This window comes from Acinonyx jubatus, chromosome D2, assembly GCF_027475565.1.
Source record: "Acinonyx jubatus isolate Ajub_Pintada_27869175 chromosome D2, VMU_Ajub_asm_v1.0, whole genome shotgun sequence".
NCBI lineage: Eukaryota > Metazoa > Chordata > Mammalia > Carnivora > Felidae > Acinonyx > Acinonyx jubatus.
In genome coordinates, this window is record NC_069393.1 from 30,558,720 (window position 1) to 30,699,134 (window position 140,415).

Consider the following 140,415-nt stretch of genomic DNA (forward strand, 5'->3'; position numbering starts at 1 on the left):
GGAGGGCTGTGGGTTCTTGACCTCCGCTCTGACCTACCCAGAGTCCTGTGTGTGTTGGCTCAGGAAGGACAGAGCCTCGTTCTCAGGCTGCCTTTCAGCTCTCAGGAACACAGAACCAGCTGAGCCCCGCGTGAGTGATTCCACTTGGGCGTTCTTCAAGGGAGTGGGGCACAGACCTACTACCAAGAGTAGGCATGGAATTGTCTTCTTAAAGGGAAGGCAGGTTTTTAATAGGCTCCCTGTGATAGGAAAGTCGGGGTTGCTGTTGAGGCCGTAGGGCTGGGAACAACCTTGAACCTGGGGGCTGCTCTTGAGCAGGGCGGGCAAAGTGGCTCGGACTCCTCAGCATTCTGCCTCTGGCTTTGACGGTTTCTCTGCTGCGTTCTGGCTTGAGTGCATTCGGAGGACTTGGGCTTTCCCGACATACTCTGGGAGAAGGGAAGACATCGGTCAGGAGAGGACAGGGAGGGGACAGGCCCCAACTTGGGAGCTGCTCGGGAGACCCAGGTGGACCAAGATGTGGGTCAAGCCCCGCTTCTGCTCTGGGCTCCGCTGGTGACTCGGGAGGGGCCGACTCCCCTCCCTGAGCTTCACCACTGCCTCTTCTGTCTACACCCAGGGAACAAATACCCAAGGAGTGCCTACTCTGTGCCAAACACTCAGTCGGGCCCTTGGGACCCCTTACAGTCTAGTGAGGGAGAATCGTGTACGTGCTGGGTATCTGTCCTCTTCTCTCCCCCTGCCCTGGCCTAAGGCACCAGAACCATGTAGCAGCCTCCTCCCCGGTCTCCCCTCATCCCCGCCTGCCCCCAACAGTCCATTTTCTACTCAGCAGACAGAGGGGTCCCCCATGCCCTGCATCTAACCCTCCAGTGCACGCCTATGCCCTCTGCATGAGACCATGGGCCGGCCCTGCCCACCTGGCCCATTTCCCTTCTTACTACTGTCCTGCCCCACAAGGCCCTGGCTACCCTGTCCTGCTTATGCCTGCTCGTGCTCTCATGCACACACCAGGCAGGTGAGGGCCCTACTTCTGGGCTCTCCCCAGACCTGGACAGGGCTGGATCCTGCCTGTCGTTCAGCCCAAGGAGCCCTCCCCTGACCCTGCCAGTCCTTCTTACTGTCCCTCATTTTACCCTGCTTTATTTTCCTCTGGCACCTGTCCCCTCAGGTGTTTTTATTTGTTGTCTGCACTCCTCCTCACGGGGCTAGAAGTTCTATAGCAGCAGGAACTTGTCTGGAATCTTCCCCAGAGCCCCGCTCACAGCCGCTAAGCAAGCCTCTCTCAAATGAATGAGTGAATAGATGAATGGGTGGAATGGGCAGCTTCCCTAGGACAGGGACTCATCTCTGGGGTCCTTGACCTCCCCCCCCCCCCACCCGAGGAGTACAGCCAGGGTGGGCCTCGGGGAGTCCCCAGGATGATCCGCTGCGTGGAATCTTACCCGGTTTGTCGCCTTTGGGTAGAGGCGGTGTCTTCGTCTTCTTCAAGGATTGGCTATAACCGACACAAAGACAAATCTGGGAAGGCGAGGCCTGAGCCCTCTGCTGCAGAGTCGAGGCAGGGAAGTGCTCCAGGGAGACGCAAGAGCCACCCCTCCTGGAGAGCCCCAAAGTATCTGTCCCTGGCTGGCACCACCCAAGTGGGACCCCGACAGACAACTGTGACTCCATTGCCTGCTGTGGCCCCAAGGAGCCAAGGCCCTTCTGCCCCAGGAGCGGTAAGGGAGGCCCCCGCACCAGCCCACCCCAGCCCTCGCTTGGTCCCTGCTTCCTCGCAGAGAGGAAGCCTTCCCCCGTGAGTGGAGAACACAGAATTTCTGCTGCCCTGATAGAGGACTTCAGCTTTGCACCAAAGCAAACCTTTTTATGAGCCCAGTGTAATTTTCTTCCCTAGGGGTCTGGGAGAGGGGTTTTGAGACGTGAAACAGAGGCCACCAGATGGGCGGTGGCTTGCCCCAGGTCATAGTGAAGCCTGCCTTCCTTCTGTGCCTCCCCTGGTCTCTCAAAGTGGAAAAGAGCACCCCGTTCCGGGCCAGAGCAAGAATCCAGGCCTTCTGGTTAATGAGCACAAACACCTGCCTCCTTCCCCCCCCTGCCCATGCTGCAGCCACCCCACACATGTCCCCTGGAGCGAGCACGTTCCTGCCTTCCCTTCCTGACTGCCCCCACGCTCTCATCTGCTCCTGCAAATCCTCCCTACCCCCGTAGTGTTCCCCAAGCTCTATCAGAAAAGCTCCGGAGATTGTCAAAATCACACATCCCCTGGTTCGTCCCTGACCTGCTGTGTTGGAATCTCTAGGTATTCGCATTTTTAACAAGGTCTCCGGCAAATCTGCGTGCGGCTGGGCTCAGAAGCTAGACCAGCCCAAGGCCGAATCAACTGTTCCGGAGCCTTAGGTCTCTCATCTGTAAAATGCAGGTGGTTGTATGGACCACAAACGTGTAAACTGTCTGTGTGGACGTGCCAGGCAGGCACGGTGGGCACCCGCTATTGCTAGTTCCGTTGCTGACGCCCAGGCCCTCCTCACCTGCTTCGTGAGGGCTTCCCTTTCCCGGTCTCCTCCAGCTATCCAAGGTGCTTAACCCCGGCATTAAGGTATTTCTACTTGCCTGTGTTAGCTTTCCTCCTCTACTTGTCTTCTCAAAGACCAAGAGCATCTGGAGGGGTAGATGCGGCTTCTCCAGCCCTGCCTTGTTTATAGCTGACACAGGTCATGCCTTGGGCATCCCCCACAGCCAGCCGCCAAGGTCCGGTCTGGCAGAGGGGCCTTCATGCAGCACCGGCTGGACTGGAGGGTCCCTGAGGAAGGGCCCGGGCCCGCTCCCGCTCCCGCTCCCCCAGCATCGGCTCCGGCAGCCCAGGCGGTGGCCAGCGCCAGGATGCCTTTTCTGGACCACCTTGGCCTCACCTGGGAGGACAGGAGGCTGAATGCGAGGGAACGGTTCTGGGAACTGCGGGGAGGGGTCCAAAGCTCACCTGCAGGGTGGCTGTTTCCTCTCTTGAGATGGCTCTTGGCCTTCCTGGAGCTGATCCAGAAGTTTTTCTACTGAGATGGAGTCTAGGGGCTGAGGAAGGAGCTGCGCCACCGCTGTCTGCAGGAGCCCCAGGGCCAAATCTTTCTCTGCAAGCACAGCCAGGGGGCCCAGTCCTCAGTGGCTACACCCACCCTGTCCTGTCCCCACAAGGGACGGGCTGGAAGAGGGGCCTCCAGCTCTCCTGCCCAGCCTGGCCCAGGCAGCTTTCTGCCTCCAGCTCCCTCTTCTGTCGTGGCCCCTGTGGGCACGCGCCCCCCCCCCCCCCCCCCCCCCCCGCCTTCTGTCACTACTCTCTCATTTGTGTACACCTTGTTCTTGGCCCCCTCTGGCCCGCCCACCAGCCCACCCACCGGCCCACCGGTCTTGCCTCCTCCCCTGCCTTCTGCCTTCTGCCCCTCCCCCGCCCCGCCTCCCCTCTCTCTCTGCTCGGCCCCTGCTCGGACTTCCGGCCCGTGTCCCATTGTGCGCGCGCGCACGTCATTCCCGTGTTCGCGAGCATGCGCCTGTGTGCTTATGTACACGTGTTGCGTCTGTGTGTGCGTCGTGTGCCCCACGGCGGTGGGTGAGGGCGTGTGTCTGCTGAGTACACCTTTGGACCCCTCCCTCCCAGGTGCCATGGCCAGTGGTCAGCGCAGAGGCGCCTCCGAGAAGCAGGGTCGGGGCAATCCCGCCGAGGACGGAGGAGGAGGGTGCAGGGGCGTGGTGCAGCTGGGAAAGGTTAGTTTGGGGCTCCAGAAAAGGAGAGGGGGCCCAGGCGGAAGGCCCTGGGCGGGAGCCGAATGACACCCAAGTCCTGCAGAAGCAGAGAACAAGGCCCTCCACTTCGAGAAAGGCGTGGGCACGGGCTGCGTCCTCACCCTTCGGGGGAGCGTATAATAGCCAGAACTGGATAGCGCTCAAGGAGTCTGTCTGCAGGATTTGGCAGAGGAGCTCCAGGATCTGTGGGCAGGAGAACAGGCCTTGGGTCAGGGTGCCTGGATGGCACGTGCCAGCCGGCAGCACAGACCCCCCTCCCGCTCCCACAGCCACACGCTTGGCTAAAATGGTCCCCGCGATGGACCCTGCCCCGCCCCCCCCAATAGTCCCCTTCCTTGTGACTTCGCACTTTATGGAGTGCTTTCTCTCCCGCCAGTCCTGGAGGGAGATTCCTAACCTCCTCACTGGCCAGATGAGGAATCTGAGGCCTTGAAAGGACACCTAGCAGGGAGAGTGTGGCAGAACGCAGCCTCTGAATCAGGTACGTGGGCCCCTCATTTGTGAAGCCTGCGTGGGCTGATTTTACCCCCAAAGTCCCTCACTGGGGAGGCAAAGGCAGAGCTGGCCAGTCAGCTCCTCGGAGACGCACCGAATCCTTGGTGTGGGGGTTTCAGGGACCACACAAGCCTCCCCGCCCTGGAGTTCCCAGGGTCTGGAGATGCCAGCAAAGAGGTGGGGTGATCCCAATGGGCGGGCTGAGGGCCAGGGCTGGCTGATGCCGCAGATCGCCCAGCGTGGGGCTCCATCCCGCGGAGCAGCGTGCACACTTCGCTGTCAGCCGGTTCCTCAGCCTCTGGCACCTTTGCCACTTCGGGGCCCTCTTTCCCCCGTGTTCTCCAGTCACGGGTCATCGGGGGAAGATCCAGCTCTGTGTCAGATGGGCTAAGGGGGCGGCTGTGCCTATGGTCGGCCGGAGTTGGGGCCTGCGGTGGGAGGTGGAGCCCCTGCAGTCCTGGGAAAGTGGGGTCCCCTTAGTGCTTGGCGGTCAGTCTTCCCATGACCTGAAGGGGCCCCGTCAGTCCCCAGCAGGTCGGCCTCATTCTTGGCAGAGTGGGAACTAGGCCAAGGCTCTTCCCAGGCCTATGCCTGCTAGGGTGCCCCCTTATCCCCAGATACCCGCCTGCTGTCGTGACCCCCACCCTGGGTGTGCCCCTGGGCCCTTCTCCGTTCTCCGCATCCAACTTACCTGCCCTGTGCCCCCTCCCCACAGGACCTGAGAACCTAATTCCAGGCAAGATGAGGCCGCCCTATGGTGGAGAAAGTACTGCTCTAGTCCCAGCTATGCTGCTCCCTCTCTGGGGACCTGGGCCACAGAATGTCACCTGGCAGGGCCTTAGCCTCCCTATCCGTGGAACGGGGATCCTGGGCCCTGTCTGCTCTATCCACTTCACGGGACTGTTGTAAGTCTCCAAAGGGACCGCGTGCTCGGAAGTGCTGATCACAGGGAGGGTGTCGAGATGCTGGCTCAGTGTCTAACCTTTCCTGGAGAATACGTATGCGTTGTCACAGGGGACCCTCAAGTCGCCTCAGCCCAGCGGAATCAGTTACGGACTCATGCCAGGCCTCGATGGGAAACTTGCACGCGGAGGAGGTGGGTTTCTGCTTCATGTGGTACAGACCAAACCCCCCAGAGTGTGTGGGGACCGGGCTGGGACTGGCCTTGCAGCCTGCAGGCTGCAGCACACCAGGGCGTGGGCTGGGGACACGGCCGGCAGGACCCTGCTCTCCACACGTGTCACTCCCTCCCTGAACTCATCCAGTGCCACGGCTGGAGCAGCCCCTCGAGACCTGTTCCTGCTCCCAGCTTGGGTAGATCCTGGCACTAAAGCCCCGAGGGGAAAGGCCTTCAAAGAGGGTGGGTAGGGAAGGCTCACACAGAAACCTGGAGGCGGCAGGGGATTGGATCCAGGCTCCTGACTCCCAGGTCTCACAGCCTCGGGTACAAGCGTCCCTGGGAGAGGCCGCACTCGAAAGCAGTTTGTAAGCACCTCATTGGGATTACTATGAGCCTGGGAGCAGCAACCACCACGTTCTGAGCCCTCAAGATGAGGCCTCGGTTGGGCCTGTGGCCCCCAGCCTTCCCAGGGCCTCACCAGCAGCTCCTGATCCGGCAGCTTGAAGGTCTGGACTCCTCCATCTTTACCAGAGGGATAAATCCGTGGGTCCTGGTGGGAGTGACGGTGGCCAATGGCTCTGGTGCCAGTGGGGATGAGCCTGCCGGTCTCAGCTGAGTATTTTGCTCCCTGCTCCCGCGGAGGCTCCTCCTTCTGCTGGGAGCAAAGTAGCTAGAGACTCCAGGCAGTGAGAGACAGAGAGAGAGAGAGAGAGAAAGAGAGAGAGAGAGAGAGAGAGAGGCTCAAGGAAGAAGCCAGAGCAGAAGAGAAGGAGGCCCAGTCACACCTCCAGGGCACCATCACCTCCTGGAATCCCAGCGTCACAGCGTTGCAGGGACCTGGGAGGATGACCAGGCCAGCCCCACCCTGTTCTGGACCCCTCTCCCCAGCCAGGAGCCCATCAGTTAAAGCCAAAGTTCTTCTTCCTGGAATTTCTTGAATGCTGGAGCCCCTGGTGGTCCTCTAAAGTCCTCATACTTCCTCCTGGGTAGACCCTCCCTGCCCAACCCCCCCAAGCCCATCAGAGATTTGAAAGCAGTATCCTGGGCCAAGGCCCCCGTCGCCTACCTTAATACCTAGCTCAGCTGCCCCCAGGTCTTTCCCCCAGAGCTTGGCATCCTTTCTTTGCCCTGGGAAAACCCTTCTGAGCCAGGCCTGTGGGTACAAGGCCTGGGACCTCCTACCCCTGCAACCCCAGTTGAGACTGGTAGTATCTTTCTTCCCATTTTAAAGGTAGGAAAAGTGAGACCCAGACAGTTTAGCTGAGTTGCAGTGAGCACTGCAGTGAGTTAGCTGCAAAGCAGGGATGAGAACTCTGCTGCCCAAGACAAGGGCAGGGGGTGCCTGGGTGACTCAGTCGGTTGCTTTCAGCTCAGGTCATGATCTCATGGTTCGTGAGACTGCGCCCCATGTTAGGCTCTGCGCTGGTGGTATGGAGCCTGCTTGGGATTCTCTTCCTCCCTCTCTCTCTGCCCCTTCCACGCTGTTGTGCTCTCTCTCTCTCAAAATAAATAAATAAACATTAAAAAAAAAAAAAAAAAAGACAAGGGCAGGACCAGACTCTGTCCCCAAGGGCCAGGCCTGTCCTAAGTCCAATTCCAACTACCTTCAAGCTGCCTCCCAATTGCCTTTACTGGCTTACCAGCAAATAGCACCCGTGAGGCCACCCCATCCTGTTTGAAATCCTTCGGTGGTCCTCCGCTCCTTAGGAGATCTGACACTCCACTAAGTTGAGAAACTAAGAACAAACGCCTCTTCTGGCCCACATTCAAAGTCGGCCCCTTCCCACCCTCCCCCCGATGGCTGCCCACTTCAATTCCCTGGACCTCAGCCCCAGTCTCTAAAGATGTCCTGCATTTCCCAGCTTCTGAGCGTTTGAGCCGCCTGCCCCCACGAGGAATGCCTCCCCTGTCGAGTTCTAAACATCCCACCTCTGTTATGAACCCTTCTTAGACTTCTCCACCTAGCCACGATGGACCCTCCCCCTTCCGCTGGTGCCACGCAGCCCCTCCTCCCGGGCCAACAGAGCGCCCCTCGTGAGCGCTGTCTCTGCACCCCATTAGGTGGAATCCACTCAGGAGGGATTCCAAGGGACAGCCCCGTCGCACCCCTTCCCAGACAGCTCCTGTGTTCCGCACCCACCTCTTTGCTCTTCAGCTCGTTCTCGGTGAAGACGGCCACCCGAGAAGCCAGGTTCTTCAGTTCCTTCTTCCAGGCCTCTGGGACGAGGGGACAAGACGTTGCCAGCTGATACCCGGGGTCCTTTTCTTTGCCCTCCCTGCGGCACCCGGCACTGGGAGGGCTGTGGGGGGTGGGAAGAGCCTGCTCACCTCCCCAGCCTTCTGCCCCGTGTCCTACAGGGAGAGGGGGAGGCGGTGCCCTTGAGGGAAGGAGCAGCAATGCCCCCCCATTGGTAGGTGAGTGCGGTCGCTCCCGGAGGGGGCTGAAGTTCATATCCCAGCCTGTGGCTTCACCGGGGAGGTGCTGGAGATGCTTGGCTACAGGGGCCGAGATGCCTGTGGCTTAATCTAGCTTTGCCTCTTTTAGGAGCCGGAGGCTGGCACCGAGGTTGGCTCAGTTGCTATGCTGTGCCAGTCACTCAGATACTGGACTGTTCCTGGCGAAGCCTCCCAAGCCTCTCTGCGCTGCAGGGCTGTCCTGGTTCCTCATCCTTGGGGGCTCTCCCCACCCCCACCCCCGCCGGCGGGCTTTCCCTTGGCCCTTCCAGAAGGGTCAGACTGGGCAGGGCAGGGCAGGGGCCTCCGGAAAGCTTTTGCTCCAGCCCCGTCTCTGTTTGGATGGCTCTCACTGACTGGTCCCTGAACATACAAGCTGCTCAATATTTCCAATATCATTCCTGCCTGTAGCTGTCAATCACGTGACTATCTGCCCGTCCTCTGTGATAACGCCTCAAACACCTCAAATCTGAGTAGGGGCCACATTTCTGAGGACCTGGGCAGTGGGGAACAACGCAGATTCTGCTGTCTGAGGAAATGTGGAAAACTCTAGGGTGCCCCACGGAACCCCACTGACCTAAGAGCATTGGTCCTTTCCTTCCCAGGCACCTGCCGAAGTACCCACCATAAGGAAGCCAGGGGTCCCGATTGGACTGCGGGTCTCCGATGGGGACAGGGATGGTGGGCATCGCCATCAGACAGCGGGATAAGAGTGTGGCTTGAGGCAAGGGGGCCAGAGAGAACTTGTCTCTGACGACACAGACGGGCTTCCCGGTGAAATCTGTGAAGGGTTAGAGGCTGTGGGAAGGAGGGCCTGGGCCTTACCTCTGATTATCTCTAGAGCAGGGCCACTAACTCTTCCGCTGCTACCTCCTTGGTCTACACTGCCATCAGGCAGGCCAAGAGAGTCACTCCTGTCACTTCTTTGTCTTCAACCTTCCAGTGGCTCCCACTGACTCAGTGAGATGGTTTAATGGTAACTGGGGTGACCTCTAAGGCCCACACAATCTGGACCACCCCCCCACCTCCTTTCTGGTGTATCTCCCTTCTATCCCTCCTTACTCTGTTCCAGCTGCACTGGCTTCCTTGCTGTTCCTCCAGCAGAACCAGGATACCTGCCTCAGGGCCTTTGCACTTGCTGTTCCCTGCTGGGACGTTCTTCCCCCAATATCCACATGGTTCACGCCCTCTCTGCTTTAGTTCTTTGCTCAAATCCCGTGCTATTAATCAGGTCTCCTCCCCTCTAGAGCCTTGGCTTACCACACTCTGACACTTGTCTTTATCCTATCCTTCCCCGTCAGAGTCAGCTCCATGGGGCAGGGACTGTCTTATCCTGCTGTATCCCCGGGGCCTAAAAAAAGTGCCTGACCCAGAGTTCCCACTGAATAAGATGCCTGATGAATGGATGGCTAAGTGGATGAATTGGCCTGCATTAGAGAACAGAGTACAGTTCCGGGGCCGAACATCCATCCGTTTCTCTGATTTTTAAAATGGCAGAATCGGCAATGAGGGAAATCCTGTAGGGCTACACAGTCTGCCCTTGAAGTCTGCCCCACAAGTCCAGTCTTCCCTTGACCAAGTGCTTGCCAGTGGCCAGGCAGCTCTGTGACCCAAATCTCCATCCTCTCTGGGCCTCAGCTCCGACACAGGGGCTGCGTCCTCCCTTTCCAGTTCTCAAGACTGGCCCACCACCTTCAGCCAGGCCCTGACCTCCCCCAGGCCTACCTTGGATGTGGGTCACGTGTTGTGGGTGGGGGTGGTGCCGGGAGAAGAAGGAGTGGTGGCTGAGGCGGCCAAAGCGGTAGGCCCCAGGGCTTTGGGGCTTGGGGGTCCTCAGCGCCGCTTGGATCAGCTGGAAATCCACGATCCCTGGGATCATCAGTTCTTTCCGTGGTCTGCCGTGCCCGTGGCTCCTTGGGCTGTGCCCTAACTTCTTTTCAGGCTTCAGCTGAGCCCTTGGACTGAAGGAGAAGGTCAAGGAGAAGCTAATGGAGCCTCCTGGCTGCAGTGCCCACCCAAGCTCAGAGCTCAGTGCTTATATGGAGTCTGGTCCCGAGACATGCTGAAGTCGCTTTCTGGGATTTCACTTCCACCCCCATGGCACCCAAAGCCAGGCCTCCCCCGGGGTCCTTTCCCAACTGGCACAATCCAGTCCCAGGGAGCCTTCTGTCTTCCTAAGGTGCTTTCACAGGGAGCTAGGATCTACTTGAGAAAACCCAGATGAATCTCCCAAGATCTCCGTTTTCTCCCGGAAACCATCTCTAAAGCCGGAAAAAGGACATAGACCCACCTACTCATCCAAATACGTGGGTTGGAGCAAAGGTGCATCATATACACCTCCAGGGGCAGGGGGCAGACAAAGTAGTTGGCCTCTCCCCAAGCCAACTACTGGCAGCCCAGGAGAAGCCAGCTATAGGCAACACCCCCCCCCCAGCCCCCCACCCCACCCCCACCCCGTCCCTGTACCCTCCGGGCAGACTTGGCCCAGACTCAGCGTCCAAGGGCCAAAGCTGGAACAACAAGGCCAGACCACGTCAGCAAGTCCTTTGCGGTGGGGGCCGCTCCCAGGAGATGCCGAGCTGACGGGGCAGCTATCAGAGTCGCAACGCTTCGGGGAAGCGTCAAGCTCTTGCTTGGCTTCGCTTGGCTTCTCAGGTTGTCTGTCCTCCACCCTGCACCCCTTCCCTCTCCTGACGATGCTGGGCCCTGCCTCTGGAGGAGGAGCTCGAGGTCAGTCCAGCAAGGATCCAAAGGGGGGTTGCTCTCCGCCTGGGGCCTGGTGAGACCACCTGCCTTCTCGCTGTCTGCAGTCCCTTCTCCCGGTGGCCCTGGCTGAAGGGAGTCCCTCTGGAGAAGAGACGGACTCTGGATATGCTAAGCAAGACGCTCTGCCCCGGGACCCTCTGAGGATTTCGCTGACCAGGCCCCTGAGTTTTCGGTGCCGTCCTCCATCGGCCTCTAAGGGATCTGGGACTTAAAGAAATAAAGCAAACCTTCTCTGAAAGGTGCAGTTACTTGGTCTCTCCTACCCCAACTGACAGAGGGAGTCACCCCAGGAATTCTTGCACTCGGTGCCTCTACCCCCTGCCACCGTGTCCTTTCCCTCCCCAGGGAGGGACCCAGTCTGGGACCTGTGCTAACTCAGGCCTGAGAACCCACGGGGGGGTGGGGGGGGGGGCTGGCGGATGGCAGCAGAGGGTGAGGGAAGGACTGCGTCTCTTGGCCCCTGGGTCAGGTGAGTGCCCCAGGCCACGCCTGCCCCCCCTGCCCCACCCCCCCCCCCCACGCCTTTGGTCAGCAGGGCAGGCGCTTGGGGTCCTACCTCATCAGTGGATGTTCAGCCAACGGGGTCTTCGCCTCTGTAGCCATCGTAGGCTTTCTAATGGATAAAGGCCGGCGCACTTAACCCTAGCGTTGAAGTTGGATAACAGGAACTCTCACAGACTGGCGGTTCCTGGAGTTGTAAACCGGCGCAGACCCTTGGGGGAGAGGAATGGACAGCATCTCATAAAACCGAATACTTGCGTGTGCCGTACTGCTCAGCAATTCCCTTCCTAGACATTCAGCCAAGAGAAGGGCAACCGGGGCCGTTTGTGAGACTGTTCAGACTAACATTGTTCAAATTGGCAAACACCAAACGTCCCATGGCGGAAGAATGGAGCTGTGCTCTGTGTGGTCAGCTGAACATCACCTTGCAGTGAAAACGAACCACAGCCACACGGAATGACATGGGTGAATCTCACAAATACCATTGCAAAGTCAAGGCAGGCAAGTCCCAGAAAACCTTACGGCCCGAGATCCTTTTTCAAAATGAAGTATAAAGGCAAGCAAAAGTCTCACCCATGTGATCAAATGAGGGGAAAAAGGCAAGAAAATGCTGACTGCGGTGATTCAGCTAGTGGCTATTTCCGAGGGAGGTTGGGGGGGGGGGGTGTTGAAATGGGGAGGGAGTACATAAGGTGTGTTGATGATGATATTCTCGTTCTTGGTTTGAGAGGCGCATTTGCTGGTGCCCATTATAATATGAAATAAACTAAATCAGTGGAGTGGATGAAGGATGATAGTTGTTGAGGAATTGTGATCAGTTTAAAAATCTATAGATCTGAATATAGCTATACAGCTATGCATATACACTTACATTTACGTTTACATAGATGTATCTATTTATCTGTCCCCAAAGTGCAGGGATTGCGGGTGCTAGGAAGGGGGCTGGGACAGGAAGTCAGTGCATTCTGAAAATTAACTCTTGGTCACAAGATCTGCAAGGGACTCCAGAAATCCCCAGGGCCAAACGCTTATCAGGCTAGGGTGGAACTGGGCAGGGGGCAGCACTGCCTGAGACTGGGGAAGGAGAGACTTGAGGTCCCAGAGCAAGGACCCAAACATCCTGACTTGACGCCTTTAAGGAGAAAAACAGTTGGCAGAACTTCCTTGGAGGGAAGCTGTGGATGTTCTCGATGATGGTTCTGCGATCTAGAGCACTTACATGCTGCAGGTTTGAGAACAGGCCATTTGGAAGCCCCAAACCCATCTGCCTACAGGAGAAAGTACTTGTTAGAACGGGGACTTTCGAACGCTCTTGACTGCGCTCATCGTGAGAAACTCATTGTTACATTGTGACCTGATTCACATGCGCGTGTGCACACGCTTTTGTGTATGTGAAATTGAAGCAGGAACATCCCGAAGCAACACTTATCCTTGCTACATCTGATGCACAGTGATATTTTCATCTCACTTTTTGTTTTTATTTTGTAAATGTTAGCTGTGACCCATTAAATTGATTTTATAAGCCACTGATGGGTCACAACCCACAGCTGCTGTGGAAAGGTCACCAGGGACTCGAGCAGGCCAGGCCTGCTTTTCCAGAGCGGGATGGGACGGGCCCCACTGTGTCTGCCTCTGCCCTCGCTTCCCTCTCTGCCTGGGGCCCCAACCAGCTGAGTCCAAGGGGTCTGAATGCTCACACCAAGCCTGAGACCGAACATCCCTTTCCTGTCTCAGCTCCGCCTGGGCCCCTGTCTGGCTCTGGCGTCCACTTCCTCCCCTGGAGAGATCCGTGGACTCACCGAGGTAAGTGTCTGCTACAGCATGTGGGTGAGAAGTCCCTGGTGCCTGAGCAGAAAGGAGCAAGAGGGCACATCAACAGGGAAGCTCGGCTGATTCTGCGGGCAAGCCTGTCGGGCTTTGTGACTATGTGAGCCAGTGGTTGCTAGGTTACCCCTTCCCCACAACTCCAGAACCAAGCTCCCCAGCGCCCCTCTCCTCACCACCCCAGCTCCTCTTACCCCTCCAAGTTCCCTTTCCTCCTGGCACTGTGTTTTCAGTGGGGGCCCAGGGAGACGATGAGAGTCTGGGGTTGCTTTCAGCCAGCAAGCAGCAGAGAGGGTTGATGGAGCTGGGGCCCTGCTCTGCCAGCCCGACCCGGTCTGATGCCACCATAGCGGGCTCTGCCTCCACACGTGCCGGGCGGTTTCTGGGGATTGACTGGCAACCAGCTGTCTCTTAGCCGGAGGGAAGGAGGCCGCCCAAGTGACCCAGAGCATCCCTCCAGCCCCGCTCTAGGCAGGATAGCTGGGTGGAAAGACTGGTCTTCAGTTGGGCTGGGGTTTTGACTGATTCTGTCAGACGTCCCACTTCTGTGTGATGTCAGATGTCCCACATCTGTGTGATGTCCCACCACAGTCGCCTGTGCTGCCGGGGACACAGAACCGTGGTAAGAAAGCTCGGTTCGAATACCGGTTGTGCTCTTTCTCAGCTGTGTGGCCTCAGACAGATTACCTGATGTCTCTGACCCGCGATTTCCCATATCTCTGAAATGGAGATGCTACTTCCACTCACTCTCATGGGATTGTCGGGAAGACTGAGTGACTCAATGCATACTGAAGTGTTTCCGACAGTGTTAGGCACTAAGTAAGAACTCCTACCTCCTTGCCTGTAAGGCGGGGTGGCCTTCCCCTAATAGCTTCCCGTGATTAGGGAAGCAATGCATCGAGGCTTATGCCTGGCACACAAGAGGTGCTCTAAAATGGTAGAAATAATACTCATTATGTCTTGATGGAGATAGGAATTTTTTCTGAGGGAGACAAAACACACGCGTGTGTGAGTGGGGCAGGGGCAGAGAGAGGGGGTCAGAGGATCTGAAGCGGGCTCCGCACAGACAGCAGAGAGCCCGATGCGGGGCCCGAACTCACGAACTGTGAGATCGTGACCTGAGCCAGAGGCAGATGCCTAACTGACTGAGCCACCCGGGCACCCCTAGGGATAGTATATAGGTGGGATGGGTCCTTAGTCTGAGGACTACCTTGGGTAATTCACTTGATTGCTCTGAGGCTCAACTTGGACGTCTGTAAAATGAGACGAGGCTATCCCTCAGTCTCTACGGGTGTGAGGAGATCAGACACTGTGGCAGGGGCAAACAGGTTCTGTAAACTAAGGGAAAGTACCTGATGCTGTGTCGTCTTCTTCCAAGGAAAAAAAGGAAGGAGGAAAGCTAGAGACAGACCCGACTCTTTCAAAAGTTCTGCCCCTCCCAGCTGAGGGTGCTGACCACTGGTGGGGTAGTCCCTGATCTGTTCCTTGCCCCCAGTGCTTCTCCATCCATACAGGTCATGATGGTCTCCTTGTAAGTATGGCTTTTCCGGGGCGTGTCTCTGCAGGAATGAGGGGACCCCTTTGAAACCATTCTGCAAGCCCCCTCTTCCACCCTCCTGGGAATCCTGGCTACTATTGCGATAAACAATACTGTGTTTGAAAAAAAGACAAAGCTTTCTTCCCTCCTGCCCAGCCCCTCCCTGCTGCTTCCAGCTCACTTGGGGGATCTAAAGCCCCCCTTCCCCTTCCACCCCTTCCATTGTATTCTTCAGGACCAAACACCAGGCCTGCAGGCAGATTGCAGCTGCCTGCTGTGGAGGGAATACCTCAGGGAATACACTGTTTGGTAAGGTTGTTACCAAACTTGCTTCTAGTCGCTTCTTTTTAGAGCATCCAACACAGGAAGGTCTGTCTGCCTGGAAATGCTTTGAAGTTTAGCCCTCCTGCCTGGATGCCTCAGTTATAAGAGGAGCAATATAACCTTTTATAGAGCACTTGCTATGTGCCAGGCCCTGTGCTCATCCTTTCAGATGGGTTATCTCAGTTAGCCCCATAGATGAGGACATTAATGATCAGAGAAGTCTTTAGTGACAGGTGTTACAAATGTTTATACGATTTCTGAAATTGCCACTTTGTTCTTTATAGCTTCTATTTCTTTGCTACAGCTTTCTATCCCCACCCGCCTTTATTGCAAATGTGTTTCTAAGTGCTCACTGAAACAATATTTTTTATCATGGCTGCTATAAAATCTTCATCGGATCATTCGAACATCTCTGTCATTTGGTGTTGGCTTCCGTTGTGTTTTGTGAGGAATTTCTCCAGAAATTTTCAAGTTTGGAGCATAGGCCGTACCTTTGCATTGTCTCCAGGAGGTATGGTGAGGCCTGCTTTTTCATTCCTGATATTGGACCGGATTTGTTCATTCTCTCTTTCTTTCTCTTTTGTTTTTCCTTGATCCATCCGGCCAAGGGTTATTATTTTTGTGAGTTTTTTTTTTCCTTAAAAAACTCCATTTTTTAGGGAGTTTCTTTGGGCCTTGTGTTCCTTTCTTTGGGCCTTGTGTTCCTTTTATAATTTCTTGATAGGGATACTTACATCATTGACCTTCGGTTTCCTTCTTTTCAAATCCATACTACATTTAAGGCCACAATAGCTGCATCCCACACATTTTTCAAGTTTGCAGGAGATGAATGCTGCCTTAGTTCGGCTTTAATTTGCATTTTCTCTAGTCAGATTGAGCATCTTTTCCTATGCCTAAATGCTATTTGGATACTTCTTTTGTGTGATTTCTGTTCATATCTTTTATCCACTTCTTCTGTTTGTTAGTCCTTATATGAATATATGCATTTATATATTAGAAGTTATCCCTTTGTAACATAAGTAAGAAAACATTTTTTTTCTGGTTCATTATTTTTCTTTTGACGTTGCCCAGGCCTTGAACTTAGTTTTGGATCCCTGTCCTGATGAGGGCTTACTCACTGACTTCTGGAGTTCAACCAGGAGAGCTCATTTTGACCCTTTCTGCTTTGTTGGGCTTTCATTTATTGCCACGTAAGGTCCACAGAACAGAGGCCACAAACACAGGCTCCAGAGACCCTTGGGCCTGCCATCTCCTGGCTATGTGATCTCAGATAAGTTTTGACAACCTCTAGACCTCAGGTTCCTCTTCTGTAATGTAAACATAATAATTCTGCCCCTTATGGGGCCGTTCAATCCCTAAATTAGATAATGCATCTATAATCACTCAGCACAGTGCCTGGCCCATAGTGAAGACTTGGGGCATGGTATTTTTTTTAGATTATTGTTTACCCAAATCATGTGAACATTTCATGAATAGCTGCTGGGTTACCCTAGTGCTGTCCCCCATCAGTGCGGGAGAAAGTCCCGGGGTCACATGCCTCCTGGCTCACCTGCTGTGTCTTTTCTGTTTTGTATGTGGAACTCTGGATTGTGGCCAGTCTCACTGGGTGCTTTGATGGCTGCCCTGAAAACGGAGAGTCGGCCAGGCTCTTGGGGTGCACCCACCATGGCATTGCCTGTGCCTCTGTTGTCTCCAAGTCCATGTGACTAGCCTTCTGGTGGTCTTTTAGAGCAGAGGGGAGGAGAGAAGGGGTGTAACTAAAGACCACACATGGTTCCCCTGGGATGATCAAAGTTACCTGGTTACCTGTCAGCTGAGCAGGACTCACAGCTCCGGAGCTGACAGGTATAGACTGGCCTAAGCCAGCGCTCAGGAAGGTCACCCAACTGGAAGAGCAGGCATCACAGAAGAGAAAAGAAGCCTGAGCCCTCTAGAGACATCTAAGGTCATGGAACCACACAAGCTTCCTATATTCATCCTTTTGCAAGCTAAGTGTCTCTCTGACTCCCACCCCAAGTTGTCCCCTCACACTCCCTTTTGACACCCAATAATTCATTCAATTACGTCTATTTCTTCGCCGCCGGGTCGGAGGCCAAATCTGCCTTGTTCATCGGCTCGCATAGGCCGCCACTCTGCACGGTGGTTACATGGGTGTGTTTGTTCTGTGTGGATTCATTGGGTTCCTGGTGCAATCCCTGGTCAGTAAATACTAGTTGAATAAATGAATGGATGAATCATGGAGCATAACGTAGTTATTCAGGCCATTCACCCACTACATGCCCGAATCCTTGCCTCAAGATTCCTACCAAATGTGTGCCAGAATTTGTCAATAAAACAGCTCTGGTGACAGAAAGCTCTCTACTGCTCGAGGCTCCCTGTTTATTTTGTGTAGTCCTGTTGGGCGGCAAAGCTCTTCTTTTTTTTTTTTTTTTTAACGTTTATTTATTTTTGAGACAGAGACAGAGCATGAATGGGGGAGGGGCAGAGAGAGAGGGAGACACAGAATCGGAAGTGTGCTCCAGGCTCTGAGCCATCAGCCCAGAGCCCGATGCGGGGCTCGAACCCACGGACTGTGAGATCGTGACCTGAGCTGAAGTCAGATGCTCACCCTACTGAGCCACCCAGGCGCCCCAGCAAAGCTCTTCTTAATACTGAGCTGAAATATATTTCCATGAGGCTTCCAGTTGGTATTCTTGTTCTTCCCTTAGGGTCTCATAAAGCAAATGTAGGTCTTCCTTGTGATCACAACCCTCCAGACAAATGAAGCTAGTGGACACATCTACCTCTTGTCCAGGCTAATTATAAAATCATTGACTAGATACCTATTGAGTACCTACAGCATGGAATGGACTAGAGCATACAAAGATGTCTTCAAGAGGTTATAGGTCTTGGGGGCACCTGGGTGGCTCAGTCGATTAAGCGTCCGTCTCTCGATTTCAGCTCAGGTCATGATCTCACGGTTCATGAGATCGAGCCCCGCATCTGGCCCCACACTGACAGCACAGAGCCTGCTTGAGATTCTCTCTCACCCCCTCTCTCTGCCCTCCCCCTGCTCATGCTCATGCATGTGCCACTTGCACACGCTCTCTGTCTCTCTCTCAAAATAAATAAACTTTAAAAAAAAATGGAGGCTACAGGTCTTGTGGGGAGTCAGGGAAGTGGAGATAGAATGTGGTAAGTGCTGGGGACAGTGGAGACACAGGGAAGGAGAACCCAAGCCCACCTAGGGGTCTTGGGGAAGGCTCCACGGAGGGATGGGTTATAGACAGTAGAGCAGGGAGGAGAGATGTTCCGAGAAGAGGAGAGCATGGGCAAAAGTCTGGGGATACGAGAGCCGGAGGCATGTCTCAGGAACTCTAAGTAGTTCCACACAGCTGATGAGACCAGAAGGCCCAGATTGGGCCAAACCGTTCAGTTTCCACCTGTTGTCCCAGAAAAGTTCATGTGTCCTCGGCCTCAAAAGTGTCCCGGGTTGGATGATAAGCTATGTGGGCACTCGATGTCTGGGAAATAAAGTCTCAGTGTGGGGTAGAAGTGAGGGAGATGACGGTGAAGAGAGAGGCAGAGACTGATCATAAGGGGCCTTGTGGGCCAAGTTCAAGAAAAGCATTCCGTTGACTGAACTTTGTATGGTGTCTTCCCTTTGAAGTCATCTTCTCCAGAGGTAAGCTAACTCGCAGATCAGTGCATCTATTGACAGATGATTATTGCGATGGGCTGCCATTTATGGAAGACTTACCGGGCAGGTGCTTTCCACACAGCCTGGGCTATGGCCCCGGCAGCCTTCGTGGACCCTTGTTCGCTCCTATATTGTAACTGATTCTCTGCCGGGAGACCTTGGTTTGGACTTGTTTTTTATGGTTGTAAGGTTGTGTTCTGAGACAACACTGGGAAATCCCCTCAGGGCTTTCTGTTCCCAGCTAGAAACTTTGTAAGGCTTCCCTGGAGGGGGCGAACTCCGGTGGAGAGTAGGCTTATTAGCGACAAACAACTCGCTTCAAAGGACTGGAATGATTTGTGTACTGGAGAGACTTGTAAGAATATTCGAATGAAATGAGCTTAATTGGGTCTACCATGATGCAATACCCAGGGAGCCTTGACTTAGATGTTTGAAGGGCAGCCAATGGACATAGTTTAAATTTTTGCAGTTCTTGAGATACACGAGGAGTGGACAGTCAGAGTGGGCATCTGAACTATGTCCGAGCGAGCGGTTTCTTTTGTAGCGCCTCCTGCGACATTCGGAAGTGGCAGGTGTTGCTGTATGCCCCCAAGGCTAAATGTAGCAGTCGCCCCAAGGATTAGCTTCAGGCTGCTTTTGGCCACCAGCCAGCAGTGGACCCGAGGGCTAGTGGGGGCTCCCCGTCTCCGACCATTGTTCTGACACTTGGCTCAGACGGGACATGAGGTTACTAGGAATGGATAGGTCACCCCGCCCTTCCCATGCTGCCCGTGTCAACCCACCGAAGTTTGAGTTGAGTTTGGGAATCTCACTGTATTAATTTGCTAGGGCTGCTGCACCACGGGACCAGAAACTGGGTGGCTTGAATGTCAGACCCTGTCTCGTAGTTCTGGAGACTTAGAAATCTGAGCTCAAGCTGTCAGCAGCACTGGTGCCTTCTGAGTGCTGGGAGGAAGAATCTGGCCCATGCCTCTCCCCTCGGCTAGTGGTCTGCTGGCAATCTTTGGTGTTCTTTGGGTTGGAAACGCATCATCTCGACCTCTGTCTCCATCTTCTTCGTGGCATTCTCCCTATGTGCGTGTCTGTGTCCAAATCTCCCCCTTTCGAAAGACCTCTGTCACACTGGCTTAGGGGCCCACCCTAGTCCAGTACGATCCCATCAGTCCAAGCACCCATCTTCTCTCTAGAAGAGAAGGTCATCTTCTCCAGGTACAATCTAACCTCACAGATAGATCGGTACATCTACTGATAGATGATTATTGCGATGGGCTGCCATTTATGGAAGACTTACCAGGTAAGTGCTTTCCACACAGCCTGGGCTATGGCCCCAGCAACCCTTGTCCTCCCCTGGAACTGACCAGCTCTACTCCTTGCCTAGATGAACGCAGAAGCCTTGGAACTAGTCTGTCCGTTTGCACCTGCAGCTAGCCATTCTCCACAGAGTGCAGAGGGACTGATTTAAGACCCAAATGTGATACAACCAGCCCCCTGATTAAAATGACTTCAGTGTCTGCTTGCTGATATTTGGATAAAGATAAAAGTGCTTCATCCTACGGGGCAGGAAGCTGAACATTCGCCCCCAGCCTCAGTTGCTTTCATTTAAAAAACAATCGAGGGGCGCCTGGGTGGCTCAGTCGGTTGAGCGGCTGACTTCGGCTCAGGTCGTGGACTCGCGGTCTGTGGGTTCGAGCCCCGCGTTGGGCTCTGTGCGGACAGCTCAGAGCCTGGAGCCTGCTTCGGATTCTGTGTCTCCCTCTGTCTCTGCGTCTCCTCTGCTCATGCTCTGTCTCTCTCTGTCTCAGAAATAAATCAACATTACATGCTGGAATTTTTTTTAGAATTGCATTAAATTTGTAGGTTAATATGGATATAATTACCATATTTTGACCTTGGAATATTACCACCAATAAATATTGTGTATCTGCCCATAAAAAAAAGAAAGAAAGAAACATTAAATTAAAAAAAATAATTAATTAAATAAAAATAAAAAACAATCGAATTGGCAACGCCCTGTTCCTTAGTAGAGGTGCTGAATACGGCTGTTGACTCCCTGAAGATTCATGAAGCTTGACTTTGATTTGTGGACTTGTGTGTCCATGGGGTATATTTCAATTAAAAGACAAAACTTCAAGACGTTTGGATAAGTTGCCCAATGTTCTGGGAGTTCCTCGGTCACATTCTCCTTTATAAAGGCCTTTTAGATCTCTTGACAACCACCATACAACTACAGATTCTGTCTCTCTCTCTCTCTCTCTCTCTCTCTCTCTCTCTCTCTCAGGGGGAGGAGAGCGGGAATTAACAAACCGGGGTGATTCAGCAAGATACATCGTGGTCACAAGATGAATTATGGAAATTGCAACAAGAGAAAACGACATGGTCCCTCAGCGTTTTTGAGCCCCTTTTGTCCGGAATTCATGCTGTTTCCTGTTACTAACGGAGAATAAAGAGTGATCTGTATGTTGCGTCTGTCTCCCCAGTGCCCAGAGGGGTCAGGAGTGTGCTTGGGTGTCAGCACCGCGCGTCCTTCCTGCGCTAGGGAGGGCGGCTTCTACGGAGCAACAGTCTTCCCGGCAGAACTTGGGCGAGCAGTGGGTTGTGGCCAGCTCCTCCGTGTCTGCCCCAAGGGACAGGGACTTCGAAATCGCTTGGGCACCTGGGAAAACAGGAAGAGCTCTCCACACAAGGCTGAAGGCGTCACTGGTAGTCTCTGACTGTGGCTTCTTTGGGGGCAGTGACCGGCCCTGTAACAGGGCTCTGTCTCTCCGGGTGCAAAAGGCACTACAGGAGTCCTAGCAAAGAGAAGAAAGTAACTGCTGACTCTAGCAGGCTCCCAGGACATCACGATTTTAACATTGAGAGATTTTACCAAAAAAGTCTGGATTCATAACTTACCTTGAAAAATGGAAACGTTGGGCCTATTCTCCCATTCTGCTTACAACTGCGGCGCCCATGACACCCTGCCTCATGCCCCACAGTTTCGGTTTCCCACACTCAGCTTTTATTTTATTTATTTATTTTCTTTGCTCCGTCCTGGGCACTTTCTACCGAACTGTTGTAGTTTACTTATTACATTTATTTGTCTGACTCCTTCCACTAGACTCTGAGTCATGCTAGGAAAGAGATCTTTGTTCCATTCAGTGAAACATCCCCTGCCCAGGATACTGTCACCTAGCATTTGAGTGAATGAATGAGTGAATGAATGAGCCAGAGGCAGTCACTTCACCTGCTTGGGTCCCTGAAGGTGCGGCTGTGCACTTGCCCTACACAACTGTCCCTACTGACCTGCACCCCGGCCTCTCCCTCTCCTCCCTCTTTCTCTTGTCTCTCTGGCCACACCGGCCTTTTTGTCCCTGCCACTGGGCCTTGGCACATACAGTGTCCTCGGCCAGAACACTCTGTCTCTTCCTCTCTGTCTGGTTAACTCCCGTTCATCCTGCGCACTCAGCTCAAGCTCTCCTTGATCCCTCAGCCAGGCCAACCCCCCTGGGCATGGAGAATGACTGCCCTTAGTTGTTTTTTTTTTTTTTTTTTTTAATTTTTTTTTCAACGTTTATTTATTTTTGGGACAGAGAGAGACAGAGCATGAACGGGGGAGGGACAGAGAGAGAGGGAGACACAGAATCGGAAACAGGGCCAGGCTCTGAGCCATCAGCCCAGAGCCTGACGCGGGGCTCGAACTCACGGACCGCGAGATCGTGACCTGGCTAAAGTCGGACGCTTAACCGACTGCGCCACCCAGGCGCCCCTGCCCTTAGTTTTTTAAAAGCCTGCCAGAGAGGGGCGCTTGGGTGGCTCAGTCGGTAAGCATCCGACTTCGGCCCAGGTCGGGATTTCTTGGTTTGTGAGTTTGAGCCCCATGTAGGACTTTGTGCCGACAGCTTGGAACCTGGAGCCTGCTTTGGATTCTCTGTCTCCCTCCCTCTCTGCTCTGCCCCTGCTTGTGCTCTCTCTCTCTCTCAAATATAAATATAAAGTTTTTTTTTTTTAAACCTACTAGAGAAAATTACTTTAACTCTGTTTCTAACCCCCAAGGTTCTTATTTGCTGGTGGGGATGGACGTTCTCCCCTCCTCCGCTGACCCTGAGCTCAGTGTGAATCCAGAGCTCCTCTGAGTGAGTCAGCCTGGGAGCTGGTTCTGCGGGGCCAGGAAAGGAGTAACCACGGGCCAACGCTCATAATTACCCCCTTAGTCCTCTGTTTACACCGGACTTGTATTACCTGGACCTCTTCATTGCACCCTATCTGTGTCAACACTGCTGGGAGAGGGGGAGGGGGCCTGGCCTCCTTGGGCATTCTGGCCACACCTCTCACCCTGAGCTCAGGACTGGGACAGACACCCACCCCAACCAAGTAACTGCATGATGGAGGGCCCTTGCCGGGAACCTGGGGACAGAGAGGTGGAGTTTCCACACAGAGGCTTCTGGGAAGTAGAACCAAAGTGAGGCAGAGAGAATTCTAGACTGCCAGAGTTGGACTGTAGCTTCCCCTCTGTACCCAATTTTGAGGTGAGAACATTGAGACCCAGAGAGGGTAAACGGTTCATCCAAGGCCCGAGTCCCAAAGCTGGCACAAGAACCCATACATTTCATTACATTTCCAGAGCCTGGGCTCCTGGAGCTGAAATGCCAGGAATTCTAGGTTCAGTCTCCACTAGCTGTGGGACCAAGGCATAGAAGCTGATGAGAATGGGTAGAACGTGGCACCTCTCACCTGGGAGTGTTCAAAATACAGATGTCTGGGCCCCACTCCCCATTCACCGGGTCTGCAGGAAAGCCCTGACATGTGGACTTGGAAAAGGTTCTTGGAGATTCTGACAAGCAATGCTACCTGGGGAGGCTGGGCCTGGTCGGTGCTCAAGTCCCTTTAAGCTTGACAGATACTCAGCCGCAGATAATAAAATGAGGCTTGTGCTCAAGTGCATTCCTGGCCTCAGTCCACGGTAGCGGGTCTCAGTGGGTCGGCTCAGCTTCCAAGGGGACATCCTGCAAATTTAAAAATTTTGCTTGTCACATGATGAGGATAGCGATCTTGCCATACAGACATTGCAAGGGCAGCCCCTCACAGTGAAGAATTGCCCCTGGGTCCTGGACATCGTTTTGACATTTTGCCAGAATGTTCATGTAGGTAAAAAACCAGGTCACGGTCACATGAGCCAAAAACCCAATGTCACTTTCATGCGAGGAGTAGATTTCTTTGAAAACATGGTTTTATTAGGGGCACCTGGGTGGCTCATTCAGTTGAGTGTCCGACTCTTGATTTCGCCTCAGGTCATGATTTCACGGTTCGTGAGATCGAGCCCCATGTTGGGTTCTACTCTGACAGCATGGAGCCTGCTTGGGATTCTCTCTCTTCCTCTTTCTCTGCCCCTCCCTTGCTCATGCATGCGCTCGCTCTCTCTCTCTCTCTCTCTCTCTCACATGCTCTCTCCCCCTCCCCGCCCAAAAAAAACCCCATGATTTTATTATACATGCTTCCTGAAGTGCAGCCACCATGTGGAAAGTTGCATGTGAGTTGTCCTACCTTGCCTGAAACTTTACAACTCCTAATCCACCATTTTGGAAAATCACATCACCCATGGCAGGGCTGCTAACATAGTGTTTGAGTCCCTGAGACAACACCTCCGTACTGGTGTGCATTTGTAGCTTTCCAGGTCACAATGATTGTAGGTAGTTCTACAAAGATCCTGATTTAGCCCTTTTTTTTTTTTTTCAAATGTCAACAAAGGAAACGCGGCAATATTTAAACAATTACTCTTTTCTCTTAAAAACCTGCTTATCCATTGTAAGTCCACATATCTGCCAACTTCATGTATGATTTCATGATCCTGGCTTTCACTTTTAAAAAAAAAATTTTTTTTTTTTAACATTTATTTTTGAGACAGAGAGAGACAGAGCATGAACGGGGGAGGGTCAGAGAGAGGGAGACACAGAATCTGAAACAGGCTCCAGGCTCCGAGCTTTCAGCACAGAGCCCGATGCGGGGCTTGAACTCACGGACCGTGAGATCATGACCTGAGCCGAAGTCGGCCGCTCAACCGACTGAGCCACCCAGGTGCCCCTGGCTTTCACTTTTAAAATTAGGTCACTGCACTGCTTTGCAAGAGAATTATATGCATAGGTCGGTACACCCCCTGACTGTAACAAATACATTTTGTAATCCCCATAACCAGAGAGTGTGAGGTCTGGTTGATTTGAGACACACTGGTCTACCAAGAACAAAACCTGTAGAAACAAATAGATCTGAGGCTCTTGGACAAGCCTTGATAAGGCCTAGGGTGCCCATATGGGGCAAGGGGAACTTTAGAAAGACTGACCAACCATGAGGATGGGGTCCCGGTGGGGAAGGAAGCGAGGCCAAGAGCAACACGGTGAGGGGGCTGGGCTTGGTTTAGCCAGTCACAGAGCCCAGATTTGGATCTCAACTGAGCTCATCCTAGACATGCGTGGTTCAGATTAAACTGATGTTCTTGGGTCCCTCTTGTGGGTCTGGGCCTGTGTTGGGTACACATGTTCCCCTCCCGAGGTACCACCACAGCCCTGGGGTAGATGCTATTAACCCTTGTTTGACAGCCGAGGAAGCCCAGGCTCAGCCCAGCAGACTGAGTTGTCTGAGGCCAAGCAGTAATCTCTGGGTGGAAGCCACTCTGCCTGCCTTCAAAGCCATTTTGTCAGCACAGCCCCAGCTGGTTTCCTTCTGCCCCAGGAAGTTCGTATTTGTTTGCTTTCTGATAAGCAGCCACTCTGGTTTTGATGCTTTGCTAGGAGTGATCACGCAGCCTAGACGGCAATGGGTGGCTTCCTCAGGAAAAGCGGGCTTCCTTGGGAAATGACTCTTGTTTCTCAGGGCTCGGCCGCTCCGACTTTTGGCACCTGGGACATGTACCTCAGTGGCCCACTGCACCTTGCAGTCTGTCCCAGAGTGGCAACCTCTGGGCACAGAGTGCTCCTGGCCTCAGGTGCTCCCATGTCTGGCTGGCCCTTAGCTCTCCTTCTTCTCAAGGCCACTTCTGTTTGTGTTGGCTGGTTCCGTTGTGTCACCCCAATCTGCTGCTGTTACCTAGTTTCCCACCTCTCCTTGGGGAGGGCATTTTAGACTCCATGAACAGAGGTCCTGCGGGGGGCTTTCCTGTGGGCCCTTCCTTTTCAGGAGGGGTTCAGAAGCTACGAGGACATCTGCCCACAGCCCTGTCTTGAGGTGAGCTTCCACAGAAGGTCCCCAGTTGGGAGGGGAGGTGTCAGGGACAGGAATGGAGTCATGGGTAGCATGTTCCTGCGTTTTAGAGTGGGGCATGTGTCCTCATGGATGGGGGGAAGGCTGTCACTAACTTGGCCATGGATAGCTGTCATTTTAAGAGAACCAGATTTGCTGGCAAGAATTGTTTTGAAAGAAGCCGTGTAGGGAAAAAAAAAAATCCCAGACCATATTCCTTCTCACTCTGCCCCCTGGCACCCCAAGCCCTCTGTCATCAGCATGAATTTCAGTCCCTCACCTGGTTCCCCCTAGGTATTCCCAGTCCCTCCCAAGTGTTTGTTATCCTGGAAGGCACCATGATGCCACCAAAGGCCAACGTGGGGAGCATTAGGTCTCCTCCTCACCCCTCTAAATATTCACCACCCCCCTTAAACCATCCCAAACATATGGTCTTAATAAAAACACCATGCTTTCTCTGCAAGCAGGGCATCCTGGCAAGTACCTCTCAAACTTTATGGTGTATGTCTATCACCAGGGGGTCTTGTTTAAATGTACCCTCGGATTCAGTCTTCTGGAGTGGGGTTCCAAGATCCAGCATTTCTAGCAAGCTTCCAGGTGATGCCAGTGGTGCTCCTTGGGAAACCACACTCTGGGTGTGGAAGTCACCCCACCTCTGTCTCCCACCTGCCAGCGAAGCCTCTCCTAGCGAAGCCCCTACTGTGGGAGTGTCTGATGGGGGCAGAGGGGAAGCAAAACTGCCTGTGTCCCTTCTTAAGCCCCCTCTTCTTTTTTCATATCCCTCTTCCCTCGGCACTGTAATTCCCTCTTTTATTTATATCTTCTTTGTTCTCATTCCTCTTGCTTTCTCCCAAGGGCCCATCAGTATAGCTAGGACATGTGAGGTCGATAGGCAGCGGGGATTTTGTTCCATTTTGGTATAATGTGATTCCCCTGTGAAAGCTGAAATTATCTCCCTTAATCCCCATGCATGTTTTATCTTTAGCAGCTTTCTACTTGATGTTTCTCTTGTAATCCCTGATGTTATTGTATAGTTAAGGGGAGTGTGGGGTAGAGGAGCAGGGGGCCTGAAGTCTCTCTCTCTGTCACACACACACACACACACACACACACACACACACACACACACACACACAACTTCTGTGCTCTGCAAGGAACTTCCAAGAGTCAAGTTCCTTTCTGGTCCTTGGTTTCTTCATACATATACTATGGGGTTGTGCTGGCAAATAGGGGAAGGGTCCTCTCCCTCTAATATTCTTTGAGCTTAATAAATCAACCAGCATATTTTAGTTTCTCCCTACAAAATCTGGGGCTTTAACTTGCATCCAACTCTACCCCATGCTTCTGTGTGTCTTCTGAGTGATCACTTATCTTCTCTGAGCCTTGGCACCCTTGTTTACAAGTTGGCAGATGATGAGAGTCGCCCGACCTGAGCAAGTTAGGACACAAACAGGGCCCCGGATGTGAAGGTGCCTATCATAGTTCTTGGCAAAATAAGTTTCTTACTCAGCTCGGGCTGCTATAACACAATGCAAGATAAAGGTGCTGGCAGGTTCAGTTTTGGGTGAGGAGCCTCTTTCTTTCTGGCTTGCAAACTGCTGCCATGGCATCATGTGCTCAAGTGACCTCTTTGTATGTGATTGGAGAGCGAGAGAGCTCTGGTGTCTCTTCCTTTTCTTGGAAGGACACTAATCCCCTTGCCGGGGCTCTGCCCTCATGATCTCATCTAAACCCAATGACTTCCCAGAAGCCTCACCACCACATTGGGGGTTAGGGCTTCAACATACGAATTTTTTTTTGGGGGGGGGGGGAACAAACATTTAGTCCACAACAATAAGGATTAGTCAATGAGGCCGAATTGGTTGGTTCATCTGGGAAGAATGAACAGACCGTTCACGATGCGTGAGGAGCAGTGAAGTCGCACCACAGAGGTGTGGGGAGGAACCATAGATGGACCCTGTCCTCCAGTCAGCTGGCACAGAGATTTTAGAGTAAAGGATGAGAGGTGGCAGCTAAGAAAGAGACCAGGGAGAGCAGATCCTGGGATGTGAAGAAGAAATAAAACACAGGGGTGGAAGTGGGGGTGTGGGGAGAACGTGCCTGGAATCCCAAAATAACTCTTGATGAGTAGGCATCGGCTGGAGGTCCCAGGACATTTTTCTGACCCTCCGACGCTGAGAATGCGAGTCTGCTGGGAGACAGCAGCAAGAGCGGTAAGGGTCTGGGGGTGTCAGTGCCTGATGCAGGAGCTCTGAAAGGCAGACGTACCTCGGACTTCTGATGGGGCGGGGCTGAGGGCAAGGAAGCCCAGGGATAACTTGCTTGACTCTTTCAGAGGCTTCACCATTCTGGCTGGGAGTTTGGGAAAGGCTGAGGGGGTGTGCAGAGAAGGGCCGGGCGATAAGGGATTTCATCCTTGAGAGCACTGGAGGAGTAACGATGGCGGTGATGCCACCCTAAGTTAGCGTCAGGAAGACATTTGCAAGGGGATGGAATTGGGTACCCTCGATTGGTGTCATCTTTGTTAAAATTTCAAGATTCCGCCTAGGGGTCATTCTAAAAATCGGTTGCAGAAAAATACCATATGCTGATTGCTGTCAGTTACATGTAACTGTGGTGCCTTTGATTCTGCTGTATTAGTGTCGTGGGTAAGTCATGCAAAATGTATTTGAGACTTAGCTATTTCACCTGGAAATGAAGGGAGAAGGGGCAAATCTCTGAGTCACCTATTAAAATCCCAAAGGTCTCTCTAAAGACACATTTTCAGTGGTTGCCTTGGATCAACCTGTACAGTGCTCGGCAGGCTGACTCTCCAGGGCCTCCAAATGACCAAATGTGACCAGGAAGTTCGTTTTTATAACCAACGTCTAGCCTTAAGGAGAAGTTGCGACCCTCAGCCTCCAGCGGGTCGCACCTCCCCCGCCCAGGGCCCTGGTGCTGGCCTCTGTCCGGCCAGCAGGCGGCGCGCAGGGCGGGGGGGCCCGGAGGGGAGGCGGGTCTCTGGCCCGGGCCGGGACGTGCGCGCGCCCGACGCCGGCGCCGCGCACGCCGGGGCTGGGGAGCCATTTCCGGGCGGGGAGGGGCGGGGCCGCCGGCGGTGGGACCTCCAATCTCGGCGGCAGCGGCTGCAGGGGGAGCCCGCGCTCCGCCGCCCGGCGAGTCTGTCGCGTGGTGAGGAGGAGCCGGGCCGGCGAGAGGGAGAGGCTGAGGGGAGGAGCGGGGAGGCGGACTCGGGGCAAAGGAGTGCAGGGGGGCCGTTGCGGCTCCGGAAAAGGGACGGTCGAGCTGGGGCCGAGGGCTCCCGGGTGGGCTGGGCAGGGCAGGGCCGGGCAGCGCGGGGGAGGAGGGAGGGTCGGGCAGAGCGAGGGGCTGGCGGATGCCCGCGGGCGCGCGCTGAGCCTGGGCGCGGGGGGCCCGTGAGTGGGTGCGGGAGAGCGCCGGGGCCGATAGGGAGCGGGCTCCGAAACCCCAGTCCAGCGGAGGTAGGAGCGGACGTCGGGCAGCCCGGATCTGCGGCTCCTTGCGAAGAGAGGAAGGGCTCCGGGGTGGGAGGGATGGGGTCGCGGACGAGGCCAGGAGGCTGGGCGCTGGGACGGGCTGCCCCCGGCGCCCGTCCGACTCTTCGCCCCGCTGCGTTTGTGGGCTGGGCCCCGGGCTCCGGTTGGCGGCGGGCTGGGCGTTTCCCCCGAGTGTCTACCTGGGGGGGCTTGCTTCGTGGGAGGCTGGGCCTGGATTCGTTTGCTCAGCTGTGGGAGGGAAGGCCGGTGCCAGCAGGGTTCTCATTCGCTGGCCCGGGTGCTGGGGGTGGAGTGTCCTATCTGGGAGTGAAATCTGAGCTCTCAAAGGAGGGAGAGAACCATTTCTTGACTGCTCTAGCGACTCTGGGCGGGCAGACGCGACAGTTTAAAGCTTTGGAAGTAAACAAACCTGGTTCCCTTTTGCAGAGGGGAGGCTCCGCAAGGACAGCTGGAAGAGGAAGATGCCGACTACGGACCTTCTGATGTTGGTGAGCTTTCCCAAACATCCCCTTTGTCATAAGGCGCTTATCCCTTAAGTTTTATTTTTAGTCCAAAGGATCTGAGTGTGTAACTCTCACTTCTGATGCTTGCTTTTCGTAGCTGAGCCTTCCTGCTACCTTTATTTTGGGTTTAATGTTTGAGATGGGTAAGTGACTGAATTAAACATATGAATATATTTGTATTTAATGAATGTGAAGAATCTTTTACAGAATTCTTGCAACTTATTCTAATCTCTCCCTTCCCGTACTACCGGAGCAGTATTAAAACTTGTATTTAATTTTGTTTGGGTCTGCCGTATATTCGTTTAAAAGCGTGGGTCTCCCAGACTAGAGTTATGATTCCTCAGAAAGCAGATATCCTGTCTTACTTGTTTAAAGAGGAATAAACAGGGGCGCCTGGGTGGCTCGGTCGGTTAAGCGGCCGACTTCGGCTCAGGTCATGATCTCACGGTCCGTGAGTTGGAGCCCCGCGTCGGGCTCTGTGCTGACAGCTCAGAGCCTGGAGCCTGTTTCAGATTATGTGTCTCCCTCTCTCTGACCCTCCCCTGTTCATGCTCTGTCTCTCCCTGTCTCAAAAATAAATAAAAACGTTAAAAAAAATTAAAAAAAAATAAAGAGGAATAAACAGCTGTCATGGTGCTCTGTGTATAGTAAGTGCTTAACAAATGCTTGGTGAGTTAAACTGGTTTGAATTTGAGTTATTTTGTTGGACTGAGGAATATGCCTGCTTTGGTAGAAGCTGTTTTTCCCTCTTGACATTTTCTGTGCCTTTTTTTTGTTTTGTTTTGTTTTGTTTTTTGTTTTTAAATAACTGAGCAGGGAGAATAGCATTGCCAAATGCATGTTTACCAAAATGAAGTTTTATTCTTGGGACCTTTATGATTCCATAGAGGCTCTTTATTGTGAGAATTGCAGGGAGCCTATGGTTTTTCAGTAGCTATATAGAAAAAGAGCGTTTCATTTTTTTTTTAAGTTTTTTTTTTTAGTTGTTTTACATTTATTCATTTTTGGGAGAGAGAGAGACAGAGAGAGAGAGAGAGAGAGAGACAGAGAGCATGAGTGGGGAAGGGGCAGAGAGAGAGGGAGACACAGAATCTGAAGCAGGCTCCAGGCTCCGAGCTGTCAGCACAGAGCCCACGCGGGGCTCAAACCCACAGACCATGAGATCATGACCTGAGCTGAAGTCGGTCGGCCAACCGCCTGAGCCACCCATGCGCCCCAAGCATTTTATTTTTAATAAGCTATTTCTCTGAGTCTGAGGTCTCTTTGTGCAAAAGCATTGATTTAAAAACCATTCCTTTCCCCCTTTTTTTTTAATCTCACTATCGCAGAGAATTGGTAGCCATCACTGGGAATTTGGCAAAAGTGAGTAGTGAGGGTGTTTTTTGTACCCGGTGCTGACTTTCTGTAGTGGCAAAACCTATAAGGTCTGTGGGAAGGGTAAAGAGGGAAACTAAGTTGTGATTAGTTCAGGTGTGAGGCAGAGAGCAAGGATGATTTTAAAGACAGGTAAATACTTGGTTTATCCACAGATCCTGGTGAAGAGTTCCCCTAAAATAGTTTCTTGCCTCAATTGTCATGGATTGTCAGTGGATAATAAATAGCCTTATGTGATTTTAAATTCTTATTGCAAGAGCCACATGTTAGGAAAATTGGGAGCTGTAAATAAGTAAAAGGAAGCAACCCCCAATAATTCCACTAGTCGGAAATAACTACCGTTAGTACCTTACAGGGTTAATGCAGAATGATTTGTAACTATTGACAATTTGCTTACAGATCAGTATCTTTATGTAAATTAGGATTTCTCTGTGTGAGTAGGATATACCCTCGTGCCCAGAGATGTGCTTATTACTTCTTGGGCCCGTGGGCTCTCTGTAGCAGTGTTTTTATTCAGAATGTTAACTTTGGAATCAGTTTTGTTTTGGAACATTTCTGTAGCAATCACCACTACTTTTCATTTTCTCATTTGATGATCTAGAATATTTAGGGTGTTGATTTGCTTGTTGGTGTAGAGAATTAATTCACACGGATAATGACTGGCCCTCAAGAATCCTCATGCTCTAAAGATATGGCACTTGTTCCTTGAGGTGCTTTCTCTGGAAAAGTCGTTATTCCTACTTTTCTTTTTTTTTAATTTTTTATTTAAAAAAAATTTTTTTTTAACGTTTATTTATTTTTGAGACAGAGAGAGACAGAGCATGAACAGGGGAGGGGCAGAGAGAGAGGGAGACACAGAATCTGAAACAGGCTCCAGGCTCTGAGCAGTCAGCACAGAGCCTGACCCGGGGCCCGAACTCACGGACCACGAGATCATGACCTGAGCCAAAGTCGGACGCTTAACCAACCGAGCCACCCAGGCGCCCCTTCCTACTTTCCTTCCTTCCTTCCTTCCTTCCTTCCTTCCTTCCTTCCTTCCTTCCTTTCTTTCTCTCTCTCTCTTTCTCTTTCTCTCTCTCTCTCTTTCTCTTTCTTTCTTTCTTTCTTTCTTTCCTTTCTTTCTTTCTCTCTTCTTTCTTTCTTTCTTTCTTTCTTTCTTTCTTTCTTCTTTCCTTTCTTCCTTCCTTCCTTCCTTTCTTCCTTCCTTCCTCCCTCCCTCCCTCCCCCCCCTCCCTCCCTCCCTCCCTTTCTTTCTTTCTTTCTTTCTTTCTTTCTTTCTTTCTTTCTTTCTTTCTTTCTTTCTTTCTTTCTTTCTTTCTGTTATTCATTCTTTGCCTGTGCTGTGCTAAAGAATCAATGGCCAGGGCCCGGTGTTCAGTGGGGGCATTAAACCATCATTATCTGTGTTCTTTAGTTACTTTGTATGAAGCAGGAGACTTGTTCTGGGCCCTTTAACTGGGAAGAAAGGACCCTAGTTAATAAAAAATAGCCTGCACGCAGGGCAGCGTATTGTAGAACCTTAGAACCTCAGAATTAGAAGTAATCTCGGAGGCCGTATGATGCAACTTCTTACTTAACGTTGTATAGGAGTCCTTTTTTGAGCATCTCTGATAAATGATGTCTAGTCATCCCTCCTTTCTGCTGGGGGAATAAGATAGACATAAGCTAGGAGATGGTACACGGTGGATCCAGGAATAATAGAAGTCTGATAGTTAATACTTATTGAACAGGTATTACATGTTAGGTGCAGAAATAGATATCTACATATTTATTTAATTTTCACAATGACCCATGGAAAAGTATGCTGGCATCCTCCTTTTGTAGATGGAAAACTAGGCTTAGAGAGGGCACCACAGTGATGAAGTTTTAACCACACTTAAGTCTTACTTCGAATCCCTCCTTTTCTGCTTCACAATGCTATCTCTGGGCCACGTTCCCCATAAGGAACAGAAGATGTTGGTGAGCTTTGTGACTGATGGGAGGGGGTTTGTGTGGACCGGGACTGGGGCAGGCTGAGTAGGATAGCTGTGCCCTCTAAGGGAGCACTTTGGAAACGAGTGTGTGGGGTGCTTTTGTTTTCTAGTACAATCTTGTCTGAAAATCCATATTTTTAAAAAAATGTTTTTAAATGTTTATTTTTGCAAGAGATAGAGACAGAGTGCGAGCGAGGGAGGGGCAGAGAGAGAGGGAGATACAGAATCTGAAGCAGGCTCCAGGTTCTGAGCTGTCAGCACAGAGCCTGACACAGGGCTGGAACTCATGAACCGTGCGATCATGACCTGAGCCGAAGTCAGATGCTCAATCAGCTGAACCACCCAGGCACCCCTACATATTTTTTTGTACAGGTCTTGTTTATTTTCTCTCACCTTGCAGTTAGGGCACTATATTGCAAACTTAAGAGTTATATTCATATATGTGTAATGCTGCAGTCTTTGAATTTCATTTCAGAATAATAAAGGGGCATACCACATATTTGTTATAAAGAGAGGGCGTTGGGTTTGATAGGGTTGGAAACTATTGTGTGGACAGGATACTGTGAACCCAAAGCATGAAGATGAACTGGGGTCTGTCCATGACAGACCTTGTATTCCAGACTACAGAGCTTGGGCTAACAGCCCTCAGCGCTTTCTTGCCCTTAATTTTGTCCTCTTTTGATAAGGTGGTTTGCCTGCCTTCTTCCACTTGCTTACTTACGGCATGTCACGGCCTGTAATACTTTCCACCTGTGTCTCACAGAGAGTAAGAGGGGTGAGAGTATCCATCGGACACTTGCGATGCTTTCAGAAGAATGTCAAGTCCAGAAATTTTTTTAGGAGTTTTTCTCCACGTTGGCAACCATTCTTTTCATCCAAGTTCTCCTCCTTCCTAGTGCTAGGGAATGGTATCGCTTTGCAAGTTGTCAGATACTTCTGGTTTTTAACAAAAGAATACTTTATGAAGCCAAGTCTTCTCCTTAGGTGGCTTTTCTCTTGTGAATGGTGCAGTGAATCGTATGCACCATGACAGTGCTGGGTAGAGTTTGAGATAGTTTATCTAGGGCCAAGGTTCTCAGATAAGTGTGATTTTGCCCCTCCCCCCCCCCCCCCCCCCAACCTCGGAACATTTGGCAATGTCTGGAGACATTCTTGGTTGTCAAACTTGGGTGCTAGTGGTCACGGATGCAACTAAAGGCCCTACTATGCACACAGTTGTCCACTCTCAAGAATTATCTAGCCTAAAATGTCCATAGTGCTTGGGTTGAGAAACCCTGGTCTAGGGTTCCTTACCATAGGTAATGGCATCTGGGTAGCCCTTGCATTCATACAGGTAGGGGACTGAGTCTTGTCTTAGAGTTTAATGGGCCCGTTACAGTGTTACTTAGGGTTGTTTTGCCCATGGATGAAGTCCTGCTTTGGGATATGTATATTGGACAATATACAGCATAATCTTCCGTAACACAGTAAAATTGTAAGAAATGTTTTCCTTTGCAACATTTCTGCAGCACTCTCTTGATTTGGAAACAGTAAGCCTGTCTCCGTTTTGTGTTTTGGGTTCAGATGGAATGTTTCTAGACCTTAGAGCTTTATCTTTGAGCCTTGAATCTTTTTCAGGCATGCTTTCTTTCTGAATGTCTGATAGGATTTGAGCAATAAACCAAAAAATCGACACTAAAAGCTCATTTGTAGTATTTGAATCTGGTGTCTTATTTGTAGGATTGTCTAGAAGAAAGGGAAAATTCATTGGGACTGGTAGGACCTTTAAAATTTTGTTGACAATTTGAATGGCCCTCATAAGATAAGTACTGTATTTGGCATTGTTCCAGCCTTATTAGTAAAGTAAAACTTTAACGGCAAGTTTGATAATTTTTCCAGCTGTTGGTCTAAAGGAAGGAGGGGTTATAAATAGAAAAACCTCAGATCCCAGGTTTTGGCTTGGCTTTGCTGTCTGGGTGTCAGGAACTTTTAGTAACGTTTGCCTTCTTAACTAGGCTTTGCCCAATGTCCTGTTGCATAGTTTGTATACATTGGTGGCACAATTGGCCGTCATCGTGGGATTAAGAATTTTCTATGGGAATTGATTTATAGTGAATCAGGAAACATGCAGAACAGAATTACTGGGAGAAAAACCATGCTGTGGGGTAAGAGGAAATACGAGGCATCTGGGAAGATAGAGTAGTACAGGCTGAGTCATCGGTTGGATATATCGATTATCTCCTGGGAGCCTCCAGTAGTGGGACTGAGGAGATGAGAGGACTATTTACAAACTGGGCAGAGTCGAGGAAGACCAGTAGGGGTTGGCGAAACACCTCGAGGCCAAGAGCCGTTAGCATTGTTAGGCTTGAAGGGGCAAAGGTGCAGTAGTTTCTGGAACCTTGAGAGGTTAGCTGTAGGCGAGAGTGACCCATAGGATTTCTGCCACTGCCAGCCGGTAGCCCTGCAGGAAGGGGATCCAGGGGAATAAATACCTCAGACTCTGTCAAAATTTTCCCACCCTCTGATCTCATGCTGAAGCCTTTCGCTGGCCAAACCCAACCGGAAAGGGAGCCTGGGTGATTTACTTCATGGAGGGCAGCCCGTTGAGACGCATAGAGGTGGAAGGTTGGGCTGAGGGCGTGGAGGAACCAAGGGAGGATAGCCAGTGTGCTAAAGTTGAGGTCAAGTTAGTTTTGAAAGGCACAAGTGAGAAGACAGCTTGTTAGCAGACTCTGGTAAAATGGATAGGAGATGGAATGTTCTAGAGAAGGAATGTTCTCGCCGATAACAGAAGGATAGATTCAGAGGCAAAGTGTTGCCACGGCTTTGGCAAGGCCAGAGCTGCTTTTTTCCAGAGGTAGCCTCAGAATCTTAATTGCCTCAAGGGCCTTTAGAAATCCTGCAGTCCAGCTTCCCTTTGCTCTGTGGAAATCCTTCCCCCAGTGCCCTGCCAGGGGTGGGTGTGGGATGCTTTCTCAGGGAGCTCTTGCCATTGTTGGACAGCTTGAATTGTCAGAAAGGTTTTCATTTGTCCAGATCACTGAACACATCCATTCGGGTTAGGTTTGGCTGCTTATGAGAGAAAAACTAAAGTCATGGCGATTTTTAAAAGGTAGAAAAAGACTTCTCTAAAGTAAGAGGAACCCAGAGTAGACAATTCGTGTGGCTGATGTGGCCATTCCTAGGTCTTTGAGGAGGTTCCCCCGCACACGGTGTGTCCCCTCCTGGTCCAGGATAGCCGTGCTGAGCTTGAGCTGTCAGGTTCATGTTTTCTCAGGTAGGAAGAGGAAGGGCAGGAAGAAGGGCTTGCCCTGCTTTGGGGTTGAAGGTGTTTTCACGTGGAACTTAGCATACACACACAAGACTGTATAAAGCACATCGCAACGTTTTAATAAAACAGTCATAACATCTATCCCCCAGGCTAAAAAATAGAACATTTGGGGTGCCTGGGTGGCTCAGTCGGTTAAGCGTCCGACTTCAGCCCAGGTCATGATCTCACGGTTAGTGAGTTTGAGCCCTTCACCGGGCTCTGTGCTGTCGGTGCATAGCCCGCTTCCGATCCTCTGTCCCCCTCTCTCTCTGACCCTCCCCCACTCACGCTCACTCTCTTTGTCCCTCAAAAATAAATAAACATTTACAAAACCCTTTAGAACATTTACCTCCAATCCCTGATGACATCTCCTTTCCTTCCCTCTAGGGAGAACTATCCTGATTTTGGGAATAATTATTCTCTTGCTGTGTTAAAGGAAAAAAAAAAAGAAAAAAAGTGTTACCCCCATGTACACTTTCCCTGAGTTCAGTTTTGTTTGCTTTTTCACTTGCTGTAAATTGATTTATATGTATTTTTTGTGGTTTTCCCATGTTGCTCAGTGTTGCAGTTTATTGGTTTTAGGTCCTTGATTTTCACTGTTGCATAATATTTCATTGTATGACTGTCGCAGATTATCCGTTCCATGATGGGCACTTGGGTGGCTTCCATTTTGAGGCTTTTTTGAACATTACTGTTAGGAACTTTCTTGTAGGTGACAGGGGGTCAGAATTGCAAGTTTTTCTGGGATTTAGTCCTCCTGGTGGAACTGGTGCATTATGACTTCGCTAGATAATGGCAGACTTTTCAGAAGAAGCTGCAACAGTTTATACTTCTAGCAACAGTATATGAGAGTTCTTGTTCCTACACAGCTTGGCAAAACTGGTATTTACAAGGCTTTTTTACTTTTTGCCAGTCCAGTAGGGGTGAAGTCTAATTGATTTCCAGGTGAATTCCCCTAATTACTAGTGAGGGTGAGTGTCCTTTGCAAGGTCTGTTGACTCTTTGGAGCTCCTGTTTTGTGCGGGCCTCTTCCAGCCTTATGCTTTATCAATTATTTGTTTCTCCTTGTAGTTCTATTAGATTTTGCTGTATGTGTTTCGAGATTTTGTTACCAGGTGCATACAGATTTAAAATTGTTATATCTTAACCAGGCGGTTGTGCTTTTTATCTGATAGTGCTTTTTTGAGTTCATATAATACAGCTGTGTGAGCTTTTTGTCATGAAATGGGCAGATTGTAAATGTTTGAAGGAATGGCTTGCCTGTTTTATAGGCAGAAACTGTGGAGCAGTCTTCCTCCTAGTCCATTCTTAAGGCACATTGTTATTTATATGTCCTATTATCCCATGAAGTGGCTAAATCACCTTTATTTTATTTTATTTTTTTAATTTACATCCAAATAGTTAGCATATGGTGCAACAATGATTTCAGGAGTAGATTTCTTAATGCCCCTTACCCATTTAGCCCATCCCCCTTCCCACAACCCCTCCAGTAACCCTCTGTTTGTTCTCCATATTTGAGAGTCTCTTATGTTTTGTCCCCCTCCCTGTTTTTATATTATTTTTGCTTTCATTCCCTTATGTTCATCTGTTGTATCTCGTAAAGTCCTCCTATGAGTGAAGTCATATGATACTTGTCTTTCTCTGACTAATTTCACTTAGCATAATACCCTCCAGTTCCATCCACGTAGTTGCAGATGGCAAGATTTCATTCTTTTTGATTGCCGAGTAATACTCCATTGTATATATATACACCATATTTTCTTTATCCATTCATCCATCAATGGACATTTGGGCTCTTTCCATACTTTGGCTATTGTGGATAGTGCTGCTATAAACATGGGGATGCATGTGTCCCTTCGAAACAGCACACCTGTGTCCCTTGGATAAATGCCTAGTAGTGCAATTGCTGGGTCATAGGGTAGTTCTATTTTTAGTTTTTTGAGGAACCTCCATACTGTTTTCCAGAGTGCACCAGCTTGCTTTCCCATAAATCACTTTTGAATTTAAAAATGAATTAGAGGGGTGCCTGAGTGGCTCAGTCAGTTAAGCGTCCAACTTTGGCTCAGGTCATGATCTCACAGTTCGTGGGTTCAAGTCCCCCATCAGGCTCTGTGCTGACAGCTCCTCAGCTTCCTCCTCCTCGGCTCATGCGATGTCTGCCCCTCCTCGGCTCATGCGATGTCTCTCTCTCTCTCAAAAATAAAGAAACATTAAAAAAAATAATTACAAAAGAAGTAGAGTTTTCGGGTGCCTGGGTGGCTCAGTTGGTTAAGCGCCCGACTCTTGATCTCGCCTCAGGTCGTGATCTCTCGGTTCTTGAGTTCAAGCTCCGTGTTGGGCTATGCACTGACAGCACGGAGCCTGCTTAGAATTTTCTTTCTCCCTCTGTCTCTGCTCCTCCCCCATTCATGCACTCTCTCTTTCCCTCTCTGTCTCAAAATAAGTCAACTTAAAAAAACATAAAAAAGGTTCTTTTTTTTGAGGTATATCTTACAGTAAAGGGCACAAATCTTAATGGTACAGGTCAGTTATATTTGCATATGAGTATGCTGTACTCGCTGCCCAGGTACAAAGAATGGCCAGCATCCCAACAAGTTCCCTCGCATTTGGTACCCACCAAAGGTTATCTTTCTTCTCATTGTAGGTTAGTTTTGCTGATTTTTGAACTTTGCATAAATGGAAACACAGTTCATGTTATTTTCTGAGTATCCTGTTTGCTGAATCTGTGAGATTCAGCCATGCCCTTATATAGCAGTATTTTTTTTTTTTTTTTAATTTTTTAACGTTTATTTTTTGAGATGCCGAGACAGAGCATGAGCAGGGGGGAGAGAGAGAGAGGGAGTCACAGAATCCGAAGCAGATTCCAGGCTCTGAGCTGTCAGCAGAGTCTGACGCGGGGCTTGAACTCACGAGCCAGGAGATCATGATCTGAGCTGAAGTTGGACGCTTAACCGACTGAGCCACCCAGGCGCCCCCGGGTAGCAGTAGTTTTAAAACTCATGGCTGTGTAGTTGCACGATGTATAAAATCCCACCATTTATTCATTCTATAGTTGACGAACATTTCTGTTTCTGGTGTTGGCTGTTTTGAATGACACTTCTACATTCTTGATTGAACATGTCTTTTGGTAAGCATAGAATTGCCAGGTCATGAGGCGTACTGCCAGACAGGTTTCCCGAGTGGTTGTCTGATTTACACTCCCACAAGGTTTTCTTCATATGTAACTTTTGCATTTCGCTTTCCAGCAACAAATCTTAAATTTCTGTTACCTGCACACTACATGTGGGAGACAGCATGGAAAACTCTTTCCTGAAGCAGGTTAGGCACTTCTAAAGTGTGAAACACCCTTCTGTTTCTGTCATTTCCCCGGAAAGTAAAAGCCTACTGCATTCTTATTTACCTCGTCCATCACTATTAATAAACATTTGATGTAAAGAGAGCAGAGTTTTCTTTTAAGGGCAGACGTTTAGATTTGCAAAACCCCATTTGTAGCAGATAATTTGAAGGTAAAATCATAGTGCTCTGGAACTCTTTGGAGTCTAAGTAGCTGTTATAGTAGGTTTATACTTTGTGCTCCATATTGGGGAGACCTTTTTTTCTGGAGGCTTTTTCTGAAGGCATTTAAATGCACTCCTTTGAAATACATTTTGGCTGATGGATCTAAAAAGGGATACATCAGTTCTGTCTTGAGTTCCAGTCTTACTGGTGCTGGGACAGGTGAGGCAAATAGAAGATTCTGTTTGCAAACTCTAACAGGAAGGACCAGAGGACAAAAACAAGAATGCCGTGGGAGACCTGCTCCTTGGCTAGCTGCATTGCAGCCAGGGCAGACGAAGGCCTAAGGTTATATTGCCCAGCCCTTTTTGATAAGCTTGTGATTTCAGATGCTTTCCCAAGACTCGTAACTATAGCAGTCAACAGCAATCTGTCCAGATGCCTGAAATCAGCCTTATGATCTGTAAACCTAAGTGGGTAACCAGTTTAGTCTTGTTTTGTAAGTAAGAGGACACTTGTAATCTTCTGATCGAATTAAATAGTGGAAGGCCGAGAGTTGATGTAACATGTGTCTTATTAAATGGAGAAGCAGCTCACTAGTCGCCGGCGTCTTACTACCATCCTCTGTAAGAAAACACAGTGTAGGGGTGCCCGGGTGGCTCAATCGGTTAAGCGTCCTACTTCTGCTTGGGTCGTGGTCTCACCGTCCGTGAGTTCGGGGCCCTGCGTCCGGCTCTGTGCTGACAGCTCAGAGCCTGGAGCCTGTTTCAGATTCTGTGTCTCCCTCTGTCTCTGCCCCTTCCCCACTCACACTCTGTCTCTGAAAAATGAATAAACCTTAAAAAAATTAAAAAAAAAAAAAAAAAAGAAAACACGATGTAGGCATGGGAATCAAACCACTTACAGCCTCTCCCATCTCTATCTGTGGGACTTTGCTTGAGACCTTGCAAAGGTTACTTGTCCTTGCTGCTTACTGAAAAGGAAAGGGGAATGTTTCCTCACAGAGATTCCGATTCCTCAAATACTTAGTGTTTATTATCTGCGGTTGCTTTCTTATTACCTTACTGCACTGAATACTCACAGCAGCCCTGAGAGTATATAGATGGGGGTATCTTTTTGTCCGGTGAACTTTTTGTTGAATTATAGCAATGGCATCTGTTTTTGCAGATGAGCAAAATCCTGCTGCATCGAGACTTAGTAATGTGCCAGAGGCCACACAGAGCTAAAATTAGAGTAGAAGCTTTTGATTACCATTCCAGACTTTCCAGGGCACCACGGCTGCCTATAGAACACTAGTAACAGGCCACTCGGTGATCCCACAGAAGTCGGGACGAGTGTCAGTTCAGCACGGCACTCAGAGGTGGCTGTCCCTTTCACATACCCCGGGTAGTGGCTGGAGTGTGTGTTTATGAGCTGCCAAAGGAGAAAGTGTTTTTTAAAAACCTCATCTAAAAATGCAGCAGTTAATAATTCTGTTTATAAACTCTTAAAAATACATACCGTAAGACAATAGTGATCCACTTTGTCTAGTTTGTATACAATTTCTAAGTTAGTTTTAGATACCTAGGGTTGATTTCATTTGGAGTCCAAAGCTTTATTCTGTGTTTCTGGAATTTCAGAGTTTCTGCTGGTTTTTTGGCCCATATGGCAACTTGTTTTCAGAAAGGCTTTTGGATTTTTGGGGTTTTTTTTGTGGTTCTTTTTTGTATTTGTTTTTAAAGAAAGCCTGTGAATCTTAGGTGGTTGGTCTTAGCTACGTTTGGTAGACAGAAATGAAATTGCTGGGTCATAATGCCCCCCCCCCCCTTTTTTTTAAAGTGTACAGTTCATCAATTTTTTATCATGTTCTCATAGTTGTGCAGCCATCCCCACAATCTCAGAACATTTTCAGAAGAAACCCCCCAGTTGTAGCACTTACTCCCTTATGTGGCTGCAGTCCCCGGGCCTGGAAGCCGCCACCCTGCTTGTTGTCTGCACATATCCTTATTCCGAGTGCTGCATACACACAGAATTCTACAATGTCTGGTCTTTCGTGATCAGCTGTTTTCCTTAGCATGGTGTTTTGAGGGGTCATCCTGTTGTAACATGGATCAAATGTCGTTCCTTTTTATTATAGTGCTGAGGCTTTTCCTGGAGAATTTGAAGTAATGGATGCTAGTTCTCCTACAGGGAACACAGGAGTCTTGGGTTTACTTTACATATAATAGAATACTTCTATGATTCGTTTTAGAGAGGGGGTCATTAACCTGGGGAAGATGGACCCCAGTGATGGCTTTTAGGATGTCCTGAGCCCTTTGTAATTATCTTCAGGTTTCATGTTCCCAAGCATTTCTTTTGTGGGGAAGTTTGGGGACTGAGAGTTTTTAGCTTTTGTTAAAAGATAATTTTCAAAGGGTGCCTGGGTGATTCAGCTGGCTAAGCCTTTGACTCTTGATCTCAGCCTAGGTCCTTTTTTTGTTGTTGTTAAAATTTTTTTTTTAATGTTTTATTTAATTTTGAGAGAGAGAGAAAGTGTGTGTGAGCTGGGGAAGGGCAGACAGCGAGGGAGACTCAGAATGTGAAGCAGGCTCCAGGCTCCGAGCTGTCAGCACAGCGCCCGATGTAGGGCTCGAACTCACGAGTTGTGGGATCATGACCTGACCTGAAGTCAGGTGCTTAACCGACTGAGCCACCCAGGCGCCCCTCAGCTCAGGTCTTCATCTCAGGATCATGAGTTCAAGCCCCACGTTGGACCCTATGCTAAGCAGGGAGCCTACTTAAAAAAAAAAAAAAAATTCACAAAAGGTAAAATCATGACACTGAAACAAATATAAAATGAACACACATTAAAATTTTACTTTGCTTATAAAGAGGAAACCAGGCAGATGTTCTAACCGGTTTGAAAGAAAGGTCCAAAGAAAAGACACATTTTTTATTCATTTTTTTTATTTTTTATTTTTTTCAATATGTGAAGTTTATTGTCAAATTGGTTTCCATACAACACCCAGTGCTCATCCCAAAAGGTGCCCTCCTCAATACCCATCACCCACCCTCCCCTCCCTCCTACCCCTCATCAACCCTCAGTTTGTTCTCAGTTTTTAAGAGTCTCTTATGCTTTGGCTCTCTTCCACTCTAACCTCTTTTTTTTTTTTTTTTCCTTCCCCTCTCCCATGGGTTTCTGTTAAGTTTCTCAGGATCCACATAAGAGTGAAACCATATGGTATCTGTCTTTCTCTGTATGGCTTATTTCACTTAGCCTAACACTCTCCAGTTCCATCCACGTTGCTACAAAGGGCCATATTTCATTCTTTCTCATTGCCACGTAGTACTCCATTGTGTATATAACCCAATTTTTTTATCCATTCATCAGTTGATGGACATTTAGGCTCTTTCCATAATTTGGCTATTGTTGAGAGTGCTGCTATAAACATTGGGGTACAAGTGCCCCTATGCATCAGTACTCCTGTATCCCTTGGGTAAATTCCTAGCAGTGCTATTGCTGGGTCATAGGGTAGGTCTATTTTTAATTTTCTGAGGAACCTCCACACTGTTTTCCAGAGCGGCTGCACCAGTTTGCATTCCCACCAACAGTGCAAGAGGGTTCCCATTTCTCCACATCCTCTCCAGCATCTATAGTCTCCTGATTTGTTCATTTTGGCCACTCTGACTGGCGTGAGGTGATACCTGAGTGTGGTTTTGATTTGTATTTCCCTGATGAGGAGCGACGTTGAGCATCTTTTCATGTGCCTGAAGAACAGACACATTTATAGATTAAGAACATTAAAATGAGTACACAAATGCCACCCAAACTATTTTCTTCCATAGTGGAGAGGGAAGTCACTTGAACCTTTACCACGTGGCAGGTTTTACGTGTTTATAGATGAAGAGTGGTTTGCATTGCTGTACAACTTCCAGAGTTGTAAAATAGCTTCCTTAGAATCAGACTCTGGTAGCGTAGAGGGACGTCCTAGACAATGTATAATTTTCCATCGAAATCACACATTGTCTTCTGCATTTTTGATGATCAAAAAAGTTTAAAACTCTTTCAAATGTTAATTTAAATTTAGTGTCTTACCTCAGTTTAAAAAAATAGCTCCTTTGTGACTGGATTTTAAAGGCCAACTTGCCAAAGGGTGTTTTACATCAATTGAGGGCCAGTCAGAGACCCAGGGATTGGTCTCTGGTTTGTGCTTTTGAATAAGATTACATGTTCGAAATCTCCAGAGAGGTAGACTTTGCAACTGACTTAGGTTCCACTTCTGGGCATACACTCAGTGTTTCTTATCTCTGACAGCAGCAGGACTATTGACAATGGAGATTTCTATAAATATAATCTGGAAAGTCTAGGTATCTTCACTCAGGGACAAAGGTAGATAATCCTTTTAGTAAACTAAGTCTGGGAAGGGAGAAGCCCTCTGACTTCTTCCCCAACTGTGGTATACTCAGGGAAGTCAAGACTTCCCCTTTATGTGTGTAGAATACGGGATTATTTCTGCTGGTCCTTGCTTGCAATCTAAGGAGTTACCATTTGTAGTGCTCAGAGGATAGTGAACTTTTGTAATTTGAAGACGACTTCTGTGTATGTGCACACTGGGCTACTTACCATGAGAGACTGGGAGTTAAGGCTGTCAAGTTTGAGTAGTACCTTCTGCCCACATCTTACCGCCTTGCCTTTGGGTGGCCATCTATTTAGCAAGGAAACCCGTAATTGCTCTTACCTCAACATCCCTCAGCCTGTTCCTCTGCTTATTGAACTTGGTTTTCTGCATTTAGCATTCGCTCCTAGTTTAAGCTCCCCATGGTGCCCTTCTTGTTGCATTACAGAAGACAGGGGCTCAGAATCCTTAGTTGACAGAAACCACACCAGTCTTCACTTGATGCCTTGTCCTGACCATGAGTAGATAAATCAAAAACTGATCCACCCGTTTGGCAGGTTTAAGGCTGTCAGCTTTTATGAGCTCAGAAGCTTTGATTTTCCATGAGTACACTTTAAAAAAAAATTTTTTTTTAATGTTTTTATTTATTTTTGAGACAGAGAGAGACAGAGCATGAGCAGGGGAGGGGCAGAGAGAGAGGGAGACACAGAATCTGAAGCAGGCTCCAGGCTCTGAGCTGTCAGCACAGAGCCCGATGCGGGGCTTGAATTCACAGACTGTGAGATCATGACCTGAGCTGAAGTCGGACGCTCAACCGACTGAGCCACCCAGGCGCCCCATCCATGAGTACGCTTCTAATGACTTGAGAACATGGCACGTCAGTCTCCTTTCTGAGGCCAAGATTGTGTCTCCGTGATGGTAAGGTGCTTTGCCTGAATAATCTAGGGCTAAGTGTAGGGCAGTTAGACTTGGTAAATGTTTGTGGAATAGTACCAAGCGTGTACCTCTGACTCTTGAGGCATGGCTGGAAGGGAAAACGTGGACTGTTAAGCTTGTTGAGGTGAACTTCTCAGATACCGGATCTCTTGTTTCACATAGTGGAGTTTTGGAGGAAGTATATGGTTTGCTCTTTACCTCCTAAGAAATGATGATTCAGTCCCTTCAAACAATACTGTATGTGGTTTCATTGCTCGGTTCTTACTTCTTTAATGACCCAAGGGAGTTTTTCCTTTGGGCTTGTGATCTGGTTTTGCTGATAAACATTAATGCCTTTGAAGGCTCTAAAAACAATAGTGTTTTCTTACCTGTTTGCGCTTTGAAATTCTGCAGAATGTGATATGAAAGAGAACCATTTAATTAGCTTTGTTTTCTGTGTTTTTAGGGCAGAAATGAAGTAAGAATGACTACACTAACTCTTCGGGGTCTCCTGTCCTTGAACTTCACTCCTTAACCTTAGTCCCGGGCTTTAGAGTACCATCTGATCGCAAGACATTAAGACAGTGGGTGAACTGGGTAAAACAGGTTTTTCTTTTCCTTAGCAGCCCATTCCTGCTTTAAAGCTTGGATTTCTGGCTCTTCTGGAAGAACTATTGAGTGGTGAAGAGTGTAGTTGTACTAGACGTAAAGAAAGTGGACGGAAGAGGAAAAACAAGTCCCTTTTTCTCTGCAGCATTGCGGGGTGGCAAGTTTTGATTTTCATTAGTGTTTGGCTTAAGAATAGTTATTGGCCAGGAGCAGTGAAGCGGTCTTATGGATTGACGTGGCTGGGCCCTCACACTTCCAGGGATGCTTGGGGACGTCTTTTTACCCTCATCTAAAAGATGGGTAGCCGCCGAGTTTGGTGACTGAGTCTTCGTAATATGTTAAGTCAATAATTGAGCGAGTTTTCTACAAAAGAAGGGGTGGGGAGGCTGTGTGACCTTTGGGTTTCAGCGTCTTCCTCTGTGAGGGATGGAGAGTGGTCATGTACTGGTCTTTAACCTGTCAGCCCTGGTGGCTGTGAGATGATGTATCTTGTGAGCTCATCAGAACGGTGCTGGTGTGTGCAGTCTGGTTACAAATACCAGCGATTCTGCTCCACAGGTTCAAGTCAGTGGGAGAGATGCGGGAGAGGGGAGCCCGAATCCTCCCTGGGGTCTTACAGAGCAGTGCTGAGTAGATGCGGTACTGTAATTACTTCATTTCAGTTGAGTAATTGTTGGGTTCTTACCACATTAAAAGTAGTGTAGGACATACAAAAATTGTGTTGTTTGTATTCTAATCCGCACTTGGTACCATAAGAGAGGTCACGTGTGAAAACAGTTACTTGGCTATTCTCCCCCACCAGGGTTGAATGCTTTGCTGCTGGGACAGATGAACTCACAGTGCAGTTGGCCAGTGCAGTTTGGCCCTGACTGACTCTTGAGAAATAGCCCGAATGGAGGCATACTGGATATCTGGCATAGTAGAAATGCAAAGAAGTCATTGTGCTGTGATAGGAAGGTGAACCTTTAGCAGAAAAGTGGCTTTCCCAGAATCCCGATTTCACAGTGACTCCACGGTGACACCGTGAGGCGTCACTGTTGTGAGTTTCTCCTTTCTCCTCCCGTGAGAGACGGACTCACGCTTGGACTCAGGTCTGCATGTGGCCAGCAGCCCTCATTTGCACAAGCGAGCATTTCGAGTGGCGCAGGGTGTTACTGGAGCCAAAGGAAGCTGGGGAAACTAGCTCCCGGGTGCTTTGATTTTGACCAGAAAACCTTAGCCGACTCTGTGCTGGGTAATAATCAACTGAACACGGTTGCCACATTTTCTTTGGCAAGGAATCTGTGTCGCTGTGGCAGTTCGGAAATTATTAGTAGAGTCCGTCAGCCTGACAGTGGGAATGTTTTTCTTTGATCTTTAACCTGCTTTTCTTTGAGGTGGGAGGGGCAGGAAGGGGAACCTATGTTGGAATAACCTGTTGCTTCCTCTGCTGGGCCTCACAGCATTTGGTTTTCTTGAGTTCTTTTCTTTTAGGTCCGACTCCTCCAGCAAACGTTTAGATGTGTGTGATATTGTGAAGCCCTGAGAGATGGTTCCAGACATCTTGGAATTCAACTCTGCTTGTGAAGTCCTGTGTTTTAGTTCTGACTCTGCTACTGAATACTTTGCTGTAGAGCAAACTTAACCTTTCTGATTTCACTTTGCACCACCTAGGAAGTGAAACTGTTTATTCTATTGTTTTTAAAGTTTTTATTGCTATTTTATTTTACATTTATTATTTTTTTGAATGTTTACTTTTGAGAGAGTGAGAAAGCATGCACTCACACACACACACGCGTGAGTTGGGGAGGGGCAGGGAGAGAGAGAATCCCAAGCAGGCTACACGCTGTCAGCGCAGAGCCCTGTGCGGGGTTTGGTCTCATGGACCCGTGAGATCGTGACCTGAGCCGAAATCAAGAGTCGGGCATTTCACGGACTGAGCCGCCCAGGAGCCCTGAAACTGTTCATTCTTAACCTGAGGACCATGTGAGATTATAAAGTATGAATAAAATAATATGAAAGCCATTGAAAACTTTAAGTTACATAAATATTACTAAGTATTCTCTACAAGTAAATTAGTGCTCCTGAGTGCTTCGCTCTTTCTTCTGCATGTTTGTCATGGCCCCTCTAGCCTTCTCTCAGTTTAGTCCCTCTGTGATCAGGTAGTCACGTAATCTTTGAGTTTGGCAGGGGAGAGAAAGTTCTAAGTGAAGCAAACAAGTGATCTCTGATCCTTATAAAATAGCACCACGTGCACAGTAGGTGCTCGGAAAATCATTGTTGAGTGGTGGGGAGCTTCAGTAGCCGTGGGCATGTGCTGCCGAGAGACCTCCTCTTACGGGTGGGGGTGTGGGAGGCAGCCCTGGGGCCGCCGTAGCCGCCCAGATGCCATTGCTCGTGAATAAAACGAGTACAGACGGTGTGCCCTGGGAGGTGCTGGAGAGAGGATTGTTGTTATTTGTGTTAGCTCCGAGGAGGGAAGCACCGTCCGCTGTGGGCCTGGAAATGTCTGCCAGATGGTTTTTCTCTCTTGGTGCTATTCAGTGTTTCTTCTGGTATAAATTGGCAATGAAGAAATTCGACGTGGAAAAAATACCCCTGCCTCATTGGCAGTTGATCAAGTGCGGTGCTAGTTCTCGAAGGAGTTTTTTGGGGGAAGAGGTGTGGGTAGTGCCACGGTGGGAACTTGCTTGTGGAATCTTGTGCTCTTGAAGTCATTTAGGGACGGGAAGAGTTAGCAGTTGTTGGGAATCGCCTTGGGCTGGTACCAGTAAGGAAGAAACTTCTGCATCTCTTTGACTGACTTGTTTCATCACATCATAATCCTGGCCTCACAGAAATGTGAAGAGAATAAATCATAAGTGTAAGAAGTGCTGAGACCTTGTACGCTGCACAATACCTCTGTGTTAACAGCCTTCACTGCATTACACAACCGCCTTCTCTAATTAAAGAAGCCGGGAATACCATCGCTGAGGCACTGCTTTTAAACCTGAATGTCAGGATCTATTTAGAGGGATCAATTCAATGGGTCCAACATCTAAAAAAAAGAAACTAGACATAGGAAAAAAAAAAGTGCATCACAAGTAATAAGGTGTTAGGTACAGTATTCTGGAAACTTTTGTTTTGGTTCCGTATCTTTCTATTGCTATGTGTGTAGATGGTTGTAAAATGGTTTCTGTGTGTCTGTATTGGAAAAGTTTGAAATCCCGTGGTCTAACAAATAACATGTCTCAGATTTTCAGAATTTGTAGACTTCCATTGCTGTGTTACTTTTAGGAAAGTGTCTTGCTCCCTTGAAGTGATTTGGGGGTTGAAAGAGTTCACACATGATTGGGAATAGCACGCCACCAAGCTCCCATGAATTCTTGCAGCTGCCTTTTGTCTAACAATGATTAGGATGATTGAGTACTATTTCGATGTCTTCCAGGCATCAGCTAAAACCTAAACCATTTGATTAGACATGGAATGAGTAAGAAGAGAAAGTCTGTGTAGTTTACTCGTCCTTATTTGACAGCAGCTTCTTAAAAGAGTTAATATTTTGAATCCTCCTACCACGAAGGTTTGTCTTTTCTTCTTTAATATTATGCTTTACAAAAATTTACGGTATTCTTTGTCACCATTTTACATATATTCGGTGGGCAAAGTGTTCTGTTTGTTTTTATCCCCTAGAGGAATACGTTCCCAATTTGATGACAGACTGGAAAGGAAGGAGTACCGTACTTGGGGAGTTTTTACCAAAACCACCGTTCTCTTAGGGGTCGGAGATAAATGCCCACACACCCCCACAGATACGCATAGACACAAACACAATTTATTTATTCTGTGACTGTTATTCTGTGTCCCTTTTTCTAGATAAAGAGTAGAGGCACAGATTGGTGAAATAATTTGCCTGGCGTTGCACAGCAAGCTAGTGGCCTTTGTGGATGACCATTCAGAGTTCTTGTGTTTCCAGAGACAGTATGTAGGTTAAGTTGACATAAACAAAAGCTTGAGTATTGTAATCATTAATATATATGCAGGTGTATATAAACAAAAAATGTACTTCTGTAAGCAAAAAGACACGGTGGGAAATAGTAATTATAACTATATTAAGTTTCTGTGCTGTTTCTATGTAGACCTGTTTACCTGTAGTCATGACCCATGCATACAATTTTAGTTTGTTATGATCTGTGCAGTACATCCAAGGTAGATTCTGCCAAGAACATAAATTAGGAGAAGGAAACCCTAGGGATAGCACTGGAGGGTAATGTGTTAAGAGATCCTCTGTCCGTGAACACTTAGAATGAGGAATTGAAGGAATACTGAACACTGAGTCAGGAGGCTTGGGTTCTGACAAGCCTGTCTGGATGGGCCTGGGCATGCTGTTTCACTTGGGGGCTTCTGTTTTATAAAGTGCAATTGTAGGCTTTATCTCTAAAGTTCCCTTCAGCATTTAGATTGTATTCTTCCCTAGGGCTGGAGTATTGCATCAGGATCCAGCCTGGGGTTTGTGCTGTTTGCAAGGCCCCAAGGGACTGCCTCATCCTTTTTTCCAAGGAGATAGCACACCTTAGCCCACAGAGCCCTATAAAGCAGTGAGCCATTAGTGCTGTGAGGTGCTTATTCGTTGGGGACTGAGCCTAGGTTGTTTGTAGTAACCTAGAAGGACCTGGGACCGAGGCCAGGAGATGTAATTTCCGTGACCAACTAGTTGCCTACTCAAAAAGCTCACTAGGACCTATCCAAATACAGTATCATTCTGTCTTTGGAGTAGGAGAATATAGAAATATATCTCTCCTTAAGGAGATGTGGTTAAGGACTTGGAATCTAAGGACTCCCATTATCTTCTTATAGCAGTTGGCAAGAACATATATTCTTGCTGAAAGTAATTTTATAAGTATTAGCGAGGAATGCCTTCATATCTTAATAGGCTTTTTAAAAATTGACATAGTTTGCATTTGCTGATTCTTTGGTCTCTCCCTAATGCTAATTATATTACTCTTTGTTCAGTGCTAAGAAAAGTTGAGAATATCTACGGGCATCTTTTGACATGGGTAACCTCTATTTTCTGGGTTAATTAGGAACTAGTATCACCAGAGGAAAAGCTGATCTGCATGATTATTTCTTCCATCATCCCATTCATACACACTATCTATCTATCACTCTATTTATTTATTATTTTTTGAGTAGGACCCATGCCCAATGTGGGGCTTGAACTCCTGACCCTAAAACAGTTGCAGGCACTTCCGCATAAGCCAGCCAGGTGTCCCATATAACTATTTAGCCATCTGGTTAGATCATAGCCTTAACACCAGAAGATTCTTTATGATGATGGAAATCACGATACATCTTTGATGATGGTAGAGTCCTCTGGTCCTCCTCAGGTCCTGACCAGCACGGTCACTGCTGTGCAGGATTGAGGTTGTTGATAGCAACAGCGGGCTCTGGGGAATGGCCAGGAGCTATGAAGGAGTTGCAGATAAGCTGTGTTTCCATGGATAGCCCTCTAGGGAAGCCAGCACTTGCCTGATGTTAATGACCTTATACCGGAATCTAATTGCCAAGGATAGAAGTGTTTTCAGTAAACATTTGTCGAGCACCTGTCCTCCTAAGCTTTCACACTCCTACTAGAACATTGCATGTAGATCTCTAACAGGCGCATAACTCAAACTAGTATCATTATCTTTATCTCAAAATCTCCTTTACCTTCTTCAGCTTCCCTTTCTCTTCTAGTCTATCATGGTTTAATGGTGACACCACTTGCCCAGTCTCTCAAACATGAACTTGAAAAATTGGAATTACCTATATTCTTCCCACTCCTTACTTCTATATGCCCTACTTACTTCCTGTATCTGTGAAATTAGAAAACCCTGTTTGTACTACCTCCAAAAAGCATTTTTAAATCTGTGCTGCTTTTTAGCCCCAATGTCATGACTGCAAACCCAGTTTATTTCTCCCCTAGACTGCTTCAGCTCCTCTTAACGAAAATTTGTGTCTCTGACCTCTGGCTTCCTTCTCCTCGTCTCCCATCAGGTTGTTTAAAAAAAAAAAAAAAATTGCTCTCCTGGTTAACAACCCATGCCTTTTGTTTGCTGCTGTTCTGCAATTTGCCTTTTTTTACACTCAGCATTATGTTCTGGAAAATTGTTAATGTGGTTTATTCAGATCTTTTTTTTTAATACTGCATAGTATGAATACATAAAGTGTGTGTATTATAGATTATTTAAACATTCTTTCCATGAATGGACATTTGGGATATTAAATTTCATTGTTATAAAGAATACTGAAGTGAATGTCCTTGAACCTGTCTCTTTGATATGTAGATACCAAAAAGGGGAGTATCTGGGTCAAAGTAAGTATGTTTAAAACGTTAATAGGCAGTGACAAATCACTTTACAAAAATTGCCTGTCAATTTATATTCCCACTGTACATGGTTTTTTTTGTTTGTTTGTCTTTTGTTTTTAAGACCATTTCTAATCTTTCTAATCTGGACCTAGTGTACTTCTCCCAGTCTCTGTTCTCCAACTGACATGTTCACTCATGCACTTGGTCCCGGTCAGCCACTATCCAAGTGCTGTGTGGTGTGGCCTGTGTGCTCGGCACTCTGCTCTGTGTTGCGGACCTAGACGTGCTGAGACAGATGGGTCCCTGTCCTCATCTCTGCTCTCAGACCATGCTGAATGTTTTTTGTCATCCCTAGACTTTTTTTTAATGCTTTTGCAGCTGTCGCTCTCTCTTCCTGGTATGACTTCTTTTTTTTTTTCCTTTGAACTTTTTTGCCAAGAGAATTTTCTTTGATAGATCTTTTAAACCCTTTGAACCACATTTTCCCCACCTCCTCTTAGGTGAGTTCGATAGGCCTTCCTTAGTGGTCTCTCTTAGCACTTTACTTACATCCTTTCTGTAGTATTGATCCTAATGAGTTTGAATGATTTGTTCATGTATGCGTCAGCCTGTGTATGTTTGCGTGTGTGTACATATATATGCACACACACACACACACGCACACACACACACACCTCTTTCCCATTAGATTGTAAGCTTAGTGAGGGCAAGACCTTGTGATGGTTACCATAATGCTTCCCCAGCTTAATGCCTTAAATACTGATGATCCTTTGCAAATGTTGAATAAGTGAATGAATAACAAACTATCAGATGAACTTGTTTTGTACAGGGCGCTGTGGGGGCTTATAAATATGATTAAGATCTGATCAGCCTTCAAGGACCCAACCACGTAGTCAGGGAGATAAAAAACAGATGAGTAGACTGACTGCAGGGCACATTGTGATAAGCTCTGTGTGGAGTCGCAAGTGACTACCTGAGGAGAATTTAATGGGAGAGATGAATTTTCATGAGCGGGTCATGAAATTTTCAGAAGTCCAGATGAGAGGACTTTATTCTTGCTTGTGCCAGATATTGTGAGGGATACACATAATGATAAGAATTTAAGAGTTTCGTAGTCAAGGGGCACCTGGGTGGCTCTGTCGGTTAAATGTCTGACTCTTAATTTCAGCTCAGGTCATGATCTCATGGTTTGTCGGATCGAGTCCCACGTTGGGCTCCATGCTGATAGCACAGAGCCTGATTGAGATTCTCCCTCCCCACCCCCCTTCTCTCTTTCTCGAAGTAACTAAACCTTTAAAAAATTTTTTTAAAAAGTTATGAAAAGAGACTTTTGTAGTCAAGTTGGGCTTGAGAGCAAAGATTGGCAGACTGTGGCCTGTGGGCCAAATCGGGCCTGCCGCCTGTTTTGGTACAGTCCACGAGCTAAGAATGACATCTTACATTTTTAAAATTGTTTTTACAAAAAGAATATTTTGTGATCTGTGAAAGGATATGCAATTCCAGTTTTAGCATCTGTAACGAACTCTTGCTGGAACAGCCGTGGTCACTCATTTCCCGCCCTCCGTGGTGGTGTCTGTGCTACCAACGGCAGAATGGAGTAGTTGTAACAGAGACTGGCTGACCTGTGACGCCCGAACTGTTTCCTCTCTGGCCTTTTACAGAACGGTCTGCCCACCCCCTGCATTAGCAGATGGGAGAGATTCCAATAAAGTAGAGAGGAAGAGAGAGCCCTTCGTATCCAGCGGATTCGTTTGAGTCAAGAGGGTGGGGCAATGAGCACTGCAGTCGTAGTGAAGCTTTAGAGCTGAAATGATGCAGCTGAACCATTTATTTTATAGACAAGGCAGAAGATCAAAACCCTTGTCAAAGTCCACCTGACTCGGAAGCAGAGCTTTGAGGACTGTAGAGCATGATAAGAGTATTGCCGGGGTGGGGCCAGGTCACGAATGGCTTTGCCCTTGAAAAAGGAGGGCCGCAGAATAGAAGTCCCTTCTCTCTCTGAATGTAATGTTCCTTTTTTTTCCCTTGTATTTCTAGAAGGCTTTTGAGCCCTACCTTGAGATCTTGGAGGTATATTCCACAAAGGCCAAGAATTATGTAAATGGACATTGTACTAAGTATGAGCCCTGGCAGCTGATTGCCTGCAGTGTCGTGAGCACCCTGCTGATAGTCTGGGTATATGGCTTCGTCTTCCAGCCAGAGAGTAAGTATACCTCCCCCTCCCGTCTGGAAAGGTAGAGTGGAGTTTCACCAGCTTTAGAACTCATGGCTGATGGATTGGACTAATTTCTTGCCTTTGGTTTGGTTCTGATTTTTAAAATCTGTTTAGATAGGAAGTGGGGCATTGTCTTCTGACTGTAAAATTATAATAAGGTTGTCTACATAAAGTTATAATAGCTACTCGAATGTAACTATTACTACTTTTGTTGATTTTTCTGGATCTGCAGCTTACATAAAAAGTCCTGAGAAATTAGTTGTTGTAAGGATCCACAGGTATCTCAAAGTATGGCTTAAGCCTTTCTCATGTTTAGTTTCTTGCCTGGAACATAATTGTATTGCCCAGAGTTCCCCAAGCAGGAATTTATTACTTTCATTTTAGGCCATCCTTTCACTACAGATTGTGTGAAATTGGGACAGCACTGTTGCAGTGACCATTTGAATGTCTGCTATGTGCCAGGCACCGTGCTAGAGTCCGGGGATAGCGACGCAGGTTATACAGGGTCCCTGTCCTCTTGGAGTTGAACTTCTGATGTCAGGGGACAGACAGCACACTTTGAGCTTCCTGGGTAGTGACTCAGGGAGCCTAAGGGACATAGTGAAGAGGAGGTCCCTTCTCTGGGAGTGCAGGAAAGGTGAGAAGTGATGTGTTTGCAGATCCGCCATCCTTCCTAGGGTCGCACCCACCCTTCCTCCCCTGCCAAACCTGGTTGCGCGTTCCCTCCTTGTGGATTGTTTCCTCCTGCAGGTTGTGCTTGGTGAGTGACGTAGGAGTGGTGGGTGTTTCTGTAACACTCCTCTGCACCCCGTCCCCACCCGTAGCAGCGGGTGCCTGAATTAATGGGATTAAAAAACCCAGTAACATTGAAGAGGACTGCTTGTCATTTCTCACTTGTTTAAAATTTCCAAGACCCTTTGCTTCCCTGATAACATCTGTTTCAAGGGGCTCCTTCACTGTACTGTTTCTGCTTTCCTCGTCTTTCCCCAGGAGAGTTAACGTAGAAGCCACATTCTGTTTTACCCGCTTACCCTGCAGAGAGCCACTGAGCTGTTCTAGCTAGTAACAGTGAAGGGTTATGGCGTAGTAAACATTGCACTTAAAGTGGAAACGAGAGTTGATGCCCTGTCTCAATCGTAGTTCACTCCAGCTTTAAAAACCCTGCCCTCAGTTTCGGCTCCTGGTCCTTGTAAGATTTTCCCTTAAACTCTGATATATGGGACTGGCTAACCCTTCTGCCACACCTGCTCCATGGTTTGGAAGGGGACACACAGAGACACAAGGCCCTGTGTCTTTCTGCTCAGGCTTAGCCTGTCCAGGGAAGCATTCTGTTCAGTGGTGCCCACCATCTTGTCCTTCCAGGTGAAGCAGTCTGTTGCAGAGGACTCTAAGGAGTAGCAATAAATATACTTCCCCTTCTTTCTTTTTTATTGTGATTAAAATGTATGTAACGTAAAATTTACTATTCTGTGCATTTTCAAGTACGTTCAGTTTGTGGCGCAACCACTCCTACCATCCATCTCCAAAACTTTCTCAGTACCCTGAACTGAAACCCTGGCCCCATTAAATGATAAGCCCCCATTAGCATATTTCCCCCCAGCTCCTACCAGCCGCCACTCTAAGTACTTCTCCTTTTAAGGTGGTGCATTTGTATAAAGCAACATAAGGTTAGAAGTCTTGAGATTTATATTTCTTTGAGATTTATATTTCTTTGCTCTGATGAGTATGAGCTTCAGGCATTGACTCCCGGCTTTACTTCTGCTGGCCACGGTGCCTGCTTGCATTTTGCTTACCTGGTGGTAGAAGCATGGCCGTCTTAGGTCCTGGTACTTACCTGCCTTTAATGTCGCAAACAGAATATGCTGGCTTCTGTGCACTCTGTGAGAAAACTACTAGTAGCAGCGTGTTTGTGGTATGTGCCATGTAAATCTTTGTAAGCCCAACTCCACATTATTTATTTTTAAAAAAATTTAAGTAGGCTCCATGCCCAATGTGGGGCTTGAACTCACGACCCTGAGATCAAGAGTCACATGCTCCACTGACCAAGATACCCAGGTACCCCTTAAGTCATTTTTTTAACTTTATTTATATATTTTTTAATGTTTATTTATTTATTTGAATTTTTTTTAATGTTTATTTTTGACAGAGAGAGAGTGAGGGAGTGAGCATGAGTGGGGGAGGGGCAGAGAGAGAGGGAGACACAATGGAAGCAGGCTCCAGGCTCTGAGCTGTCAGCACAGAGCCCGACGTGGGGCTCGGACTCGCAGACCATGAGATCGTGACCTGAGCTGAAGTCAGACACTTACCCGACTGAGCCACTCAGGCACCCCATAAGTCGTTTTTAATAACATGTTTTTATTACGAAAGTAGTACATGTCCACTGCAGAAAAGTAGGCAATACTGATAAGCCATAAGAACAAAATGAAAATCTTGCTACCTAGAGCTAACCACTATTTACATATGTCTTTTTCTACATTTAAATCCAGTTGAACCGTACAAAATATCTTTTGTAGGTCAAAAGTTTTGAATGTCAACAATTTCATATAGTTTCATACACAACACTTTTTATTTTGTAACTTCTAACTTGAATTTTAGACACAGATCAAAATGTCTTCTCTCTAGAGGTTGGAGATAGTCTTGATAAAATTGCCGTGTTTTTAGTACCTTGCTCACATAGGGGAATTGTGCTTACCACTGAACAGTCGAGTTATTTTTAGCATATTGCCCCAGAGGAGTCTAAAGTCTGGACTAGTGATAAATTCTGCTGATCTTCAAACTCTGAATACACTTCTGAGAGGAGAGGATAATTCTGCAACACAGGATGGACGCTGCTACAGATAAGAACAAGAGGCTGGAGGAAGATGGGGGTGGGAGTGTGGCCAGGGGTCAGCAGCCCTCTACGGTGTTATCTCTTCCCTAATTCTGCTCTGTGATTATCAGCTCATATCGCTATAACTTGATGTTGATTTAACTGTGGGGTTGTCCATAGTTCATGAATAGGAATCAGAGTTATGTGGTGGGAGGAGGTCATTACACTCCCAGTTTCTAGCCTTGGCACCTTAACTAACACCCATAAGCTCTCTCAGCCTGTTTCCTCACAGTAAAATGGGCAGAAGTACTACCCGCCTTACTTAGTCATAGGGTAATATGAGTATCGAGAGGCATAATTTGAAAGGAATCTGTAAGCTGCAAGGAGCTATACGTTGTTGTCCTTGCATTGGCACTTACTATTTTATTACCTTAAAACACTATAATTACATTTCTTTATGTACCTCTGGGGACTTTTACTTTTGAGATTATCTTTTCGGGTCATGACCACATGATCTTTTCATTTCTAATTTCTGCATCTCCGATCTTACATTTCTGTTCTTTCTACCTGTACTGTTAAATCTCACGCAGAGTTGAGTCTGTCCTCCCCGACCCAGCCACGTTACTGTACTTATCAAGGGACTCCTTTTTGCTGAGTTTTAGACCTCTTTCTGTCCCATTAGTTATTTATTTCATCTGTTAAATAAGGGAATTGTTCTGAATTTTTACAGCTTTAATACAGTTAGAAATATCAAATAACAAGCAGCTTAAACGTCCAACGCTAAATTACATGCATTTGATGGACTGTTATGGTAGTATTTAAAACTATGTTTAGGAAGCGTTCTTCACGTAGAAAATTCTGTAATCGAGAAGAGGGCACGGCGTTGTACATGCTCTAGGATCACAGCTGTGTACTTCAGTGTGTAGAACTTAAGAGTGGAAGGAAGTACAGTAAAACCTTGGTGTGCGAGCATAATTTGTTCCAGAAGCATGCTTGTAATCCAAAGCACTTGTATATCGAAGTGAATTTCCCCATAAGAAATAATGGAAGCTCAGATGATTCGTTCCACAATCCAAAAATATTCATATGAAAATGAGTATAGTACTGTAATATAATACAAAATAGAAAAATAAGCAGCCTGCACGTTAGAAAACCTTCGTGACTGGTGTGCGGGAGACAAGAGAGAGGAGGGTTATTGTGTAGGACAGCTTTCACTATCACTAACAGAATCACTGCTATCTGTTGACTCAATGGAATCTTTCTTTTTGTGCAATTTTAACAAGGAACCTATCCAATGACCTAGAATAAAGCAGAGCATTCCTCAGCTCACTCTTGGAGGGAAAAGCAAAGGGCCGTCCATAGGTGCTTTGAAATGACAAAAAATACACTAGTGCCAGTTGTGGGCACCTTTGAGTGGTCTGAAAAATCACCGATTTCTGCCAAACACTGCGGCCTGAGACCGTGCATCCGAGCATGGGAGATGATTACCCACAATCCTGCAGAGAGAGAAAGAGAGAGGAAAGAACCATTGGTTCAGTTGTGATCATGTGACATTGGGCGTCATGTACTGCTCGTATTGCAAGACATCGCTTGTTTATCAAGTTAAAATTGATTAGAAATGTTTGCTCGTCTTGTGGAACACTCGCAGAACAAGTTACTTGCAATCCAAGGTTTTACTGTCTTCCAAAGTGTAAACAAAATAGCAACTACAAACAAGTGATTTCAATCCCTTTGTCTTCTTATTCAGTCTCAGACTCAGTTACCTGCTTTCCTCCAGGCATTGACAGAGTATTGGCTCCAGTGCTGGGCCACAGAGGGCAAGGTGGAAAGACAGGCCTGCAACCCAAGCAAAACAACTAGTAAAGATGCAAGGTGTCCTGTCATCAGTGCTAACAGAAGGCACAGATGTAGTCTATGCTTGTCGGAGAGAGTTCCACTGGCCGGGGAAGTTGGAATGCCCACATCTAGAAATGTAGGAGAAGTTCATATTCATTTCCTGCCTGCACAGAAGCTAGGTCTAGGTTCCTTATAGACTCATTTGGGATAACTGAGAATTCCTGCTGTGCATAGAGTCCTGGGTGTCTAGGGCTAGGAAAATTGAGGCTTCAGTGTATTTATTTATTTTTTAATGTTTATTTTTGAGAGAGAGAGAGAGAGACAGAGGCAGAGTGTGAGCAGGGGAGGGGCAGAGAGAGAGGGAGACCCAGAATCTGAAGCAGGCTCCAGGCTCTGAGCTGTCAGCACAGAGCCCAATGTGGGGCTCGAACTCACGAAACATGAGATCATGACCTGAGCCAAAGTTGGACACTTAATCGACTAAGCCACCCACGTGCCCCTTGCTTCAGTTGAAGTCTGTGCTCCATCACTGATATGATCTGTGGCCTTGAGCAAGTTATTAATGCTTGATCCTTAGTTGCCTTTGGATGGTAGGTAATGCTTTCTGTATTGAATCTGAATTCATTAAAAGTTATGATGGTCTGTTTAGATGCCCTGCACTTACAATTATTATAACGGACAGGATCAGAATTCCCTATTTGTCCTGTACTCTGCCTGACAGGGAGTCCGATTGGTGTCCGTGATACTGAAGCCCTTTTTAGGTCCAAAAAATGTTGAAATGCTGTCAGGGTGTATGTTGAATGAGAGACTGGAGCATAGATCCTGAAGAAAAAGCGTGGCTTGGTCATTTGTTTTGGGGAAGGGAAGAGAGCTTTTGGGCATCTGAAACCTCGGGAAGGTCACCAGCTCTGAAGTGATGTTATTCGACCCACCATTCTGCTTCTGGGAATTTATGCTCTAGGCACGCACTGACGTGTGCAGTACCTGTTGCAAAGTTCTTGTTTCACTGTTGTTGGTAATAGGAAACACCAGAAATAACCTAACTGGCCACTATGAAGGAGCAGGTTGAATCAGTTATGATGCATCCATATGGTGGAATATTTTAGAGCTACAAAAATGAGTGAGGAAGCTCTGAGCTTTAAGAGAATATTCCTAAGTAGAAAAACAAGGTCTAATACAGTTACTAGAGTGTGCTACCTTCTGTTTAAAAGGTGAGGCAAATAAGATTTTATTTTTATTATTGCTTGTAGAAACATAAAGAAAGAAAAAAAAGAAAAAAACTCTAGGTAGGTATTGTAGAAATGAATAGTAATAGTGTTTCCCTGAGGGTAGGATGAAAGTCTAGGGAACCGATAAGAGGGAAACTTTTAACTCTGTGTGTGTTTGTTAATTTAAATAACTTTTTGAACCATGTAAATGCATTACTTATTTGAAAATTTAAATGTCAGAGCTTTTTTTTTTTTCTACAAAGGAAAGAAACTACGTTTACAATCGGAAGGCAGGTGAGATCGCAGAAGGCTCGCGGAACAGTTCATATATTATGGCTAGCGGGTCGTATCCATGCAAACTTAGGTGGGTAACGGAGCCAATTGTATCTTTTAGGTTTATGGTCAAGGTTTAAAAAGAGATGTTTTAAGCTCATCAGGAAGATGCCTATTATTGGTCGCAAGGTAAGTGGAATCTGTACAGATCTTCTCCCCTACCGCCACCCCCATAATCATTTCCTCTTTCTTCTATTTACCGAACCTAGTGTGAATTCCCAAGGGTGAGGGTGATTTCGTTCCCCACCTCCAAGGAACATCTGACAATGTTTGAAGACCTTTCTGGTTATCACAGCTGGAGGGGCATGCTATTGGCATGTAGTGGATAGTGGCCGGGGGTGCTGCTAAATATCCTACAGTCCCCCACAGAAAATTATCTGCTCCAGATGTCAGAAGTGCCAAGGTTCAGAAATCCGACTTAACCCTTTCTCGAGCATATTTGACCAAAGGAGAAAGGCCATGTCTGTTAAGGAAGAACTTGAAATTAGAAAACCTGGCAGAAGTGGCTTTAGAGCAATATCTGGCCGTGCTGACTTTAGGTATATATCTGGGGTTGGGTGCTTACTTGGTTTAGACCAGGGTTGGCAGACTTTCTCCGTAAAGGACTAGATAGATAGGAGAGGTCTAGACTTCGCAGGCCATCCCGTGTCTTTCCGAACTCTTCAAGTCCGCCCCTGCAGCAGGAAAGCAGCACAGGGTGATGGGTAAAGGGATGAGCTTGGCTGTGTTCCAGTGAAACTATCTTGACGAAACAGGCCGGGGTCAGATTTGGGCTGTAATTTGCTGACAGGGTTAGAAACTTAGCACTGTTCTCTTGCTCTTTGTACCTGTCTGCGATATAGTATGTTCCCTTCACTGTGTCCTCTCTCCCCTCACCCACGCTGAGGATAAAGACTGTCACCTCTGTACCCTTCCCTCAGGCTCCTTATCACAGAAGAAGATAACAGTGCAGGCCCTGGGCATGCTCGGAAGAAGGCACATGAGTCCCTAATGTCGTCATCTCTCCCAGGGTCCTGCCTGCCCCTCAGCTTTCCTTCAAGCTTCCTTTCCCTTTTCCCCTCTCCTGACCAAACAGAAAAGATGTCAGTCATCTTTAATGTTTGACCAAAATTCATTCAGACCCCTGTGCTAACTCTCCCATAACTGTGTATTTATTTTCAGGTGCATTTCCTATAGGGGAAGTAGAAGTAGTTATTGGAGGTAGAAAAGGGGAATGGGAGTGGATAGGCTTTTATTTGACTCCAAATCGCCGTAAGCCCTAAAAGGAAATCTCCTTGAGTCTTGCTAGAGTTAAGGGATAGGGGCAGGGTGGACTGGATCTCGAAGGATACTAGCATTTTCCCTTCTCACTCCCTGGATTTTTCTGCTCTTTTTCTTCACACATTTCTCCTTCAATTTCAGATTTTGAGACAAATAAATTCCAGACACTATTATTAAATTCATAAAATAACAATTGGAAGGCACTTAAAACCCATATAATCACCTTTCGTTTTTTAGAACCAGATTTTGAGGCTCAGAGGCAAAAGTTCTTTGTTTTGAGTGACGTGTGTATCCTTGTGTCATTCATTCCCGTAAATTCACTTACTGAACATACAATTAGTGAGCACATGCTCTGTCAGATACTACTCTGGATGCTGGGGATATAGAGGGGAACAAGACCAAGTCCTTGCTCTGTGGAGCTTATATTTTTGTAGGAAAATCAGAAAATAGGTAAACACATAAGAATTTCATTTTTTTAAAAAGTTTATTTATTTTGAAAGAGACAGTGCAAGTGGGGGAGGCGCAGAGAGAGAGAGAGACAGACAGACAGAGGATCCCAGGCAGGCTCGATGCTGTCAGCACAGAGCCCAACACAGGACTCGAGCTCACGAAACCTCGACATTACGACCTGAGCCGAAACCAAGAGTCAGATGCTTAACCAACTGAGCCAGCTAGGCACCCCAAGAATTTCATCTTGAAATAAATGTTGTGAAGAAATTAAAATGTAATAGAGGTTCTGAGGCAGTAATTGGGGGGGGGGTGCTTTCTAATATAACTCTATCATTTTTTGTCTCTCTTATTACAACAGCATAGTCTGTGCGTGGAAACTCAGCTTTTTTTTTTTAATGTTTATTTATTTATTTAGAGAGAGAAAACACAAGTAGGGGAGGGGCAGAGAGAGAGGGAGACAGAATCTCAGGCAGGCTCCACACTGTCAGCACAAGAGCCCGACTCAGGGCTCGAACTCACGAGCTGTGAGATCATGACCTGAGCTGAAATCAAGAGTCAGACACAGAACCGACTGAGCCGCCCAAGCGCCCCCAACGCCCAGCTTTCATAGTTTGCTCCTGTTGCACGCTCTCCATTTATGCGGCATAATTCTTCATGTACATCTTTAAAAATATTTTCGCTTCCATCACACGCCTTGCGTCCATCACGTGCCCGAGAGTGTGGCCTCTGCTGTCTGCCGGCGCTTGCTCGCGAGGCGGTCGCAGTCGTGTTTCAAAGGTGCGGCTTTCCCTGTGGTTTCACTGGGGGCCACGTCTAAGGAGGTGCTCTTGTGTTGGAATCATCCGAGGCTACAGATGGGAAAATCTAAATGTTTGCAGTCAGATCGTGGGCCTGACACTTTCACCAGTGTGTTGCTGAAACCTTCTCGCTGTCACACACACAAATTGTGACATGTAGCCCTTTTTCCAGATCTAGCACCCGACAGTCTCTTAGCACAGATAGCGGCCCCTGCTCTGTTTTGTTTTGTTTTTTTGAACCCTATTTCTCCTCCCCACCCCTCAGCACTCCCCCAGCACTTTTCACTACGTGACCTTCATTTTCGGTCTCTGCTGCTAAAGATAAGCCTCATGAGAACAGGAGTTATTTTCACTTGTACTGCCTCCCTTATTTTGTCCACTGCGTATCCCTGGCCCATAGTAGTTCAACAAAGTAGTTCACAGGCTGTTGCGGTGAGGATGAAGAGAAAATAGCCATAGTTGATGAACTGTAGCAGAAAGGACCCCAGCCCCTCCTAACCCTTGAGGGCCAAACAGGACAGGCGGTGGACAACCTGGGGAGGTAGAGCGCAGTCCCCCTGGCATTCTACCAGGGATGTCTTGTGCACGCACGTGAGAAGCTGTGGAGGGCCCCCGGGTTCTGGGTGTGCCCCGTGTGTGTCTGTCTGTTCAAGGAGCTCATCACCCCCTCGAGTACTAGGATCCCTCTTACCGCTTGGCTTATTTTCTGGTGGCTGTTTGTGACTCTACCTCTGTTTCTTTAGCACACACATTGTAGCTGTTGCCAGGACAGGAATAAGGTCCAAGTATTGCTCTCAGAGAGGTGCCGACCCTGGCAAACGCGAAGCGTTCACGTTTACGCGCTCACCACGTAAAGCAGTGGTGAGGTGAGCACGGCAGAGGAAAGGTGTGGGGAATTGGATGCATCTTTGACTTTCAGAGAGAAAGATGACGTTTAGTCTTCTAAGAGACATTCCAGAAAACAGCAGGTAGTCAGAGTGTCACCACATCTTGTTAAGAACAAGATGCCGTCGTCCCCGTTTTGCACGCTCATGTCATGCCCGGCCTTGAGCGGCTGACTTGGTCTCTGCTCACCACACTGTATGCTTCCATCTCCGTGTTAACTTTCTCTCTTACCTTTGGAGATCCAAGATAACTTGAACAAGACCAAGGATGATATTAGCAAGAATATGTCGTTCCTGAAAGTGGACAAAGAATATGTGAAAGCCCTGCCCGTTCAAGGTCTGAGCTCGTCGGCGGTTCTGGAGAAACTCAAGGAATACAGCTCTATGGGTATGATTCTCGGCAAATGCGAGTTGTTGACTTCCTTAACGTGGCTGGTCTGGTCATCGTTTCATGATTGTACAGGTTAAGAACAGTTCACCCTTGGAACTTAGATGCTCGTGAGAGCCCATCCCGTGTCAGAGGCTGAATTTCTTTCTTTCTTTTTTTTTTTTTTTTTTTTAAAGTTTATTTATTTATTTTTTTTGACAGAGAGAGAGAGAGAGAGAGAGAGAGACAGAGCGTGAGTGGGGGAGGGCAGAGAGAGAGGGAGACACAGAATCCAAAGCAGGCTCCAGGCTCTAGGCTCTGAGCTGTCAGCGCAGAGCCTGATGCGGGGCTCGAACTCACAGACCGCGAGATCATGACCTGAGCCGGAGTCAGACACTCAACTGACTGAGCCACCCAGGTGCCCCTGAATTTCTTTTTTTAAAAAATTATATGTAAATTCATCCTTCATCCATAAAGCAAAACAGTCTCCTGAGACAGTGGAACTTAGTCCCATTTCCTTTGGTAAGCCTGAATAAAATAGGTACATTTGTCTTTTAAAAAAACAATGAAAATGAAATACGGATTCATTATAGAAATTGTGAAATCTGCACAAAGGCACAAAAGAAAATAAAAAGTGACTCTAATTCTATCATCCAAGATAAACACAGATGAGATCCACATGTAAGTCAGAGGTGTCAGTGTTTTTGTGTAACACAAACACACGTACACATACAGGTACATGCATGAGTGTATAAGGGAAGGATGAGTATACCGAGTAGCTCAATGTTTAAGAGTGTAGCCCACGGAGTCAGCCTGGATTCCCACTCTGGTTAGGCCAGATCTTGGGTGAGTTACTTGACCTGTGTCTCAGTCTCTGTCTTTCTACAGTAGGGATCATGATAATAGAACTTACTTGAATAATCATAGAGATCAAACAGGATGATACAGGTAAATGTATAATAACTGGCATATAGTAAGTACTCAATAAATGTTAACTTATGGATACAAATACATGTTTGTTGCAGATTAAGATCATATTACAAATATTTTAAAAAATAAGCTTTCTGGTTTGTCATCATTTTAGATTTAAAGAGAACTTGCAAAAATGTCATACATACAGAGATTTCCCATACGCCCCTCACCCTGCTTCTCCTGATGTTAACGCCTAAACTAACCACATTAACACTGGTTAAAACAGTAGTTAACTAAACTGCAAATTCTGTTCCTGTTTCACCAGCTTTTCCTCTAGTGTCCAGGATACCACATTGCATTTCAACAAACACACTTAAAATTTTCTACTTGACATGTTGAGTTTTTGACATCAGATTGTATAAAATTAGATGCAGTCCAGGATTTATAGGTGATGGAAAGCAGGGATCGGCACTCTGAGACCTTTGTATTAAAAGTTTCCATGATTATGAGGGCAGATTGCTGCCACTATATTTCCTTCCTTTCCATTTTTAACTCATTGTCCATTGCCATATTCTGTAGCACAGGTAAAATGACAGGAAATGAAACCATGTATCCTATTTTCGGAAGGCTGGTGGCCTCTAATCTGAAGACATGCATGATACAGTCAGTCCAGTGTCCTTTAAGGAAGAGGGAAAGTCACACTGGCAGCAAGCCAGAGTTTGGCAGATGAGCTGAGAGTGAGGACGTTCACTGCTCAGTCTTCTCTCTTGTTGGAGCTGAAGATCTTGGCTTGATAGAGCCCGTGGCTACAGTTTTCAGTCCGTGCGTCTCTGTAATTGCCTTCTCACTGTGCACTTTCAGTAGGGCACAGCCGTCCTGTAGCGAAAGGACTTGGGATAGCCACGCCGGCAGATTTGTTGATAACAAGGTAGACTGCCTTTGGAGAAGCACGTCAGACAGGAAGTGGAAAGTTAGACCTCACGTTCTGGTCAGGAACCTTTCTTCTGAGCTTGATCCCAGTGTTGACCGCGTTCCTGATGCTGAGTGCTACTACATGTGTTGCTAGAAGGATGTGGCTAATTGTCGGGGGAGTGGGTTCCAGGCTCGTGCGAAGGAGGGGACACTGAGACCAGGGACCGATGGTACACGCATCATCATGGTTTGTCTGGTCAGGGATTCAGTTCCCGGACTCCAACTCTGATGAGAGTGTACTGCCAGTTCATACTTTCTGCCAACTCTGCTCGTAACGCTCCTCACACTTCTTTGGGTAGGAAGGGAGAGAAGAAGGAACCTCTTGCAGAAAAAAGTCAAGTTAGTCATACAGAGACCAGAAAATGAGTAGAAGTAAAGGAAAATTTTTCTCCTTTAGAGGATAGTTGGGGATGATGACAGCATCTTCGTTGCACTATATATTTTTTTAATGTTTGTTTATTTTTGAGAGAGAGCATGCACAAGGGGAGGGGCAAAGAGAAGGGAGACACAGAACTCGAAGCAGGTTCCACACTCTGAGCTGTCAGCATAGAGCTGGATGCAGGACTCGAACCCACAAACTGATATCATGACCTGGGCCATAGTCAGATGCTCAACCGACCGAGCCACCCAGGCGCCCCTTGACTATCTGTATTATACCTGGGTGCTGTGAATATCTTTTCACACTGTTGTTGATAGTAACGGAAGACCTTTCATCTTTATTTTGCTGCGATAGCTCTTTATTGGAATGCTTTTTCTTGATTTATAAGAACACCTTTGAGTTTCCACTCAGACTTTGGGGTTTCTTTTGTACCAGTGGGGTTAACTTCTTATTTCTTCCTTATTAGAACTTGAGTGTAGGGGCGCCTGGGTGGCTCAGTCGGTTGAGCATCGGACTTCGGCTCAGGTCATGATCTCGCGGTCTGTGAGTTCAAGCCCCGCGTCGGGCTCTGTGCTGACCTCTTGTTCAGAGCCTGGAGCCTGCTTCAGATTCTGTGTCTCCCTCTCTCTCTGCCCCTACCCCGCTTGTGCTCTGTCTCTCTCTGTCAAAAATAAATACTAAAAAAAAAAAAATTTTTTTAATAAAAAAAAAGAACCTAAGTGTCTTCCCAAAAGTTCCTGTTTACTGACTCACTGGTCTTAACTTTCTCTACAGATGTCTTCTGGCAAGAAGGGAAGGCGTCCGGAGCTGTGTACAGTGGGGAGGAAGAGCTCACCGAACTCCTCGTGAAGGTGAGTGCCAGTCAGTTTGTCTCCTTAGCTGGGTAATTAAAATAAAATATTACGTAGGGGCGCCTGGGTGGCTCAGTTGGCTAAGCATCCGACTTCCGCTCGGGTTATGATCTCATGGTTTGTGGGTTTGAGCCTTGCGTTGGGGCTCTGTGCTGACAGCTCAGAGCCTGGAGCCTGCTTCGGATTCTGTGTCTGCCTCTCTCTCTGCCCCTCCCCTGCTCATGCGCTTACTCTCTCTCTCTCTCTCTGAAAAATAAATAAACATTAAAAAAATTACTTAAGGAAAGCGTATTGTTAAAAATAACTTCAGAGAGTCTCTCTTTACCCACACATAGGTGAATATGAATCGTACTGTTAGAGATCTCTTCAGTCTGTAAAAAAGTACAATATGACCTATGTTTTTAGGCTTTATACATGCCCTGTGTAGAAGGCAGATTACTAGGGAAGGTAGTCCCCCATCATTTGAGGTTATTAATGACTAGACATATTTTGTTTGCTAAGAAGGGATGAGGAACAGAAATTTGGTCATCATTTCCTATACTTCCCACATCTCAAATCAGATGATCTGAGACTGAGCAGTAGGCTCACTCATAATTCAGATAATTCTTGTTTTCTGTTGACTTTAGAGTTGCCTATAGTTTCTTCCTTTTCTAATCAAGTTTATTTCTTAAACCCTACTTTGTCATGTAAAATTGGCATGGGCCTTATAGTCTCTAAGGTCTTTGTGTTTGATTATAATAACTATGCAACTGCTCATACCTTACTAAATATTACAGGTTTTGCTCTGCTATGTCTTGACATAGTGCTCTGATCTTATTCTTTGCTTAAAAATCTTTCAGTGGCGAGGTACCTGCGTGGCTCAGTCAATTAAGTGTCTGACTCTTGGTTTTGGCTCAGGTCATGATCTCACCACCATGAGACCAAGCCCTACTTTGGGCTCCACGCTGAGTGTGGAGCCTACTCGGGATTTTCTCTCTCTCTCTCTCTTTCTCTCCCTTCCTCCCTCTCCCCAAAACAAACAAAACAAAAACAAAACCAGGAAAAAAAAAAAACCTTTCAGTGGCTTCCCACTACCTACAGGATAAAACCCAAGCTGCTTTTGTAGCAGAAGATGTAAACCCTGTCAGGAGCCAGCCTCCTACCTGTATTTTTAACCACTTTGTTACTTTCCCACGTAAACTTACACTTTCACCTTTTCTCTTCGCGGCACATAGCTCACTCATACCATGTTTTCCTCCCCTTCACTCTGCCTGTTCTAAATGATGAATTCCTATTGATCTGTCACATTCCTAGTGATTCCACTCTACAGACACCTCAGACCCCTGGGGATGTTTGTTATTCCCTCCTTAGGGCCCCTTCCATCGCTTGCATGCTTCTGGTACTGCACTGACCACAATAGCTGGTTTGTGCTGGATGCCCTACTAAGTGCTTTGCATGCGTGTTATGTTATTTACTCATCGCTAGAACCCTAGCAGGTAGGGACCATAATTATCCCCTTGAGCATATGAGGAAACAGCCTCAGAGAGGTTATTTGACCTAAGATTACACAACTAGAGGTAACAGGCAAAGCTAAGATTGCAAAATGGGTCTGTTTGGTGTTTTACTTTATTTTTTATTTATTTTTTTTAATTAATTTTTTTTTTAACGTTTATTTATTTTTGAGACAGAGAGAGACAGAGCGTGAATAGGGCAGGGGCAGAGAGAGAGAGACACAGAATCTGAAACAGGCTTCAGGCTCTGAGCTGTCAGCACAGAGCCCGACGTGGGGCTCGAACTCACGAATCGTGAGATCATGACCTGAGCCAAAGTCGGCCGCTTAACCGACTGAGCCACCCTGGCGCCCCTGTTTGGTGTTTTAGTATGTGATTTTAACCACATCTACGCTTCCTTTCTCACCATGCTGTAAAATAATTTATTGCATGTCTGTTTCCTCCACTATATGTTGATCTTCTTTATGTTGGAGAACACATCTTACTGTTTTTCCGGTTTCTAGTGTTGTGCCTGATACTTAGAAACTTTTGTGTAGTGCATGGTTCTTTGTCCCATGCGGTGTATTTATCATACTTCATATCTGCTTGCATTTCTTTGCAGGCTTACGGAAATTTTGCGTGGAGTAATCCATTGCATCCAGATATCTTCCCAGGACTGCGAAAGATCGAGGCAGAGATTGTAAGAATAGCTTGTTCCCTGTTCAATGGGGGACCGGATTCCTGTGGATGTGTAAGTATATGCAGGGGCCTCCAACTATCTTATATTGTTAGCTTAAAATAGAAGAGTTTGTTGAAAACATTTTATTACACAGATAATATGTGATTATTGTAGGAAGATCCAGATTAACAGCAATGTAAAAATGTTAACTTTTGCAATTAAAAAAAACTTTGTTTTTAAGTTTATTTATTTTGAGAGAGAAAGAGAGCAGGAGCAGGGGAGGGGCAGAGAGAGAGAGGGAGGGAGAGAATTCCCAAGCTGGCTTCACACTGTCAGCACAGAGCCCCACGTGGGCTCGATCTCACAATCTGTGAGATCGTGACCTGAGCCGAAACCAAGAGTCAGGAGCTTAACTCACCGAGACACCCAGGTGCCCCAACTTTTACAGTTTTTAGAGCATCGACATTTTATTGTACATTTAAAAAAAAATTTTTTTCATGTTTATTTTTGAGAAAGAGAGAGAGACAGAGTGCGAGCAGGGAAGGGGCAGAGAGAGAGGGAGACACAGAATCCAAAGCAGGCTCCAGGCTCCGAGCTGGCAACACAGAGCCCGATGAGGGGACTGAACTCACAAACTGTGAGATCATGACCTGAGCCAAAGTCAGACAGTTAACCGACTGAGCCACCCAGGCACCCCTTATTGTACATTTTTAAAGTTTTTTTTTTTCTTTTCAGGTTTTTCTTTTGAAAAATTTTAAACTTTATATGAGTTCCTATAACAGTTTAGAAAACACCGTGGATTCACTAAATGTAAATGTTTTGCACATCTGCTCTGTCTATTCTTTTCTTTCTCTCCCTCCCTCTTTCCTCCATCCACTGACACACCCACTGCCTACCCATTGGTCTATATAATTTTGTCAAGCCATCATAGTGTTTTTGATATACTTCTCATTTTACTCGAGCTGGAAGTTTATTATTTTGCTATAAATCTCTTTTAGTTGGTTTAGGAATAAAGGAAGGGGAAGTTATTATATTTAAAGACACATGTAAGGATTTTTTGTTTCAGCTGTTCTTTCTAGTAGATGTTTGTTAATTTTCCTAAACTGTGATTGATAAACTTCTGTTTAGATTTGTTACTGCAGACTGATACTTGCTTTCTCTAGAAGAAACTCAGGTCTCTCAATCTCTGCTTATGCAGGGTAGTTAAATTTAACTCAGCATGCTGTAGTGGTAACCTAGAGGCACTAAGCCTATCAGATACTTTTATAATCATTATAATATCTGCAAATTTAACTATTTTTTTTTATTAAAAAATTTTTTTTTTTTTTAACATTTATTTATTTTTGAGACAGAGACAGAGCATGAACAGGGGAGGGGCAGAGAGAGAGGGAGACACAGAGTCCGAAACGGGCTCCAGTCTCTGAGCTGTCAGCACAGAGCCCGACACGGGGCTCGAACTCACGGATCGTGAGATCATGACCTGAGCCGAAGTCGGTCGCTTAACCGACTGAGCCACCCAGGCACCCCTCTGCAAATTTAACTATTGAAGGGCCTGTCCAAAGGCAAGAACATTTTATAGTTTTTTGTTTTTTCCAATAAGCAGTAGTTGTTTTACTTTATGTTGGCACCATGAAAAATCAACACATTCGTATATTCTGTATCTAACAGAATGGTATTCCTGGCATTCATTCCCCCCCAGAATTCCAAAGCTGTTAAAAACTGAGCCAACCATAATCCAGCAATGGGTTCCTTTATGGCATTTATATGAACAGGTGGCATGGTGGGAGAGGCCAGTATACTTAGAGTATGTGGGTATTCTCCTGTGCCACAGACTCTGTGGACTTCTAAGAGGCCACCAGTGAAGCAACCAGAACATAGTTTGGCCTTGTCTGGTCAAGTCAAGGATACACGTATCTCATGACCCTGAAATGTCACTACTCAGGGCGTACCCTAGGAAAACTGGTACATGTGTGTGTCGGGATGGATGTATACTCACAGCAGCACTGTCCATGGTAGCTGCAAACTGGCAGTAACCAGTGGCTGTCAATAGTGCGGTGGAACATTGTAGAGTAATTTGCTTCAGTCCATTGGAGCTGCTGCTCCGATTAATGCTCAAATTGGCCCATTTTGACCAGTGGGAGCCTCTTAGTTTTGGCTCTTGGGTCCTTTTGTGTGACTCATGTAGTCTTTGAAAGCTTCCTTTCTTTTTCCCTTTTTTTGAGAAAATACTTTTATTTGATGAAATATTCCAGGTTGACCTTGCATGCTTCCAGACCCTGATTCAGCCACTTGTCCAAAGAGCCCGGTCTCATTTAGAGCTCTGTAAAATACTCACGTGGTTCGTGAGTCAAACTTACGGAACAAGACAGATAAAAACTCAGCCAGAATAAAATCCAGAGAGACAAATAGAAGGCACAGAAGAGGTTGAGAGCCATGAGGCTAGAGTGGGAAGGGCTGACACACATCCGACAGGTGGTTAATTAGCCAAGAGACATGGGGAACTTGGACAGGCGTAGCCGTTAGAGCAGCGATGTTCTCCGTAGCAGCAGTGGCTGGGGTGTTGTGGGTAGAGGGAGGATGGGCTGTGAGATGATAATCGTCGGAGCCAGGAGATAATTACAGAGCTTTCATTGATTCAAGTAATTGATCAATGAATTAATTTTTAAAGTTAGCTCTGTGCCCGATGTGGGTCTTGAACTCCCAACCCTGAGGTCAAGCGTCACATGCTCTACGCACTGAGCCAGCTAGGCACCCCTGCGTGGCAGTTCTTTATCATTCCTTTGCTTGGCGTATATTTTGTTTCTTTAAATATATTGCACGTGATTATTTTCTATTCTGTGTCTAATTCCACCACTTCTGAGCCTCAACCTGTCTCTGCCGGTTTCACTCATGTTGTCTTGTGTTGTCTTATTTGTGACTTTGTTGTTGTTTCAACTGTGAGCCACTCGTCTTCCCGGGAACCTATCTTTGAGGCCTAGATGGAAATGAAGGTCTGGCAGAGAAGATGTGGAGCAGCTCCTGCCAGATGCCGGGGAGTCGCTGGGAAGCGATCTGCGTCCGATGCTCAGCTTGCAGTTTCGTGCTACGGCGGTGGCGTGAGTTCACAACACAGACTCATGTGCAAGCGGTCTTGTTATCCGTTCCTGAGAGTTCTTTGTTTTTCTTCACCTGCCCGTCAGAGCTGAGAAAGCAGTTTTCTTGCTGCCCTCTTCTGCACCACTGGGGTATTTCTTGTTCCCCTGAGAATGTGGGTGCGGGTCCCAGGTCTTCAGCCGTGTGCTGTCAGAGTCCTTACCGGGGGCAGGCCCTGAGTTGATCTCCTGTCAGTTGTCCCAACGGGAGTTTGGTGTCCGGGGGTGGCAGCAGCCCTCACGGCCGAGGCCGGCTCTGGCCCTCCCGTATCTGTAGGATTCTCGATGTCGCTTTGTCCAGGTTCAGTTTACTCCTTCGTGTTAGCTCAGTGGCGGGTGTAAAAAACTGTTACTGTTTCCTCAGGCTTTTGGTCGTCTCTCGCGGGAGGCCCAGCTATACGGTCAGTGTTGCCGGAGATGGGGTTCCGGGGTGGTTGTTTTCCCACGTGACCGTGCGCACCTCGCAGCCTCTTTCCCTCTGGATTTGCTCTTCCCCGCTTTGCCCTAGGCTGCTCAGCTCTTCCTTGGAGAATAGGATTTCCCAGATTTGCGACCGTCCCTGTGTTTCTTGTTGGAACCCCGTTTGGTTCCCCGTGTCTAGCCAGGAGGACGCAGCTCTCCATGTGCGGAGCGGCGTCCGTCTTTCAGTCTGTCTTTTGCTAATCTGGTTCGCTACACTTGCCTCAACCTTTCCTCCAAGTCATTGTTTTTGTTCTCGGCAGGGCGTATTCTGTTTCCTATGCCTGAATTCTGTGTTGGGATCGTTTGGTACTTTGTGCTTTGGGGTCTGTGGTCTCATGATCTTGTTTTTGGTGTCCAGTCGTTCAGCGCTTGTTCTCTTGAACCCACGTTCTTTTTTTTTTTTTTGAATCCACGTTCTTATCGTATTGTCCTATAGCGACCAACAGGTGTGTGGATTTCCCCTCTCTTTAGGCTGTTACCATTTTTTGAGTTTGGCTTTTGTTTTGCGTGCTGCTTTTTTTTTTTTTTTTTCTTTTTGAATATTTGCATGGTTCCCGTGCCATTTTCTTTCATCATGGCTCATGCTCCTCAGAACATTCGAGTTTGTTCTGCTGCATGGTGGCCGATCTCTCATGTGAGAGCATTTGGTTAAGAGCCGCTTTGTTGCACCTCTGTTGGGTTCAGTGGGTCTCTTCTGAGATTTTGTTAAGAGTTATCTCTTAGAGTTCACTCTGCCTAGTTGGAAGAGAATAACACCCTTGGGCTTTGATTGTTTCTTTAACCTGTTCTATATCCCTGAAGCCCTGACTTCAGGGGTCGGTCCCCACATTCTCTTCTCATTTTGCTGGTTTCTCCTTAGCCGCCAAGGCTACCACTCACTGATCTGAAGATAAGGACACCCCCTCCATTGTTTCTCTGAAGATTTGGGGGCTTTAATGAGAATTCTCAGGATTTTGCTGGCCCACAGGACAATTTTCAGGGCCTGGAGGGGGGATTAGGAACTGTATTCTGCTGTCTGCTATACTTTAGAAACTTCTCCTTTTTCCTTGCCACTATTTGAAGTATATTGCTTCCGAGTATCCGTTTCTTTATTTGGTGATTGTTACTGCAGGTTTCTGCTTCTTCTTTTCTTCCTTCTTCTAGGTCCTGGGGGAGAGAAGGTAGTTGTGGAGCGGTTTCAGCCTTCCATCTTAATCCAGAAGTCCAGCCCTGGTTTTTGTTTTTGTTTTGTGTTTTGTTTTTGCATTGCTACAGTTAAACCATGCCTCTTCCATTTTGATCTTTTTTAGTGGCTGTGTCAGGGATCAGGAGAAGGATGGAGTCTGAGATCTCCAGTCTTTTCTATTACATAAAATTTTGTAAGAGAACTAATTACCTCTGGGATTATTTCAGTTCCTCTGTTTCTCTCACCCTTCTCTATTTCTGTCTCTCTCTTATATCTCTCTGTCTCTTATATCTCTCTGTCTCTCTCTCACATCTCTCTGTCTCTCACATCTCTGTCTCTCACATCTCTCTGTCTCTCTCTCTCTCTCCCATGTCTCTGTCTCTGCTGCTTTTGGTGAAAACAGTTCGGGGTTCAGAGATGAGAAAGAAGACGACAGAGCCTCATGGCTGGGCTGTCTGTAGCATGCTCCCAACTAAGATCTTAGCTCTTTTTGTTCTTTGTTCTTCAACTTAAGCTGTTTTTCCTTTTATTAACTTCATTTGCCTCAGAACGGATGAGAGGTTATCTCGTATACTAAAAGAAATTCTGTTGCCACGGAGAACAGTCTTGGCTTGTGCAAATGCCTTTGGCTACAAACAGCATCTGAAAGAAAATTCTCCAAGTAGGCCATGTTCTACTCTTGTTCTCTGATGTACTTACATATTAACAGCGAGAGTTTTTATAACGTTGGAAGAAGTTGACTAACATTACAAGTAGTTATTGAGGCTTTTCTCACTTCACGATTAAATTTCCATTTTTTTCTTTGGGCACACAGGGCAGTGGGAGATTAGCAGCATAGTTAAACGCAGAATTGGAGTGCCTGACTGGCTCAGTTGGAAGAGCATGCTACTCTTGATCTCAGGGTTGTGAGTTCAAGCCCCATGTTGGGCATGGAGCCTACCGAATAAAAATTAAACAAAAATAAATAAACATAGAAATTGGGGGATCAGCAATAAAAATCAGAAGTAGAATGTAGATATTCCTGCCTTTACAGTCAAAGTGCACTGTTGTTTGCCCAACAAATAATGATGTTGATTTGATTTGTTATTGGACTAAAAATAGGGTGTGTGCGCTGGGTGACTAGGGGTTTGGAAATACTTTTGCTTAGGTCATCACGGGACCTTAGTAAGAGACTGACGCACTGGAGACTTGGACGTTGCTGGTCCTTTCCTGACTTTCTTCACAGCTGGTTTGGCTCCTCATGTGACATTCTGAGGTCTTATGCTAGACCACAGGACGTGCTGCTGGTTTGCAGAGCTGACCTCCTCTGTAAGCATTTTCATGGTCTCCAGCACAGAAGTGCCGGGATTTGTAAACCGGTCTCCCTTGCCCAAGTTCAGTGCATTAACTTGTGGGTGATGGTCACATGTTTCACGAAGACTTCCTAAATCAAAATGTGACTGACTTCTCTCAGCTAATCTTCCATGTAACTGCTGACCACTGGGATTTTGTAGCCAATGGTATTTTTGTCCTATATGTGGTTACTTTAGGAAATTTCAGAAATCGCCGTCTCTTATTCCATCTCCTGTTAAGCTGTACTAAATGAACAAATGTAGAAAGTTTGACTTCTCAGCAACAGATGCTAATGGATGGCATTGGGTGAATTATTTTAGTCTTCGGGGCTTCTCAGCTGTACAATGAGGAAGTTATCTAAGCTTGTATGAATCTTCGGAGATGAGAAGTCTAAGAAAATAACCACCTAGCTCAGTGCTGTGGCTTTTTGTTTGATTTTTATTTGTTTGTTTGTTTGTTTTGAAATGATTCATTCTTAGATGCTATCTAAGAAGATAGCCTGATGGGTATGACATGCCTGTGTTGGTCATGGTTTATGAGAGTCACATCAGGCTTTGAAAAGTGTTAGTTGAGGTTGTATTAGGTGTCAGCTGTTAGGCTAAGTGCTCAGAATATTGTCACGAGCAGATCGGTCCCCACCTTCATGAGTTTGTAGTCCAGTGAGGGAGATCGGGCTCATGACAGGCCCTCTGAGTGTTGGGAACCAAGATTGGGCTTAGCTGATAAAGCCAGATTTCCTTCCGGAAGACATAGCAGTGTCTGCTCTGCAGAATGCATTCGAGACCTTATCTGCTTCTGCATCAGACCACCATCAAGATCAAGGTGGCATCGATGTGCTTGCTGATCGTTGTCCCTCACTCCACTCCATGGATGTCGTCTCTTCTTTATTACAGGTGACCTCTGGGGGGACAGAAAGCATACTGATGGCCTGCAAAGCTTACCGGGACCTGGCCTTTGCGAATGGCATCAGAACTCCAGAAATGTATGTATGTGTGGCCTTTAGATTATCTGTTTGGAGTACCGCTGTTGCAAACAGCCTGACCATCTATTTTCTGCTTCTTCTCTTCCCTCTTCCTCTGGCAGTTCCAGTCCTCATTCTTCCTTTCCTTTGCCCTTGACCCTCATCCCTTCAAATTCTGCAACGTCCTGGGTGGATCAGCCAGTTAATTTTAAAGGTCATTCCCTTTCCCAGCTTGCAAGTTTGTACACGGCATATACCGATAGCAAGAATGAGATCCTTTTTCTAAAAGTGACAGAGGGACGGGACTACATCTTTGAATTCTGTGATTTTATTATAAGTAATCTGGAGCCTAAGGAAAACTCTAATTACCTAGTTCAGTGAAAGTTACTTAAATATAATAGGCTGCCTCGGGGTGCTTCCTGAGAAGATTTCAGCCTGAGGGCTGTTTTTTGGGAGGAAAACTTTAAAAAATTTTTTTGAGATTCATCCATAATGGCACCCCATGGGCATAATTTTGATATTTGGCTGCATTTTTTTCTCTAGACCCTCTCCTTATCCAGTGTGTTTATACTGCATCCTCTGGGTTACTGTTTTCCTGCAAATGTCACTAAGGGTTTTGTTGCAGGTGATCTCATGCCTGAGAGAATAAATCACGGTGCCATCTTTCTCACACATAAATCTTAGTGCCTGGTACTTACTCAGTAATCGAGACTTTCCTTCCTTAAGGGGAACAGATTGATTTTGAGAGTGTAGTAATTGAGAGAAGTCTGAAAGCAAATACATAACCATGGCTCAGTCTCCTTTTCAGTGCTATTTGTCTTTTTTTTTTTTTAAGTGAGCTCTGTGCCCAGCGTGGGGCTTGAACTCATGACCCTGAGATCAAGAGTCACATACTCTACCAATGGAGCCAGCCAGGCGCCCCCCATTTCAGTGCTATTTGAAATGCTGCTTCCAAGTTTACAGGAACAATGGGAATTTTCGTTTCTCACAGGCTGTGGGCTTTCAGAGGTGGAAGGAACCACTGACTTAGTAGAACACCCCAGCCAAGCGGTCTTGGGTTCCTGCTTGGCTGTGTATTGTGTCAGGCAGCATGTTCCCACCAGGGTCTCCCGACTTTGGATGGCCAACACAAAAAGGCTCTGCCTGATGCTGGTCTGATCCAAATTCCCAATCCCTCGTCTTTTACCTGTCAGCCCTCATTTATGCTTAGGATTTGCTAAATCATAGGGAGAAATTTTCTATAGAAAATCATTTGACCTCTTTTTATTTGTGGTTAAAAAGAAAAACAACATAAACACTTGTAAAAAGGTGAGAAAAATAATTAGAAGTTTGCTCTTGGGGATTTAGATGAGCTGCTAATGAGGCTCTCTCTTGAACCCTGCTTTTATCTGAATTTCATTATTTTCCTCTTCTCTATCATTTAGTGTGGCCCCCCAGAGTGCCCATGCTGCATTTGACAAAGCAGCCAATTATTTTGGGATGAAGATTATACGGGTTCCACTGAACAAAATGATGGAGGTGGATGTTCGGGTGAGTTCCCCTGAAGGGCCATTTCCTGCTGGGGACTGTGAGGTGCAGGAATGTACCCGACCGGCTGACTTTTTCCAACGTCGTGCACACATGGGCTCCAGAGGCCTTGGACTGTAGCGGCCAGAGCCGACGAGCTGCTGCTGGCAGTGGTGATTGAGTGTTTTCATAAATTCAGAGGTCTGATAGCAAGATGATCTATCTAGTCCCTGACTTGAGACTTCGCAGACCTTGATTTTGCTTCAGCAACATCACTTTCCCCTTTGTCTTTGTACCATGAGCACGGACTCACCTGCCCCCAGACTCTTCTTGTGGTTTTTATTGGCCTGAGTCGGTATCCTTGCCAACAGAATAGTAACAATATTTATTCAGAACCAAACTACCCAAGTTATTAGCACTGGCGTTATTTCTGCCTGCCATCTTTACTGATTTATGAACTGACAAATTAATGAGTTGACAAATAAAAAATATATTGAAGGTGCCAGCTTGATGTTTTGAGATGTGTATACACTGCAAAATAATCCCCACAGTCATACTATTGAACATACCCATCTCCTCAAATAGTTACTGTTTTCTTTCTTTTTTTTTTTCCTCCTTGGTTGGCATACTTAAGACTCCCTCTTCGACCTCCAGCTGATTTCAAGCATACAGTGCAGTATTGTTGTTTCGTGGTCACATGGCCATCCACTAGCCGTCCAGAACTTGCTGTTAGACATCACTGAAACTCGGTGCCCCTCATCCCCCAACCCCCAGCAAGCAGCATTCCACTCTGCTTCTGAGATTGACTGCTGTACCTGCCGTGTATGTGAGATCATGCAGTATTTATCTTTCTGTTCCTGGCCTGCTTAGCAGTATGCCTTCCAGATTCATCCCTGTTGTCATAAATGGCAGGCTTTCTTTTTTTAAGACTGAATTGTAGTCCTTTATTTTTATGCCTTGCCTTTGTGGAGAACTTTCTAGTTTCTAGAGTGCTATACAAATTGCATCTGAGCTTTATGACAGCCCAGGGAAGTTGTAGAAGCTGTTAGTATTTTTGCAGTGCACAGGTGAGGAAACAGACCGGGGCGGTTAAGTAGTTTACCTCCGGTTTCAGCGCTAGTAAGTGGGGCCGGGACATGCTCCGCGGCATCTTCGCCTGATGCTGTTTCCTCCCACAGTGATTTGCTGTATTGTGGCCTCAGACTGTTTTTCCCAGATGGACCCCTCTGGCCTGGTTTTCTGTGCTGCCCCCATGGCAGGGGCGGTCTTCTCTCGGGTTGGAGAGGTGGAGGCAGCGGCGCTGGAGGAGCGCAGAGCCTGAGCCAATAGCGACAGAGGAGAGTAATGTTGACGTGGCTTCTCATTTTCCTTTCAACTTTAACCCCTAGGCGATGAGGAGAGCCATCTCCAGGAACACTGCCATGCTCGTCTGTTCTGCCCCCCAGTTTCCTCACGGTATCCTAGATCCTGTCCCTGAAGTGGCCAAGGTACGCGGGAGAAATGGGCCGCTTGCTAGGTGGTCAGGTTGAGATTTTATGATAGAATCTAATGGTGCGGGACTCGGCAAGGAAGCAAGTGCGAGTTCAGATTTGTGCACAAATCCCAGGAGCCCCAGAGGAAGCCTTCCAGCTCCCTTCGGAGCCTCTGCTGTGGGGGAGGGATGACACAAGGTAGAGCCTTTGTTGAAGCTGGATACTCTGGATACTCTGAAAGAGCGCCGCTGTTTCCATTCAGCCGGGAGATGGGCTGCTTGTTAAGGGTGTGCCTCGCAGGGGGCGGTGTCCCACAGGCTCCCCACCCCGCCGTTACTAAAGCAGCACCTTTCCCCCCTAAATCAGAGCGCTGCTTGTGTCCTGTTCGGCTTTGCATTGCGTTTGGGGCCCTGCAGTATTTAGATATAAAATGCTACATTTCAGATGAATTATTTTGAAGGCTAAATACATTTGGAAGATGAGCTTTATTAGGAATGTCAAAACTAGCCAGTTTTTTAAAACATGAAAGCCATCGTGCATAACGGCCTTGGGATTACAGCACACCTTTCCACCTGTGTCTTACAAAGTTTTTGTTAGATGGCTATAAATGAAATTCTCTTGCGGTCTCTTTTGGAACTAGCTGGCTGTCAGATACAAAATACCTCTTCATGTAGACGCTTGTCTGGGGGGCTTCCTCATCGTCTTTATGGAGAAAGCAGGATACCCGCTGGAGCAGCCGTTTGATTTCCGGGTGAAAGGCGTGACCAGCATTTCAGCTGATACCCACAAGGTGAGGCGGGGAAGGACCGAATGTTAAAGTAGCCATTTGATTATTTCGACTACTATCAACAAAATAAATTGGTTAGAGCGTTAGCGTCTGCCAGAAATGTAAAATTAAATCCGGCTCTTTGCTCTCACCAGGGTAGCTGGTTCAGGTGACAAGTAATAGCGAAAAGAGACCCATTATCTTGGCGGCATGTGGCTAAGAGAATTTCTGTGCCCGCTGACGGCATGTGACTGGGACATGCTGGCACCTAGGCATGTGGCCCACAGAACAAAGTTCCCTGAAGCTTTCGGATCCTTTGGGGTGAGGTCGATGGTAGAACTCCTAAGAGGGTGTATATTAGTGCTGTAGCTCCGCGCTGCTGGGGCTCCTGCTCTGAGCGACCGGTGCGGGCTAACGGGAGAGTCCTGTGGAAAAAGGGAAGAGCTTAGGTGCTTGGGAATGTTCGGATGCTGCTGCCCCTGGGGGACCGAGACCAAGTGTAGGTTGGTCAGGAACGCTTTTAAACAGCATCCAGATGTGGAGACGGAATAGCGGCCTCGGGATGCGTGCTCTGTCTTGGCTGCACTGGCAGAGTGCTTTTTAATTTCCAGTGTAGTGGGGACCTGGTTCTCAGACTCTAAATAACGTGTACGGATCTTCCGTCAGGATCTGATCCGATTTCACCTCGGCCCCCAGCAACCCCTGTGCCCCCTTCCTTACCATCTCTCCCAGTGTCTGTCAGGGAGTGAACTTAGCTCCACGTGAGCTGCAGGGACAGTTCGTTAGGAGGGCACATTTTCTGTAAGGAAACCAAGCACACAGTTTATTTTTCAGCTGCATCAAGTAGCTTCTGGATTCTGAGCACTGTGATTTTTTTAAAAGGAAGTATAATACTAATGAAAATAACGGGAAGGGAGTCAGCTCGTGATTTGAGTTGTTCCGAGTGACACGAATTCCACCCTTCTCCCCTCAAAGAGAGTTCCCTCCAGCCTTTAACCTCCTGACTTTGAATTCTTTTTTTTAATTGTTTAAGTTTATTTATTTTTGAGAGAGAGGGTGAGAGCAGAGAGAGAGGGAGACAGAGGCTGCGACGTGGGCTTTGCGCTGACAGCGGCGAGCCCACGGCGGGGCTTGGGCTCCCGAACCGTGAGATCGTGGCCTGAGCTGCAGTCGGACGCTCACCCGACTGAGCCACCCGGGCGCCCCCTGACTTTGAATGTTTCACGTGGGCGGGAAGCAGAGAGAAGCGGGCGCGTGAGAGAGAGGTTTGCGGGCTGAGTTTGTGGGGCAGGCGTGCCCGGCAGAACCGTGGACTCACCTGTGCTTCTCCCCCTCAGTATGGCTATGCCCCCAAAGGCTCGTCCGTGGTGTTGTACAGTGACAAGAAGTACAGGAGCCATCAGTTCTTCGTTGCTACCGATTGGCAGGGTGGTATCTACGCTTCCCCGACCATCGCGGGCTCACGGCCTGGAGGCATTAGTGCGGCCTGTTGGGCTGCCTTGATGTACTTCGGTGAGAGTGGCTATGTTGAAGCTACCAAACAGATCATCAAAACCACTCGCTTCCTCAAGTCAGAGTATGTGTGCAAGATCGGGATTCTGCCTCGTCTCTTGCTTTGTCTGCTCGTAGGTTCGAGGCGTCTGCCTGGCCAAGCACCCGTACTCCCAGCCCGTTTACCGTCCTCTGGAGACCGGGGCTTTAGGACAGCAGCTCAGGAGTGTGGTGCTGGCCCGAGAGGATAAGTTCCCTTGCTCTGCTGTGACTTGGAGGGTCAGATCCAGGCTTCGTCTTGAGCCATCCTGTCTCAAAGGACGTGTCAGCAACCGGCAGCTCTTACCAAGGGCTGATAGACAGTTCAGTGCGAACTTGAGCATGTGTCCTAACCATACGGAGGATGTGTTTAAAATGCAGAATTCTCATTCAGTAGATCTGGAAAGGGAGTCTGAGGGTGTGCGTCTCTAGGAGGTTCCCAGTGGGAACTGAAGCTGCCAGTCTAGGAATCACACGTGGAGAATCGCTAGTGTAGGAAAAGAATTGGGGATGAGGCGGAATGAAAGGGGGCGGGGCAAGTGAGGAAATCCAGGGCTGAGCTAAGGCTGGAACTAGGCTGCGTGCTGGCTGACTTACCTGTGCACATATTACCCGCCTGTCTCTGTGGCTCACCCGGGCTGGGGAGGCTTTTGCAGAGTCCTAAAGGTGAATGAAAGTGGCCAGTTAGGCCTGTCTCATTTGGAAGAAGCCTGCATATACCCAGCTGGTAGACCTGTGTGTTGAGAGCTGCTGTACTATTTCATGCATCAGGCATGACATGTAGGACTTTAAACTGTGGAGATGGATGATTTTGCCAGGATTTTTTTTTTTTTTTTTTTTACTGTGCATTTTTTTTTTTTAATTTTTTAAATGTTTACTTATTGTTGAGAGAAAAAAAATGCGAGTGGGGGAGGGGCAGAGAGAGGGAGACAGAATCCAAAGTAGGCTCCAGGCTCCGAGCTATCAGCACAGAGCCTGACGTGGGGCTCGAACCCACGAGGCCCGAGATCATCACCTGAGCTATCGGACACTCAACTGACTGAACCACCCAGGCTCCCCTTAACGTGCATCTTTTATGCCTCAGATGCCTCTCAGGCATATCAGAATTTGGGAGTTGGGCAGATAGGGTAAGAGCCGATGATTCTGACTCATTGGAGCTTGGTGGGATTTGGGCCTTTGAATACTTGTAATGTTTGGGGACCACTGCTCTCAGTCTAGCCACCTGATTTTAGAAGGTGAGAGAGCTGAGGCCCTAAAAGATTAGATTGTGTTATAGGGGAGACATGGAATGATTAGAGAGGTCATGGCCCGAGGAGTGTATGTGGCTGAACTTCCTTTCTGTTCCTTTTTGTTTTCAGGCTGGAAAATATCAAAGGCATCTTTGTTTTTGGGAATCCTCAGTTGTCAGTCATAGCTCTGGGCTCCCGAGATTTTGACATTTACCGACTGTTTAACCTGATGACTGCCAAGGGATGGAACCTGAACCACCTGCAGTTCCCACCCAGGTAAGCTGGAGGAGCCTCTTCCCTTCCTGCGCGCCGTGGCTCCCAAAGAACTCGGGTGGCAAGGTGACCCGAAGCGTAGAGATCGGCTATGAGGCCAGGCACCGCAGTGGCAACTGTAGTAGCTGTAGGATTGCGTCTTGCCATCTGGAATTACTCTGTATCCAGAACAAGACGGTTAGTTTTAAAACTAGCAAAATTAGGTGGCAGCCTCTTGAGACCAGTGGCCGGTCATGAGACGCCTCCCCACCGCCCCTGCCGTCTTTCTAGGCTGTGCTCTCTCTACCCGTCTTGTGCACCGCTATCACATGGTGCCTACAAACTGACTGCTTCCCTCAAAACCTCCCTTAGGGCCTCTAATTGTTCAGGTCTGCTGCTCTCTCCTTTAATATGCCTTTGTAATCTAACCTTCCATGATGCTTATAAATAAATAAACACTCCACCCCAACGGCAGAGGTCTCTCCTGTGTCTTCTATGTACCCCGATCCCTTTGACTTCGTGGTGCCATTGCCAGTCCTGTGTGGACTCAGTTTATTCCTCTTCACTATCCCTCTGTTCCTCAGTCTCCCTCCAGGGGGAGTTAGAGTTGCTTCTTTGCCTTGAAGTCCTTCAAGACCCCAGCCCTGTGGCCCTGTCCCCATGAAGGTGTATCATCTAAGATGAAAGCATCCCCTTGGTGGTCACGTGGCTCAAAGCCTAGCAGTTGACCGTTTTGGAGGGGAGGGGTGGGACAGAGCAGGCAGCTGTATTCATTCTGTCAGGATGTTCTCAATCATGCTGAGGCATGAAGCCCTCGTGTCAGCCCATGCTCAACAGCCCATGTATTTGATCTCCCTGATTCCCAGGACTGGGAACACTCGTCACAAATCACATGAAGAAGCAAGCGATAAATTCCTGTGTGGGGGGCTGCTTTATTTTAGAACTTTTTTCCCCCGAGGTTCATCTCTGTCTGTGTCTGTCTTCTCCCGTAGTATTCATTTCTGCATCACGCTGGTACACACTCGGAAGCGAGTAGCCATACAGTTCCTAAAGGACATCCGGGAGTCTGTCACTCAGATCATGAAGAATCCTAAAGCAAAGACCACAGGAATGGTAGGGACACTTGGGATTTTTTTCTTCCTGTGGAAGTTTAGGTATCCTGGGGGGGTTGGAAGAACCAAGTGACCTCGAGTCTGTTCCTGCCTCTGTTATGTCTCCACAAACCTTATTACTCCAAGCTGATAATCTCTGCCTCACCCGTGTCCAAGGTGTTTGGTCTCAAATGAAGTATGCTATGTAGAAAGCACCTTATAAATTTAAAAGTGCCATACAAAGGCAGGTGGTGGTCCTGTCCCTTTGAAAAGAAAGTTTTGACACAGGAAAGGCAACAGCCTGACTTTTCTGGAATTTTCTACAGCAAATCCCATAGGCTGGTTCCTTTGGGCAGAAAGGCAGACTGGCAAGTACCTGTGAAAAACTGTCTGGGTGGGCATGGAGTGGGGAGAAGAGGGACATGGAAGTCAGGGATGGGAGGAGGGGGAGATCAGAGCCACAGCTTCATCTCCATCCCTGTCCCCCTCATTGCCAGTAATGATCTCTGACTGGATTTGTAGGGTGCGATCTACGGCATGGCCCAGACGACCGTCGACAGGAACCTGGTGGCAGAATTGACCTCAGTCTTCTTGGACAGCCTTTTCAGCACTGACGCTGTAACTCCGAGCAGCCAGATGAACGGTTCTTCGAAACCCCACTGAGTCTGGACCCTTCGTTGCCCCGAGGGGCTCCTGGCCTTCAGAAGGTTCTGGGGGTGTGGAACAGGTCGTGCACAGTTCGAACATCTGGTCTTGCTCCGTAGATCACGACGAGATGGACCACGAGACGGCTTGATCCTCAGGATTCTTGTTCCTCCTATCATCCTTTTGTGGTTTTGAATGTGGAGATCCCAAAGGAGTCCATTACCTAATTATTTTGCCCTTGCTCTCAAATGTTACCCTAGGAATCGTTTTAGCCATTTCCTTCTCTAACCTTCTAGCTTTCCACTTCACTTCATCATTGTGTGACAGCTCCGACCTGTCCTGATTCCTTAGGGAGGCTGGGGTATGGTTTATGCGATACGAGAGGGTTTTCTTTGTTCTCTCAGGCAGATGGGCGAGGCAGCTCGGAAGCATCCGTGTGACACGCGTCTCCCCGGGTGGTGTTAGGTGTCCTCTAAGCACGCGGCCTTCTCGGCCCTCCTCTTTGAGTAGGTGAGTCGTCCCTCTTAGAGTCGCTTTTAGCACACCTCACTTTATTTTTCCAGGACACAGCTGGACAGGCCGCTGTTCCTGGTTTGCAGGATTGGAGTGGCCAAGCAGATCTGCTCAGTCTATCAAGGCAGGCTCTGGAACGGCCCTCTTTCGTGCTCCAGTCCCTGGTCTGTTACTTGGTTGCTGCCGTCTTTGGAGATACGTGTTTGAAGTCATGCTCTCATTGGTTTGCTATTGTTCCCCTGGATTAAGAAGAGAACGTGGTTTCTAGAGAACCCAGGACTTTCCGGCCCTCGTGCTGCCTGTCTGAATTGGCAGTGTTCGGAGCACACCTGTACCCTCTCCCAGGCTGGTGATGATCGGAAACCAGGGCCCTTTCCCTGCGTCTCTGAGTGTCAGAGCAGGATGAGTGCCCAGAGTCACATCTCTGTCGCCAGAGTTGGTGGTCCTCCCCTCCCCACCCCCCACCGTTGTAAGCCATCATGTAGGAGTATGTTCACTTGAAGGAACAGCTCAGAGCACCTTCACGAGTTGCCTTGACTTACCCTAGGTGGGTGCCAGTAGGGTGTGAGAGAGAGCCCCCACGGCAAGGAAAATTTTCTCCCCATTAGTGTGTTCGTCCTGCCTCTTTCCCTATATTCATCTCGCAAAGGTACTATGGCAGTTTAGCCTCAGGTACTGGACACTTCTCAGCCCTGGCTAGAATGAGACAAACTTGTTAGGATAGGAAAGCATGACGGCAACCGTCAGTTGCGGCCTAGGGCCTGGGATTCCTTCCTAAGACTAGTTGCTCAGGGTGGTGCAGGGACAGGACCAAACCCTGCACCCACTTCCTACCCCCTTCTCCCTTGCATGGGGCCCTGATCTAGGTGGAACCACTGTCTTCCTCTGAAGACGACATATTGTGTGCCTTTTTCCTCACAGTGAGCAGTGGTGGGCTATTCCTGACCCAGGCCCTGGGGGAGGTGCAGCAGTCTTTGAGATTTTTGTTTGGGTAGGGGAGTACTTTAGGATGAGTCAGGAGAAAATCTCCTCTGTTCCATTACCCTTCTCAGGGACTCCTGAACCATTCAGCCTCTTGAGGCTGGTATCCTCTGGCCTCCCTCACTGGGAATGCTGGCCAGGAGAGCCAAGACGACCAGACTTCCCCCGCCCCCAGGCCTTTAGCACTGTACTTCCTCCACAATAACTGTGATTAGCTGGCTGTGTCACTGCAGGGCTGGTGTGGTATGTGTTCCTCCTGTCCATTGTGGGTTCCAGGAGAGGTTGGGGCGTGTGTGTGTGTGTGTGTGTGTGTGTGTGTGTGTTAGAGGGAGAGGCTAGGATCCTTTGGACCCGGGGGTCACGTTCCCTCCATTTACCGAACTGGTGGGCACCCCCCCAAGAGAGGAGCTCTGTGTGAACTGTCTCTTGGGTCTCCGGTGCATTCGTGGCGCTGGACAAACCACCCAGCAGGCACCACTGTGGTCTGTTAGCTGCTAAACTGGAGAAGCACATGCCCTACAGAGCAAGCTGTTGCTTCCAGTGTCTGCAGGCCCCCCTCTTCCGTGACAGCACTGCTGCCCCGGGGGCAGTGGCATTTTTTAAAGGGACCTACTGTAGCCACTTTATGATCATGAGCCTTAGTTTGACTCAACACTTGTGGGCTTTCCATTCTCTGTGTATCTGTGCACATAGTAACACCTAGTCTGGCAGAGGTGGGCAGAAGTCTTCATGATGTCATGTTGCTAGCAGATGTCACATTGGCCTCTGCAGAAACCGTACTGTCTTGTTTCTACATTAAGTACTCGCGTGAATATACTGCCGTGTCACTTTTAATATTACCAGTTTTATACTTGGAAAATGGTACTTGCCTCTTCTAAATCTTTTCTGTATTTAACCTCCTTCTTCCCATCTCAGTGCTCCCTTCCTAACTGCAGCAATAATATCTTAAAAAGCAATTAATTAAATGTCCCAAATCTTAACTAATGTGGATGGTTGTATTCAATGATTTGGATGCAGGTGGTTGATCCAGGGGGAGGGGGTCGGGCTGGGGCAGTTCTAGAATGGGCTGCTGGTGGGACATCGCCCCCTTGTGGTGAAACGGTTGTGTGTGGCCGCTGATACTCAGGGCCGTAGCCCTGGGCGAGAGCACCTTTGCAGGTGGCTTCTCCAAGAGTGGTGGTCATACCGGTTTTAAGGAGTTCTAGAACTTAGGTCTTTAGCTCCCCAGGACCTGGGCCCTGCCTTGTGTTTTCTGTCATCTTCATCATTACTTCTGCTGATACCTTAATGATGGATTGAGCCCTCTGAGGTGGGCCCCAGCCAGCTGGGCACTGGCTTCGAGGCCCGCATTTGATTTGGGAGTTGGTGGAACCTGTCAGAATAGCTCTGCACATGTAACCACTGGACACCTTGTTCCGTTACAAATAAGAAGTGAGCAGTCTTTCCAAAGGGTTATTCGGGTCTTGGAGGCTGTCCTTCAGGTAACCCAGTTTCTCAATTCCATTTGGACTTTGTCAGAATCAAGCCAAGGAATGTTGTCTTTGCTACAGTTTTCTGCTAAATGACTTGGTTTCCTGAGCACCTAGTTGCTCTGGGTAAACCCTAGAGAATAAGAGGCCAGGATATGCTTGGTTAGGGAACCTGGCCCATCCAAGAGTTGCTGTTTGAATGCTTACTCCTGCTACTTACTCTGAACCCTTATGCCTTCCCTGTGGGTTCTTGGTAGCAACGAGCCACTTTTCACTAGACCTGGCAGTGACAGAAGTGATGATGGAGGCCGGATTTGATAGCCACCAGCTACAGCCTGGGTAAGCAAGAGTCAGCTGTTTGAAACCTTTCTTGAGTTGTGAGTCTTAATTGCCTTTTTCTTGGCCTTGCTTTTTCATAATCTCTCCTTAACATCTTCCCATATAACTTCAGTTATTTGCATGAATTTTAGAACAAACATTTATTTCGGAAAAAGTATTGCTTATAGGTCTTTGTCCCACAGAAAAGTCCTTCATATGACTGTAGTGTCCTCCAGGATGGTGTTTTCAACCCCTGACCCCTGAGTAAGCAGAGGCAGGAAGGTGACGTAACGTGTGCTCCATACTTCCATGTCTGGTGGCTTCTTCTGTCCCCTAATCCGCAGTCATCAGATCAGAGCCCACTTAGGAAAAGTTAAGTCAGAAGTGGGGCAGACGGGAGAGCATCTGAATCTCATTGGTTTTGATATTAAGCTTTGCTAAGAACTTGCTGTTGACCTAGGTATTATTATCTTTAGATCCTGCTAGTACCTCTTACCAACAGTATGCTGATTTCTCAGCCACCAACCTCTGTCTCTTTTCTGGCCCTTGTTGCAGGACCAACTCATCCAGGGTAACTGGGTTGTGACACCCTGTTCCAAGGGACTGTGGCATTTGCAAGTCAGCTTAGTATGCCGGCACCTTCAGGCTAGGGGGTCATAGGTGAGGGAGAAGGGCTTCCCCAAATCTTGCATAATGGCATCCGCAAAAGGACATCCATGTGGCATGCGCTGGGGAGAGAGGTTACTGTGCTCTGTCGCTCCCACTTCTCCCAGACACAGCACATTATGGGAATATTCTACCCTAGAGTCTCTAGGTTGGAGGACTGGTCTGTAGGAATTGGCTCCTTAGCTGCTCAGGTGGTAAAATAGCCCATCACCTCCTTAAGCTAGGATTTTTGTCCTCTCCCTTATGTAGTAAAAGCAAGTAATCCTTGAGGATTAGAAATCTCCCCATGGGATGGGGCACCTGGGTGGCTTCATTAAGCGTCCGACTTTGGCTCAAGTCATGATCTAGCGGTTCGTGAGTTTGAGCCCCGTGTCGGGCTCTGTGCTGACAGCTCAGAGCCTGGAACCTGCTTCAGATTCTGTTTCTCTCTCTCTCTCTGTCTCCCTCCCTCTCCCCCACCGCCCCACTCATGCTTGCTCTCAAAAATAAACATTAAAAACATTAAAAATAAATCTCCCCATGGGATGTAGACCAGACAGATCATACAGCCTAAGACTGCCTTTTTTTTTTTTAATTTTAGTGCAAGTGTGAGTGGGGGAGGGGCAGAGAGAGAGAGAGAGAGAGAAAGAGAGAATCCCAAGCAGCCTCAAGTCAGCACAGAGCCCGACATGGGGCTTGATCCCACAAATGGTGAGAGCATGACCTGAGCCAGGATCAAGAGTTGGACACTTAACCAACTGAGCCACCCAGGCGCCCCACGCAGACTGCCTTCCTAGTCACAGGTCCCACCACGGATAAACACAGTGTCCTACACACCTTTACTTTTATTCATGGTGCCCCTCAGCCATCTCTGCCTCAAGAATTCCATTCAGGCATAATTTAAATGAAGCCTCCAGAGTCACCCTTGTCAATCGCCTCATGTTTCCTTAGCTCATTTCTTATCCTCGCCTGTAGCACTGACTTCATTCATCCTGCCTAGTGATAGTTAACTGCTTCCTGCTTAATTCCCCTACATGACCGTGAACTCCATGCAGATAGGGTGGCTTGGTCCTACTTTTCCTCCAGTGCCTTCATTGAGTAAGTGCTCTAAATGCCTCTTGACTCCAGTTTGGACTGACCTGTGGAAAACCATGTTCCAGAGCTGAGGCCGAGTGAAACAGTAGTTTTATTTGAGGCATAAAAGCACACGTGTTTCTGTCACATATGATGGGGTTGACTTTAGGGTCCTGGCTTCTAAGTTAAGACTGTGCATCTTAGACACAGCTTCTTGGGAAATGAATCAGAAAAGGAGCAAGACACAGCCTGGCAAGAAGACCATTACTGTTGTTGGGAAGTCCTACAGAAGGGGAAGATCGTACTCGATTAGCATATGTGTGCCAGAGCGCTGGGGATAAAGAGTGGTCGGCAGTGAGGCTGGCACCTCCTCTTACCACAGCAAGGACTCTCCCCTAAACGGAGGCAGCGGAGTCCACTTGGCAATTCTGGCTGTAGAACATCTCAGGGCTCCCCAGCTCCCTCCCTGGATTCCCAAATCAGTCCCTCCACTTCCCCCAAAGACTTCCACGAGGAAGGGCAGGGCCTATGTCATGGACACTGCTACTTGTTCGATGAAGCTGGCCAGGTTTATGTCCCGTTCTGAAAGGCCTGCACACTCATGGGTGCTCAGGGTGATGTGGACCTGAAACAAAACCAGTGATTAGGGCCCAGCTCATCCGCTGCCTTTGCCAAGAGCAGGAGAGGGTCACGGCTACGGGGCTCAGCCACACCAAGGATTCTAGAACAGCGGCCAGGCACTACAAACTCTCCAGGGGGCTGCCTTGCCTGCCTGAGAGTCTCTAGCAACAGTGTAAACCCGCCACTCGCACAAGGAGGGCATTGAATGACAGCGTTTGTTCGTCAGGCAGGCCGATCTGTTTGCTGTGCGTGGGTATTCTTAGCTCCAGTTACTACTTTTTCATTCCTCCACACCTCCGAGGAGGATTGAAGTCATTTGGAGCTATTAGCAATGAATACGCCCAGTTCCCACAGTCTTGCCTTTTGTGGGTCTTGCCGCCTTAATGTCTCCTTCCTCTCTACCTCAACCGCAAGTTCTCTCACGAGTGTTTTAATTTGCACCTTCTTTAATTTGTAGTGACACTGACTGTTTTGCAGGGGTGTTCACGTTGATTCCAGGAACGAGCTGAAAGGACCAGGAGGAGTGGACAGGCAGCCCCTGGGTGGTGAGGCCCCTAGGGAAGCCCAGGGAAGGGCCTTCAGAACAGGCTGGGCTGGACCCAGCAGGCAGGCATCGCTCACCTTGTTGTACACGTTAAACCATTCGGGGTGGTGGTCCAGTTTCTCCGCCTGTAGGGCCACCCTCGTCATGAAGCCAAAAGCCTATGTAGTGAAGTGAGACCCGAGTTAGTGCTCTGAGAGACAGAGGGCTTCTAGGCCCCTTTTCGAGCTGGGGCGAGACCTAGGTGCAGGATGGACCCGCTCCCCACAAGGAGACCCGTCCAGCTTTAGTCACCCCCCTGGCACCCTGCGGCTGGTTCTGCGCCGGCGTTTGAGGCGGTCCTTCCGAAGTGGGAAGAAAGTCTGGTTCCTAGGGCCCCTACCTAACTAGGTGGAAACACCACAGAGACATTGAGTCCTGGCCAGTCTTTTGGTTATCTGCTGAGATGTCTTGTTTCCTACTTGACCCATTTCCTCGAAGGATTGTTTCTAAAAGTTCCAGGTATGGAGGGCCCATCTCCCCACTCTCCAGTCCCCAAGGATGACACTCCCAAGTCATCCGGACCAGGGTAGTGTCTGAGGGTCTCGGGTAGGAGGGCTTTAAGGGAGAGAACAAGTCCTGGAATGGGACCCCATCGCCCCAGTCTCAGACGCTCTGTCCCACCCGGTGCCATACCCGATTGAAGTCTTTGAAATGGAACTGCTTGAAGATGGCATCGCGGCCTTCCAGCTCATTCCACCCCACGGCCCTCAGGTTTGGCAGCAGCTGGTCCCTCTCCTCGGCACTTAGCCTGTGTGCTTTGCCAGCCTAGGAGAGAAAATCAACAGAGGCCCAAGGGCATTTCTTTCTGCGATCCAGGAGAGTGCCCCATCCCTGGGGAAATAAATGTAGCCAGCCTGGGAGGGCTGTTCTAAAGCAATTGACAGGGAGGTGTTGAGGGTGGCGCCCTGCCCTGGAGGTGGGGCCCTGGCTCAGGCACTAATCGTTTCTTAGATTTGGACACTTCTCTCTAAGAACAGAAGATCCTGAGGTGTGATGCAAGTCCCTGGGGTTGAGCAATAGTCCCCCTCACCCCACCCCAAAGCCTGCCAGATTCCCCCCTCCCCCGCCCCGCCCCGCACACACACCAAATAGGTCTCTTAAGTTAATGAGACAGATCAAGCCCAGATTCGAATGTACACCACCTTTCAGAAAAAGAGTACCCAGGATTCTCCAAACTTTTTCTGTTCTGGGCTTCATCCAGTTCACCCTATGCCAGTGCTGTTGTTACTCAAGGAAACTGAGGCCTAGAAAGGCAAAATGACCACTGTGCTCCTCCCCCTACTTTCCCCTCAGTCCAAGAGAACACAGGCATTGTACTCAAAGGGGTTCTGAGTCTGCCTCCTGGGGCTGGGCAGAGGAGCCAACACCTAAAACACCTTCCAGATGACTCTTGGCCACAGCACAGTTGACATCCACTGGCCCTACCTCCCAGTGGGTATTCATCATGGTCCCATGTAGCCTCTGAGTACCGGCTGCCGGGCCTAGGGGTTTCAGACTCCCACCTTCTTTTCTATTCTGTCAGCTTGGGGAGCCCGAGCCAACAGAGCTCAGTCCCAAAGTGGAAGTAACTTGGCCAAGGGCGACTGGCAAACCTTGGGCCTCATCCTGTTTACCTACTGTGCAAAGTGCCCTCAAGGCAGCCCAAACTGGCACAGCCATGGGTGGAACCCTCAGAGACAGAAGGAAGCCAAGGTCAGTTCCAGTCCCTAGGAGGATCCAGGCCTGGCACCAGGGATCCCAGAATCGAGACTTCTGAAAAGCACTCCCCCAGGACAGAATACAGTGCTAAAGGAGAAGTGAATCAATGAGATCAGGGGCGAGAACGTGAGGGAGGTTAGTCTAGCTTTCCTGAGGCAGCCGGTAGGCGAGGGCCGAGTTGGCAGGGCCGGTTCAAGCCCCAGTCCTGCCATCCTCCAGCCAGGCGACCCTGTGGCCCTCACCTCCCTTGGCTTCAAGGGCAGAAGGGGCCAAGAACTTCCACTGTCAGATCAGCAAGAGGAGCCAGTGGGACACTTTTAGTAGACTCCACTGTTACCAAGGGCACGGCACCTGCATTTATAAAAGGAGGCTCCTGGGGCTGGCAGGCCTGATGGGCCTCTCCGGTGTGGGGGTAGATCCGGAAAAGGATTGCAGCCTCCTCGAGGTCCATCTGTCTCTGCCTCCTGAAAACACTTGTTTTCTCTGGACTGACCTGGCTTCGTCAGGCTCCTTTCCTCAGCTCTGAGAGATCTGCATCCAGCGCCCCACCCCTGCTCCCTTCCCAGAGCTGGCCCTTTCTCAGTGGCTGATAAGCCTGGTCCACGTATCCAGGCAACTGGATTAACTGATGTCAGCCCAGGCATCAGAACCCACTGCTTAGTTCTTTGGCCCAGAAATAAGTGGATGGGTACCCTTGTCCCCTGGGAGGCACCCCTTCCTCGAGAGTCTTCTGGGGACCCCCAAGTGTCACAGCCTGGGGCTGAAATGACAAGCTCCTCCCAGATCTGGGATCGGGTGGGGGGAAGGGGCAGTGTTTGCTCGGTAAATCACAGGTCAGGCCTGGCCTCTGCCTTGTGGGGGAGTGTGCTGTTGGGTTACTGATTACCCGCCCTGCCCTGCATCTTTGGGGCCTCAGTGCACCACACAATCAGCCTCACTCCCCACCGCCCCTCCCTCCAAGCCACAGCTTTCCAAATGCCCTCTCAGCTGTTACCACAGTCCCCCCTGCTCCGGAGGCTTTGGGACCACAAAGGGGCTGTTTAGTAAAGCTTCCCCAGGCTAGGCTCTCCTCCCCTGCCAGGGCCCACCTTCACCTGCCCAAGGGTGGAGGTGTTGACGCAGAGCTGAGCACAGGGCCAGGGCCCTCCTGGGGGGAAACCCAGCCTGGAGGAGGGCTGATCCTGAGCAGTCAGGTCCCTATTGCTGAGCACAGTCCTGGAGCTAGGCACCAGGGGCTGGCTCGGAGGCCAGGGGGCAGCACAGGGTGCACAGAGGGCTTGGCCGGACCCTGTGCCAAAAGTGCACGAGAGAAAGGCGGTAAACAGGCGCGCAGAACAGAGAACCAGCCTCCCTCCTTCTCACACTCAGACACTCGGACGCCCCCCTTCCCTCAATACGGAAGAGGACTGGCGCCCGAGGGGGAAGAGGTCTGCGGGCTCACTAGATGCCTCTCCCCACTCCCCACTGACCGCCCTGGGCCCACCGCCCAAGCCCCGCCCGCGGCAGCGAGGGGGCCGGGTTATACGGGCCTGGGAGCAGGACCAGGCCTGGGCTCCCGCCTCGCTGTCACACGGACCCGCCACCGCCCCTCTCCCGGTCTCGGCTCACCCTGGGATACTACCAGGGGTGCGGGCGGCCGCGGGGCGGAGATCCCGGCTCTCCGAGCCCGCGAGCGGCCAGCGGGCGCAGAGCTAGCAGGCACCGTACTCCACCCTCGTCGCCCCCCGCCACGCCCCCGCGGTCGGACCCTTTCCTCTCCTCCGCCCTCCCGCGCGCCCGGGCCCCCACGGGCGGCGGGCGCGCGACCCCCTCACCATGGCGGGCGCGACGCAGGTGCGGACGCGGCCGAGCGGCAGGTGGCGGCGGGGCGACAGGGCGGCGCCGGGCGCTCGGGGCAGAGGGCGGGGCGGGACCGCGAGGGCCCGCCCACCGGTAATCGTTAACTCGGCCGAGATCCGCGCTGGGCCTCTGCCCCGTTCCAGCACTTTCTTCAGGGCTCTGGTCACCGGGAGCTCAGGGACTGAGAACGTGGGGCTCTAGGCGCGGACTTCTGCGTTTGGATCGCTCTGTGCCACTTAACCAGCCCTGTCACTCTGGGCGCGAGATTACCTTTTCCTTTTTTAAAGACAACTGATTGAGGTATTGACCTACAAGAAACTGCACGTAACCAAAGGGTAGTTACCAAAGGGTACAGTTTGCTGCGTTTTGAGGTATGTGTGCTCTCGTGCAAGCATCGCTGCAACCAAGTTCATGAACATATATACATCATGCCTACAAGTTTCCCCCTTTCTCAGCCATTGATCTGCTTCTGGTCACAATATGTTAGGTTGCATTTCCTAGAATTTTATGTGAATGGAAATCATACAGTACATACGCTTGTGTCTGGCTTCTTATCTCTCAGCATAATTACTTTGAGGTTCACCCATGTGGTTGTGTGTATCAATAGTTTCTTCCTTTCTATGGCCAAGGAAAATTTATTTTATCGTATGATATCGTATGGACATACCACAATTTGTTCATCCGTTCTCTTGTTGATGGGATTTGGGTTGTGGGCAGTTTTTCACTATAATGAATAAAGCTGCTGTGAACATTTCCATCCAAGTCTGTATACATGCATGCTTTCATTTTTCTTGAGTAAATGTCCAGGAGCGGAATGACTAGGTCATATGGCAGACGTGTTTATAAGCTTGTTGGGAAACTGCCAGACTGCTTTCCAAAGCGGTTGTACTGTTTTACGTCCCACCAGCAGTGTCTGAGAGTTCTAGTTTCCCTATGATGAGGAAAACAAAGGCAAGAGAAATGCAGCTTAAATTACGTCTGCGTACAGCTTGCAGCCCGCGGATACACACCTGAAACATGCAGAGTGTGACGTTGCTCAAGGCACTCATGGCTGCCTTACTGCATTGATGTTGTTTTATTAAAGACTAAAAGTAACCTTATCTTAATAGCAGCCAGCCCCTCAAGGTCCTGAAAGCCTTGCTTCCAAATTCCTTAGAGACTTACACTATCCCTACCTCCACTAACCTAAGAGTATATAAGCAGTCACTCCTCACAACCCCAGTGCAGCTCTTTCTGCCCCCCGGGTCCTGTCGGTCCTGTCCCTGTGCTGTAATAAAATCACCTTTTTGCACCAAAGATGTCTCAAGAATTCTTTCTTAGCTGTTTGCTCACAAACCCTCGCAGATGCACCAATGCTTATTATGGTCAATTTTTTTTTTTAAGTTTATTTATTCATTTTTACAGAGAGACAGAGGGAGAGAGAGCATTTGCACACTCATGAGCGGGGGAGGGGCAGAGAAAGAGAGAGAGAGAGAGAATCCCAGGCAGGCCCCAAGCTCAGCGTGGAGCCTATCCCGAGGCTCGACCTCAGGACTGCAAGATCCTGACCCGAGTCGAGATCAAGAGTCAGGCACTTAACTGACTGAGCCACGCAGGAACCTCAGTGGTCAATGTTTTAAATTTTAGTCATTCTAATTGGTGTGTAATGGTATCTCATTGTGGTTTTCCTTTGAGTTTCTGTAATGGCTAAAGATATTGAACACCTTTTCATGTGTTTATTTGCCATTGGTAAATCTGGTGAATTGCCTGTTCAAATTTCTTGCCCTTTTTGTTTATTTGTTTGTTTGTTTGTTTTTGAGTTTGTTTTCTTACTGGGTTTTGAGGGTTCTTTATTCTGGATACGAACACTTTATCAGAGATCTGGCTTGCCATTTTTTAAAAATGTTATATATGTTTTTATTATATATATAATACAAACATGTTACGTAAACATGTACTAAACTTGTACTAATACAAGTATATGTTCATATGCCAATTCCCAGAACTAACGACAACTATTTTAATCTACCTACTTTTGTGCTTTCTTTTTAATTTTTTTCTAAGGGAATATAGTGCGTATTCAATTATTTTAAATGCTCAGTCTAATATACTAACCATATTTTTTTAAAAAATTGTTTATTTTTAAATTTACATCCATGTTAGCATATAGTGCACCAATGATTTCAGGAGTAGATTCCTTAATGCCCCTCACCCATTTAGCCCATCCCCCCTCCCACAACCCCTCCAGTAACCCTCTGTTTGTTCTCCATATTTAAGAGTTTCTTATGTTTTGTCCCCCTCCCTGTTTTTGTATTCTTTTTGCTTCCCTTCCCTTTATGTTCATCTGTTTTGTATCTTAAAGTCCTCCTATGAGTGAAGTCATATGATATTTGTCTTTCTCTAATTTCACTTAGCATAATACCCTACAGTTCCATCCACGTAATTGCAAATGGCAAGATTTCATTCTTTTTAATTGCAGAGTAATACTCCATTGTATGTATGTGTATATATATATATATATATATATATATATATATATATATATACCACATCTTCTTTATCCATTCATCTGTCAATGGACATTTGGTTTGGGCTCTTTCCATACTTTGGCTATTGTGGATAGTGCTGCTATAAACATTGGGGTGCATGTGCCCCTTCGAAACAGCATGCCTGTATCTCTTGGGTAAATAGCTAGTAGGGCAATTGCCAGGTCGTAGGGTAGTTCTATTTTTAATTTTTTGAGGAACCTCCGTACTGTTTCCCAGAGTGGCTGCACCAGTTTGCATTCCCGTCAGCAGTGCAGAAGAGATCCTCTTTCTCTGCATCCTTGCCAACATCTGTTGTTGCCTGAGTTGTTCATGTTAGCCATTCTGACAGGTGTGAGGTTGTATCTCATTGTAGTTTTGATTTGTGTTTCCATGATGATGAGTGACGTTGAGCATTTTTTCATGTGTCAGTTGGCCATCTGGATGTCTTCTTTGGAGAAGTGTCTACTCATGTCTTTTGCCCATTTCTTCACTGTATTACTTGTTTTTTGGATGTTGAGTTTGATAAGTTCTTTATAGATTTTGGATACTAACACTTTATGATATGTCATTTGCAAATATCTTCTCCCATTCTGTAGGTTGCCTTTTAGTTTTGTTGATTGTTTCCTTCGCTGTGCAGAAGCTTTTTATCTTGATGAGGTCCCAATAGTTCATTTTTGCTTTTGTTTCCCTTGCCTCCAGAGATGTGTTGAGTAAGAAGTTGCTGCAGCCAAGGTCAAAGAGGTTTTTGCCTGCTTTCTCCTCAAGGATTTTGATGGCTTCCTGTCTTACATTGAGGTCTTTCATCCATTTTGAGTTTATTTTTGTGTATGGTGTAAGAAAGTGGTCCAGGCTCATTCTTCTGCATGTCGCTGTCCAGTTTTCCCAGCACCGTTTGCTGAAGAGACTGTCTTTATTCCACTGAATATTCTTTCCTGCTTTGTCAAAGACTAGTTGGCCATGCATTTGTGGGTCCATTTCTGAGTTCTCTTTTCTGTTCCATTGATCTGAGCGGCTGTTTTTGTGCCAGTACCGTACTGTCTTGATGAATACAGCTTTGTAATACAACTTGAAGTCTGAGATTGTGATGCTTCCAGCTTTGGTTTTCTTTTTCAAGGTTGCTTTGGCTATTCAGGATGTTTTCTGTTCCCATACAAATTTTAGGATTGTTCTAGTTATGTGAAGAATGCTGGTGTTATTTTGATAGGTATTGCATTGAATATGTAGATTGCTTTGGGTAGTATTGATATTTTAACAATATTTCTTCTTCCTATCCAGGAGCATGGAATGTTTTTCCATTCTTTCATAAGCTTTCTATAGTTTTCAGTGTATAGATTTTTTCACCTCGTTGGTTAGATTTATTCCTAGGTATTTGACAGGTTTTGGTGCAGTTGTAAATGGGATAGATTCCTTGATTTCTCTGTCGCTTCATTATTGGTGTATAGGAATGCAACCAATTTCTGTGCATTGAGTCTATATCCTGCGACTTTGCTGAAATCATGGATCAGTTCTAGGAGTTTTTTGGTGGAATTTTTTGGGTTTTCCATATAGAGTATCATGTCATCTATGAAGAGTGAAAGTCTGACTTCCTTCTGGTCAATTTGGATGCCTTTTATTCCTTTGTGTTGTCTGATTGCTGAGGCTAGGACTTCCAATACTATGTTGAATAACAGTGACGAGAGTGGACATCCCTGTCGTGTTCCTGACCTTAGGGGGAAAGCTCTCAGGTTTTTCCCCTTTGAGGATGACATTAACATTGGGTCTTTCATATATGACTTTTATGATCTTGAGGTATGATCTTTCTATCCTTACTTTCTTGAGGGTTTTTATCAAGAAGGGATGCTATATTTTGTCAAATGCTTTCTCTGCATCTACTGAAAGGATCGTGTGGTTCTTGTCCTCTCTGTTGATGTGATGAATCATATTGATTGTTTTGCGGATATGCCAGTTTTTAATTTGCGCTCCACACTGTCTTTCAAAGAGAAAATGCTCTTAATTTTGATGGATTCCAATTTATCAAATGTTTCTTTTATGGATTAGTTTTTTTGGTGCTGCAACTAAGAAATCTTTACCTAACCCAATGTCACAAAGATTTTTCTGTTATGTTTCCTTTTTGTGATGTTTTCTCCCATGTTTTATAGTTTTTGGTTTTGCATTTAGGTCTATGATCCATTTCGAGTTGATTTTTCCTGTGCTTTGAGTTATAAATCCGAATTCACTTTTTGCATATGAATATTCAATTCTTCCTTTCCCCACGGAATTGCTTTTATACCTTTGTAAAAACTCAGTTGAAGGTATATGTGTGGTTTACTTATAACTGACCTATACGTGTGGACTCTATCCTGTTCCATTGATCTGTTTGTCCATTTTTTAAAAAAAATATGTTTTTAACATTTATTCGTTTTTGAGAGACAGAGGCACTGAGTATGTGTGGGAGAGGAACAGAGAGAGAGGGAGACACAGAATCCGCAGCTGGCTCCAGGCTCTGAGCTGTCAGCACAGAGCCCGATGTGGGGCTTGAACCCACAAACAGTGAGATCGTGACCTGAGCCGCAGTCGGGCGCTCAACCGACTGAGCCACCCAGGCGCCCCCCAACTGTAGGTATTTTTAATTTTTGTAAGTGGATCGCTGTGCCGTATCTCATTTGGTTTCTTCCTCCCATGTCTGCTATCTGTGTACTTGGTCTGTAGCTTCTAACTGCTGCTGAGTGTCCCAAGTTATCCTTCCTCCAGGGAGGGACACGCAGGTAGCTTCCGGCTCCCTGCTCCCACCACCACCACTACCAACCCCCCCCCCTCCCCGGAATGTCAGTGTGCAACACACACATAGCAAAGCAACAAAGAATGATGTCGCAGTCGGCACCTCTTCCAACCCTATGGCTCCCCGGCTTCTGGGGAGTTAGTCAGGCAACTTAAATATCAATGTCAATATATAAATATGTAAATATATATACATATATAAATACAAATATATAAATATGTAGCCTATAAATCCAGCAATTCCCTCATGGGTACGTATCGCAAAATAGCTTCCGATGCTCTGGACAATGGCCATGCTGGTCCTTATGTCACACGCATCGTGTGAGGGTTCCTATCACACCTAAGTCTACACTGGACACTCTCCAGCTTTTTAATTTCTGCCAAGTGAATCAGTATAAGCTGGTAGCTCACTGCTTTACTTTGTGTTTTTCTGATTACTAAGGATTCTGAGCCCCTCTTCATATGTTTGTTAGCACTTGGGGCTTATGGCTTGTCAATTACCTTTTTTTTTTTATTTTAAAGATTTTTTTTTTAATCTTTAAGTAATCTCTGCACCAACGTGGATCTTGAACTCACAACCCGGAGATCAAGAGTCGCATGCTCCACAGACTGAGCCAGCCAGGCCCACCTCCCCCCCCCCCCCCCCGTAAATTACTTTTTAATAGTCTTCCCATTTTTAAAAGAGTTTACAGTGTTCTCTCTCTTTTTTTTTTTAGTTGATTTGCAAGAGTTTATATCTAGACACTAATCGCTTTGTCCACTGTCGATATTGCAAATATGTCCTCCCGTTTGGCCATCGGCATACTAACTTCTTCCGTGGTGTCCTTTATTGGGAGAAATTTTGTGTTTTGGTGTACTAGGCTTATCTCTTTTTTTTTCTCTGCCTTATAACTTTGTGCCTTTGAAGATTTATCTGATAATTTCCCTGCCATGACAATATTCTTCCTTTTCTTTTGTTAATTCTATGGTTAGATAAATGTAAGACCTAAATGTAAAGGGTCCCCTTTTATATGCAGTGTTAGGTAGGATGTTAGCTAGTCTCCAAAGACCACATCCAATGGACCTTGACTGTCCGTGTTCATGCCTCGTGGCTTCTGCTCATCATCTGCCAGTGTGGGACTGGGGCTCTGTGGCCATCCAGACCTTCAGATGACTTCAGCCCCAGCAGACATCTGCCTGCAGTCCCAGGTGAGACCCCAAGTAAGAACACTGCCCAGCAGAGACCAGTCAACCCATGGAATTATGAAAACTAGTAGTACGTTTTCATTTTAAGCCACCAGATTTGGGGGTGGCTTGCCATCCAGCAATACAGGGAACAGGACACATAGATTCCCGAACAAAACTTAGTACCTGGAAGTGGAGTGCTCAAAACAAGCTGCCTGGGAATGGTGGGTGGGGAGAAGGCAGAAGGAAGGCTGCAAAGACAGTAAGGAAGGTGCCCTCGCACTCAGGAGGTAGAAAGCTACAAAGAGTGTCGCTCCCACACTAACATGAGGAAGGCTGGATATACTACAAAATCATCACTTTTCTTCTGTTGGCCATGAAGCTGAGCTCTCAGGGCGAGGAGCCTGAAGTCCAAGGGAGGAATGCAGACTGGCTCTGGCACTCGGGGAGGGAGGGGGGACACACACAGCTTCCCTAACAGTGGGCAAGAAGAAATCAGCTAAAACCTTAACAAGTAGTTGGGAGCCAGGGCGCATGCTGGAATAGCAGCCCAGAAGAGCTGGGGCCACAGACTCGGGGACAGTTTGCCTTCCGAACTCCAGCAGGTACAGAGGTGAAAGATGGGAGGGAGACCCCTCAGCGGGGCAGGGACCGGAGGGGATTGGCTGCTACTGTGGGGAAAGTGCCAAACCCCGCCCTCCTCCAGACCCTGGTCGCAAAGGATCAAAAGCCTCAGTCACTCGGAGAGGACCCACACACTCTCACTTCCAGAGCCCACGTAAAGACCCACCGTGGCTTTATTTCCAGCAGGAGAAAAAAAAACCCTCTGCCCCTCAGGTTTGGTGCAGGAAACTGTTCCGAGCCCGGATCCTATACCAACACTTTTAGACGTCAGCTACCTGTTGATGAGGATGTGGGCCCGCTGGAGCTCTCACACATTGCCGGTGGAAATCCAAAATAATTCAGCCACTTTGGAAAGCAATTTGGCAACTTTTTATGAAGTTACACATACACTTGCCTTATAGATCGGCAATCTCACTCCAAGAGAAATGAAAATAGGTCCATGCAAAAACCTATGTGCAAGTGTGCATAGCAGCTATATCTGGAAATAATCCAAATGTCTATCAACAGATGAGTGAATAAACACATATGCATTCATACATTGGAATACTACTCAGCAATGTAAAAAAATGGGCTGTGGGCTCATTCAATGTAATGGCTGAATCCCAAATCCATTATGCTAAGTGACAGCAGCCCAGATTCAATTGTAGTGTATTATTATTTACATAATATTCTGAAAAATACATTATTCTACGCAGAGAAAAGATTAGTGATTGACTGCAAGGGGCTGGAGGGGAAGGACCTGGCTCCAGAGGGGTGCAAGGGAATTTTGGGGGTGGCAATTAAAATATTTTGAATTCTGATTGTGATGTGTCAAATGACTGGATGCCTTCGCCAAAAAGTATGAAAATGTAAATTATAACTCAGTAACCTTGAATTAAAAAACAAATTTAGGGTATGAAGTCTCAGGACAGTCATAACCATTGGATAGTTAGGTTCAGAAAGATGGCGAGTGGGCTTCTGGTAATGCTTTGTCTCTTAGTCTGCGTGTTGGCTTTGCGGGTATGTCGGTGAAAACTCGTCAAGCTGTACATCTATGAATTACAAACTGTTTTAGATGTATATTATACTTCAGTAAAAAACGTTTAAAAGACAGTGATGAGATTCTTATTGGAAAAAAAAGAGGACTCAAGAACAATTAGGAAGATTGTCTCTTCAAGTCACCTGCAAGAGAGAAGGGGCTACCTAATGAACTTGTGCTTAGCTCCTAGCTGTCTATGATGACATTGAGAAGAGAGGGAATGGTGAGCTGGCAGTGAGCTGTTGGGTTGGTTTGTTGGTTTGTTTTAAGAAATCTCTCCACCCAATGTGGGGCTTGAACTCATGACCCTGAGATCAAGAGTCACATGCTCTACCAACTGAGCCAGCCGGGCACACTGAGCTGTTTGTTTTTTTGAGCAGAATTTAGATGAAACAGAGAGGGGTCAGGACAGTCTTTCCAGTTAGCAAAAGGTTCTCAAAGTAAGAAATGCCTTCACAGTAAAGATCAAGTCAGGGCTGTCATTGTAAGACTCTCTGTTATGACCTTAGATTTGGGCTGCATCTCATAGGTACTTTCAGGTAGACAACAGGTCTTCTAGAAAAATCTTTAGGATGTGACTCTTAGAACAACTTTACCAAGCAGGAGAGCTGTTAACAATCTTAAGGACATTATTCTGCAGTTCCCTGACTCACAGCCAAGGTAGAGAGGGGTCTCTCTCGAGGACATTTGTGGCTGGAATTTTTGTCTAATAGAATAAACCTCCATAAGATTCATAGGAACCTCAAAAATTTTTTTAAAAGAATTGTATTGGTAATAGCACTACCAACTTGGAATGAAAAGATAGAGACAATTCACAAGGAAAAGAGTCTACTGTACTTCCTACCTTCTAGGAGTAGGATTCAGACAGAAAAAGCTATTGCACTTCAAACAGAAGCATTTCTTATCAAGAAGAAAAAGCCTCATTTCAGAGAGAAGAACTCAGTGTTCTAAGCCAATAGATATGAAGATTTACTCCCAGGGGCAGGACTGGATCCGGGATCATGTGATCTATGATCATACCGTGATGGATTTCAGAATTGCTAAGGCCCACTGACTACCACGTGCCCCTTCTCTGTCCCCCCCCCCCACCACCATTTTTAGAGAGAGAGAAAGAGAGAGAGAGAGAGAGCAAGTGAGCATGAGCAGTGGAGAGGGGCAGAGGGAGACAGAATCTCAAGCAGGCTCCACGCTCAGTGTGGAGACCGACGCGGGGCTCGATCCCACAACCCTGGTGTTAAGAGGGCAAGTTTGAAGCAGAACCATATTCTGGTGAAAGTGAAAAGGACTTATCATCTTCCTATAGGAAGGGTCATTTCCCTGTCACCCCTTTCTCCCCAGTGGGGCAAGCTTTGACTCATGAGCCATGTTCTCTGTGGTGGAATATGAACAGATGAACTAACCAGGGGTCTGGGGGCCTCACATCGGGCTAAGTGGCCTCAACTCCTCCATTTAATGCCTCTGTCTGTCAGGATGGGGTTACGCTGCAGAAACAAGTAACCCCCCAAACCTCAGTGGCTCAACATAACAAGAGTTTCTTTCTCTCACAACATATCCAATGCAGGTTGACAGGTGAATTCTACCCACTGTTGTTGCACAGGGACCTAGGCCAATGGACATTCCATGTCTTCTGTGTTTCCACAATCACTACAAAGCTGGGATGGGGATGTGGTAGATTAACATTGGATCTTTTTTCAAAGAATTTTTTTTTAATGTTTATTTATTTTTGAGGTGGGGAGGGGCAGAGAGAGAAGGAGACACCGAATCCGAGGCAGGCTCCAGGCTCCGAGCTGTGAGCACAGAGCCCGACGTGGGGCTCAAACTCGTGAACCGCGAGATCATGACCCGGGCGGAAGTCGGAGGCTTAACCGACTGAGCCACTCAGGCGTCTGGATTAGGGTTGTATCTTAAGTTTTAACTCACAGGGCTGTGCCCAGATTCAGAGAGAGTGGGGAAATGCAATTCTACCACGTGCCTGGGAAAGGATGCTGGAAATATCTGATGAGTTACAGGGAGGACCCCTATGACGGAGCCCCTGGAGAAGTTGGATGCCGGCCCCGGTGGAAAGAGAGGCTGTCCTTTAGGCCACACAGCATGGGACTGGGCGTCAGGCATGTGCATAGCCCCAGGGGCACGGTCTGCCCAAGGGAAACTTCTGAGGCCCCTAGGTGAGTCTAGAGGTTCATAATGTCTGGATTTGTTTGGGCCATCTTCTTCTGATTATCCCATTCTACCCCTAAAATGTCACCCTCCATTAAATGACCTCTCCCAAGGAGCAGGTACAGATCCAGAATTTTTGTATAAGCCTAATGTATTTTTTTAAGGTTTATTTTGAGAGAGCACACGCATATGCACAAGCCTGCACACAGCAGGGGAGGGGCAGAGAGAGAGAAAGAGAGAGAGAGGGAGAGAAAGAATCTTAGGCAGGCTCCGCATGCTGTCAGCACAGAGCCCGATGTGGGGCTGGATCCCATGAACCGCGAGATCATGACATGAGCCCAAATCAAGGGTCAGTGGATTAACCCACTGAGCCACCCAGGCACCCCCGTGGCAGCCCTCTTTTCTTTAAGAAAAAGAACACAAAGTACGGAAAAAGGCTCCTCCCTCAAATTTAAACTCAAAGTGAATATTTACTCAGAAAGAGAAAGGCAGTTGCAACAAATTGCAAATTTAAACAAACTGCTATAAACATCACAGAGTTCAGAGAAATAATATAATATTTTAATTGGAGGCCTGACATGCCACCTATAATAGTATTTATTTCCTACGATTTCATCTACATTTTGATCACCTCTTCCTATGATGGTAGTTTTTCATTAGCCTTTTGTAAAGAGAGCATAGGAAGATTCATTTCGATAACTACGCTAGAAGAAAGAAAGAATTATTTTGTTGAGAATTTCAAGGCATAAACTGACTTCACGCACACGTGCTTGCCAGTACAATCTGGATCTGACGATGGAATGCTGATACATTCTGTCTGTGCACTACAAATGGAAAAAACCCAGCAGTGAATATGTTAATATTAATTAATTAATAATTAATAACTGAATATGTTACATTATTGAGGATTTCCCTAACAAAGGAGAAGATGTCTTGTTTGACTAGGTGTTGATGAAAATGAAAACACGCGTTTTACAAATGTTACACAACTGACAACTGGAAGAATTTTCCAGAGGTTTGGTGCTGGCTCTGTACCTAGGGAGGCTTTTTCCTCCTATATGGCCCAACTGCCTTTTGCCAGGGTCCAAGAGACACATGCAGGTCACATGCAGTGTCTGCCCCGCACCTTTCTGTTGCTGGCCGGATGTGTTAGCATAGCAGGAGGCGAGAATATTTCTGGAAGCTGTTCCTACAACCAGAATGGCCAGCAATAGCTAATGTAGACACGGCAGTGACTGAGAATTACTTACATGTATCTATCCCTCTGAACCCAAATTAAGTGCGTTCTTAACTCAGCTTGCCCGTAGCCAGATCCCCAAACACATCAACATCTAGTCTAACACAACCCTACCTGAGGTGAGCAACACCAGGAAAGTGGGAAAGTCCGAGAGACAAAAGACAAGGGGGCTTAGCCTATTGGGTTTAAACTACCAAAATATCTTTCTTATAAATTTTATTCTTTTAAAGTTTATTTATCTATTTTGAGAGAGAGAGAGAGAGAGAGCGAGAGCAAGCGAGCGAGAGAGCATGCAGGTGTGGGGAGGGGCAGAGAGAGAGAGAGAATCCCAAGCAGACTCCGCACCGTAGCACAGAGCCCGACGCGGGGCCCGAACCCGTGAAACTTGAGATCATGACCTGAGCCAAAATCAAGAGTCTGATGCTTCACCAACTGAGCCACCCAGGCGCTCCCCCAAATACCTTTCTTTTGCAACTTTCACAAAAACACGCACGTCATCTGGGTTGGTCCTTGGATGGGTCCCATGGAGGGGAAGGCCCCGAGACTCAGAATCTGTTTGCTCCAGTAAATGTAGCCCTGCCAGGTGGCCTTCCCCACGGACTTCACCCACTTCCGGACTGAGCTTTATTTGGTCTCTTTCTTCTTTCCTTTCCTTCCCCTGCTCTCAGGGATGAAAAATGGCATCTCTGAATTCCCCACGGTGTCTGACCCTATGTCCTGTACTTAATACCCTCTCAACAAATGTTTCCCAGATCTGCGCTCATGTATTGTTCGTATGCTGGTTGAGATGGCTGCCGAACAGCATATAAGCTATTCTAGAAGGGCTGTCTCGGGGTGACATCTCTGTCACCAACATTTACGTACCGCTATTTTTTTTTTTTTTTTGCCAGATCCGAGGCTAAGGATCTAGAAGCTAAAACAAAAAACAAACGCAAACCCACACAACCTTTGAAAAAATTAAAAAAAAAAATTTTATTGAGGTAGACTTGCCATTTGGTGACGCTACATTAATTTCAGGTCGTACACATGGTGATTGAACAAGTCACACAGCCTTTTTTTTTTTTTTTTTTTTTTTTTTAGTTATAGAAGGAGCACATACTGATAGTAAAAAAACAAACACGGCAAAAAATCACAAAAAGATTGTGGATATTACAACTGGGTGAAAACCGTCTTTCCACGTTGCTTTGTACCCACCCACGGTCACCACGCAGAGGCAACCGCAGGAACTGGGCTGGCGTCTGTGCTGAGGTCTGGCTCCTTCCCCAGCCTAATTGTGGGATCTTGAGCAAGTTACTTAACTTTTTGGAGCCTCAGTGTACTCAACTGTAAAATGGGGATGATGATGATGATTATAATGATAATAATAATAATAATAGTTGCCTTGTAGGGGCGCCTGGGTGGATCAGTCAGTTAAGCGTCTGACTTGACCTCAGCTCAGGTCATGATCTTGTAGTCATGGGTTCAAGCCCCGCATTGGGCTCTCTGCTGTCAGCGCAGAGCCTGCTTTGGATCCTCTGTCTCCCTCTCTCTGCCCCTTCCTTGCTCTCTCTCTCTCTCTCTCTCTCAAAAATAAATATAACATTAAAAAAAAAAATTAGCTGCCTTATAGGGTTTTTGCAACGACTAAATGGGCTATTCCACGACAAGTGCCTGGCATTGTGCCTATGTCCTGTTAACCCCACATGAAGGTCACCTGCACCGTCTGCCCACTGATGCTATCTGCCTCCCTCTGCCTGAGGACATTCTCGGCCCCTAGAACAAGCTCCGTATAGACAGATGTAGAGGGAGGGTAATACCCTGTTCCCCATCAACATGGACCAGGACTTGGTACAGTCTGCTTCCTTGCCCCTTGGGGGAGCAATCCTGGCATGTTCTACAGGGTCTCTCAGGGTCCCCAGCGGATTCAACCCATTGCCCTCAGTGCTGTCCTCTTCAACCCACATGCCCTTGATTCTCCTTCCTCCCCCACCTACCCGCCTGCTCTCTTTTGTTTTTCTTAATTCAAGATGGTCCTTTTCCTGTTGATTTGTAGGATAACAGCCCTTTGTTTGTTACAGATGCTGTAAATATTTTCTCGGAATCTCATTTGCCTTTTAGCTTAGTGGTACAGCGAAATGTTAAATTTTTAGAGGGTCAAGTCTGTCTGACTCTTCCCTTGTGGTTGCAGGGTCTCATGTCTAGTTTAGAAAGGGCTTCCTCGCGCCAAGATGAACAAATATTTGACAGCTGGTAAAGTGTTCAGATTATTAATCTCTCTGGAATTTACTTTTGGGTGGCGTGTGAGACAAAATAATACTGGTAACAAAATCAACAAAAACAGCGATACTTACCAGTTTGTTGTCCAAGTGGATAAGGAAGAACCCCACCCTATTTGTTCAGACCTCAACTAGTCTATTTCCCGGCCCCCCTCCCCCAATCTGGATACTGCTCTCGCATTTTCCCCAAGTTCCCATAATCCCCATAGCATGGCTTCTGGAGTCTTTGTTCAATTCCTTTGATGCAGCAACTCTGCCCTGTTTTAATCACTCTAGCTTTACAGCGCATTTTGATATTTGGTAGGTTGAGTCTCATCTCACTTTTTTTTTTTCTTTTTTCAAAATGTTACTCTTCCAGATGAGCTTGAAAACCAGCCTCTGTCAAGTTCTATAAAAATCCCGTGAGGGTTCCGATTGGAAATGCGTTGAATTTATAGATTTAATTTGGGAAGAATTGACATCTTCATATTATTGAGGCTTCGTGTCCAGAGTATGATATACCACTCCATTTATACAGGCCTTCTTTACGTCCTTCAGTAAAGTTTTATTGTGTTCCTTGTACGGGACTTGGACATTTCTCATTAAGTTTACTCTTAGGTATTTTATAGTCTCGGTTGGCCCTTGTGCATAGGATATTTTTCCCATTACATTTCTAATTGGCCATGGTTGGGTGTGCAGGTGGGTGTGAATTTTGATAGTAGCTTGTCTGCAGCCACACCAATGCACTATTTAGTTTTAGTGTTTTCCTGCGGATTAGCACAACTCTCAACCAGCCGTGCCTGTGCCACACGGGACAGGCCCCCCTCCCAAGCGGAGGTCTCTGTTGTACCTGGTTGGATGCACTGACCCCCGTGGGGCTGCCTGGGGCAAAACTTTCCATTCATGGTCTCTAGATCGCTTCCAGTTCTAAGCTTCTCTGAGTTCGTAATTCTGGTCGCCGTGCCTGTTTTCACATGAGCGAAGAATCTTGCTTCCTCTTCCAGGCTTTGAGCCTCAACGTTTGCCGCAGGGGGCGCTGCTGTCCCATCCTGGACCCCTGCTCTGTTGCCTGTGCTTCTGTTCCGGTAACTGGCCTTCCCTGAGGCCCAAGTGGGGGTGTCCCCTTTCTCAGCAAATGAGGCTGCTCCTCAGGGACTCTCTCAACAGTTCTCCAGGGGTGCAGAGCCTCAGAGCCAGTAGGCAAGGACAGCAGGGTCTGCCGGCTGGAATCCCGAACCCGGTCGCCTTTGCGCCCTGTCCTAGGCCCACGGAGCCACCCGCGGGGCAGCTGTTCCCTGCCTCCACCCCCAACACAGATGGCTCTTTCCCACTCATCTCTCACAGGGAGCATGCTTACCTATCAGAAGGGTCTGGAACAGTGGTTCTCAATCAGGATGGTGGTGACGGTGATGATTTTGCCCCCCACCCCCCGCCGAGATCATTTGGTCCCTCCCCATCACATGTCTGATGCTCAGCTTGGCACCCGGCTCCGATAGGCACTCACTAAATGTTGTTGAATGAAATGAGGTCTGAAAGACAGCTTAGGAGCCACCCAAGAGTCCTGAGACATTTGGAGGTGGCCACTGGTGTTTAGGAAGAGATGTCCCTGGGGTTGCTCAATGCCTCCAGTCACGGAACACTCACTGTCTTAGACGTACTCCATTCTGGGATGGCTCCAGCCATCTGGGCAGAAGTCCTTGCTGATGGGGGAGGGGTAGGTCAGGTGCTTTCCGCTGTCTGCAGGCCACGTGTGACTGGGGACTGGTGGCAGCCATCCTGGACAGCACAGGTCTAGACATCAGAAATAGAAAGTCTCAGTTTCTTCCTGAGGGAGAGAAAAACCACCACATCCTCCTGGCTGATGAGTCAGCCTTCCTTCCAAAGGACAGCAGGGAGCTTTGGCAATAGCGGTAGAAGCCAAAATCACGAGTTCAATTTTTTTTTTTTTAAGTTTATTACTATTTTTAAATTTGTTTTGAGAGAGAGAGACAGAATGCATGTGTGCAAGCGGGGCAGGGGCGGGGTGGGGTGGGGGCGTGGGGCGGAGAGAGAAATCCCAAGCAGGCTCTGCACTGTCAGCACAGAGCCCGATGCGGGGCTCGATCCCATGAACTGTGAGATCATGACCTGAGCCGAAATCAAGAGTCGGAAGCTCAACTGACCGAGCCACCCAGGCGGCTCCACAAATTCAGTTCTTCATGGGTCTCTGCCATGCTGAGACCAGTGTCCTCTCTCAAGGACCCTCCGGTCTAGGGAAGGAGACAGTTATACCGGTAATACACGTGACAAGTGCTATCCTAGAGGGATGTGGTGGGGCCGTAGTAGGGTGACACAGCGTAACTCTACAAGTGGGTGACAGTGTAGCGTCCACATGGAGGCATGACCGGCGCAGGTCTTGAAGATTCCCCGGGAGCTGGCCAGGCAGAGACAAGGTATGTGTTGGGGGGGGGGGGGGGCGGGCCTGGCAAACGTCAGCTGGCCTGAGGGAGGGCATGGCCTGTTCCTCAAGCGAGTCCTCAGTGAGCTGACCTGAGAGCCCCGAGGCGTTAGGAGAGGCGAACAGTGATGGGTTGTGCATGCTTCCGTGGCGGGCTTCCCCATCTCCCAGCCTGGTTCAGAGCTCTGTGGAACGGCAGCCCTAGGCTTTGGGGGCCTGGGGAGTCCAGTTTTGCTTCCAGCCATCCTTGCAAAGCTACTTTCCACCAACAGGGGGCAGGGCGACCTCAGGAAATGATCCCCATTCTTCGGGCTTTGGGCAGCCAGATGAAGACCCGCGTTAGGTGAGACCTCTCTGTACTCAGTGGACAATTACCGAGCTTCAGGCTTGGTGCTAGGCTCTGGGCGCACGAAGACAAACCCTGCCCCTTGCAGCCCGTGTCCCTGAGGGCTTGTAGGGGCTGCAGGGAAGCAGTGATCAGTTCCATCAGGGTAGAGGCCAGAGGAGAGGTAGGAACTGCTCCCTAGAGAAGGCCACTCTTTGGCTCAACCAAGACCTCTTGGCACATGGGGTTTCACGACGTGCCACCGAGGGGACAGAGCCCGGTGCATTGGGGGTGAGACACAGACTGGAGTACCTGGCTGCTGACTGCAGTCCTGGATCCCAGAGCATGAGGTACAGGTAGGTACAGGGACCAGAGAGCTGGGACAGTGGCAGGTGCGGCTGAAGGGACAGCTCGTGAAGGACCCTGGGGCCGCGCTAAGGAGCCCCGTCCTGGGGCAGCAAGGAGGAGCAGACAGAATTTCCTTTCAGAACACAAGATCGAAAACAACTTTTCGTCTTGAAAATGTACAAATACGCCCCAAAGTATGTAGTATAATGACTCCCCTGTGCCCACCGCCAATGATCACATCCTGCCACGTTTTCATCTACTCTCCCTCCACGTTTTAAAAGCTTCCTGGGGCGCCTGGGTGGCTCAGTCGGTTCAGCGTCCGACTTCGGCCCGGGTCATGATCTCGCGGTCCGTGAGTTCGAGCCCCGCGTCGGGCTCTGGGCTGATGGCTCAGAGCCTGGAGCCTGCTTCGGATTCTGTGTCTCCCTTTCTCTCTGCCCCTCTCCCGCTCACACTCTGTCTCTGTCTCAAAAACAAATTTAAAAAAATAAATAAAAGCTTCTTACTGTAGGAAATTTCAAATACGCAGAAAAGCTGGGAGCTGGTGTAATAACCCCCATAGACCACCACCTGCCTGGCTCAACAATGAATGATTTGCCAAGCTCGTTTCAGCTCTACCCACACCCTCAGGTTATTTGGAAACAAATCACACTATCAGTTCATATATCAATATTTCAGTATGTATCTCTAAAAGTTAAGAACTCTCTAAAAACAAAAAGGTAACTGCACTACTGTAGCAAAGTTTAGAGTCATTCTTTAATTTCGTCTTATCCAGGACTGACAGAATTTTAAGCCCAGAAATGGCCAGACTTGGGTTAGCGTGTCAGGATCCTCGCCGTGGCGGAGAGTGCGGGACGAAATGGAGGGACGAGGGGCTGGTGTCGAGGCATCAGCCAGGAGACTTTTATGAGAGACCGGGGTAAAGCAATGAGCGCGTGAACTTGGCTAAGGCAAGGCCGTAAAGGTAGGAGCCCTGGAGAGCTTACCGGCTGCCAGACGCTACGCGTGTCGTGTTAATCCTCACAAAGCCCACGAGGGATGTCTTGTTATCTCCCGTTTGCAGGTTGGAGACCATGGCTCGGATGGACTGAATTGGAGAGCATCATTCCCGAAGCCTTGGTTCCTCACCTTGGAGGCAATGCCTTCCTGCGGCGTGGGGGCCACAGAACCGGGTTTGGGGGGGGGGGGGGCTCAGGTGCAGGGGTGTCAGCGGAGCCTCTGGTAGGTGAGGGGTGGGGGAGGGAGCTGTCTCTTTTCCAATTCCCACGGGTGCCCGTGGAGAGTCCGGGTGCTGGTGGTGGGTGAAGAGTCCCCTTTGCTAACCTGTACCAACGACACGCCACGCATCCCAACCCACTCTGCCCTTTCGCTACTTTCCTCTCCCGGTCCCCCAAGCGGACTGCTGATCCCCATTCTCCATGTGAATGAGGCGGGTGGGGGGGCCTCATCTCTCAGAACTTAACACTGTGCTAGCTTGGTCAAGCCGGGGCTGACAGAGTCCCTTTTGATTGTCCTTGTAACACATCCTTAGAAGAAGATTGTGCTCCCCGCCTCCCATTCTTCACCCCACGGAATCTCCCGTCTGTAATCGACACGGGGGACAGAGAGCTGTCCACTTCTCTTCTGGGAAGCATCCCTCTTCCCAGGGCCAGCAGCCAGGGGGAGGGGTGGCCGTTTGTCCGGGGCAGGTGAGCACAGACCTCCTGCTTGCTCAGATTGGGAGCCCCGAGGTGGTGGGAGCAAGTCCACAGCCAAGTTCAGGCCCATGCTGGGTGACGCGGTAGGGGTCTCCGGCCCTTCCTGGGCCTCCGTGTCTCAGCTGTGAAATGAAGCGTCTTGTCTCATGGAGACTCCAGGAGACTGTCTCGGGGAATTCTGGCAAACCGAAGGACTGTGCCCCATGAAGAGGGCGTCATGGCCAGTTTTGTTCCCCGTTGCTTCTGGACCTTGTGGCTGAGATCATTTCTGCTGTTCCTTCCCTCCCCAAAGTCAGGGGATGCGGCCCCTCCCACCCTGAGAGCCTACAAAGCTGCAGCCCTGCGTGCCCCAGGGGCAGTTTCTCTGGAGGAGGCCCAGGGACCGTCCTGCCCGCGTTAGTCCCTCTCCTCATCTTTCTGGATCGTGAATCACTTCACCCCTCCAGCCCCTGCCCATCTGACAGCTGCCACAGTCCCGGCCCCGCACACCTACCTACCTCCCCTGCAGCCCAGACGAGCCCGTCTGTCTTCATTAACCAGGGATTTTGGCCACTAGTGCTGTGGGGAGCTGGGTCCTGGGAGGAGCCTCCAAGGCCTGGGCACCCTGGGCACCCTGGGCCAGAGCTCTGGGGACAGTGGCTTTGGAGGAAGATGAACAGGGCCTCGTTGGTGTCTGTTGCCTGGTGACCCAGGAAAGCTGGGTGACCGATGTTTATCGATGTCTGATTCAGACTCCTGCAAGCCCAAATCAGCCAACTATGAGCTGCTCTCCCAGGGAGCCTCAGGTGTGGCCAGAAGGGGCAGCAGCGTGGTCCCTTATTTGATAGATGAGAAGATAGATGACCAGAGAGTAAGGGACTTGCCCAAGGTCACTGCCAGCTGTGATAGAAAGCCAGGGGTCCTGTGTCACTGGTTGGGTTCTTCCCTCTGCAGTGGGCCCCCCCAGACATGTTGGGGCCAGGCCGGGCTTGCCCCGCCCCCACCCAAACATCCCGGAGGGGCTCTGGCCGGCACGACTCTGGCGCCTGACCTCAGGCTCCTCAAGACCTCAGAACCAGAGGGAACCTGGGGGCTCACCTTGTCCAGCCCCAACCTCAAATGGCAATTGTGGAAATGGAGGCACAAAGAGGGGAGCTACCTGCCTTCAGTCAGGCCACTGGGGAGCTCCCCTTCCGTCTGGGCCCTCTCATTCCTCTTCCTTTTCCTCCTTCAGAAGCAACTGTGGGCCAAGGAAAGGAGAGGGCTGGACAGTCCTCCCCCCCTGAGCCCTGAGGAACTAACAGGACCAAGTCTCCCTCTCTGTCGTAGAACCCACCTCGTTGTTCCCCCGGAGCCTCCCCAACTCAGCTCCCGCCCTGGTTAGAGCGCTGGATGGGGAGGCCAGAGACCTGGATTCGAGTCCTCTCCCTGCCCATTGCTGTGTGATCTTTAGTAAGTTGCTTCGCTTCTCTGAGCCTCCCCTGCACAATGGTAGCATTAATTCCACTGCCTTGATCAAGTGGAGGAAGATGAACAGGGAGAAACACTAGACAAGTATAAGGCTAGAGGGACACCGAGAGAATCCGTGAGTATACAGAAGGTGGGTTCTTTCTGGGCCCCAGAAGACTGGGAGCGCTGACTCTAGCTCTGTCGCTGATTTGCTGTGTGGCCCTAGGCAGGTGGCCTAACCTCTCTGTGCCTCCGCAGAAGAGCACGGCGATCTATGCTTCTCCACGCTGTGGTATCGACCTCCTGGCAACAGGCGAAGCTAAATGCGGAAGAGCTTGAGGATCCTTGGAAGAAAGACTGTTTATAAACCTAAGAGATTATTAACAACATCCAATAATCACGCTGTCTGCTAACAAAAGTAATGACGCCCTAAAGTTGGGCAAAGAAACCAGCCCTGTCAGCACAGCAGCTCCTCGCTGGTCTTCCTCTCAGGCTCTGAGGGCTAATAACCCTCTGTGTTCATGTGGGGCTTTGCCTCTGCGAACCAGCCGCTAATTAGTTCCTCCACGGGCGTGCCCAGGAGGTAGGCAGGAAGGGCATGGGGCTGGGAGGGAACTCGAGCTCTGGGAAGGTGGGGGGGGTCCAGCCCGGCCACCCAGCTGCTCAGGGGCAGGGTGGGCCGGGAACAGAAAGATCTCCCGGTTCTCAGCGCCTGCTTCTGCTGCTGCGGTGAGCACCAGGGCAGACGGCTGGCCCTTTCCAGGCCTCAGTTTTGCCCCCCAGAGCTGCCGGTGCAGAAAGGCCAGATCGCCTTCGACTCGTCTCTCTGCCCTCCTTGAAGCTGGGCGCTGCCACAGGGAGGGCACTCGGCCGGAGGGGGGCCCCGCATCTTTAATTCCGAGCCTGGGGACTCCCACAGGGCGTCTGTCCTCTCTGGGGCCAGGTCCTCTCGGTGGTGCCCAGGAGTCAGGCCTGTGAGATGGGTCTCTTGAGTCTCAGTTTCCCCATCTGTACAGTGGGGTTGGAACTACCACCCTGCCAGGTCTGGGTGCCCAGTCCCTGGCTCCGGGCCAACCGAGCGGCTGCACGGGTGGGTTATGCCTGCGCGGAAGGATGCCCAGAGCCCCGGGTCAGGACCTGGGCGGGAGGCGGGCAGCCGCGGCCTCATCTTGGCTGAGGCCTGCGGGGACACTCCTCCTGGTCCGGCTCCGGACGGCTTGCTTCAGCCGCCTGCTCTCATTCTGTCTCTCTTGCACCACACAACCTATTTTTAACTTTCAGCGTTGGGGGAGGCGAGGAAGGGCTCCGTGGCAGTGGTTTCTCTTCTTCTTTCCTTCGTCTTTTGCTCCTGGGTCCTCTCTGCTCCCTGGGCCCTCCCCCAGCTCCCCCTGCCTCCCCATCCTGTCCTGCCGTCCTTCCTCCTCGGTTCCACTCGTCCCCTCCCTGCCTCCCGCTCTCCGTCAGGGTGCCCCCCTCCTCCCGCTGCCTCCTCCCAGTCCTCCCCCCGACCCCCGGCCCCACCCCTGTCCAGGATGGCATCCCCTCAGTGGCAGCAGGTCAGTCACTTGCGACCGCTGGTGGCCCATCTTGTGGACGCTTTGTGGCCACAGCTGACCCGGTGACCACGTCCTCCTGCTGCAAAGCTGACTTCGTTCTGGTCTCTCCTCCCACCTTGCTAGATGAGCCTCTGGGTGCCACTCCGTCCCCGGCCACCGGCTGCTGGTGTCGGCCAGCGAGTCAGGCGGGGGGACGACTTCCGGGTGCCCCTCCACCGTCTTTGGCTTCCAGCCTGTGGATTTTCCTGAGTCCCCCTCCTCACCCACCCACCTCACCTCAGTCCTTATTGCCCTTGTGGGCCCCGTCCCCCTCCTGGCTTCAGGCCATGCGCGTGACCAGGCCCGGCCACCGGGAGCCCGTCCTGGGTTTTTGCTGGGTTAGGAAAGAGGGTCTTTCCGCTTGGTGGGATGAAGGCGTGACGTCCACTCAGAGCTGCCCGGGGCCTGTCGCCCACGTCAGGGAAGACCCGCCTGAGGAAGAGGTCATCAGGGAGGAAAAGGGAACCATGCGATAGAAGGAGAGGGCAGATCTCCAAGCCCGCAGCTGAGCACCTGGATTCAACCGGGGGCGCTCTCAGTGCCCGTCCCCACCCCCACCCCGGGTGGCTGCCCCCCAGGCAGGAGGCTGTCTTCGGGTGCACCGCAGGAAGCCACACTGGGGGGGGGGTGGTGCGGGCAGAGACTAGAGCCCATCTTGTGGCCCACAGCATCTGGGAGGCCGGGGCCCCCTGCGAGGACCTGCGGGAACACTGGCCTGAGGCTGGGGGCAGGCCCGGGAAGGTGGGGCTGGGGTCACCCGGCTGTCCCAGCCTCAGCCAGCCGCACTGCTCTTGGGGCCGACACCGCTGTCCCGTCCCTGGGAAAGAGAGGGGGGTGTGGAGCGTGGGCTGGGGCTGCCCCCGGAGGGGCTGGGGTGAGGGCGGGGGACCCCTTCCTATGTGTGGGGCGTATCTGGAAGTCAGTGTGGCGACTGTAGAGGTCCACACTCAGGCCTCCCTTCCAGAGAAGCTGCCCCAAGAGACGCGGCTGGCCGCTGGCTCCCAGCCGTCGCCCCTAAGAACCTGCTGCAGTCTTCCCAGCCAGGCCGCACCCCACTGCCCCCGTTAATGGCCCAGCACTGGGGGGACTGGAGCTGGGGAGGACAGTGTGGCCCGGCATGCCTCTCCAGCCCACGGCCCCGGACTCTCCTGTCTGATGCTGTGGGGGACCCCCCGGCCCAGCCCCAGCTGGCCCTGCCGGCTCCTGGGGTCACCTCCAGCCTTTACTCCCTGCCTTCCTCCTGCCCCAGGGCTCTCTCCCCTGCTGGGACACAGCCACCTCTGAGAAGGCTTCTCTGGCCTCAGCCCAAGGAGCCCGCCTCCGGGCCTCCCCGGGCCCTCAGCCTTGACTTCTTGTTTGGGGCCCCGGCTCGGTGTGGCCCACAGCAGTGGGCCTTGTGGTACTTTACCCCCTTGTGAGCGTCTCATGGCTCAGAACAAGTCCCTGTGTGCCGTGAGGGCTAGGGGTTCAAATCCTGGCTGCACCATTAGCCCAGCTGTCTGGGCTCATTGAAACGGAGAGAAGCAAGTCCATGGGCTTTGGAGTCGGGCAGACCCGCAGCTTGGTCTCTTCATGTCTCTGGGCTTCAGTTTCCTTGTATGTAAAACGGGGAAAGGGCAACCCTAAGAACGTCTGGGGAGTGCCTGGGCCGGCCGGTGGCCGCCTCTCGCCTCCCCTGCCTGCCTTCGGGCCTGGCTCAGGGCCTGGCACCCAGGAGGTGGGGAGGGGAGGGGAGGTGGCGGGAGGAGGCCGCGGGCGGGCTCTGCTGGGCGGTGTGAGGGCTATCCCGGCCCCGGAGGGCTCAGAAACACCGTTGCTGCACTGGCTCCAGTGTGAGGCTCCGTGGGGCAGGGGCCGGCTGGGAGACAGCGCAGGAGGCGGGGGATGAAGGGCAGAAGGCACAGAGACAAGGAGGGAGAGAGACCGAAAGAGAGGAGATGGGACACACGGTAGGGGAGCTGGAGGGAGGCTGGCAGAGAAGGACGTGAAGGCACAAAGGTGTAGAGAGGCACCGCGTGGAGAGAAGTAGGCGCAGGAGAGCCACAGGCCAGGCCCCCTGTGCCCCGCGCGGGTGGCGGGTGTCTCCCCACAGGGCATGTGGGAGGTTGACATGTGAGTGAGGGTTTCTGGGGGCTGTCGTTTTCCTGGGCAAAGGCCACGGCTTCCCATGCCCCTGTGAGTGCTGACGAGGGGTCCTGAAGCCGGGGGGCGCAACTGAGGAGTGGGCGGCGACCTGATTAGTAGGGGCTCTGGGGGCCCGGGAGCGTTGTGAGCAGCCCCTGGGAGGGGCCAACCCTGCACTGGCCACTCAGAGAACTCCCGGACTGCAGGGGCCCCGGCGGCAGGGCACAGGAGGGGCAGGAAGGACAGTTGTGGACTTGTGGTGAGGCTGGCAGGACTTGAGGGCTCATGGAGGAGGAAGACAAGGAGCGTGAGTGACCAGATGTCGCGGTATCTCTGGGATGGAGAGGTCCCCTCATCATTCCACTGCCGCAGCTTGTATGCCTCCAGCGTCAGGCAGCTCCCCACCCCTGCTCTGATCGGAGAAAGCCTGCTCTGACACCGAGAAGGTCTTTGCTAGGTTGATGCTTTCACTCTGGCCTTGGCCGTAGGGGGTGTGTGTATGTGTGTGTGTGTCTGCACTGGGGTGAGCTGTAAACCAGCATATGATGCTACAGGATTGCTGGCGGGGAGAGAATTCTAGGAACTTTGGTCCGCGCCCCAAGAGGAAGCAGAGGTCTTTCTCTTCGGGTCCTTTATTCGCTCTTGGGCCTCTATTGCCCCAGAGAAGGACTTCTGACAAATTCACTTATACTGAGATGCTAGAAAATTACTTCCTAACTTCCTCTGTAAAGAGGGCAGTTTTTAACCCAAGGCGACACTTCACTTTCGGTGGAATGACAGGCAAGGGGAAGCTGATGGGAGAGCCTTAGATGAGAGAGTACACTCTCCACTAAAATCTCTTTTTCATGTCTTAATTGTAGGTTCTTGGCCGATGGGGGCTATCTTTTCTGCTTTTTTCTGTGGACCCCCCGCCCCCGAATCAGGGTCCAGTGACCCCCCCCATCACCCCAGGGGACTCTCTGTGAGTGGCAAGGATGGGATAGTAAGCATAGCCTTTGCACCCATGAACCACATACGAAGCAAGTTCTCAACTAAGGCATGAGTCCTGGCTGTGGCTGGCTTGCTGTGCAGCCTCGAACAAGTCATTGCCCTCTCTGGGCCGCCATTGCCCATCTGGGAAAGGCAGAGTTTGGACCATAGTGTCCTTGAAGTCTCCTCCAGCTACAGAAATCCGAGGTCCTGGGCCTCTGATCCTTCTCAGGTTGCTGGGCAATACCTGGGCGAGGCTCTGGGTGCAGCGGGACACGGGGCATGGGCTACACATGGCCCCGTGGCCCTCAGCCAGCCAGGCACCTGACCCCCTCCACACATGATAGGAGAGTTCTCACTGCTGGAGGCCCAGAGGCTCTCTTGTCCGACTTCCTTGGTGACAGATGGAGAAACTGAGTCCCGGGTAGAGGGATGGCTTGCCTGAGTCCCTGAGCAGGTTAGCATTGGGTCGGACCTATAAACAGGTTTCCCGTTGTTCTGTGTAGTTGGTAGGTCTTGCGGACAAATCCTGGTGGGCTCCCTGTTAGAGGTGAGAGCTAAGATAGGTTCTAAAGGAAAGCATGGGTAGAGGATGGTCTTCTAGGGAGGGGCCCCAGGGGGAGGGGAAGGGGAAGGGGTTGCATTGCGCACCTGTCCTTGGCCCTAGAAGCCCTGGTGTCTGAGGCAGCCATTCTGCACTCAGTCCCTGGCGTGCAGTGATGGAGGACAGCTCTCCCTGTGGGGTGCGCTGTCCCCGGACCAGGGGCTGGACTGGGCTGGACGTGGCTGCAAATCAGCCATGGGGCAGAGCTAGAGGAGATAGTTTATACATCTCAGGCACCTATCCTGTAACTCAGAATGGGCAGCGACATGTCATTCTAATGAGCTTGTAAATTTCCTTGTCACCCGGGAGGTTGACAGCCACGACCAGCGCCACGTCGCTCACCCTAGGCTCCTCCAGGGTCTCCCCGGGCTGGGAGTGGATACAGAAGGTGACGAGGCTTCAGGTTCAATCAAGCAGGCCGAGGACCTGACTTTGGCCGCCCCACCCCCCTCCCTCCCTGCCTCCCTCTCCTCTCCTGGATGTCTCTCCCCTCCGGCAGCTGATCCCACCGTCCTTGAATATGCTGTGCAGATATTTCTCTCCAGATCCCGACTGACACGGCTCCTGCCTCCTAGAACACCGTCTCTGCTCTCTTCAACTCTCCAGAGTCTTCTTTCAAGGCCTAGGGAAGACTTCCGCCTCCAGGAAGCCTCCCGTAGCTAGCCCAGCTATAACCCTGAGACCTCTGGGCAGAGCTGAACCCTGTTTCGCTTGCTAACTCCAGTGAGGAGGCTGGGGGCGGCCTGGAGCACCAGAAACGAAGGCCAGGAGGCTGCAACCGGGCTCAGCGGGGAAGAGTTGTGGGATCTATTCGTGATGTCTGCCAGGGTCAGGAAATAGAAGACTGCAGGGCCTTCTGTTTGCTTTCCGTGCCGAGGCATCTGGGCCAGGTGGCCGTTTATTTTAACATTTTCACACGCGTTGACATTAAACCTCTCTCGTTTTTTTTTTTGGTTTTTTTTTTTTTTTTTAACTTTCTGTCTACCCAGGGGAGACATAGCCTTTTGATGGCTGGCACTTTCCCTTTGAATCCCCTGGGTCCCTCAGAGTGGTAGGCATGTGTGAAGACGCGACAGACCACGGTCAGATCGAGGGGCATGAGTAAAATGCTGTCACTTTCCCTGGAGTTGGGAACCTGGGTCATAAGGCTTCAGAGCCATTTACAGAGGAGGGCTGCTGGGGGCACAAAGCGGGGAAGATGTTCCTCAAGGCCCCGGAGGAAATGAATGCTGGGAAAATCTCTAGTAGATTGGAGGTTGCTGGGTTGCTGGTGTTTCTTGGACCAGTGGGGCTGGGCCCAGCGTCCAGCCTGGCGTCAGGGGCCCCCAGGCTGCTGCCTTATGTCCCCTGGTCCCCACAGAGCTCCCCCTTTTCTCTTCTGAGGCTCTGAAAGCATTCATTAGTGCACGGCCTCCCACATGTGAGATCCACACCTGTCATTTCCCCATTTTATAGATGGGAAAATGAAGGGCGCTCAGAGTTCATGGCTGAACCCCAGGGCCCACCCAGCAGTTTGGTGGTGTCTAAAGTGACTCTGGCTGCAAACAGAAGCTCTCTGTTCAGGCCAGGCCCCCGGCTCGTCAAAGACGTCGTTCTCCCCTTACAGACCCTGATGAAGAGTGTCTGAGCTACAGGGTCACTTACAGGTTGTCAATTCCGAGTCCCCTGTGACCAGAAGGAGAAAATGAGACCTAGAGAGGACCAGGGCTGGTCCCAGGCCACACAGCCTCCCCTCACGGGCAGGCTTCCTGACAATCGAGTCCCCTGAGAAACCAGAATATAGGGTGAGCAGGGCTGCTCGCCCGGGCCTTTGCCAGGGCCCCACACTGCCCAGACCCAGAGACGCAGAAGCAAGGGACCCTGCAGGACTCCTGCTGTGGCAGCCAGCCCTGGTTAGCACTAGTATATGCCTTTATTTTCCCCCGAGTCAGACACTTTGACTTCCCACCAAAGACCTTGACATGGGGATGCTGTGCAGCATGACGACCATGGTACAGGCCGGGTGCGCAGAAGTTTTCAGCCTGGCCACCGATGCCCTGGGGCATTTAGCCCTCCTAGCCTCAGCTCCTCCGTCGCCCAAATGATGTGGCATCAGGGCATCTCTGCGGTCTTGTCCAGCTTCAAATTCTTACTATGGTGTAAATGACTGATAGCAGACTTTCCCTGAGGCCATGTTGGTGGCAAGTGGGAAGGAGAGCCTGAAGGCGAGAGCAAGACCCTGGAGGGATACTGCAGATATGGGTCATGATGTGGTCCGGAGAGGAGGTCTGGGGGCCAGGACACTCGACCTGCTTCCGAGCTCCCTTCCACTCTGGCCTTTCTCTTCTTCCTTCTTTTCCTCCGCTCTCTCTCCCCCTTTCTTGTTCTCCTGCTGTGGCAGTCCCTGCAGCACTCCCCTCAGCATGGAGCATGAGAGAGCTGGCCCTTGGCCAGATTTGCATTGGTGGTTTATTGGTTTAATTAATCAGGGGCTGTAAACAGTGCCCCTCCTCCGTGTGAGGGTGGGCAGAGGCTGGGCCGAGGATCCGCAGGGCAGCTGGCAGGCATGAAAGAGCCAAGGAGGCCGCTGACGTCAGGGGCAGCCTGTTTCGAGGACCTGTGATTCCTGTAACCTTTGTCCCTTTTGGACTCTACCTAGAGGGACAGTGCAAGTGGCAGTGACAGTTTAACCAAGCCCGGAGCCTCAGCCAGGGAAAGAGGGGCGCAGGAGACAGCCAGACAGAGGGAGCCCGGCCCCAGCAGCCCGGATCCCACCTGGGCCACCTCTTCCCCGGCAGGTGCCCTTCTCGGGGCCCCGGGGAAAGCTGTCCTTTAGTCCTCAGCCACGGAGCGGTGGTTCCAGGGCCCACGCTTGCCTGGCATCTCCAGGTGCCATCACGGAGCAAGCATTTGCTGTGTCTGTAGAAGAGGGAGGAGTGGTTTCAGGCGACCTGCCTCCTTCTAGACCAGGGAGCACTGGCCTGGGAGCCAGAACCTTGGGCTCTGTGCCTGCTTTCCAGCTTTCTTCTCTAGATGTGAGTGAGGATTGGGGTCAGCATTGTCTGAAGTCCCTTCTAACTCCATGGTCGTCTTTGCTCCCGTGCCTGGGAGATGTTCTTATGCCACGGAGTGCTGGGCACTGGGTGGGGGCCTCCCACGGCTCCAGGGTCAGCCAGTCTTCACTCCAGCTCTGTAAAGTGGGCAACCTCATCTGCACGTTATTGAGAGCAACTCAGGGAGGTTGAGTTACCTGCCTGTGGTCACACAGTTGTTAGGTGGCAAAGCTTGGCTTGAGCCCAGGCAGTTCTAGGAGGGGTGACAATCATGTTGATGGATTTCCCCTGGCATCCTCACACCCTACTGTCCATCGGCCCCTCCAGTCAGCCGCAAGGTACCTCCCTCCCTCCAGAGCATGAGAAAAGGGTCTGCCTGGGGGGATGGGGAGACGGAGGTGCTGCAGTCAGCCTTTGGTCTCATCTTTTTTTTTTTTTTAATGTTTATTTATTTTTGAGAGAGAAAGACAGAGCATGAGTGGGGGAGGGGCAGAGAGAGAGGGAGACCCAGTATCCGAAGCAGGCTCCAGGCTCCGAGCCATCAGCCCAGAGCCCGATGCAGGGCTCGAACTCACGAACCATGAGATCATGACCTGAGCTGAAGTCAGATGCTTAACTGACTGGGCCACCCAGGCGCCCCTGCCTCATCTTTTTTATATGGGACGCTTCAAGACTTTGTGTGTCCTCCTTGGGCCGTGCTAATGTCCATATTGCTTCAGCGTTAGTGTATGTGCTGCCGAAGAGAGCACACCCCGTCCTTTGGAAAGGAAGCTGGGGCTCCAGGCTGGTAGTGCTGAGTTGGCTACACTTCACAGGGAGCCAGGAGGCTCCCTGTGACGGGGGGTGACAGGGGGTGGAGAGCTTCAGGGTGTCATCTCTGCAGGAGTGAGGCTGGGGGCAGGGGAAATGCCTTGGTGGCTCGGAGCCTGACAGCGCTGGCAGGGTCTTTGGGGCCCATTGCCCAGATGAGATCGCTGAGGCCCAGGGTCACGTGGTCTGGCTGGGGGTCTCTCTGGGAGAGTCTGGCCTGGCCTCCTGCTGATCCTCTCCCAGTTCCCGCCCCAATTTCCGCCTGGACCAGGGTGGCTGGAGGGCGGGCGGGGGTGGGGGTAGGCAGGAGCAGGGACCTGCCCCGCAAGCCTGTGTCAGCAGAACTCACGTCTGTCTCGTGAGTTCACAGCTGCTGGCGACATCTGCTCCGTCTCCCACCTCGGCACCACCTGCTTCCCCGCCACCCGGCCCCGCCCGCTCTGTCTACTGCTTCTCTCGGTTTCTTTGCGTCTCTGGTCTTCCGCCCTCCTCTCTCATTCTCTGGCTCTCTCAGAATTGCTCATCTCTGCCCCATCCCCTGGGCGGAGCCAGACCCTCCCGGTGCCCAGGACCCACGGGGCAGTGGCGGGGAGTGACAGGCGAATGTGACAGGCTGGGCTTGGAGACTGCACGGCGGGAGCCTTTGCCGTGTCTTGGCTGACCACTCTGACCTTCCAGCTCCTCATCTGTGAAACGGGTTGGGGATGCAAGGTGGTGCCCCTGCTCAGCCCTCGGAGCCTCAGTTTGCCCATCTGTGAAATAGGAAGAATAAGGCCTTCTTCCCGGGCTTGATGAGAGAGCTCTCACCACAGGGCCTTGCAGACGTCGGAAGGGCCCAACAAACGGGGGCTGATTATTCTCGTTGAACCCGCCAGTTTGGGGAGCTCACCCCCTCTGAGACGGGAAGCAGGGGTGCCTGGTCTAGACGACACCTGGCCATGTTGACATGCGTCGGTGCCTCAAGGGGTCCTCGCCTCTGCCGGCTGGCCGAGTCCCTCTTTCTCCTTCCAGGGGCCTCCCCCAGCTGCCCACACTGCTGACATCTTCCTCTGGCCTCCTGGAGCATGACTGGCTGAGCCCACGCCTGGCACCTGTTTCCTGCTGGCTTACTCATGCTCTCTCACCTGCGGTGTTGCAACAAGTCTCCCAAGAGGTTGTCCTTCCTTCCCTCGCTCTCTCCACTCTGTTCTTGAACTTTAACTCGAGGGATTAAGAAACGCTTTATGGGGCGGGGGGGGGGGGGCGGATTTTGTAGTACGAAGTGCTCAGATCTTAAGTGGATGGATTTCTACGTGCGTATACTCTGTGTAAATGCCTCACTGATCAAGGGACAGACAATTCCAACAGCCCAGGAGGTTCCCCTGGGCCCCTTTCCAGTCAATAATCTCCGGGAGGTAACCCCTCTTCAGACCTCGATCCCCCAAATTCACTTCATATAGCCCTGAGCTTATTCAAATGGAGTCACACAGCATACATGTGTTTCTGTCGGCTTTCTTTCACTCCGCCTTATGTCTGTGGGATCCATCCGCTCAGTTCAGTGTGTCCTAATCTGTCCTTTTTCACGGCTGCGTAGTAGTTCATCGAACGGATGTGCCTTTGCGTATTGAACCACCCCACGGCCGATGGGCCTGAGGCTGGTTTTCAGTTCCCGGCTATCGTGGGTAAATCTGGGATGACCATTTTGTTCATGTCCCTTGGCAGTCATCCTCTCTCACGTCTCTCGGGTGAATACTTGCGAGTGGAATTGCCGGATCATAACCCAGGTATGTGTTTAGTTTCCGTGAATACTGCCAAGTGGGTAATTAACGTGCCCACGAGCAGCGTGTGAGAGTTCTGGTGGCTCCACATTCTTGTCCACACTGGAAGCTCGCATTCCTTCTTAATTGTAGCCACGGTGGTGGGAGTATAATGGGATCCCATTGTGGTTTCAATTTGCTTTGCCCCCGTGATTGATGGGGTTGGGAGCTTTTCACACGCTCCCTGGGCAGCTGGACACGTGCTCCCTGAACAGTGCCCGTTCAGGTCCTTGGCCGATGCTCTTTTTACTGGGCTGCTTTTTGCCCTTGATTTGGAGGTTTTCTCCTTTTTTTTTTTTAACATGGTCCGGATTTGATTTGCCTGTGGATCTGTTGTGTAGGCGATGTGCTTCCCGATCTTTCCCACCCGCTTTCTCACCCTCTCACAACCCCTCGCTTTGCCTTCTTGGGCAGTACACTGTCCCACCACAGAGCGTTTGAATGTGGGGGGCCCTCTGCCGGGTGGGATCTCCCCCCTCTTCTCCTCCTCACCACGTTTGCTTTCCAAGACCTGAATCAAACTCCACTTCCTCTATGAAGTCAGCCCCTTCCTGCTTCCTGCTCCGCGGTTCACAGCCCTGTGCTTTGTGTGCATCAGTGTGGAGCCCCTTGGATACAATACACGTACGCTGGGGGTGCATCTGGGCATCCGTGTGCGCCTCTGGGGCAGGACGGTGCCTTCTCTTTGTCACAGCTGCTCTGTACCTCGCACAATGCTGGTTCCCAACCCACTTTTGCGGTATGTGTTCAAAGGTAGGGTTGAGGCATGGCCCAGTTTGCCTGGACACAGCACGACGGCATTAATAGTCCCTCCTGGAGGTTCCGAGGCGGGGGGAGCAGATGAGGGCGCCAAGGGGCTGATGGGGGAAAGAACATTCGTCTCAGGGACAGACCTGGGTCTAGTGCTGACCTGCCACCGTGGACTGCGTGCTCTCGGGTAGCTGCCTCACCCTCTGTGCCTCAGTTTCCTCTTCTGTGAAACGGAGGGAATACATCTTTCTTCACCCGTGCCTCACCAGGTGGTTTTGAGGGTAAATGAGATGTCAGAGGAGCGTGCATGTGACACAACCCAGCGCAGAGGCACAGAGAAGCCACCCCTGTCCTACGCGAGCCCCTGCTTGTGAGGGAGGCATCAGGCACACCCGCCCCACTGCAGCCGGGAGGGGCGCTGGGTGTGCTCTGAGCTGGAGACACATGTCCCTTGTTAATACTGACATCAAAATCCAGGACGTGGCTAAATGTGTCCTTTTCTGAATGTTAAAACTATTTCATAATTTACGTTATCTTTCAATGGAAAAATAAAAGCCCAGATCGGGCTCTTCCAGTGCCCTGGGCTGCTTCGGAGACGCCACCTGCCTGTCGCTCCGTCAGGTACCACATGTCGATCAGGCTGGCCCATGCAAGGCCGCCGCGAGCACCGCACGTAGGAGTCGCCTCTCACAGAGGAGGACACACACCCTTGGATGCCAGCCAGCTGAGGACAGGTGTGCAAGGCGTGGAGGGAAGGTGACCCAGTGCCTGGGGCTCTGCGGGGGGCGGGGTGCCAGACCTGGGGAGGGAGCAGAGGCCGGAAGTCACAAAGGCAAACTCCGCTGACTTGCAGAGGCCGGAGTGGGGCCCCTTAGAGGTCACGGCCCTCACGTCTCTCCTCTGTACAGATGGGGAGTCCGGGACCCAGAAGGCAGAGAGGACTTGGTCAAAGTCATGCGGGAAATTCTTGCGGCCACGTCTCCTCCACTGACTTCACCTCCCACTATCCTTGCCAGGGATCGGAAATGCTTTCCTGGGTTGCCCTCAGGCTTCGAAAGCCCGAAACTGCCTAGCAAACCCTTAGGATTGGGCCGACCTCTGTTTCTTGGATGGGCTGCCCAGCGTTGAGATCCTCTGAGTCCTGGGGTGTCCAGGGAAGAGCCCAGGAGGTTCGGTGTGTAGCTCTGGGTTCTGGTGCCGGTCCGCAGGCTTGTGGAGTTAACTATGGGCATCTCTTCCCGGCTCTGAGTTCACTAACGAGAGCCTGGAAGCCTGCGAACCAGCCCTTTGCATCAGCAAATGCTCCAAGGCAGGGCCTTTCCCTGGCCGCTGAGTGTTGTGTATTTCTGAGCACTGGTGCTGGCCTCCCCCCCACCCCCCCCCACCGCCAGCACCGCTGCCTCCTCCCCCTCAGCCCCCCACCGCACCCCGACCCAACCCACGCCAGCCCCACTTTGTCGGTTTTACCACTGGGCTCTAGGTGAGAAGGTTTCATTTGAAGGAAAGCTCCACTGCTTTAAAATTTTTTGAAGAATTGTTCTCTTGGACCAACTTATTTGTCGTAATCTATCCTGGGTGTGCCAAGGAAGCCTACGTGTCGGGGACTAACCTGGCCTAACTTGCGTGTGCTGGGCTGACCCCTGAGTCTTGGGCTATCCTGGGCTCACAGGTGCTCCAAACCCATCCAGGTGTTCTAGGATAGCATGTGTCTCTGGGCTAACCTGGGATAATGTGTGTGTCCTGCACGAATGTGTGGGGCTGGGCTAGCCTGAGAGCTAGTTCCAGGCTAGGCTGGGCTAAGCTACATGTTCAGAGATGGCTTGCAGGTTCTGGGCCACTCTAGGCACCTGTTCCAGGCTAATTTGCAAGATCTGGGGGAGCTGCCTCTCTCTGTCCTAGAGATAAGGACCAGGAAGAGAGCTCTGGTCCTAGTGCCCTCTTAGTTCTTCAACGGTGGGGAAGCTGTCCTGTTTTCCTTCTGATGAGAACAACCAGTACCAAAGAGCTTGGGGTTCCTTCAGGAGCAAGCATCCGGGACGGCCTCAGGAGTCCGGAGCCAGCCTCCCCCTGAGCTCCTGGGGGTGGAGGAGGACACAGCCAGCTTTTGCCCAGGGCAGGCGGGGCTGGGCTGGGCAGGTGAGGGACAATGGGGTCATTGTGGGTTCTGGGGAGCAGGCCAGACAATAGGAGAGCTCCCCGTCCTTCCTGATTCTTCCTGCAGAGGGAAGTCAGGGACCTCAAGTGAGTCTCAGCTCCACCCCAGCTTCACCAAGAGCCCCCTCGAGAAAGCCTGGCATTCGTGCACAGCTCTGTGCCTGGCGGTGTCACCCCCATCCACCCATGGTTTTGGCGGAAGGAGGATCATCTGTCCAGTTGGCAGGTGAGGAGCCAGGCTGGAATCCCAGGTGCCCCTAGCTCTGACGCCCGGGCTTCCGAGACTGCATGTCACCTGTCGGAATCCCCGTCCAGGAGCCTACCCTCTGTCCTTGCTCCATCATCGGTCCCTCCCCAGAGGCACCTTGGCAAGAACTACTGTCTCCCCCATTGCTCCTGGCCCCCGGGAACATCCACTCTGCCCCAGACCAAGAGCCTGGTTTCTTGGCACCTGCTGGGCCAGCCGGGGAGAGAGTCGTCCCTGTCACTTGTGCCCCGCGGGTGCGGCCACGCTATGCTAGACGATGCAGTGACAAGGGCATCACGGCCCCATCCCCATGGGGAAGTTCAGTGCTGACCTCAAACTGCTACCCACACCCCGAATTAGGTTCGTTCCTCAGCCGTCTTCCCCACCTGGCCACGTATGTCCTTCCCACCTCCCTCCGCCCCTGACAGCCAGACCCGGCTCGCTCTGTCCATCCTTCCACCCCTAGTTCCTGAGCCCTTCCTGAGAGGGTGCTGCGCACCCCAGGTCAGCACTGACCTTCCCCATGGGGATGGGGCCGTGATGCCCTTGTCACTGCATCGTCCAGCATAGTGTGGCCGCACCCGCGGGGCACAAGTGACAGGGACGACTCTCCGGCTGGCCCAGCAGGTGCCAAAGCCCTGCAACTTGCTGCTCCTGAATTCCGCTGGTCTCTGCTCCTGCCACCGCCTCCATGTGCAAGACTCTCTCCTGTCTCCTCCTCTGGGGACTCTTCCCTGACTCCCCACACAGGTGCCCGTAGGTCAGCCTGCGAGCCCCGGGGGGTGGGTATGCCCAGGCCCCTCAAAAAGGGTTCCCTTACTCCCTGGGCACTCTTGTGGCAACCCCAGAGCCCTCCCCCAAAGGGGTGCACCTGAGAACACCCCCAACCGGCAGGACAGCTGATGCTCTTTAGTCTACCCCTGCCTCTAGGAAGGCGAGCACAGCCACCAAGGCCACAGCAAAGACCCTTTGCCCGTGTCGTCTGGACCGGCCGGGGCTGGCATAGGGGCCTCTGCACTCACCAAGTGCGTGGGACAGGGAGGCACCCGGGGACCCTGGGGAGGAAGACTCTGGGCCTCGGGCTTACAGGGAGACTTCAGGATTTCCGTCACCAGCCTGACATAGTGCTTCTGCTCCTCGTGTCTCACTAACCCCTCGTTGCCCATTTGGCCAGAATCAGGGGTGCTGGGGCAATCCTGTATGGAGGGGTCCAGGATCCTGAAGGATGGGTCTGGAACCCCCACCCCGAGAATAAAACCCCGAGTGCCTCCAAGGCCCACAGGTGAGAAGGGTCGAATTGCTGTTGGGCCTCCAGCCTCAGTGGGCACACACGCCCCCACCTGTGGGCCTACTTCTTCTCACCTCTGCCTCCCTCCTACCTCTCTGGCATCTTTTCTCTCCACTCCGCCCCCCCCCCCCAACTCTTCGTCTACATATCACAGACCGTTGTTGACAGCCCAGATTTAATGCCCCTCCTCGGGGAAGGCTTTTCCCTGCTTCAGGCCACGTGGGTTCCACCTGCTCTTTGCTTTTGTGACCCCCTCCACTTCTGCTTCGTAGCAATGATCTTGATTGCAGAGAAATAATAAGCTGTGTCTCATTGGCTGTTTAACATCTGTCTTCTGTACCACCGCCCTATCCCCTGCCTTCACCCTGTGGAAGCTTCATGACCGCGGGGGCCTTGCCTGTCCTTGAGTGAATCAGTGAATGAATGAATGAGTGAATACGTGAATGAATGAACGAACAGTGAGACGAGAGACTGCAGGAGACAATGAGTGAGGAAGTGCGGAGGCCAGCCCGCGGGGGGGGGTGGGGGAGGGGCGGGGGGTCTGTGCAGGGGTCCAGGTGGGCACAGGAGCCTCCCCTGCCCTTGGCTCTGTGCCCCTGCATGGCGGGCATGCGTGGCTGGCCTCTTTGCATGGGGGTTGCCATGGGGGGCGGTGAGAAGTGGTCGGATTCCAGGCTCATACTGAAAGCAGAGCCAGTAGGCTTTGTAGGTGGAGTGGACGTGGGGTTGCACAGAAGAGATTTTCGGCCTGACAAACTGAGCGGGGGGCCACGGAGATGGGAAAGGCTGAAGGTGAGCAGGTTTCAGAGGGAGGCCTGAGGTTCTGACCATTTCGGAATTCACTGAGCGGCCTGTTGGGCTCTGAGGGGAGGTGCTGGTGGACAGCGCCCAGTGTGAGTGAGTCTGGAGCTCGGGGGAGAGACTTGGGCCCTAGGGACGCATTTTGGAGTTGTTGGTGGATGGAACTTACTGGTACGGAATTAGGTGAGCTTATCGAGGGCAAGAGGGACCCATTGGCTTAGGGGGTGGGCGTCATGGGGAGCCGGGGAAGAGCCTCAGGGCGGATGGAGGTGGGGAGGCCCAGCAGCCTCAGCGATGGAGGGGCCTGGAGAGAAGGAGGGAGAGGAGGGCTGGGGAAGGCTCCGGGAGGCGGAACACACGAGGATTTAGAAGACAGAGAAGACGTCAGGGAAATGAACTTGGCTAAAGAGGCTCTAAACGTCAGCACAGAGAGGGGTGACTTACTCCACCGACAACAGAGAGCTACGGAGAAGGCTGGTGAGCGAAAGATGTATCTGACAGGGTGGGTCTTGGGGACCCACTTCGTGGCTGTGAATAGAAGGCGCGCTGCTTTCATACTAGGGTATGGACACGAGTTTGGGTTTGGGGGGAAGTTGGACTTCAGTTTCCTTTTCTGTCAAGTGTGTATGAGGATGTTGTTTCGTGGGGGCATTGATTTACCTGCCCATCTTCTCTGGGAGCCGCGGCTGCCTTTCTGATGCTGGCCGCTAGGTGGCAGCCGGTCCCCGGGAGCCCTACCTGTAGTCCCAGGCTAGGCGGGGAGGACTTCCCTGGTGAGGGTACCCGGCGTAGCACTGCCGCATCCCAGCCTGCAGTTTCCCGCTGGAATCTTCTCTCCTTACCCACTCATTGACCAGAGGCTTCTGGGGCCTTGGGGCCCAGAGGAAGGCCACGAATGAGAAAGTCACCGTGCACACTGCCTGCGTGGGGGCCTCTCTCCGGAGCAGTTGTTCGCCAGGCACGGGGCCGAGAGGACACTCTTTTGTAGGGTTGCCACAGGTAGCCACCAAATACAGCATCTGGGACAAAATTTTGCTAAGAATTGTTCATAATTAAACTAAAATTCAAATTTATCCGGCAACCCTGACCCTGTGGCATTGGCCATCATCGGGGACAACACGGGTCACTAGCACATCTGCACTGAGCACAGGGCACTGGCAGAGGCTGCCAGGACTGAGGGCTATCAGAGAGGGAGCTGGCACAAGGAGACCAAACCCGATTTCGGCTCACGGTCGCCTCCCCCGGATGCTGTTCATCTGTCTGTCCATCTGTCCATCTGTCCGTCCATCTACTCACTCACCGATCCACTTACCTGTCCATCCATCCATCATCCATTCTTTACCCATCCAACCATCCATCCATCCAAGAGCTCGCCCACCCACCTGTCTCTTTCACTCCCTGTGGACTGGCTAGTGTCTGAAGACATACAGACCACTGGCCACTGTTGTCACAGTCTCATGGGCTCTATTTCTGTCCTTCTAGGTCCAGCCCACCAGGAGCTGGAAAGAATCCACGGCTCCTGCCTGCCTTGAGGGTCCTGCTTTCCATGGTGCATTCTGGCTGGACACATATACCCCACTCACTCCCTCACCGGAGCAGGAGCTTTGGCAACTGAACTTTTACCAGGTCGTCATGTGCATATGGTGGGGGGACCAGGAAAGGCAGGGAAGGGAAGGGGGAACGAGGGCTGCAGGAGGCTGGCGCTGCGGGCAGGGTCCAGAGAAAAGGGCCTTCCCATGTGAAGGTACCACCCGTGTCTCTTCCCCTCCTTGGGGAACATGGGGCTTAGGACCCTGAAAGCCAGCTTGGGGATGCTTCTCAGAGACCAACTGGACTCATTCCCCCGCTGTGAGATTGGAACCTGAGTCCCAGAGAGGGCCAGCAGGTGGCCTAAGGACTCACAAGGTCCTACTCCCTGTCTGAGCTTATTATCCTACGTCCTCCAGGCTCTAAAGATCTAAAGATCAGCTTTAGCTCTTGGGCTCCGTCACTCACCTGCTATCCCCCAGGGGTCCCTGGCAGCCCCAGACGGGGCCTTCTGCAGCAATGCAGCCCTGGGTCCCAAGGACACCGCCTCCTCGTCTGTCCTCTTCACTGGGAAGAAGATTCACAGGGCAGGTGAGTTAGTTTAAAGTAACCTGCAGTCTTTTTATCACCTTGATGGCTACAATGGATTTTGTTTCAGGGAGTATCCGTAAGACTTTAATTAAATCAGGAACTCAGGCCCCGCCAGCTTCCCTGCTGCTTATCAGCTTCTTAAGGCCGTGATTCATTACCCAGGATTATTTTTTTTCATCCCTGAAATAATCTTTAAAGGCCTTCTATCAGGGAGATTAAAGCCATAAGTCATACACGCCCACGTGGACGCTTTGTTTGCTCTGCACATGGGTGGTTGGTGGAGAGTCACCCAGAGGAACTGGCCTCCCGGCCTGGCTCCCTGACTGGGCGGAGGGTGGCTGGAGCTGTGGGTGCTGGGGTGGCCTGGGTGGCTGGGGAGGGGGGGAGCAAGGAGCTCAGCACCTGGCTTCCCTTTGACCAGAGACGCCTGATGTCCTGGGTTAGAAGGGCCAGGCCGGTCGCATAATTCGGCCTCTGCTGTCACCAAAAACACACGAGCATAACATGGGAGGGTGAGGGACCCAGCTCCATTCACCCCCTCCCTGGACCTGCTACCCTGCTACTTGCCTCTTCTCTTTCGTTCTTCTTTCTTTGCTTAATGGTTTTTCTCCTCCCTTCATGTAACGAACATTCACTGGGCCTGCCCTGGGTCACTGCGTTCTGGGTGCTGGGCAGGGCAGGACAGACGGGATGCCTGTTAAGGGTTACAGACAAGTAGTGAGCGATGACACCACACTTATCTCTCTCTTGGCTTCCAAGTCTCTTTACTTCTTTGTCCCCGCCACCACCCCCAGCTCCTGTGTTTCTATGTCTCTGTCTCTCAAATTGGAGAAGCAAGAGGCAGGACTGCACACGAGAGGTAATGGCCTTCAAGCTCATTTTGAATTGTTCAATGTCAATCTCCCCTGGGCCAGTTTCCTAGGGGGCAGGGCCCGGCAGCCTCATCCAGGTCCCCTGGCCCTTGAGGATTAATGACGTTCATGGGTCAGCCTTTAATGGGGACAAAGGCAACCAGGGGCATGGAGAGAGGGGGGCAGCCTACCTGGAGGAGGCGGTGATGGAGACTCAGGTTGGGCTGCGGAGCTTGGGGTCCAAGCACACCCTGCCCTGCGCTGGCTTCAGAAGGAGTTGGAGTGGATCCGAAACCACAGGTTCAAGGGCCTGCTTCATCTCTTTTCTGGGGTGATATATGAAGGGCTAAGGTTTAGCTCTTGAGGACGTGCCCCACCGAGGCCTCGTCCACTGCCAAGTTCGGTAAGTTGCTGGTGACACAAGTGTCTATGTCTTCAGAGATGTCCTAGTGTTGGTGCTGGTTTCTGATTGGGGCTGCTCTGTGCACGTGCGAGCAGGCAGCGGGTGTAGCCAGAGCAGTCTCATGTGGATGTCCCGGGTGTGTCTACACTGGGACTTCCGGTCCTGCTGCACCTGCTGGATGGTGAGACCAGGAGTAGCGCTCGGCACCCATTGGCAAAAATTGATCTGCAAGGGGAACGTGTATGCGGTTGTGGGTAGGCAGAGGTGGGGTGAGGGGATCGGGGAGCTGGGGACCTGAGATGAGCTTTGGCACCTGTTCCCAGCACAGGGCCTGCAGCCGACTCTGCACCATAGCACGGGACTTCCGTCCCCCTTTTCGAATGTGTCTTGTTCTTTACCACTTCCTGCCTTTGCAAGAGCGGTCCCTCTGCCTCCCTCCACTTTCCGTGTCCCCTGGACTCATCATCGGTCTCAGCTATACCACCTTGCCCGGTGAGACCAGGTCCCCGTTCAATGCCCTCTGAGCCCTGAGCACAAGTGGAGCTGATTTACACAGTGACCTGCAGGGACAGGCTCCCCTTCGGGGCAGGACTGTCCGCACGGCTGGGCCCTCTGCCCGGCACAGAGCACACTCTTGCTGAATGTTTGCCAAAGGAAAAGACAAGCTGGGGGAGGGGTGGTGGGCCACTGAAGGGACTTTGGGGACGCGGAACTCCTAAGGAGGGTGCTTCAGGTGGCCCAGGATGGCCCAGACCTGGAGAGAGACGCGTCCCTGAGCCTACTTCTGCCCAGAACACAGAGGGTCCCTGTGATGCAGAAATCCAGCCAGGGTGGTCCCGGGAAGGGATCAGGACCACAGGCAGGGACTGGGCACAAGCACACGGGAGAGCCCCGCCCCTTCCTCGGACTCCCAGATCTTTCTGGGCTGGGGCAGTGTCACCTCCTTTATACTGTAGGCTGGCCAGGCCAGCGCACATTGATGTTTGTATTGATTTGTGTCACACACGATGACTTCATCTTCCAAAACAAAACTCAAGAATTACACGCAGAATCTTTCAAACCCAAGTCACCCTGATTTTCTATGACACCTGCTCCTGATAGTGTGGGGGGGGGGTGGGGGCACGTGACTGCACAAAGCCTCTGGGCTTTATCAGACAGTGATTGGGTTTCAGGGGCCATGGGCTGACCTGTGGTTCATCCGGGAGCTGGGGGTGAAGGCCGACGAGGGAGAGGCAATTAGCTTATGATCTCCGAGAGGCTAAAGGTCTTTCCTTAAAATAACAGCTACTGCGTATGGAGTGCTTGGCGTGCCCTCCATGGGAAGTGTCGTGGGGGGTCCTGAACCTTACGGCAGCCTCGTGGGGTGACTGTGACCATCCCATCCCACAGATGAAGGAACAGAGAGCCCAGGTGCTGCATTGCTTCATTCAGCAATTCATTCACTTGATCGCGCATTCATCGCGCTCTCCTGTGGGCCCACTGTGCGCTGTTGCTGGGCAGCTGGGCGGACATCAGCACGGCAGAGGCGGGGACGACAAAATAATGACGCTGCTTATTTGTGTCAGGTTCACGCTCGTGCCCACGTCTGATTTTACTCAGTGACCCCAGAAGGGAGATGCTTTTATTCTCACTTCCTTTCAGTTGATGACAGTCTCTGCCCTGCGAGTGTTCCTGTGCCAGAATTTGGCCCCAGCAGAAGCTTCCTTGACTTGAGATGGGCAGTAGGAAAGCTGAAGACAATAAGCTTCCTTTCCTTTCCTTTCCTTTCCTTTCCTTTCCTTTCCTTTCCTTTCCTTTCCTTCTCTTCCCTTCCCTTCCTTTCCCTTTCCCTTCCTTTCCCTTCCTTTCCCTTCCTTTCCTTTCCTTCCCTTCCCTTCCTTTCCCTTTCCCTTCCTTTCCCTTCCTTTCCCTTTCTTTCCCTTCCTTTCCCTTCCTTTCCCTTCCTTTCCCTTCCTTTCCCTTCCCTTCCCTTCCTTTCCCTTCCCTTCCCTTCCCTTCCCTTCCCTTCCCTTCCCTTCCCTTCTTCTCTTTTCTCTTTTTGAGAATGCATGTGTGGGGAAGGGGCAGAGAGAGAAAGAGAAAGTGAATCCCAAGCAGGATCCACTCTCAGCTCGAAGCCTGGTGCAGGGCTCGATCCCACAAACCGTGAGATCATGGCCTGAGCCGAAATCAAGAGTCAGATATTCAAACAGCTGAGTCACCCAGGCGCCCCCTGCTTTTTTGTTTCTTTTTTAAACATGGGCCGAGGCTGACTTTGTGTGCCATCCTTGTGCAGGGCCACGCTGACTTCTCCGTATCACCCCGATGCCCGCATGCGTGCTGCCCAAGCAAGCACTGGACACGGTGGCCTCACGGGGGAAGACTGTTGGGGAGGAGGAGGAGGAGGAATGAGGGACGGCATGATGCCCTTTGTCTGGAAGGCAAGCTAAGAAGCATGGTCCCACCTCCCCCACAACCACTCCCCCACCCCACCCCCCCCCCCCAGCGGGGAGAGGACCTCCCTGAGCCTCACTTCCTCCTCTCTGAGATGGGACAGGCTGAGCCACCATTGTCCAACTTCCCACGGTTTCTCAGCAGCTCCCTGAAAAGTTCCCGGCATTGTTCAAATTGGAGGGTGATGGGCCTTTGCGGTACCACTAATAATTTACCGTTTAACCTCTCAAGTGATAAATAAGAGACTCCTGCCGGGGGACGCCTCCAGCCCGCAGAGATTTATCCCCCCTCTGTGAGGTCTCCGTGGCCTCCGGCTGCACCATCCCATCTGCACCCTGCGCCTCTGGCCCCCTCTGCTCCAAGGATCTGGTCTTTGGTTGTCCTGTGTTCTTTGAGACCCCGGAGTCCAGTGTGTGGGCTCCTGGAAGCCACAACACTGCCAGCTTGCTGAGTGACTGCTCTAACCTCGGCCTTTGTCAAATGGTCAGGGTCGTTGGGAGGGTCCGATGAGATGGTGGCATGTCGACATGGAAGCTGCCTCGTAATACGCAGTGGGTGCTTGGGGAACGTCACCACCCTCTCCTTTCTTGATTCTCCAGTCCCCTTCTTGAACCTCAGCTGCCTCATCTAGAGGAGAAGGGGCTTCAGACTTGACAGGATGGCAAAGAACGGGGCCGTACTTGGGGCCACTGCACGCTGTCCCAGGCCAATGGAATAACACCACTAATCCACCGGAAGCAGCCTCAGAATCTTTCGTAACCCAAGATCCGGGGAACCTCAACCGGTCAGTGCATGGAGGGCTTGAACTTCTAATGGCTGAACTTCTAAGGCTGGAACGGTCTTGATGTGGGAAGGCTCAAAGAGTCCTTACGGGGAGAGGATCTGGAGCTTGCTATATGAGAAGAGGAGGAGGAGAAGGGAGGAGGAGGAGGAGGGAGGAGGGGAGGAGAATCCCTCTCTGTGCCTAAGACTGGTTGTTTCCGGGGCATCCTCACCCAGAAAGTACTCACTGATGCAGGAGCGCCTGCTTGGCAGAGAGATTCTAGTCAGGGGCTAGAAACCCCGGCCTTGAACTCTGCCCCCATTGCCTTTCCCCGACCCTTGGCCTCAGACAGGCTTCAATACACTTTGTCGCCGCCTTCCTTTACGAGGGGCCTGCTCTGTGCCAGCGCTCAAGCCAGGCACGTGCCTCTGTGACACCACGTATCCTCCCAGCCACCCGCACCCCCATTTTACAGACAGGGAGGCAGAGGCCGGAACACGACTCAGTGCCAAAGGTTGCTCAGCCAGACAGGAGCCGAGCCGGGAGGGGCCCCGTCTGTTCCCTGCTGGATGTACCCAGGCCATTAGCCAGGTCCCTGACATCGAATGAATTCTCTAATTTGTAAACACAGCCGAGTGGCTTTTACAGAGGAATGTCGGGAAGTGATAAAAACTATCTTTGATAGATTTACGGAGCAGCTGAATGCCAGCCTCCTGCCCCCTCCTGCTTTCTCCAGGAGCCACACGCGACCGGAGAGAAGGCCCGAGAAGGCTTTTGTGGCTGGTGGCCAGGCCTTTCAGATGCTTTTACAAGACAGGTTGATGGCGTGAAGGAGACCGGGGGTGCAGGGCGGGAGGGAGAGGGCTGTGTCCATCTAGGGTTCAGGCAGGAGAGGGACAGACTAGCAGGTGAAGTCTGGGGGAAGACAGTGCGGTCCCCTCCCCTAGGGGCTGGATGCCCACCCTGCCCATGCCTGGGCCTCCAGGGCTGGGGGCATGTGGGGACGGGGCGGGACGGATGGCAGCACCGGTCTCCACTATCCCTGCCTCTATCCCAATATTGTCTGTTTTTCCCACGGTGGCCGGAGGGAGCGTTTTCCCACACCAGGTCTCCTGCTCCCAGAGGCTCCCATCACACTTAGGGCGCCCTCCTCACGCTGCCCTGCTCTCCAAGCTCAGGATTTACTGCCCTCTTTGGAGCCCTCTCCTCCCCCTTCACCTGGTTCAGGGTGACACTGAGCCTGGAGAGCCTCACATCCCTGTGAGAGCCTCACACCCGCCCAGGCCTCCCCTCATCTCCTAGAACCCAGTTCGTGAGGCTGTGTTCTGTGTGCAGGAGACGGGCAGTCCCGGTGAGGTCAGGGGTGGCATCTGTCCCATCCAGTCTTGTATCCCCAGCATCCAGGACAAGGCGGGCACATAGCAAGTGCTCGGCAGATGTACGAGATTGCAGTGGGGAGCAGCTGGGGCCGGATGGACTTTGCAGATGGTGAGGCTGGAACCCTGAGGGCCCTGAGGGGACGTGAGGCAGGGAAGGGCCACGAGAACAGCATGGCGGGAGAGTGGGGTGACAAGGTGGGCCCCCATGGCTGCTGTCCGCTCATCATCAGCACATCGAGCCTGGATGAAGCGAGAGGGCCCGGAAATCACTCACTGGAGAAGATGTGCCCAAGACACCCCAGGGGGTGTGATCACAGCTTTCAAGTGTCTGAAGGGCAAGGACCTGGAAGAAGGCACGTGTCCTCTGGGTGTTCTCCGGAGTGGGAAGAAGGCGGGGGAAGGGGAGGGTGAGAAGCCACAGGAAGGCAGCTGTCAGCCTGCCGTCAGAAGAACTTTCTTGTACTTGGAGATGCTCCATAGCAAATTAACGTACTTAATGTGGTGGTGAGCTCCCAGGGGTTGGGGGCATTCAAGAAGAGGCCGGTGAGAACGAGCTGAGAGGCAAGGTGTCTGAGACTCTTCCCCACCCTCTTTGATTCCGGCCTGGCCCCACAATCCATGGAAGCCACTGGGAGATGTCCCCCTGTTGGTTAGAGCAGCATGGCCAACTTGGTTGGCCTGGGACTAAGGGGTTTCCCAGGGACATGAGACTTTTAGCGCTAAAACCAGGAAAGTCTTGGGCAAACTGGGACAAGGGTGTCTTGAGGCAATGCACCCCTCCCATGCTAGCATGGGTCTGGTCCTCACAGGGAACTCCAAAGTTGGCAGAAACATTCTAGACTGCCTCCTTCCCTGGGAATGTAGCCTGACTAGCTGGGAAGGGCAGAGATGGAACCCTCTAGACCAGGAATTCTCCATGATGATAGGTCAGACCCGCCAGGGTCCCTTCCCACTTGCTTCCTTTCTCTGGGCCTCTCTTTCCTTTTCTGTAAGATGGGGACGGGGTGGCTGGGTGGCCGGAGAGATTGCGCCCACGGTTGTCCTTCACCCTCTGACATAGGAGCACCAGCCTCTGCTTTCTCCTCCTGGCCAGAGATTCACGCCTAGACTTTTGGCCTCTTTCTTGCTGCACATGGGGACAGGGTGGCGGGTGAGGGGGTGGCGAGAGGGGACAGGGAATGAGAGCCTGTCTCTTTCTCTGGCAGGGCTGGGGCAGCAGAGGGACAAGGGGCCTGCTCTCCACCAGTTTCCAGCACGTTGTCTGTCCTAGCTGTCCGTCAGCCTGGCCCCCCTCCTCCCGCCAGGCCCCCGGCAGTGCTCTGTCACCCCGCCTGCTTCCTCGGGCCCTGGCTCAGAAGGAGAAGGTGGAGGGGGCTGGCTCCCCAGGTGGGGGCCTCTGCCTGTGCATGGGGAGGCCCCAGGACCCCTTTGGAGGTGAAGAGTGTCCCTTTTGGGCCCCAGTCCTCAGAGGGGCTGGGCTGGGGTCCAAAGCTCACTGTAGCTGGGCTTCAGCCCAGGGTCCTGCCTGTCACTCAGCAGAGTTGGGGGACGGTAGCAAGCATGATCCGAAGAAGAGGTAGCATCAACCTGGGAGTCTGTCGACTCCGGCCCCTTGCTGGCCT

The 140,415-nt window shown here is 50.0% G+C and overlaps 3 protein-coding genes and 2 long non-coding RNA genes across 12 annotated transcripts; 3 read left to right on the top strand and 2 right to left on the bottom strand.

Annotated features, from left to right (window-relative positions):
• Nucleotides 1-213: 213 nt before the first annotated feature.
• Nucleotides 214-13,064, bottom strand: TBATA (thymus, brain and testes associated). Of its 7 annotated transcripts, XM_053207673.1 has the most exons (12): nt 12,931-13,018; nt 12,351-12,399; nt 11,187-11,343; nt 10,658-10,837; nt 9,590-9,825; nt 8,490-8,645; nt 7,551-7,762; nt 5,889-6,062; nt 3,897-3,978; nt 2,981-3,125; nt 1,446-1,498; nt 214-428 (listed from the first exon to the last, which is right to left on the bottom strand). In XM_053207673.1, the coding sequence occupies exons 3-12, from the start codon at nt 11,231-11,233 to the stop codon at nt 343-345; spliced, it is 1,371 nt and encodes a 456-aa protein (XP_053063648.1). In that variant the 5' UTR covers nt 11,234-11,343; nt 12,351-12,399; nt 12,931-13,018; the 3' UTR covers nt 214-342. The 7 variants fall into 7 exon arrangements, 6 of the variants coding, with proteins under 6 accessions (XP_053063648.1, XP_053063646.1, XP_014918920.1 ...); XM_053207671.1 differs by lacking the exon at nt 12,351-12,399 and having other exon boundaries at nt 12,931-13,064; XM_015063434.3 differs by lacking the exons at nt 10,658-10,837; nt 12,351-12,399 and having other exon boundaries at nt 7,551-7,627; nt 12,931-13,064.
• Nucleotides 3,579-7,596, top strand: LOC128312695 (uncharacterized). The gene is made up of 5 exons (XR_008292315.1): nt 3,579-3,756; nt 4,172-4,276; nt 5,006-5,195; nt 5,305-5,386; nt 5,729-7,596. It is a non-coding gene; the product is annotated as an uncharacterized LOC128312695 (long non-coding RNA).
• Nucleotides 12,543-20,957, top strand: LOC128312696 (uncharacterized). The gene is made up of 2 exons (XR_008292316.1): nt 12,543-13,509; nt 20,780-20,957. It is a non-coding gene; the product is annotated as an uncharacterized LOC128312696 (long non-coding RNA).
• Nucleotides 20,958-28,783: 7,826 nt separating this feature from the next.
• SGPL1 (sphingosine-1-phosphate lyase 1) lies at nt 28,784-87,480 on the top strand. Of its 2 annotated transcripts, XM_027062190.2 has the most exons (15): nt 28,784-28,875; nt 29,649-29,710; nt 54,077-54,242; nt 60,502-60,569; nt 64,072-64,219; nt 67,236-67,312; nt 69,404-69,532; nt 76,444-76,532; nt 77,936-78,041; nt 79,406-79,504; nt 80,130-80,279; nt 81,593-81,831; nt 83,144-83,290; nt 84,259-84,379; nt 84,880-87,480. In XM_027062190.2, the coding sequence occupies exons 2-15, from the start codon at nt 29,684-29,686 to the stop codon at nt 85,018-85,020; spliced, it is 1,707 nt and encodes a 568-aa protein (XP_026917991.1). In that variant the 5' UTR covers nt 28,784-28,875; nt 29,649-29,683; the 3' UTR covers nt 85,021-87,480. The 2 variants fall into 2 exon arrangements, with proteins under 2 accessions (XP_026917991.1, XP_053063645.1); XM_053207670.1 differs by lacking the exon at nt 28,784-28,875 and having other exon boundaries at nt 29,323-29,710; nt 64,072-64,294.
• Nucleotides 87,481-90,096: 2,616 nt separating this feature from the next.
• On the bottom strand, nt 90,097-94,921 carry PCBD1 (pterin-4 alpha-carbinolamine dehydratase 1). Its single transcript, XM_027062195.2, has 4 exons — nt 94,719-94,921; nt 91,840-91,971; nt 91,245-91,325; nt 90,097-90,627 (listed from the first exon to the last, which is right to left on the bottom strand). Exons 1-4 carry the CDS (start codon nt 94,719-94,721, stop codon nt 90,529-90,531), a joined length of 315 nt encoding a protein of 104 aa, XP_026917996.1. The 5' UTR covers nt 94,722-94,921; the 3' UTR covers nt 90,097-90,528.
• Nucleotides 94,922-140,415: the final 45,494 nt, after the last annotated feature.

Coding starts and splice junctions, on each gene's coding strand:
- TBATA (XM_053207671.1), bottom strand. CDS start 11,233: ATGGCTACAGAGGCGAAGACCCCGTTGGCTGAACATCCACTGATGAG. Junction 3,979..5,888: donor TGCCGGATCAGGAGCTGCTG/GTGAGGCCCTGG, acceptor TCCTGCCCACAG/ATCCTGGAGCTCCTCTGCCA. Junction 3,126..3,896: donor ATTATACGCTCCCCCGAAGG/GTGAGGACGCAG, acceptor CTGTGCTTGCAG/AGAAAGATTTGGCCCTGGGG.
- SGPL1 (XM_053207670.1), top strand. CDS start 29,684: ATGCCGACTACGGACCTTCTGATGTTG. Junction 29,711..54,076: donor CTACGGACCTTCTGATGTTG/GTGAGCTTTCCC, acceptor TTGTATTTCTAG/AAGGCTTTTGAGCCCTACCT. Junction 69,533..76,443: donor GACCGGATTCCTGTGGATGT/GTAAGTATATGC, acceptor TCTTTATTACAG/GTGACCTCTGGGGGGACAGA.
- PCBD1 (XM_027062195.2), bottom strand. Junction 91,326..91,839: donor ATTTCAAAGACTTCAATCGG/GTATGGCACCGG, acceptor TTCACTACATAG/GCTTTTGGCTTCATGACGAG. Junction 90,628..91,244: donor GGTTTAACGTGTACAACAAG/GTGAGCGATGCC, acceptor GTTTTGTTTCAG/GTCCACATCACCCTGAGCAC.